At 39.9% G+C, this 142,232-nt stretch overlaps 9 protein-coding genes and 1 long non-coding RNA gene across 17 annotated transcripts; 7 read left to right on the forward strand and 3 right to left on the reverse strand.

The window, feature by feature from the left end:
* Nucleotides 1-1,285: 1,285 nt before the first annotated feature.
* LOC117296064 lies at nt 1,286-12,445 on the reverse strand. The gene is made up of 18 exons (XM_033778931.1): nt 12,280-12,445; nt 10,740-10,868; nt 9,758-10,006; nt 8,366-8,603; nt 7,894-8,063; nt 7,189-7,399; nt 6,420-6,589; nt 6,043-6,253; nt 5,571-5,740; nt 5,257-5,467; nt 4,767-4,936; nt 4,458-4,671; nt 3,735-3,904; nt 3,358-3,568; nt 2,886-3,055; nt 2,457-2,610; nt 2,058-2,222; nt 1,286-1,587 (listed from the first exon to the last, which is right to left on the reverse strand). Exons 1-18 carry the CDS (start codon nt 12,371-12,373, stop codon nt 1,446-1,448), a joined length of 3,249 nt encoding a protein of 1,082 aa, XP_033634822.1. The 5' UTR covers nt 12,374-12,445; the 3' UTR covers nt 1,286-1,445.
* Nucleotides 12,446-15,844: 3,399 nt separating this feature from the next.
* Nucleotides 15,845-48,640, forward strand: LOC117295337. 8 transcript variants are annotated; one of them, XM_033777924.1, is made up of 40 exons: nt 15,848-16,105; nt 18,231-18,432; nt 19,102-19,271; nt 19,878-19,934; nt 20,252-20,644; nt 21,256-21,381; nt 21,959-22,117; nt 23,318-23,455; nt 24,480-24,686; nt 25,077-25,403; nt 25,576-25,644; nt 26,282-26,605; nt 26,787-26,855; nt 27,527-27,853; nt 28,033-28,101; nt 28,474-28,539; nt 29,178-29,504; nt 29,684-29,752; nt 30,338-30,688; nt 31,421-31,558; nt 32,009-32,203; nt 32,835-33,161; nt 33,341-33,409; nt 33,994-34,344; nt 35,020-35,157; nt 35,603-35,797; nt 36,475-36,558; nt 37,167-37,325; nt 37,857-38,006; nt 38,474-38,641; nt 39,048-39,398; nt 39,939-40,076; nt 40,388-40,585; nt 41,248-41,598; nt 42,389-42,526; nt 42,761-42,967; nt 43,894-44,241; nt 46,234-46,368; nt 47,196-47,362; nt 47,886-48,640. In XM_033777924.1, the coding sequence occupies exons 1-39, from the start codon at nt 15,997-15,999 to the stop codon at nt 47,330-47,332; spliced, it is 7,536 nt and encodes a 2,511-aa protein (XP_033633815.1). In that variant the 5' UTR covers nt 15,848-15,996; the 3' UTR covers nt 47,333-47,362; nt 47,886-48,640. The 8 variants fall into 8 exon arrangements, with proteins under 8 accessions (XP_033633820.1, XP_033633815.1, XP_033633816.1 ...); XM_033777926.1 differs by lacking the exon at nt 15,848-16,105 and adding an exon at nt 17,141-17,200; XM_033777925.1 differs by lacking the exon at nt 28,474-28,539.
* Nucleotides 48,641-49,157: 517 nt separating this feature from the next.
* On the forward strand, nt 49,158-51,924 carry LOC117295339 (28S ribosomal protein S36, mitochondrial-like). Its single transcript, XM_033777932.1, has 4 exons — nt 49,158-49,209; nt 49,712-49,766; nt 50,562-50,707; nt 51,773-51,924. The coding sequence occupies exons 1-4, from the start codon at nt 49,183-49,185 to the stop codon at nt 51,794-51,796; spliced, it is 252 nt and encodes an 83-aa protein (XP_033633823.1). The 5' UTR covers nt 49,158-49,182; the 3' UTR covers nt 51,797-51,924.
* Nucleotides 51,925-52,563: 639 nt separating this feature from the next.
* On the reverse strand, nt 52,564-59,841 carry LOC117295340 (RAB6A-GEF complex partner protein 2-like). The gene is made up of 9 exons (XM_033777933.1): nt 59,702-59,841; nt 58,797-58,957; nt 58,106-58,263; nt 57,323-57,406; nt 56,791-56,940; nt 56,256-56,396; nt 55,507-55,637; nt 54,779-54,956; nt 52,564-54,142 (listed from the first exon to the last, which is right to left on the reverse strand). The coding sequence occupies exons 2-9, from the start codon at nt 58,910-58,912 to the stop codon at nt 53,913-53,915; spliced, it is 1,188 nt and encodes a 395-aa protein (XP_033633824.1). The 5' UTR covers nt 58,913-58,957; nt 59,702-59,841; the 3' UTR covers nt 52,564-53,912.
* Nucleotides 59,842-60,027: 186 nt separating this feature from the next.
* LOC117295341 (sugar transporter SWEET1-like) lies at nt 60,028-66,843 on the forward strand. Its single transcript, XM_033777934.1, has 6 exons — nt 60,028-60,488; nt 61,521-61,598; nt 62,518-62,641; nt 63,408-63,569; nt 64,823-64,942; nt 65,911-66,843. The coding sequence occupies exons 1-6, from the start codon at nt 60,421-60,423 to the stop codon at nt 66,001-66,003; spliced, it is 645 nt and encodes a 214-aa protein (XP_033633825.1). The 5' UTR covers nt 60,028-60,420; the 3' UTR covers nt 66,004-66,843.
* Nucleotides 66,844-72,848: 6,005 nt separating this feature from the next.
* Nucleotides 72,849-75,190, reverse strand: LOC117295343. The gene is made up of 3 exons (XR_004519681.1): nt 75,150-75,190; nt 74,446-74,634; nt 72,849-73,462 (listed from the first exon to the last, which is right to left on the reverse strand). It is a non-coding gene; the product is annotated as an uncharacterized LOC117295343 (long non-coding RNA).
* A 5,332-nt stretch (nt 75,191-80,522) lies between these two features.
* On the forward strand, nt 80,523-106,223 carry LOC117295342 (myosin-11-like). Its single transcript, XM_033777936.1, has 32 exons — nt 80,523-80,656; nt 81,386-81,488; nt 82,435-82,631; nt 84,177-84,453; nt 85,310-85,579; nt 86,063-86,265; nt 86,815-86,946; nt 87,510-87,602; nt 88,461-88,550; nt 89,134-89,478; nt 89,913-90,139; nt 90,994-91,153; nt 91,726-91,962; nt 92,786-92,952; nt 93,662-93,822; nt 94,504-94,739; nt 95,466-95,690; nt 96,560-96,664; nt 97,132-97,269; nt 97,922-98,101; nt 98,771-98,917; nt 99,480-99,611; nt 100,104-100,277; nt 100,690-100,788; nt 101,093-101,227; nt 102,015-102,178; nt 102,490-102,577; nt 103,369-103,507; nt 103,706-103,866; nt 104,227-104,429; nt 104,727-104,805; nt 104,940-106,223. The coding sequence occupies exons 2-32, from the start codon at nt 81,398-81,400 to the stop codon at nt 104,988-104,990; spliced, it is 5,106 nt and encodes a 1,701-aa protein (XP_033633827.1). The 5' UTR covers nt 80,523-80,656; nt 81,386-81,397; the 3' UTR covers nt 104,991-106,223.
* Nucleotides 106,224-113,754: 7,531 nt separating this feature from the next.
* On the forward strand, nt 113,755-115,866 carry LOC117295995 (complement C1q and tumor necrosis factor-related protein 9-like). The gene is made up of 2 exons (XM_033778825.1): nt 113,755-113,836; nt 114,251-115,866. The coding sequence occupies exon 2, from the start codon at nt 114,251-114,253 to the stop codon at nt 115,190-115,192; it is 942 nt and encodes a 313-aa protein (XP_033634716.1). The 5' UTR covers nt 113,755-113,836; the 3' UTR covers nt 115,193-115,866.
* Nucleotides 115,867-116,067: 201 nt separating this feature from the next.
* LOC117295800 lies at nt 116,068-121,005 on the forward strand. The gene is made up of 6 exons (XM_033778560.1): nt 116,068-116,244; nt 117,226-117,431; nt 117,946-118,130; nt 118,898-118,980; nt 119,589-119,712; nt 119,958-121,005. The coding sequence occupies exons 1-6, from the start codon at nt 116,072-116,074 to the stop codon at nt 120,030-120,032; spliced, it is 846 nt and encodes a 281-aa protein (XP_033634451.1). The 5' UTR covers nt 116,068-116,071; the 3' UTR covers nt 120,033-121,005.
* A 1,696-nt stretch (nt 121,006-122,701) lies between these two features.
* Nucleotides 122,702-141,784, forward strand: LOC117295878 (elongation factor-like GTPase 1). The gene is made up of 19 exons (XM_033778663.1): nt 122,702-122,859; nt 124,690-124,842; nt 125,498-125,631; nt 126,403-126,594; nt 126,948-127,126; nt 127,685-127,808; nt 128,306-128,385; nt 129,149-129,285; nt 129,704-129,826; nt 130,267-130,366; nt 130,989-131,107; nt 132,012-132,193; nt 133,149-133,287; nt 134,022-134,153; nt 134,494-134,641; nt 135,668-135,779; nt 136,036-137,008; nt 138,282-138,466; nt 140,980-141,784. The coding sequence occupies exons 1-19, from the start codon at nt 122,769-122,771 to the stop codon at nt 141,166-141,168; spliced, it is 3,492 nt and encodes a 1,163-aa protein (XP_033634554.1). The 5' UTR covers nt 122,702-122,768; the 3' UTR covers nt 141,169-141,784.
* Nucleotides 141,785-142,232: the final 448 nt, after the last annotated feature.

Below are 142,232 nucleotides of genomic sequence, written 5' to 3' on the forward strand. Positions count from 1 at the left end.
TTGTGCTCAATTATTGGTCATCGAGGTTGCAAGAAAATAACGACAGAGAAACCCACCCCTGTTGCACAAGTTTGCCTTCAGATGCATAGTGAAAGATGCAACCTGGAAATCTTTTAGTATTTTAGTGAGAAATTACCTCTTTCTCAAAAACTACGTTACTTCTAACAATTATTTTGAGTAATTACCAATAGTGTTCAGTGGCTTTTAAGGATGATTGTAAAGTCTGCTTTTATTTCGTTATGGTATCACGTTGTAAATATTCTGCATGCGAGAGTCGTGCAAAAAGATTCGCCAACAAAAAGCGCCGGTTTTCACTTCTTGACTTTCGATTAGTGGGGAGGGGGCGGAGAGTCACGTTTGAAATAACTGTTTTACTAACTGTTGAATGGGGTGCATGCTGGTCTAGCTAGAGATCATATTTGAGCGCTAGCTAGACCAGCATGCACCTCGATCAACGCCAACACTGCGCGTGCCGAGAACAAGTATAAGTACAAAGGCATTGTTAGGGTTGGTCTTTTGTTCCGTGGGGCGTAGCTAGTCCCTCAGGAATGTCTTGGAAATTGCACTGGTTTACTTGAGTGAACAGTTTTGAAGTCAGTGGGGTGATGTGAAGTTAAGTGCTATAGTCATAAAGTTCTCGCTTGCATACTACGGCACAGATGTATTGGAATCGTGAGTTATTTTTTTATTTTGTTTGTGGATATGAAACCCTATGGAGTGTAGTTGTGTGTTTCATTAAATATAAATCACTCGGCAAAAGCATTTTTAGTTTAAAGAAATTGTTGATCCATACAGCAGAGGTATGCAATTTGATTAGCTTAAATTTATTTCTGCAGTGGTTTATTATTCCTCTGTTGCAACCACAAACCCATTGGGTTGGTTGTGACACCTGTATATTGGCGTACAAAACAACACCTTCAACAAATTATAAAATTTAATCAAGGACTGTATATAATTATATACCTTAATCATGCTGCCTCCATCTTGGTCATGTCCCTCGTACCGAATAACAATAATGCATGCTAATAATCATCTAACAATTAGGAACCAGACTATTTTCTGTTCTTCCAGCCTCGGTTTGGTAACATTGATATCAATGGTAGAAATTCAAGATGGCTGCACCGTAATAAAGGTCTATTGTAACTTAGGTAACCATAACATACCTATGCACAGTGTTAATACTACACAACACACACACACACACACACCGGCATGTTTATGGTGCAGACCGAAGACTTCTCTTTGTTCTCCCATTGTTTGGACATAGTTTTTTTTTCAGACGTCCCCATTGGTTTTGAACACAAAATCTACCGAGGACTGTCCCCGGTGTGACTTTTTCCCTGATCCCTTTTGTTAAAGTCTTCGGTTATCAATAGTAGACACACAAAGAGAGGCTATGTGGACGTAATTATTTTAAATAGCTTTAACAGCAAATGTTTTATTTTTTACGGCGTTCCAAAGAATGGGTTGACCCTGATGTAGTGGCAACCTCCTTGGGGAGGCTGGAAGTCGAACACCGCACCTGAGAATCCACTGTCATCCGCGAGGAGGCATGAGATGTATGTCTCGGGTATGCAACCCACACACCTATTGAAATCAAAAATATAAGAGAACATGGAAGTATGAGTGAATAATTTTAAGGGTGTTTATTAAACATCCAACAGCGCAAGCGACAATTTACAGAACAGATAAAAAATATGGATATTCAACATTATTAAACAGTATAACAACAGTAAAATGTATCTCTTTTTGTCTGTCAGTCCATAGGCAGGCCGGGGAACAAAAGCTGTTGCTTCACCCAGCACGTAGATGTTGTTCGAAGTTTGTATTACTATTATTCATGTTGAATAACTATGATTTCTGCAGCATTGAATAAACTTATTGTGTATGATTGATTGTGTGCCTTTATACAAGAATGGTCACGCGCACTTTTACGCACCAAGAGGAACTGTCGTCCAATCATGCCCCCTTTGGCTCAGTGAGCGCGCACTGTTGCACAGTGTGACGTCATGCGCACGAACGAAAACATAAAAGAAGAAACACCGTTTCTCTTTTACCTGCAGTAGTCGTCCCTCCCATCTTGATTGACATCTCTCATGTACCACGTGTCCATGTGACCTGCGTCAAACCACGCCCCCGTACTGTTGTAGTTGTACTCTCCGTCTCCCTGCATGCCGGCCAGTGCGCATGACAGGAAGGGCTGCGTGCTTATGGACACCACCCTGCATTTAAGTAGGAATATCCACACACACAAAATAAGTTTCTCGCAACGTTTCACACTGTCAACAGCTCTCAACTGCTCATTATCAAGTAATTTTGTATTCTAAAATTAATGTTTTCCAGTAATTACCAACACTGTCTAGTGCCTTTGTGAGCGTGCACCATTATACGAAGATGGCAGCGCATGCACCATGTGTGACGAAAGCACAGTGTGACGTCATTGCATTGAGTCTTACCTGCAGTAGTCATTAGCCGCTCCTTGTCCCTGTACATCAACCCAGCCTCGGAACAGTGATGGTAACCCTAGATCATTGAGTTCATAACGACGTGCTGCCACCGCGGTGGTCCGGCTCGGAACATCTTCTGAATCCTCATCATCTACCGGTACGTCTGCCAAAAACAAGGAGCAAAATGTGTCCTGAAAGGTTTTTTAGAACCGTTCGATTGTTTTATCCTATATAAATGTAGTTGTATACAATCACGTCATTGTGTAGCCGATGTCGGAACTACACATTGAGACGGTGATGTCTTCACATTGGCTAGAGGCAGCGATTGGTAAACCTGCAGTCAAAATTGTTCGACGATTTGTTTTTAAAGTTTATATGTGAGATCGTAACACAAACAATTTAAATTCAGTTAAAAGACAGGACAAGTTTTTTTGATACCTCCGTTATAGCAAGCTCCAGTCTCTCGACGTGGCAGTCTATCACATTGAAGCTTTTCAGGCCAATTGATACTAAACTTAGCCATGGGCTCGCTGTATCCACTCTTAATTTCTTCACACAGTTCTCTGCATGGAACACCGAGCGTCGTGCCGGACCCATCATCAATACACCTGAAGAAATGACAAAAGTTCTTCTTACGTAATGAAAAACTAGTCAAAGACGTTTTAGATTTAGATTTGGTGTTGCATAACCCATTAACTGAAGGTTTGTCATGGATGTAGAAAGATTCTTTTTCAATGTGAACAGGTATAGAGGAATGATGTCTGAATTATTCTACTGTAAAGTAAACTGAAAATACAAAATCTAATCTTCCGAAACTGTCTTAGGCGTGTGCCATAAAGTCCTGGCAACGCAATATTGTGAAGGTGGATTTAAATAACTTGATTGTATTATCTCTATAGAAAAGAAATACCTGGGCACATAAACCGCACAGAGGAAGGATCGAAGAATCACAGAGCTCAGACGGTACACCAAGGGGTAAAACTGTTGCAACTCTCGCTCTGCTTCTTCCTGTGTAGCCATGTTCCAATAGTTAGGCATGGCTGTCTGTGTGTAGTCGATGCCAATTTGGCACATCGGGACGGTGATGTCTTCACATGTGGTAGGAGCAGCTACTGGTAAACCTGCAATCATTATCAGTAGTCATATAATAAAAAGGACCTCCAAAAGCTAAAACAGCGCAAACAAAGTTATATTTGTTTGGAACGAAGATCATTTTCGATTGAGCACAGATTATTTTCGCCCCGATTAGGTTCCCTATGATATCCCTTCTATACGGCTCTTTAATACCTCCATCGTAACAAGTTCCAGTCCCTCGACGCGGCAGTCTCTCGCACTGAAGATTTTCAGGCATAACAAATCCAACCTCGGTCATGAGCTCGCTACATCCACTCCTAGCTTCTTCACACAACTCTCTGCATGGGACACGTAGGGTCGGGCTGGAACCATCTTCAACACACCTGAAGCAATAAAAGAAGAACTTCTTGTAGATGCAACCGAGTCCTAAGTGTAGCGGATATTTAATTACATTAGTTGTGCCGCAATCAATAAACTGAAATATTCTAATAACTTAGGAGGCTAATCATCCTCACTCGCAGCTATAAGAGCTGAATTGCGAAGGACACTACAATGTGTTCGAGAAGCAGGCATGCAAGTGCTGGCGGCCAACCACATGACCACGGAGCACAGCCACAGATCGAAAGTGTTTGATTCTCCCAAGGGAGGAAACCCGGATGGTCTGAGAAAACCCTCGTGACACAGCAGAGAACCAAGCACAACTCAACTCACATATGGCCCTGGCCGGGTATGGAAGAAGGGTTACATTGGTGAAAGGCGAGCGCTTTACGCCTTGAGCCAACCATGTCATAATGGGAGCTTAACAGCTATTTTGCATTTTGAATAATGTTTCCAAACTTCAAATAAGAACAGTTAGCCGAATATAGACAGTCTTGACTATGCGCTGAAGTGAAGGGATGACAACAATATTATTATATATCTAGAAAGTGGAGATACCTGGGCACATAAGCCGCACAGAGGAAGGTCCGAAGATACGGAGAGCATCCAAGGTTTACTAATGGGCGAAACATCTGCACATCTAGCGCTGCTTCCACCTGGTTTGTCATGTTCAGATAGTTAGGCATGGATGTCATTGTATAGCCGATGTCGTAACTACACATCGGGATGGTGATGTCCTCACATTGGCTACTAGGAGCAGCGATTGGTAAACCTGCAATCAAAAAATCGTTCGACGATTTGTTGTTAAAGTTTAAGTCTGAGATCGTAAGATGCAAATTAAAAGGACAGGACAAGTTAGTTTGATACCTCCGTTATAGCAAGCTCCGGTCTCTTGACGTGGCAGTCTCTCACATTCAAGACTTTGAGGCCAACTGAAACCAAACTCAGTCATGAGCCCCCTACATCCACTCCTAGCTTCTTCACACAGCTCTCTGCATGGGACACGTTGGGTCGGGCTGGAACCGTCATCAAAGCACCTGCAGAAATGGGAATAGGAATCATAAACAAAAGAGTCATACCATTAGAGGGTTTAGATTCATATGAATAATGTACCAACATTTCCTGAGTGAAGTGTATCGTAGATGCATAAATGTTTTTAGAAACGAACATATTATTTGGGGAATGTTTGTGGCAGTGTCAAAAATGCTGCCTGAAATTTTAATTACTCAAACAAAGCATATGAAAACTTCACAGAAGAAATGGTCTGTCGAAACTATCTTGGGTGCTTAGTTCTGACCACGCAATGATGTGATGGTGGATTGCAATATCATTATCGATGACTGTAAATGTGAGATACCTGGGCACATAAACTGCACAGAGGAAGGTCCGAAGATGTGGAGAGCACTGAACTTTCACCAAGGGGTAATACTGATGCACCTCCAGCCCTGCGTCATCTTGATTGGTCATGTCCAGATAGTTAGGCATGGATGTCTTTGTGTAGCCGACTCCGGAACTACACATGGGGACGGTGATGTCTTCACATTGGCTAGAGGCAGCGATTGGTAAACCTGCAGTCAAAATCGTTCGACGATTTGTTTTTAAAGTTTATATGTGAGATCGTAACACAAACAATTTAAATTCAGTTAAAAGACAGGACAAGTTTTTTGATACCTCCGTTATAGCAAGCTCCAGTCTCTCGACGTGGCAGTCTATCACATTGAAGCTTTTCAGGCCAATTGATACTAAACTTAGCCATGGGCTCGCTGTATCCACTCTTAATTTCTTCACACAGTTCTCTGCATGGAACACCGAGCGTCGTGCCGGACCCATCATCAATACACCTGAAGAAATGACAAAAGTTCTTCTTACGTAATGAAAAACTAGTCAAAGACGTTTTAGATTTAGATTTGGTGTTGCATAACCCATTAACTGAAGGTTTGTCATGGATGTAGAAAGATTCTTTTTCAATGTGAACAGGTATAGAGGAATGATGTCTGAATTATTCTACTGTAAAGTAAACTGAAAATACAAAATCTAATCTTCCGAAACTGTCTTAGGCGTGTGCCATAAAGTCCTGGCAACGCAATATTGTGAAGGTGGATTTAAATAACTTGATTGTGTTATCTCTATAGAAAAGAAATACCTGGGCACATAAACCGCACAGAGGAAGGATCGAAGAATCACAGAGCTCAGACGGTTCACCAAGGGGTAAAACTGTTGCAACTCTCGCTCTGCTTCTTCCTGTGTAGCCATGTTCCAATAGTTAGGCATGGCTGTCTGTGTGTAGTCGATGCCAATTTGGCACATCGGGACGGTGATGTCTTCACATGTGGTAGGAGCAGCTACTGGTAAACCTGCAAACATTATCAGTAGTCATATAATAAAAAGGACCTCCAAAAGCTAAAACAGCGCAAACAAAGTTATATTTGTTTGGAACGAAGATCATTTTCGATTGAGCACAGATTATTTTCGCCCCGATTAGGTTCCCTATGATATCCCTTCTATACGGCTCTTTAATACCTCCATCGTAGCAAGTTCCAGTCCCTCGACGCGGCAGTCTCTCGCACTGAAGATTTTCAGGCATAACAAATCCAACCTCGGTCATGAGCTCGCTACATCCACTCCTAGCTTCTTCACACAACTCTCTGCATGGGACACGTAGGGTCGGACTGGAACCATCTTCAACACACCTGGAGCAGTGAAAGAAGAACTTCTTGTAGATGTCCTAAGTCCTAAGTTTAGCGGATTTATATTTACATGAGTTGTGCCGCAATAAAACTGAAATATTCTAATAACTTAGGAGGCTAATCATTCTCACTTGCAGCTATAAGAGCTGAATTGCGAAGGACACTACAACGTGTTCGGCAGGCATGCAAGGGCTGGCAGCCAGCCTCATTATGACCATGGAGCACAGCCACAGATCGAAAGTGCTTGATTTCTCCCGAGGGAGGAAAACCGGATGGTCTGAAAAACCCTCATCAGCAGAGAACAAACGTACAACTCAACTCACATATGGCCCTGGCCGGGTTTCGAACTAGGGTTACCTTGGTGAAAGGCGAACGCTTTACGCCTTAAGCCAACCATGTCATAATGGGAGCTGAACAGCTATTTTACATTTTGTGAACAATAGCGGGCGGGATGATGACTGAAATTGTAAACAGAGAAGCTATAATATATAATACTCAAACAAATGTTTACAAACTTCAAATAAGAACATTTGGCCGCTTGACTAGTCGCTGAAGGGAAGGGATGACAACAATATTATTATGTATCTAGAAAGTGGAGATACCTGGGCACATAAGCCGCACATAGGAAGATCCGAAGATACGGAGAGCACCCAAGGTCTACCAATGGGGAAAACATCTGCACATCTAGCGCTGCTTCCACCTGGTCTGTCATGTTCAGATAGTTAGGCATGGATGTCATTGTGTAGCCGATGTCGGAACTACACATTGGGATGGTAATGTCATCACATTTGCTAGGAGCAGCGATTGGTAAACCTGCAAACAATCCAGAATTTAGTTATAATATACAACACCAGAAACAAGGGTTTAAAGACAGGAGCGTCAAAATAAAATTGGCAACAACCTGTGTATAAATGGAAACAAATCCTAGTTAGAACGGAAGTATATCTGCAATAGAACGACGTGAAGAAAAAATATTCGTTTAATGAAGATCTTTTTTCGCTTGAGCCCAGATGAAGCTTCGTTCGAACGAATAGTTGTTCGTTCGAACGAATATTTGTTCGTTCGAACGAATATTTGTTCGTTCGAATCAGGATTATTCTTCGTTTGACCAAGGTTGTTTGCATTTGAACGGTGTTTCGAACAAAGATTATAATCGTTTGAAAGAAGAACTTTTTGTTCGAACGAAGGTTGTTCCCCTTTTTTTCCAGGAGATCCATTTTAAAGCTGATTTTTGTAGTATTTTTAATCCGAGATCATTATGTAACTGAGATCCAAGTTTTCAAACACAGTAACTGTTATTTTGATACCTCCGTTATTGCAAGCTCCGGTCTCTTGACGTGGCAGTCTCTCACATTCAAGACTTTGAGGCCAACTGAAACCAAATTTATTCATGAGCTCCCTACATCCACTCCTAGCTTCTTCACACAGCTCTCTGCATGGGACACGTTGGGTCGGGCTGGAACCGTCATCAAAGCACCTGCAGAAATGGGAATAGGAATCATAAACAAAAGAGTCATACCATTAGAGGGTTTAGATTCATATGAATGATGTACCAATATTTCCTGAGTGAAGTGTATCGTAGATACGAACATATTATTTGGGGAATGTTTGTGGCAGTGTCAAAAATGCTGCCTGAAATTTTAATTACTCAAACAAAGCGTATGAAAACTTCACAGAAGAAATGGTCTGTCGAAACTATCTTGGGTGCTTAGTTCTGACCACGCAATGATGTGATGGTGGATTGCAATATCATTATCGATGACTGTAAATGTGAGATACCTGGGCACATAAACTGCACAGAGGAAGGTCCGAAGATGTGGAGAGCACTGAACTTTCACCAAGGGGTAATACTGATGCACCTCCAGCCCTGCGTCATCTTGATTGGTCATGTCCAGATAGTTAGGCATGGATGTCTTTGTGTAGCCGATTTCGGGCGGACACATGGGGATGGTGATGTCTTCACATTGTTGAAGCGGGTGCAGAAGCGGTGCGTCTGCTGGCGGGTACAGCTCTTCAACTGTGAACAGGTTTGCAATTTGTGAATGCAGGTTTGTGATCGGCTGGGTCGTGGCCGAGTGGCGCACGGCCTTTTTGGCGCACGGCCACGACCCTGCAAGGTTTTAAACGGCAGTGAAGAACGAGTCACTACTCTTTTATTCCCTTAATGTTTTTGGGGTTAAAAGGCGTCATAAAGAAAGAAACTCTGTAAAACTAATCCGTTTTTCAACGTCCGTGAGATCTGTACGTAGGTTGCGTTTTTATGAGCGAGACAGTTTTCGGATATGCACTCGTGCTCGTAGTAAGTCTTGGTGCAAGACGTTTCTCGTTTTTTCATTCACACATAGCGCAGCCAACTCGCCAACAGAGCCCGCATTTCCCGTAAAGAGAAACGTCCTGCACCAAGATTAGCGCGTATAAGTATCCGAAAACAACCGGTAAACAGAGCTCCAGCTTGTCACTATCAACCGTTTAAACACCCCACGTGACGCGCTCTCCACCAATAGAAATAGTGAAACTGTCTAAGGTATTTATGAATACAAGTTTTTGAATGTTTGTGAATACTGGTTTTGTAAATACATGTTTGTGAATACTGGTTTTGTGAATATATGTTTGTGAATACTGGTTTTGTAAATACATGTTTGTGAATACTGGTTTTGTAAATACATGTTTGTGAATACTGGTTTCCGAATACAGTGTGAACACATGGTTTGCGAAGATAGGTTTTGTGAATACGGGTATATGGCTACAGGTTTGTGAAAACGCGGGTGTGAATACAATTTTGTGATGACAAGTTTGTTAATACAGGTTTGTGAATACGGGCTGGTAAAGTTTTAAAGACCAGTATTCTCCTTTGGTGTACCCCCCCCCCCCAAAAAAAAAGGATAAAATAACAAATCTATATGCTCAACTGGTCATCAAATTGCAAGAGAATAGAAAGAAAATACACCCTTGTTACATTCCTTTCGGATGCATATTCCTTTCGGAAGCATTTCGTTATAAATTGAGTGAGAAATTGCCTCTTTTTCAAAATTTACGTTACTTCAGAGGGAGCCGTTTCTCTTTTATTCTATCAAATGCTGTACATTGCTCATTATGAAGTAAATGTTTATGCTAACAATTGTTTTGAGTAATTATCAATAGTGTCCAGTGCCTTAAACAAAATTACAATACCTGTTAGGCAGCCCTGTTTCTCGTTACGGTAATGACTCGATCGAAACTCCTCAGTCCTATCTAGGCGGAGTTGGCGGGCAGTGGAGCGGCAGCTTTTCCATACCTGCCGGCTCACCTCGAGGCAAGGTCGACGGTAGTGTGGTGGACCGAGGCCCCGCGAAGGGTTGTTGACGACCACATCGGGTTGTGGTAGGTAAAAGGTGCAGAGAAAACGTCCCAAGAACTCTGAACAACCCGAGTCCAATAGACCTGGTATAAATACAAAAACACATTTCACACTCTAGAAGAAAAAAATCATCCAGGTCAGAATTCTTCACGAATGCGATTTCCTCCGTGCTCCCTGGTCGTTGCCTTGGTGCCCTTGAAATGCACCAGTAGAATTTTACAATTTGCTCGTAGGGTGCCCTTTACCTAGCAGAAAATACCTTGGTGCCCCTGCCCTTTCCTGTCAAAAGCCAAACAAGCATACAGGCCTGGAACCGGGTTATAGTATGACCCGGAATCGTATCAAAACGACCCAGAAATGGTTAAAACTTCTTAAGGCGGAATCCTGGTCGAAATTCCCCTCTTACTTATACCATTCTCAACCTGACCCAGGTCAACCTGACCCAAAAATGGATCAGGCCTCTGATGGGACCCGTTTTATAATATTGTCAGTAATTTTTGGAACGATAACGTTGTGATTGTTTTGATGGAGCCATAACGACTTTGGAAGTGTTAACACGCCAATATTTGGGCAAGGAGTTCCAAAGAGATGCAGTACGTGAAATCAGCAAATAGCTTGACCGGTTTCGAACCAACAAACTTTAACTAAACCTGTGCAGTCCAACCACTGGACCAACGAGTGCTAGGGCCAAATTATTATTTGTTTTGAAGGAAAGTTGAACTTTGATGAGACGGATCAAAAAAACGAATTCAACAAGTTGTAAAAATCAAAGGTTGTTTGTGGTATGTATGTTAGTCAATTATATAGAAACTGTACCTTGCAAATACGTGATAGTCTCGCGGAGTTCACTCAACTGAAGTTGTTCAACATACTGAGGGTCCGAGGTGGGAATATCAATGCCTTCATCTTTGCACAGCTGCGGGATGTCGAGTTGACTCGAGGTACCTTTAACATTATATTTCAATTCAATTCAATTCAAGGTATTTTATTCAAATATTATTTCGTCAGCGTTTTCACGAAGTAGCACTCTAGAAGACCTACAATTCCATAATGTTTCGAAGCTCAGACAGCTTTACTTTTTTAATTAAGCTAATTAGTGTTTTCAATTTTGGCACAAACGTGGCATTTTTTGTTTTCACGAAGTAGCACCCGAACCTCTGTTTACCATTGTATGTATGGCACGCACTCGAGTCAAAGTGTGGTAAAAACGTTTTCACGAAGTAGCACGCAAGTTGTGTGAGCGCGCGCGCGCTGACCTAGTTTCAAAAATCAATACAAAATGCTGTGTTGTAGCATAGGCGAGTGCTACTTCGTGAAAACGCAAAAAGACATAATTTGCACTTTTGGGGTTTCACGAAGTAGCACGCATCTTCTCTTGTGTCTAGTTTCATAATTAATTATGCAAATGAGTCAAAATAAGATTAATTGATAAGTTCAAGTCATCAAGTATCTACATTGAAAAATTTAAATGGAAATACTTTGAAGTTTTGAAGGGAGGCGGGTTTCAAAAAAGTGTTCAACTTCAGATGCCGTTTTCTTTGATTGTTGTTTTTTGCTGGTATAGCAGTGAGTGCTACTTCGTGAAACCGCTGACGATTTGCAGCCAAAGGCTAAATTACAATTGAATTTACAAGGTAAAAATCATCAAGATTACATACATTAAAGGGAAATATACAAAACATTAAACCCACATAAAAATTAAATAAGAATAAAGGAGATTGGCAATAGCAAAAGTGGCATGGAATAAATAACGCCCTAGAAAATGCCCTATAAATATTAATGGAGGTTTGAGGTTGTAGGCCATGCCTTGTAGAATGAAAGAACGGGCCAGGACAATCATAAAGTTGAGTGCATGCTTAACTGAGTGTCTCAAAAGCAATGTCACTTGAGTGTTCAAGGAAGATCATACCTGCACTTATAGCATCCTCCTTTTTCGGAAACCATAGCTTTCGAACTTGGCAAAGTTCTTCTTTTTTGCGCCAGGGGTGTCATCATTGACAGAGATGGCGCACTAGGAATGTTGAAGTACTATCCATGCATGTTTCTATTATTGTCAAAAGAGTGGATTACGTTTTTCACAAATGTTTCAACACGCATTCAATGCTACAATCGTTAAAATATTAAAAGTAGCGACTTGGTATGATTATGATATTTGATTATAATTATTCTAATTTTAAAAGAGGTTTGCGGTAACACCATGTAAATATCTCTTTTGAGTGTCACTCAAAAGGAATACCGCAAACTTCTCTTATATAAAATTTAGTAGGGCCCACCGTGCAAAGTTTCAAATCCTAATTTTGCACAATTATTGTTGCTGTCTTGGAACACTCAGCCGAGCAGTGCCTACCAATCTTACCTTGGTGCCAGAACAGAGCAATGACTTGAAGACACAGTAGAAATCGCCCCATCGTGAAGTACGGGCAACTGCATCTATGAGGGTCTGCATGCATAAGAGTCAATATCGCGAGGCCAAATATTACTCAATGTTTACCATCACGGCCTCATGTTTACCATGGCAAGGCGTGACGTCTGCATGCGATCCGATCAAATTAAACCCAAACAACTTTAGCCCCGGCTCTGACATTTAGTGTTAAGGTTCAAGGTTCAAGGTTCATTTATTTTCCATGGTAATATCAAAAATAAGCTACATTAATCACTCAAGAGCGATCTGTTTATGGTTTAATGAATAGGCCTACAACTTTATAGTGAAAATCAAGAACTATAGGTGAAAACAATATGACGCTGCAAAGGGATCCATTTTAAAAACTTCAAGCGGAGCTTGGGAAATGGTCCTGAAGACATGTATTTGCATTGAGACATTTCGGTGGTTGAGTCGAGAACAAAATTATATAATGGGTCTCAATACACCAGTACGAATTCAAAATATTAATTTAAGTATTAACACTCTCAAACAAACAGACGAAATATGTCGATTAGTTATCGCGCCCAATGAAACGATCGCAAGGATAACTTTCCTTTGCAGAAAGGTCCCTTAAAAAGCCAACACAAACTGGGCTCCCCATGTGTTCTAAACGTTAAGAAGGTTCTATTTCACTAAATGCAGTCAGTAAATTGCGGCAAAGGGGATTGTTATATAATAGGTACACGCTGTTTATCCTGTAGGTTTTTCATTGGGGCACGAAGGGGTGCATCCAAGATCGCCCTCACTTATTCCAGTATTGACCATCCTTGAGCAAGAGCAAGGCCCAGTAATGATTGTTTGTGTTACGTCTTTCAATGTATGGCACTTATAGAGATTGACACAAGAATATAAGAACGAGTTGGATTGAGAATTTCGAATTATGGAATTCAATGCTTCTGCTGCAAAGTGCTGTCAAAACTCCATGAATGCTCTCATCGTACTTCCTTAGATCTAACACCTTTTTGCGGTTAATACAAAAACCAGAAGTCAGCTTTTAATTGTGTTAATTACATTTTAATAGGTAGGCCTAGTTTACCAGCTCAATCGAGCTGCTTGTAACAGAAAATATTGCTTAGGACACTTCTACTAAAGCCGAAATGAGCAGGATACCAGTCATACATTGTACTTGTGACATGGCTAGTTTGGCTGTAAACCTTATTCTGGTTAGCGTAATATTATTATGCTTAGCTACTTTTTGTTCTATGATTAATTTGGGCCCTGGTTTGTCGTTATAGGTTTTACTAAGCCATGGAGGTTTGCAAAGCTTTTCTATCTGATATTATTGTCTCTGGAAAATTTGGTAAGGAATTATTTGTCGCAGCGCTTGAATCTTTCCCAAAACCATTACATCCCTTTAAAAAAACATGGGTTAAAGATTAATAAGTCGCGGCCTTGGCGAGATGGCGTACCCGGTACCGTACGCCGTGGGGCTTCGATCCCGGCGGGGTGTGACCCTAAATGGAGTGATTGGCACTGAGTGCCCGCGGCATCCATGACGCGACATCAGCTGCAGCAGATCCTTTGCGAAAACACCGGACCTTCAAAATTCCCCTTAAGGTTTTAAAACAAAACAAATTAATACCAAACTCCCTAGAGAATATCTAATTCCCTTCTTTGATAGATCATGAATGTAAAGAATAGGCCGAGACAATGCAGGATTGGACCCGTGTTTACTTCGTGAAGTGAATAGGCCTACAGTGGCCCTGACAAAGTTGAAATAATTGGGCCATTTTGATGTCCACAGTGTGCCATACTTCTAAACACTGTAGGTTATTTATGTTACCAAAAAAAAATTAATTTGCAATACTGTTGTCGTCAGGTAAAGATACAAACATGTCCACTTTCCTGAGGGGTGCCTACAATTATGTTCGCTCATTGCACCTGAATAAAACACACTGTAAAAATAGTGTTTAGAAATTCAACACTATATCTAGGCAAGTTTTGTATCCACTTTTTCACATTATGTAAGACCTTTAAAAATAAATGTGTAGATTATTGTGCGTGTGTTTGAATGCTACAAACTATTTGAGCAGGTGTCAAAATGATAAAAAGTGTGGGCACCGTAAACACTGTTTTGAGAGCACTGCTAAATAATCCCAGTGTGGAGATTGTGGCAGTAATTGACAGTGCAGAGATATACATCTGTTATCAAGCTTCAGCTGTAGTTCCAGGATACAAGCCCTTCCGCTTCAGGGAAGGTTTACACTAAATAAATACACCCCCATATTATATCCTTCTCCGGTACCCGGTAGATGTCGATCGTGTGAATCAACAAATTTCGCAACCAAATAATGCAATTATCGGCAATCACTGAAATAACTTTCGTTTTTCTCCTAATTACCCACAGTCACGATAGGCGCAAAATCTGTTGTGAACAGTTTGAGGACTGATTCGAATAAGAATTTTGTTTTTCTAAATCGATTCAAAAAAGGGAATCCAACACAAATAATGAACATTTTTTAGGATCGAAATTCCAAGTCTGAATGTCAGCTGGTATAGGAGAACAAACTTCCGGGTCACAGAGAATTGGTACGGGCAGCCTGACCCGGAAACTATACTGGTTGAAGGCAGTGGACACTATTGGTAATAACTCAAAATAATTATTAGCATAAAACATTTCTTGGTAACGAGTAATGGGGAGCTGTTCATATAAAACATTGTGAGAAACGGCTCCCTCTGAAGTAATGAAAGTAGGATTTGAAATTTTGCATGGTGGAAATAAGATATATAGAAGAGTTTGTGGTAACACCATGTAATGACTATCTCTAAATGAGTTGGGGTGGTTCTGAAAAGAACCGTTGGATTAACTCGAAGTAATGTAGTTTTCGAGAAGAAGTATTTTTCCACGAATTTGATTTTGAGACCTCATATTTAGAATTTAAGGTCTCGAAATCAAGCATCTGAAAGCACACAACTAAGTTCGTGTGACAAGGGTGTTTTTTGTTTTCTTTCATTATTATCTCGCAACTTCGTTCGAGGACCGACTGAGCTCAATGTTCGCAGTATTTTATGCATATAATGAGATACACCAACTGTGAAGGCTAGTCTTTGACAATTGGGCATAATAGTGTCCAGTGTCTTAAAAGAAGAACACTTGACCTGGTTTCTGGGTCAGTTTGACCAATGTTTTTTGTAAATTGTTTGACTAAAATCCCGGGTCATGCTCACGAAATGAGTCAGGACTCAACTCCGGGTCAATATTCTGACCCGTAGAATGGAGTGTGCTCTTATTCCCTTCGTCTCCTCAGCAGAGAGCGGTATCAAAATAGAAAGAAAGAAAACGTGACAAAGGCCTATTAGACCCTTTCACAGTATGGCTGCATGCTTACTCTTTTACTTGTAACAAATGGATTTTCAGTTGGTGAAAGTTACATTTCTTTTCACCCTCCACAAACATTTCATTCCTAAATCTGATCTTTCCAACCTCTAGGTCTATACTGAAAACGGAAGTAAACGTTCGCGCAGCTGATAAATCAAGCAAGTCAGCGCTTGCCTAAAGTTCCCGGGACCATTTTGCGCCCAAACCTCACGTCCCCTCCAAATAATTTTCATGGTCACCGGTTTAGGTATAAATCTTGGAGGTAACATAAACACAACGTGCAGTCAAACCCGAGGAGAGCTAGGAGCATAGAGTAAGGACAGAGTGTGTGGATGTTGTTGGCTGATCGTTCAGTGGGTGTTAGCTATAGGAACAAAATGCCAATCATGTTTGTGTTACTGTGCCTGCTTCAAGGTTTACTGGTATGCCTACCTATACAAGGTAAGAATCATCTGATTTCAGTACACTGTTCAACTGACATTAATTTGTATTTGATAGTAGCCCTATACATTACATCAATATTTATAGGCAGGTCAAAAATGGATATCGAAACTTCTGCACTGAATTCAACATAATATTATCACCGGGGAGAAAATTAATGTTGCGAGTTACGACTATTTAATTTTAAAAACAGTCCACATTACAGAAGCTGCTGGGGTGTTTTTTCTTTCATTTTTTCATTTTTTGTTCTTCTTTCGGACCACCTCTGAGCTTGGACCACGGGGTGGGTGGGATCCAGCGTTTTCTTAACCAACGTGTACCATCCGTCTTCTCGACGTCATTAATTTGCATCATTTGCCAAAGATTTCCCATGAAATGATAAGGCGGCTGCCAATCTGGAGTGCGTTTTGGCGACCCCAAACCAAAAACTGTTTCTGACGTCACATAACCAAAACGGTAACCGAGCTCACAACTCGGTTATCGTTCAGTCTGAACAGCAGAACCACAAACGACCAACAAACGAAACAGTTTTGGTTGGGGTTGCCAAAACGCACTCCTGCAGTCCCTGGCTAGCGGGCTAGCGGCAATTTCGACCCCTGCATAAGGTCAGACCCCCCCCCCCCCCCCCCTCGGAAGGGGGACACGTAATTTAGCTGAGACACTACCTGGAAAGTGCCTCTAGGTGGCGTGTTTTATCTCCGTCGCGGCGGCGCGGCGGGGGAATCCGAGATGTGTTAGAACCTGTTTCATTTCAACTCCGATCAACGGGAAAGTGGAGATGACAGAAATGAAGGTTCGGCGGAGAAAGTAACTAGCTGTATCTAAAACATCACTTGATAACCTTTAGGATAATCTTCCGCACGTCGCCACCAATTTATCCGCCGTTAATTAACTCCAAAACCACAGTCAGTGCATGGCCCCTATGCCCTTGTGTTGTGGGTGAATATTCCGGTGAATATTCCGCACTGACTAGTGTCACTGTCATTGTCAGCATGGATGGTCAGCTCTGTCCTTACTGGGTATGTCCATGTCAGACTGTCCGTCCCTCCTCCCCCCATGGATGGATAACGATGAGCTCCATCATCAAATCTCAAGGTTTAGCATGTTATTGTTTAGATTGCACATTGTTTCATTCCTCCATCATGATCGATCATGTCCATGAATGCAATGCAAGTACTGTAGTTTTGGGTAGTTTTTGACATAACACTCTACTATTACTAATTTAATTAGTTTAGGAAGTTTCATTTTCAACACCCTGTACAGTCTTGGGTTTTGTGTCAAACTGCCATTTCATTTCAACAGTGTCCAGTGTCGTCTCATTTCAACGTGGTCCTGTGATGAACTGCATACAGTATACACAGTGCAAATTGATTAGTTTTGGTAATTCCCATGTGGAGCTCCTATTGTTCAGATTGCAGGATGTGTAGGTGGTTGATAAAACATGTTATAATCACTTCAGGAAGTTTGGACACCCTGGGTTGTTCAAAGGCGTCAAACTGTCGAGGCTTCTTTACAAGGTAGAGTGACAATAAGAGGTCACTCTCCGGCTGAACCTTTTGTGACACCGAACTAAACACCGGACACCTTTTACTTTTCCTTCTTCTCCTCACTCCAACAAAATCTTGCATCACTGATTGGATTCTGATTGGTGTATGCCTGGCTGGCTGGGTTCTAATTCAAAAAGCTGTTAATAAGCATTAAAATACAGCTTGACAAATTTCTTTGCTATTTTGAGCACAAATTGATTTGGGCACCTTATAAGTTACACAATGTAAATGTGATGTCAATGCTAAGCAAACATTGATTATGGAACCAGTCATAACAATGTAAATGTAATGTAATTTTGACTGGTAACCTTTTACTGTTAAGCAATATTTATCTGTGCTGAGCAAGTTTGTGTGCTTAATACAGGCCTTAAGAAATTGGGCCCTGATCATCCCATCAGAGAAAGCAAGGTCAGTTTCCTTTATTGCAGTCCCCGGTCAAACAAAACTGGGAGGTCAGTTTACCACACGTGTCCTCATTTTGAAAAACATGTTGTCATTCTACAGACAAGTTGTTGCAGTTTAATTAAAATTAAAAAAATAACATTCAAAATGATCGACTTTTTATTTATAATGTGTAGGTACAACAGCAGCAGCGTGTGACGACGTCATCGAATCGCTGTGTCAGCCTGGCTTTAACTATACGCAGACGGCCATGACCAGTTCGCTCAGGGACCTACTTCGAGATGACAGAAATCTTAAGATGCTGCAGAGTCTTCCCTTTGCGGAACTGGAGTGCTCGCCTTACATGCAGAACTTACTCTGTGCTTTCTATGCAACCAGGTATATACTACAGATTTTGTATCCGACGACACCATGCGAATATTCACCAGGCCTGGAGTTTGATGTTTGAAAGGGCGTGGCCAATTTAAAACCTTAAAAGTCAACGGGAAACTTTTGAAGGGGCATGACCCCCAAGGCCAAAGCCAGGGTCAATGGAGGCCACAGCCTTTGTTGACCGCGTGTAACTTCAGGCCTGCATTCCCTACTCAAAATTGGCCGTACTTTTTACTGCACAATGGCATTTTCAATGACAAATTTGTTGGAAACACAATTACAGACCTTTTTTTTTATAATCAGTTGTATACATTACATTTTGGAGAGACCCAAATATACTATGTTCTTTACGCTAAAAACTACAGTAGAGCATTTCCTGTGGCTATCTTGGACCAATTTCATAGAGCTGCTTAGCGGCTGATTCTGTGCTCACTGTGAAGATTCCATTTCATAGCGCTGCTAACTGTAAGCACTGGAAAAGGCTTGCTAACCTGGAGACGCCATAAGACGATCAAAGCATACTGATCGAATCATTGAGTTGTCAATCACCGATTCTTTTCTCAACCAACACTACTCAAAAGAGATTTCACCTTATGTTACCGCAAATCTGACCTAAGTGTACTCCCATGCAAAATTTCAAATTTTACTGAAACAATATTTTGTCACTTAATACAGGTGTGACCAGGAAGGAGGACGTCCAGCTCTCTTTCCCTGCAGAGAACTCTGCGCAGAGGTGAAAAGTGGATGTGCCACAGTCATGGAATCCTTTGGCTTTAGTTGGCCAGAGAACCTTGAATGTGAGAGATTCCCAAGTCATACCTACGGCCAGGAGTGCAACTTGGAAGGTAGTTTTAACCCACATTTGTTTTTGTTTTTTTAAACTAATATTCGCCATGATGCCATATGACCACCGGCTGCATAACTATTCCTCCAACCTAATTGAGCCAACCAAAAATCTTAGTTCTGGTCCTTTTAGATTAAACAAAAAAGATGACACTTAAAGGCACTGGACACCCTTGGTATTTGCCAAAGACCAGTTTTCCCACTTTATCATTTTTATGCATAAAATAACAAATCTGTGAAAATTCTGTGAGTCAATTGGTCATTGAAATTGCACGAGAATAATGAAAGAAAAAACACCCTTGTTGCACAAATTTGTGTGCTTTCAGATGCATAGTAAAAGGCTCCAGGCTTGGAGTCTTTTGATCTTGAATGAGAATTTACCTTTTTCTCAAAAACTACATTACTTCAGAGGGAACTGTTTCTCACAATGTTTTATACTATCAACAGCTCTCCATTGCTGGTATACCAAGTAATTATTTGTGCTAACAATTATTTTGAGTAAATACGAGTAGTGTCCACTGCCTTTAAGACCCGTCTCCCTCACATCTCCTTGCCCAATCCTGGTAACACTGGTTAATAACGTTTTTTTTAAATTTTACTTCCTGAAGATTTTAGAGTACCACCACTTGACGACAATTTCTACGGCAATCTCAAACAAGATCATGGTATGTTCCAGTATTAGTATTTCTCTGTATTGTGTAAGCATACCCCTGGCAGTGCCCCATGTTCAATACTGTTTTAACTGTAAAACGACGCTTATTTTAGAAAATGTCATGCACAAATTTCAGAAACAGTGACTGCAGTCACACAAGTTCAAAAGTCTTTTTCACATGACACTGAAAATCAGACATTTCCCTTGCTTATTTTTAGCATGATTGTGGAATTTTTACAAATTGCTCCTCTTGTAAAAAAAAGAACAACAGTTTTTTGGGCTCATAGTGATTCCACGCCTGATATACGCAACTCACACTCTTTGCTTTAGGGTCATGTGAACCAATCACAGTCAAGATCTGCGCAGGGTCGGGTGTCCTTCACAGCCAAACGAGAACCCCGATCGCCGTCCCGTTTGGTTCCGGCCTGGAAGACTTCAATCTCTACCCAACCCAGAAGGAGGCCTTTGATGTCATCGCTCCTTATACCACCCTTTTGAGTAGGGGCGGTGGGTGCCAGGAGTTTCTTAAACCCTTGGTGTGTGGCACGTACCTGCCGGCCTGTGGTGTCAGGGGGCGTAATGTCACCCTTCCCTGCAAGGACCTCTGCGTGCAAGCTCGGTCTTCGTGTAGACTGAGCATGCTAAGACATGGTCTGCAATGGCCGAGTTCGCTAGATTGTAACCGCTTTCCGACAGACGAGGAGAATCCTGAATGCCTCTCTGGTAAGTTTTTTTGTTTTGTTCCATGGCTGAAAGATTGAACCAGCCTTGTGGTAGTGAGGTGAATGATTTCTTGTGCAAAGCCCTTAAAAGAAAATTCATAATGCAAGCTTCACCCCAAACAAGCCTTAAAGCCACTGGACACTCTTGGTAGATCTCAAAGACTGTCTTCACAGTTGGTGTATCTCAACATAGGCATAAAATATCAAACCTGTGAAAATTTGAGCTCAATCGGTCCTCGAAGTTGCGAGATAATAATGAAAGAAAAAATACCCTTGTCACACGAGGTTGTCTGCTTTCAGATGCTTGATTTCGAGACCTCAAATTCTTAATTTGAGGTCTCGAAATCATATTCATTGAAAACTACTTCTTTCTAGATAACTACATGTACATTACTTCAGAGGGAGCCGTTTCTCACAATGTTTTATACTAACTATCAACCTCTCCCAATTTTTCGTTACCAAGTAAGGTTTTATGCTAATAATTATTTTGAATAATTACCAATAGTGTCCACTGCTTTTAAAGAAGTTTTACGGGGTGACTGTTCCAGTCAGTATGTCAGACTAGTCAGTATGTCAGACTAACTTTTAGAATTTTATTGAATTTTTTTAAAGCTTTGAGTTTAGGGGAAGCGTCCGATAGTGACGTCTCCACCAGTGTTAGAGTGCCTTGTACATTTAGCCTCAGCCCTGCCATTCAACCCCAATGGCTGACTCCTGATGGCACCCCAGTTTCATCAGGTAAGATCAGAATCATAAAGATTTTTACAACATTTCTTGTGTTTTTGGAATTGTTGTTTTTGTTTATTTTCTCTATTGCAAATAAAAAAAAAATGAATAATTTTTTTTTTTAAAGATTTGTGCACAAGAAATTTTTTTTTGCATCAGGGGTAAAGAATATAATTTGTTTTTACCCCTTTAACGATGTGTATTAAGCATTTTGTATGCAGTACTTTCCCTGAGTTCTGTGGGAAAACTAATCGATGCAGTACCTGCTGCTAACAGATTACGGATTATGAACTGCCTCGAGCCACCGGGTTAGCTCGGTGGTCTAGAGGTGAGATCTCTGCTCTAGCAATGCAAAGGTCAGGGGTCCGTATCTCACCTGGATGAGTGATTTGCCTGTTGATCTTTCAGCTTCTACAGGTAGTGCGTCCAGTTTCTCCTGACTCTTTCAGACGTCAAACTTTTCTAGTACCGAATCCAGAATTTTGTCTGGCGTGCTCTGGAGCGCCTGTGTCTGAAATGGGTTTTATACACTGGGTGGCTTAAACGCCAAACCTTACGGTATATGTAATTTTTTTCCATAATTTATCAGATACTGATATGAGGGTGTTTGTAGAGGTCACAGACAAACACGTGACGGACCTAATCATTGAGGGGTTCATCGATTCTGTGGACAGCGGGAAGTACACCTGCACGGCTGGTAGTTTCTCACGCTCGGTAACTCTGGGAGACATCTCTCAGCCAGCGCCAGGTACAGTTTCATATAGTTCATAGTTTCCACTCAATCATTTAGGATGACAAAATATAACTTTACAGGAGTAAAAACTTAATAGCTTAAGTGGGGGAGGTCTCCTAAAAGCAAGCTTGTTGGATGGAGACCCCCGAATGTGTGCACATACATACGTATCTATGAGAAAGCAATGCAAGAATAGACTAAAATAATTGAAAGCACACAAACTAGTTACTCATGAAAAGACACTGACAAAACACAAACAGTAAAAAAACAGTAAATGGTTCAGTAAATGGCAATGTGGAGACGAGATCAGTAGAAACAATATTGGCAGAAGTTGAATCAATAAAATAGAATAGAGGGCCTAACAAAAACAAACAAATTATCAATACAATCAAACGTGACAGGCCCTACAAAAATGAGTCGCTTGTCACACAACTCACTTTCCAGTACAGTGCTGTGGAGTGATAGGAGGGTGAACAAAAAATGTATTTTTTATTTTTGTTTGTATGTTGTTTAACAAGGGAATAAAAGGGTAGCGTTGAATTCTTAAACGACCGTTTAAAGCCGGCAGGGTCGAATTGCCGTGTGATAAAGGTGGGTGGGCTGTGCTGGGCGGGCCTGCCCAGGACTCAACCATTTTTGCCCAGCATTCTGAGCAAAATACATTGTGCCACCCAGTACAGATTAAAAAAAAAATGTCCACTGTGCATTGATCTGAGCATGGAGGTTGAGACACGGCTAACGATCAGGAGTATCAAATTTCACAGAGACCGAACACAGTCAAAAGGCCATTCAACTTTTTGCATGGCCCAAAAAACAGTTCTGCAGCTGTTGAAAACCTATATCATTTTGAGAAACTATTCCACTCCTAAGGATTATGGTTTGAAAGAAGGGTTCAAAAACATTTGAATCTGAAATGCTATTCATACATGAAACGTTTCTCAGTTTGTACATTTAAGGGTCATTCTACATGAGTGGACTAATTCGTGGAAAATTACTTCTTTCTCGAAAACTTCGTCACTTCAGAGGGAGCCGTTTCTCACAATGTTTTATACCATCAACCTCTCCCCATTACTCAGAACCATGTAAGGTTTTATGATGATAATTATTTTGAGTAATTACCAATAGTTTCCACTGCCTTTAAATTAAAATTCAGTTACTCGTCAATCATCTCCCAAATAATTTTGTTAATTAATCTATTAATTAATTTGTTCACAGTAAACAAAGTTTCCGTAGCTGAGGTCGTCAGTCAATCTATTTTGGGCATCACCATCAAGTCTGTTAGTTGTACCTACGAAAACCTGCCAGCGTTCCAGCCAAAGTGGTTGAATCCTGACGGAGTTGAAATCACGGACGGTAAGAAGCAAGACTATTTTGAATAACTTTGAAGAAAAATATCATTATCTTGTGAAAGACTGCATGAATTTAATCTGGTGTTGATGCTTGAGCAACACCCTAACTTTTAGAAATTGGTGACATGAACAGCCAATACGCCTCTCTTAATATTTATGCATGACGTCATAATTCTTACCCAAAATGAGGCTATGGGCGCACATTCCCCATCACTTGCAGTGGCTGCGCCCATCGCCTCGTTTTGAATTAGCATTGTGACGTACCTCATGCATAAATATTAAAGCCATTATACACTTTCGGTAAACAGTATTGTCCAAGTGTATCACAACTTATATATAAAACAACAAACCTGTGAAAATTTAGGCTCAATCGGTCATCAGAGTCGGGAGAAAATAATGGGAAAACCCACTCTTGTTTCCGCGCGTTTCGCCATGTCATGACATGTGTTTAAAATAAATCCGTAATTCTCGCTAACAAGAATTTATATTGTTTTACCGTTTTCTCAAAAAGTAAAGCATTTCATGTACTAATATTTCAAGAGAAGTCTTTCACCATTACCTTCTGTAAACCCTGTAAATTATTTGTAAATCTGTGAACTTTTTTTGTTTTTTTCTGTACCGAAAGGGTCCAATGGCTTTAAGAGAGGCATATGGTGAACAATTTGTTTGACAAGATTTTTCAAATCCTCAAGAGTAACCATTATTTATCAAATTGTGTTTAAAGCTTTGCATGGTGTGAAAAATACTAAAAAGTAAACTTGCGGGTACAACCATGTACAACGGCTCTATTCAGAGCCAACACTCCCTCATAAGAGATATTGTTCATGGTTGTACCCGTAAGTTTACTATTTAGTATCTATAGGTACTGCTCATTATTTAATACTTTCATGCCTCAAAATTACCGACGGCACCGATGCCCTTCAAATTCTAGAAAAAGCATGTGCCCTTTTGAACACAAGGTTCGTGGTCTTTTCCTTTTGATTATAATCTGACATAAGTACTTTTCTTTTTTATCTGTGAACTCCCAGATGTTCATTCCCGCATCAAAGTCAACTATGTTTCGGACAGCATCACTGAACTTTCCATCCACGATTTCACTGACTCTGTCGACGCTGGTACCTATGTCTGCACTGGTGCCCATGAAGATTCAGCCGTTCCAGTTGAAATTGGTGATGCCACTAATATGGACAACACTACTGCACCTGATGAGGGACCAGACATACCAGATCAATCATGTAAGAATAATGGGTTTGGGAAATGAAGTTAGTTAATTAATTAATTAAATATTTGAATTGATTTTGAAACCTCAGCTGAGGTTTCGAAATCAAGCATCTGAGACCACACAACTTGTGCAAGCAAGGGTGTTTTTTCCTTCCATTATTCTCTCGCAACTTCGACGACCAAGTGAGCTCAAATTTTCACAGGTTGGTTATTTTATGCAACCACAGAAAGGAATGCTCTACACTTTTATGATCAAACTATAGCTCAACATAAAATGAACAAGAATTTACACTCAAAAGAAACTGATTAAGTTCAAGTTGCTCTTAAGGAGAATAACTCGTGTAGGTGCTTATCTTCTAAAAGGTTCTGCTTTAACCTGATTTGTTTTTTAATATATTTCACAGCCTGTGAGGAGATCCGAGTGCCTGCCTGCATGACTGGAATTGCCTACTCCTCGACTCAAATCCCAAACTTAGTTGCTGAGAATCAAGACTTTGCTGAGTCCCTCATGGAAAGTTTTTCCCCCATCTTGGACAATGCCTGCAGCGCTTACCTCCGCCCGTACATTTGCTCCCTCTTCCTGCCACCCTGCGGAAATAGGACCGTCGCACCATGCCAGGAGCTGTGCCTGAAAGCAGTCGATGGCTGCTCTGGGCCAATTCCAGAGTCTTTGAGAGAGTCGTGTTCTTCATTGCCAAAAGAGTCAGATGACCTCATCGAATGTTACAACGGTAGTTAGCGCAATTTCCTTTTTTCTTTAAAGTTGCCTCATTCTATTTTGCCTGGGTCCTGCGATTTACCCCAGTTCATAAAACGCTTAAATTATCTCTCAAATTTATCACTCGTTTATCTCTCAAATCTATTTTTTGTTAAATCGATCTCTTCACATTGATTTGTTCACAGTAAATGAAGACACCATCATGTACAACACTACTATACCCGATGAGGGACCAGTCATAACAGATCAATCATGTAAGAGTAAAGGTTTGGAGAAATGAAGTTTTGTTCAATAATTCAACTCCATAACTTAATTCAAGTTATACGTTTTAGAAATACGGTGCCATTTCCAGGCAGCCAGTTCCAGACCATCTCCAAGAGAGCATTTTCAGAAAGCAGTTTTCACTGAAGGGAACTTTTTTGTGGATAAAGCAAGACACTGGTAGAAAAAAAGTTCTCTTGTTCCTGACAAATTGTCCCTGCATGGAAAAAAAAAACCTAATGTACAGAATATTCATTGTACATGTATGTAGAGACTTTTGTAACCCTTGTTCCAACAAAATGACCCCATTGCAGATCATGAATAAGGTGTGTCTCATGATCAAATTCTTCTCATGGCACACATGTGGTAAACACTAGCACAAGCAGTTGCAGGAGTGGGATGCAACCCTTATACTCTCCGACTCATTGCATCCAATGTTTGCAAAGTAGCCACTATAGGCATCCCATTCTCTCACTTACTCACTTACCATTTCATGAAACTCAAGAGTCAAATAGAATGTTGACATTTAAAAATGTTGGCTGTCAAAACTCTGAAAAAGACTATATCAATAATACCTTGCCTTAACATGCAGGAGCTTACATATCTGATTTGTTACGAAATATTTCACAGCCTGTGAGGAGATCCGAGTGCCTGCCTGCATGACTGGAATTGCCTACTCCTCGACACAGATCCCATTAGTTGCTGAGAATCAAGATTTTGCCGAGTCCCTCATGGAAAGTTTTTCCCCCATCTTGGACAATGCCTGCAGCGCTTACCTCCGACCCTACATCTGCTCTCTCTTCCTGCCACCCTGCGGAAAGAGGGCAGTCGTACCCTGCCAGGAGCTGTGCCTGAAAGCAGTCGATGGCTGCTCTGGGCCAATTCCAGAGTCTTTGAGAGAGTCGTGTTCTTCATTGCCAAAAGAGTCAGATGACCTCATCGAATGTTACAACGGTAGTTAGCGCAATTTCCTTTTTTCTTTAAAATTATCTCATTCTATTTTGTCTGGGTCCTGCGGTGCACCCCAGTTCATAAAAATGCTTTACAAGTTCTTTTATCTCTCAAATTAATCTCTCAATTATCTCTCAAATCTATTCCGTTTGAAATTGATCTCTTCGCATTGATTTGTTCACAGTAAATGAAGACACCATCATGTACAACACTACTATACCTGATGAGGGACCAGTCATAACAGATCAATCATGTAAGAAAAATGGCTTGGAGAGATGAATTTTTTTTCAATAATTCAACTCAATAACTTAACTCAAATTATACGTTTTAGAAATAAGGTGCAATTTCCAGGCAACCAGTTCCAGACCATCTCCAAGATAGCATTTTATAAGATAGCAGTTTCCACTGAAGAGAACATTTTTGTTAATAAAGTAAGACACTTGGAGAAAAAAAAAATGTCTCAATTGTTCCTAACAAACTGTCCCTGCATGCAAAAAAAAGAGACTTACATACAGAATATTCATTGTACATGTATGTAGAGACTTTTATAACGATTGTCCCAACAAAATGACCCATTACAGCTCATGAATAAGGTGTGTCTCAGCACCGGGATCAAATTGTTATCATGGCACACATGTGGTAAACACCAGCACAAACAGTTGCAGGAGTGGGATGCACTCCTGATACTCTCCGTCTCAGGGCATCCAATGTTTGCAAAGTAGCTACTATAAGCATCACATTCTCTCACTTACTTTTTCATGAAACTCAAGAGTCAAATGGAATGTTGGGATTTGAAAATTTTGGCTGTCAACACTCTGAAAAAGATGTCTGGAAGACGCTTTGTTGCCTTATCAATAGTACCTTGCCTTAACATGTTGGAGCATATCCTCTAAAGGTTCTGATTTGTTACCAATTTGTTAACAGCCTGTGAGGAGATCCGAGTGCCTGCCTGCATGACTGGAATTGCCTACTCCTCGACTCAAATCCCAAACTTAGCTGCCGAGAATCAAGACTTTGCTGAGTCCCTAATGGAAAGTTTTTTCCCCATCTTGGACAACGCCTGCAGCGCTTACCTCCGACCCTACATCTGCTCCCTCTTCCTGCCACCCTGTGGAAAGAGGGCCGTCGCACCATGCCAGGAGCTGTGCCTGAAAGCAGTCGATGGCTGCTCTGGGCCAATTCCAGAGTCTTTGAGAGAGACGTGTTCTTCATTGCCAAAAGAGTCAGATGACCTCATCGAATGTTACAATGGTAGTTAGCGCAATTTCCTTTTTTCTTTAAAATTGTCTCATTCTATTTTGCCTGGGTCCTGCGGTTTACCCCAGTTCATAAACGCTTAACAATTTCGTTTATCTCTCAAATTAATCACTCAATTATCTCTCAAATCTTTCTTGTTTTAAATCCATCTCTTCACATTGATTCGTTCACAGTTAATGAAGACACCATCATGAACAACACTACTATACCTGATGAGGGACCAGTCATAACAGATCAATCATGTAAGAAAAATGGGTTGGAGAAATGAAGTTTTGTTTGCAACTTCTATTCAATAATAAAATTCAAATAATAGGTTCTGGATTTACAATACAATTTCCAGGCAACCAGTTCCAGACATCTCCAAGAAGGGACACCATTCAGATGTCAGTTTTCACATAATGTTCTATGACCTCATCGAATGTTACAATGGTAGTATTAAAGCACAATTTCCTTTTTTCTTTAAAGTTGCCTCATTCTATTTTGCCTGGGTCCTACGGTTTACCCCAGTTCATAAAAACGCTTTACAAGTTCTTTTATCTCTCAAACTAATCACTCAATTATCTCTCAAATCTATTCCGTTTGAAATTGATCTCTTCGCATTGATTTGTTCACAGTTAATGACACCATCATGTACAACACTACTATACCTGATGAGGGACTAGTCATACCAGATCAATCATGTAAGAGTAAAGGTTTGGAGAAATGAAGTTTTGTTCAATAATTCAACTCAATAACTTAATTCAAGTTATACGTTTTAGAAATACGGTGCCATTTCCAGGCAGCCAGTTCCAGACCATCTCCAAGAGAGCATTTTCAGAAAGCAGTTGTCACTGAAGGGAACTTTTTTGTGGATAAAGCAAGACATTTGGAGAACAAAATTTCTCTTGTTCCTGAAAAATTGTCCCTGCATGGAAAAAAAAACCTAATGTACAGAATATTCATTGTACATGCCTATAGAGACTTTTATAACCCTTGTCCCAACAAAATGACCCATTACAGCTCATGAATAAGGTGTGTCTCGGGATCAAAGTGTTATCATGGCACGCATGTGGTAAACACTAGCACAAACAGTTGCAGGATCAGTGGGATGCACCCCTGATACTCTCCGTCTCATGGCATCCAATGTTTGTAAAGTAGCAACTCTAGGCATCCCATTCTCTAACTTACTCACTTACCATTTCATGAAACTCAAGAGTCAAATGGAATGTTGACATTTAAAAATGTTGGCTGTCAAAACTCTGAAAAAGACTATATCAATAATACCTTGCCTTAACATGCAGGAGCTTACATATCTGATTTGTTACGAAATATTTCACAGCCTGTGAGGAGATCCGAGTGCCTGCCTGCATGACTGGAATTGCCTACTCCTCGACACAGATCCCAAACTTAGTTGCCGAGAATCAAGATTTTGCCGAGTCCCTCATGGAAAGTTTTTCCCCCATCTTGGACAATGCCTGCAGCGCTTACCTCCGACCCTACATCTGCTCTCTCTTCCTGCCACCCTGCGGAAAGAGGTCAGTCGTACCCTGCCAGGAGCTGTGCCTGAAAGCAGTCGATGGCTGCTCTGGGCCAATTCCAGAGTCTTTGAGAGAGTCATGTTCTTCATTGCCAAAAGAGTCCGATGACTTCATCGAATGTTACAATGGTAGTTAGCGCAATTTCCTTTTTTCTTTAAAATTGTCTCATTCTATTTGCCTGGGTCCTGCGGTTTACCCCAGTTCATAAACTGCTTAACAATTTCTTTTATCTCTCGAATTAATCACTCAATTATCTCTCAAATCTATTTTGTTTTAAATCGACCTCTTCACATTGATTTGTTCACAGTTAATGAAGACACCATCATGAACAACACTACTATACCTGATGAGGGACCACTCATAACAGATCAATCATGTAAGAAAAATGGGTTGGAGAAATGAAGTTTTGTTTACAACTTCTATTCAATAATAAAATTCAAATAATAGGTTCTGGATTTACAATACAATTTCCAGGCAACCAGTTCCAGACATCTCCAAGAAGGGACACCATTCAGATGTCAGTTTCCACATAATGTTCTACCAGCAAGACACTGGTTAGAACCAATTTTTCTTGTTGCTACAGAAAAATTCCTCTTGCATTCAAACAGTTGACCAGAAACTTCATATTGCTTGGTCCAACAAATTGACACAAAATGTGCGTACAAAAGAGACAGAACAGACGACCTCACGATAAAGTGTGTACCGGTCCAAGTGTTAGCATGGTGCACTTTTTAACAATCGTGCAAACACTTTTGCCAGAGTGGAATGCAAAGGAAACTAATGAGCACCCAAATCCTTCACGTGCAACTCTTTTACACAAGGTTGAGGCAAATGGAAAAACTCGCTGACCAAACTATTAAAAAAAACAGCGTGTGGATGATGTCTTAATAGATAACAAGTATCATGTAGTAGCTAATTTCTAAAGGTTCTCCTTTATTCTGATTTGACAAATATTTCACAGCCTGTGAGGAGATTCGAGTGCCTGCCTGCATGACTGGAATCGCCTACTCCTCGACCATCGTCCCAAGCTTGACTGGTCTGAGTCAAGATGACGTTGCCGCCAGTCTGGAAAGCTTCTCCCTGATCTTGGACAATGCCTGCAGCGCTTACTTCCGTCCCTACATGTGCTCCCTCTTCCTGCCACCTTGCGGAAGTAAGGCCATCGCACCCTGCCAGGAACTATGCCTGAAAGCAGTCAATGATTGCTCCAGTACATTAGCGGGGTCATTCTCGCAGGGACAGGTGACCGCATTGAGAGATGCATGTTCTTCAATGCCGAGTGAGGCAGATGACTTCAGCGAATGTTACAACGGTAGTTTAGCTTAATTTCCTTTCTCCTTCAAAGTTGTCTGAACCTAATTTTGTATTCCTGCAGTGGGCCTGATTACATGAAACTGTTTCATAGCTTTACAATAACTTTGCCAAGTCTTTTTGCATTAAAGAAGATGCGTTGCATGTTGTGGCCGAGCTGTCTAGTTCACCCGACCCAAGCTCTGGTGTTGTCAGCAGCAGAGTGTGAGTTTGAATCCCAGTCATGACACTTGTGCCCTTGAGCAAGGCACTTAACCATAATTGCTTTGTAAAAGTTGGGAAGGTTCCGCTTTCTGCTCTACCAGCCAGGCTCCCAGTGCATGATACCTATGCCTGTAGGGTTAACAGCCTAAAATCATGTAGCCGTCACCTTGAAGTGGCTCTAGTCATCGTCAGTCTCCTGCCTTGTCGAAACCTTGAGACCAATTGAGAACTCACTCCGTGGTAATGCAGTTAACAACTATCCTATAAGCTAAAGTAGTAGTCCCAGCTAATTTTCTACCTTCCGCCCAGGTAGTAGTTAAAAAGCAGGACAGTTCTTCTCAGAACTGAGAAGTCTCCCAAAAAATCTGAAAAATCTACATAAATAGCAAGACAGTTCTCTAAAGAACAAACTCTACCTAGCAAGTAGATATACACATGGCGTTACCGCAAACCGAATATATATTGATACCTCACCATGCATTGCTTTAAATCATATATAATCAATCTCTTGTTATTGTTTTCTTCGCAGTAAACGAAGTCTCAGTAGATGAAGTCGTCAGTCAAACTATTTTGGGCATCACCATGAAGTCTGTTGGATGTACCTACAACTTTCTGCCAGCATTCCAGCCCAAGTGGTTTACTCCTGAGGGAGTTGAAATCATGGATGGTAAGAATTACGCAAGATTATTTTGAACTTTGAAAGCGGGGAGCGGGGCAGTGCTTATGAAAATTTTGAAGTGATTTTAGTTTGATGTATTCTTTCCTTCATTTTTCATTTTTCAAAAACCCCAAAAAGGTCATTTTTATAACAATAATAATAATAGATGTTAAATTTATAATAATAATAATGTTGCTGATTTTTATTGATGCAAGTGGAACAGGTATATCAATGTGCAAAAAATTCCAAACACAAAATTTAGAATTTGTGACACAACAAATGTAGAATAGTTTACAATCTGAATGCCTCATGATTATACAGTTCATAGTGCAGTAACAATCCTCCAGAGAAACTTGTACTGCCAAGAATATAAAAATCCTGCCAGAACAGCAAATATATATTTAATTTTCTTGATTATATACTGACAAGTACCCTTTATTATTATCGGTGAACTCCCAGATGTTAATTCCCCCATCAAAGTCAACCATGTGTCAGACAGCGTCACCGAACTTTCCATCAGCGATTTCACTGACTCATTTGTCACCGGCACCTATGTTTGCACTGGTGCCCATGAAGATTCAGCCGTTCCAGTTGTAATTGGTGATGCCACTAACATGGACAACACTACTATACCTGACGTGCCAGACCAATCATGTAAGAATAAAGGGAGACTTTTATTTTATTAAGGTACACATGTACATTTTTTTAAAATTTTTTTTGCATTTTCAAACTCAACGTCTTTTGGACTGACATTGTTGATATTTCCAGTATGTTGCAATTTGATGGGATATCCAAACACGACACAGTAATAAAATAATTATAAAAACATGTAACGCGCACATGTTCTCCCTGCTGGGTGCAAGGTGCAGTGAAACAAAAAACAAAAATGAAAAAGAACAGACACAACACAACAGAATTTGGGCTGAATGGGTCATCAAAGTTGCATAAGAATAATGAAAGAAAAACATCCGTGTCGCATTACTTTGTGTGCTTTCAGATGCATAGTAAAAGGCAACATGTGGTAAACACTAGCACAAGCAGTTGCAGGAGTGGGATGCAACCCTGATACCCTCCGACTCATTGCATCCAATGTTTGCAAAGTAGCCACTATAGGCATCCCATTCTCTCACTTACTCACTTACCATTTCATGAAACTCAAGAGTCAAATGGAATGTTGACATTTAAAAATGTTGGCTGTCAAAACTCTGAAAAAGACTATATCAATAATACCTTGCCTTAACATGCAGGAGCTTACATATCTGATTTGTTACGAAATATTTCACAGCCTGTGAGGAGATCCGAGTGCCTGCCTGCATGACTGGAATTGCCTACTCCTCGACTCAAATCCCAAACTTAGTTGCCGAGAATCAAGACTTTGCTGAGTCCCTAATGGAAAGTTTTTCCCCCATCTTGGACAACGCCTGCAGCGCTTACCTCCGACCCTACATCTGCTCCCTCTTCCTGCCACCCTGCGGAAAGAGGGCCGTCGCACCATGCCAGGAGCTGTGCCTGAAAGCAGTCGATGGCTGCTCTGGGCCAATTACAGAGTCTTTGAGAGAGTCGTGTTCTTCATTGCCAAAAGAGTCAGATGACCTCATCGAATGTTACAATGGTAGTTAGCGCAATGTCCTGTTTTCTTTAAAATTGTCTCATTCTATTTGCCTGGGTCCTGCGGTTTACCCCAGTTCATAAAACGCTTAACAATTTCTTTTATCTCTCAAATTAATCAGTCAATTATCTCTCAAATCTATTCCGTTTGAAATTGATCTCTTCACATTGATTCGTTCACAGTTAATGAAGACACCATCATGAACAACACTACTATACCTGATGAGGGACCAGTCATAACAGATCAATCATGTAAGAAAAATGGGTTGGAGAAATGAAGTTTTGTTTACAACTTCTATTCAATAATAAAATCCAAATAATAGGTTCTGGATTTACAATACAATTTCCAGGCAACCAGTTCCAGACATCTTTAAAAAGGGACACCATTCAGATGTCAGTTTTCACATAATGTTCTACCAGCAAGACACTGGTTAGAACCAATTTTTCTTGTTGCTATAGAAAAATTCCTCTTGCATTCAAACAGTTGACCAGAAACTTCATATTGCTTGGTCCAACAAATTGACACAAAATGTGCGTACAAAAGAGACAGAACAGACGACCTCACAATAAAGTGTGTACCGGTCCAAGTGTTAGCATGGTGCACATTTTAACAATCGTGCAAACACTTTTGCCAGAGTGGAATGCAAATGAAACTAATGAGCACCCAAATCCTTCACGTGCAACTCTTTTACACGAGGTGAGGCAAATGGAAAAACTCGCTGACCAAACTATTAAAAAAAACAGCGTGTGGATGATGTCTTAATAGATAACAAGTATCATGTAGTAGCTAAATTCTAAAGGTTCTCCTTTATTCTGATTTGAAAAATATTTCACAGCCTGTGAGGAGATTCGAGTGCCTGCCTGCATGACTGGAATCGCCTACTCCTCGACCATCGTCCCAAGCTTGACTGGTCTGAGTCAAGATGCCGTTGCCGCCAGTCTGGAAAGCTTCTCCCTGATCTTGGACAATGCCTGCAGCGCTTACTTCCGTCCCTACATGTGCTCCCTCTTCCTGCCACCTTGCGGAAGTAAGGCCATCGCACCCTGCCAGGAACTATGCCTGAAAGCAGTCAATGATTGCGCCAGTACATTAGCGGGGTCATTCTCGCAGGGACAGGTGACCGCATTGAGAGATGCATGTTCTTCAATGCCGAGTGAGGCAGATGACTTCAGCGAATGTTACAACGGTAGTTTAGCGCAATTTCCTTTCTTCTTCAAAGTTTTCTGAACTTAATTTTGTAGTCCTGCAGTGGGCCTGATTACATGAAACTGTTCCATTGCTTTACAATAACTTTGCCAAGTCTTTTTGCATTAAAGAAGATGCGTTGCGTGTTGTGGCCGAGCTGTCTAGTTCACCCGACCCAAGCTCTGGTGTTGTCAGCAGCAGAGTGTGAGTTTGAATCCCAGTCATGACACTTGTGCCCTTGAGCAAGGCACTTGACCATAATTGCTTTGTAAAAGTTGGGAAGGTTCCGCTTTCTGCTCTACCAGCCAAGCTCCCAGTGCATGATACCTATGCCTGTAGGCTAACCCTGTGACAGTTGTTCAGGGTTAACAGCCTAAAATCATGTAGCCGTCACCTTGAAGTGGCTCTAGTCATCTCAGTCTCCTGCCTTGTCGAAACCTTGAGACCAATTGAGAACAGGTAGTAGTTAAAAAGCAGGACAGTTCTCAGAACTGAGAAGTCTCCCAAAAAATCTGAAAAATCTACATAAATAGCAAGACAGTTCTCTAAAGAATAAACTTTACCTAGCAAGTAGATATACACATGGCGTTACCGCAAACCGAATATATATTGATACCTCACCATGCATTGCTTCAAATCATATATAATAAATCTCTTGTTATTGTTTTCTTCGCAGTAAACGAAGTCTCAGTAGATGAAGTCGTCAGTCAAACTATTTTGGGCATCACCATGAAGTCTGTTAGGTGTACCTACAACTTTCTGCCAGCGTTCCAGCCCAAGTGGTTTACTCCTGAGGGACTTGAAATCACGGACGGTAAGAATTAAGCAAGATTATTTTGAACTTTGAAAGCAGGGAGCGGGGCAGTGCTTATGAAAATTTTGAAGTGATTTTAGTTTGATGTATTCTTTCCTTCATTTCCATTTTTCAAAAACCCCAAAAAGGTCATTTTTATAACAATAATAATAATAGATGTTAAATTTATAATATAATAATGTTGCTGATTTTTATTGATGCAAGTGGAACAGGTATATCAATGTGCAAAAAATTCCAAACACAAAATTTAGAATTTGTGACACAACAAGTGTAGAATAGTTTACAATCTGAACGCCTCATGATTATACAGTTCATAGTGCAAACAATCCTCCAGAGAAACTCGTATTGCCAAGAATATTAAAATCCTGCAGAACAGCAAATATATATTTAATTTTCTTGATTATTAACTGACAAGTACCCTTTATTATTATCGGTGAACTCCCAGATGTTAATTCCCCCATCAAAGTCAACCATGTGTCAGACAGCGTCACCGAACTTTCCATCAGCGATTTCACTGACTCATTTGTCACCGGCACCTATGTTTGCACTGGTGCCCATGAAGATTCAGCCGTTCCAGTTGTAATTGGTGATGCCACTAACATGGACAACACTACTATACCTGACATACCAGACCAATCATGTAAGAATAAAGGGAGACTTTTATTTTATTAAGATACACATTTTATTTTTTTTGCATTTTCAAACTCAACGTCTTTTGGACTGACATTGTTGATATTTCCAGTATGTTGCAATTTGATGGGATATCCAAACACGACACAGTAATAAAATAATTATAAAAACATGTAACGTGCACATGTTCTCCCTGCTGGGTGCAAGGTGCAGTGAAACAAAAAACAAAAATGAAAAAGAACAGACACAACACAACAGAATTTGGGCTGAATGGGTCATCGAAGTTGCAAGAGAATAATGAAAGAAAAACATCCGTGTTGCATTACTTTGTGTGCTTTCAGATGCATAGTAAAAGGCAACATGTGGTAAACACTAGCACAAGCAGTTGCAGGAGTGGGATGCAACCCTGATACTCTCCGACTCATTGCATCCAATGTTTGCAAAGTAGCCACTAGTAAAAGGCTTCAGCTGAAGTATTTTATTAATTGAGTAAAAAGTTACCTCTCAGCTCTCCATTGCTCTTTACCAAGTAAGTTTTTATGCTAACAATTATTTTGAGTAATTACCAATAGTGTCTCTGCCTTAAAAAAGAGATTTCGCCATGTTGCTACCGCTGCACCTCACCTAATAGGTGAAAGTCATTCATTGTTTTGTTTTTCATTTTCTCTTTTCTCTTTTTTCATTCAGGGAACTGTTCTTTATTTGAATTTGTCTGCAATAACCGTGAATGTATTTCCAGCACCCTAGTCTGTGATAACAACTACGATTGTGGTAAGAGCATAAAGCATCTTCTGCATTACGGTTGGGGTTAAGGTTTTTATTTATTTCTGTGGTTATTTTAGGTGTGGTGTGGGTTCGACTCCCACCCGAGTAATATGCCTGTGATTTTTTTTATTCATTTTTTTTCTCCCAGAATTTAAAAAAGTACTGAGTATACAGCGTTAACACACATCGATGTATATTGGTAAAAACCAAAATGAATATTCTTTATCCCCGATGCAAATTTAACATCTGTTAATTGTGACGTATTAGTTGACAATATTTGTTCGATGGGACAGCCATCACCTGGTCACCTTTTCCACCTTCCCTCTCACTGGCTTGGTAGTTTTTTATTTTTTGAATTTATACTTTTATGTTCCATATTATATTTTTAATTCATGCATTTAACTTTGATTCACTAATTATTTTTTTTGCAAAGAAAAACTAACAACTATCATATCATGACAAAACATACAAAATAATTTTTGAAAAACCAACTGGTTCTTCACTGCTTGATTAGCGCTTGATTGTAAGCGCCGATTCTTCGCTCACAGCTTAGCAGAGTCATGACATTTTGGCCACAATACTTAAATTCTTCTTCCTGTTTTCTCTTGTACAAGCTGACGAGAGTGACGAGGCCGAGGAGTTATGCAAGACGTCTTCATCGGGCTGCTCTGTTGACGAACACGCCTGCCTACTAAGTGGGGAGTGCCTGAAGGCGGTGTATTGGTGCGATGGCAAGTTCGACTGCGCTGATAACTCAGATGAAAAGAACTGCTGTAAGTCGTCATGCATTATGCAGGAAAGCTTCATAAAAGAAAGAGGATGGAATAATACATCCTATTTCCTCTTAGCCAACTCACACCTGTTATCTCCATGTAATTCCTTTTAAAAACAGTGAACCCTAATCTAATTGTTATTGGATCAAGAAAAACCAGTAGTTCTGATTTCTGATTGTTTTTTTTACCCTAATCAGAAAAATAGCAGGAAAAGTCTATTAAAGCCTGCACCATGTGTACCTTTAGGTCAGTCCTTCTCAACTAAATTGTCCTACTTTTTTCAAAGGAAAGAATCGTGCCTGTATAATACGGTTTATGGCTTATTAAAAAAAAATCATAAATTTGCGGTCCCACGACCGAATTGCCATCTGAATTTACATTTTTAAAGGACATTCAAATCACACAAAATAAAAGATAATCAAACACTTTTTACAAAGGAGAACATTTGACATCAAAATTAGGCTTTACAATTTAAAATTTTAAAATGGTAATGCTATAAAACATGAATTCAATTTGTTACTTTTTATGTAGCCCTTCTTCTGGTGGTGACACCTGTGAATGTGAGTCAAGTTTCCTCAACTCGGATTGATGTGTCGTTGGAGTGCTCCTCACTGTTTGTCTACCATACCGTACAGGAAAAACCGGCGTGGATAACTGCAGATGGAGATACCATTGCAGCTGGTCAGTCGTTGGCTTAAAACCCCAGCTCCTACAATTAATTTTTTTCAATTCAAGTACTTTTAACATGTTAGTTTTACTGTATATATCTGCATTTATGAAGGATTAAAACAATTGAATGGTTCCAAAAACCCAAAGTACACTTTTTTGAAACTTTGCATAGTGGTTCTATTGGTTCCTACACAACTCTATAGAGATTTTGCATATGGTGTCACCGCAAACTTCACCTTATTGTGTACATGTTTGTACTGTGTGTGATGCATTGGATGCTCGTTGTTAGATCTATCATTAAAAGTCTTTAAGTGTTCTTCTCACACTTCAAGGTCTTGTTTTTCATTACTTCATATTTATTTTTATATTATGTTTAACTGGTAAGACATTTGCTGTGGATTGTTTCACAGGATTTAAGACAGTACTTAAAAAACTAGTGTATGGGTTAATACTATTCCTAATTTGTTGTACTTCAAAAGGTTCCAGTTTACTGAACACCCGTGTGGAATATGTCAACGATTTCACAAGCCGTCTTATCATCGAGGGTTACACTGATGAAGCCAATGGAGGCATTTATGTTTGCGGCGTTTACAGTTTTGCAAAGTCAACTCTTCTGGGCGATCTGAATCCCAAGCAAATCGGAGAAAGTATGTACTTTTGTTTTGAGAATAAGTTTGCCTGTCCTAAATTGTTTTTTTAAAAGGTGTCACTTATGGAATATTTAACTGAGGTTGACATTTCATTGTTGGTAGTTAAATTTCACCAGCCTTTCATTAGATACATGTATATGACTGACCTAAGTACTGCTGACCTAAACATTTTCTAAGAAAATATTGCTGCCCTGAGATTCTTCTCAGGGAAAAATTGCTGCCCATTAAAACAATTTTGTAGAAAATAGCGCCGCCCTCAAAGTTTTCATTAGGAAATCCTGCTGCCCTAAAAATTTTCTTAGGGAAATATTGCTAATAAAATCTCCCTATTCGTTTTAAATGACCAAATATCTTGCTCGACGAGGTTAAGGAAAATGACAAATATTGGGTTGTTTGTTTACAGACTGTGAGGAGATTCGAGTCTCAGCCTGCATGACTGGAATCGGCTACTCCTCGACCTACATCCCGAGCATCATTGGCCTGAACCAAGATGAGGTTGAGACCCTCATGGAGAGTTTCTCCCTCATCTTGGATAACGCCTGCAGTGCTTACTTCCGTCCCTACATGTGCTCCCTCTACTTGCCACCATGTGGAGAGAAGGCCATTATACCCTGCCAGGAGTTGTGTCTGAAAGCAGTCAATGAATGCGCCAGTACTTTAGCGGGGTCGTTCTCGCAGACGGAGGTGACCGCCTTGAGAGACGCGTGTGCCTCAATGCCGAGTGAGGCAGATGACTCCAGCGAATGTTACAACGGTAGTTCGCGCTCTTTCTTTTATTTTCTTCAAAGTTGTGTTGTGGGTGTGAAGCCCACTTTACTAAAGCATTAATGCCCTTTGAAATGAACCAATGAAAAGTGGGGTTGCATGGCCGAGCGGATGTTGGTGTTTCTGTTCAGCAGAGTGTGGGTTTGAATCCTGTTTGTGACACTTGTGTTCATGAGCAAGACACTTTAATTGCTTCTCTCCATCCAGGGGTAAATTGGTACCTGTGGGGGCAGAGATCGCTCTTGTGATTGATTTAGCCGAGTAGCGCATTTGTTGCACAAGGCTGTATACTCCCGAGGGAGGTGAGATGGTTTAAGGAATGAAAAGGCCCAGTGATTAGAGGTATTAATAATGGAAGCACTTTGAGACACAGTGTAAAAAAGCGATATATAAAAGACTGAATATTATTATTACTATTACTTGATGAAAGTACATTCGACTATGGGAAGTTGCAAAGCCCATGAATCATCCCTCAATGTATGTTTTGGGATTTTTCAAATTAATCTTCTTGACGTTGTTTTGTTTGCAGTGAACGAAGTTTCAGTGGAAGAGCTCAGAAGCTATACGTCACTCGGTCGCACCGATATGTACGTTAATTGTCACTACAACCTTCTCCCGGTGGTCCAGCCCAAATGGTTCAACCCTGATGGAGTTGAAATCACAGATGGTAAGAAGCTTGTTGGATTATTTGTATACGTGGCCGAGCGGATAAGAGCACCGAACTCGAGCTCTGGTGTTTCTGTTCAGTAGAATGTGGGTTCCAATCCTGGTCTTGACCCTTGTGTCCTTGAGCAAGACACTAAACAATAAGCTTCTCTCCACCCAGATGTAAATGGGTACCTTGTGAGGGCAGAGTTGGTTCTTGTGATTGATAAGCTTAGTGCGCTACATATTTGGCAGCACATGCTGTATATACTCCACAGGGAGCTGAGAAGGTTTAGGATTTAAGATTCTTCTTTTTTACCTGTGAAATCCCAGATTATACTTCCCGTATCAAAGTCCACCACTTCTCGGACAATGTCACAGCACTTTCCATCAGAGAGTTTACCGACTCCGTCGACGCCGGTACCTATGTCTGCACTGGTTCCCATGAAGATTCAGCCGTCCCAGTTTTAATCGGTGATACCACTAATATGGACAACACTACTGTATCCGATGAGGGACCAGATCATTCATGTAAGAATAAAGGGCTGTATTTATGAAGTTTGATTTTTTTTCTTCTTTTTTTTTCTTTTCATATTTACCCTGGGGAGACCTCTCACTTACAGGGATTTGGGTACTTTTTGTAACACAAACCACAATGTCCACAGATTTACTTTAAACTTACACCGTTTGAAGATAATGAAAGTAGAAAGCGTACCTTGGGCAGCGGAGGGCTTTACCATTTCATAGCTGGAGGGGTGTTGTGTTGAAAGAAATCATTAAACAATTATAATTTTTGAAGTTATTTTACTTTTTGACCAAAAAGTGTTGATGTTTTTGAACGAAAAGGTATTTATGAATGGGAATCAAAGTGTATTGAATCGGTTTTCAACTAGTGGTTTAGACCTGCCGAGGCCTGGTTCTTGATAATTTACCTTGACTTCGTCTCGGTAAAATTATCAAGAACGAGGCCTCGTTGGGATTTAACCACTAGTTGAAAACCTCTTCACCACACATTGATTCCCTTATTGATATATATATATATGCATAAAAACTAAATGATTGAGAGCATGTATACCATGTGTACATCTAGGTCAGCCCTTGTACTACTAATGTTCTTACTTGTTTTTCAATGATCAAAATATCTTGCCTGAACAATTATAGTTTGTTCTGATTTTCGAAATGTTTTTCAACAGCCTGTGAGGAGATCCGAGTGCCTGCCTGCATGACTGGAATAGCCTACTCCTCGACCTTCGTCCCAAGCCTCACAGGCCTGAACCAAGATCAGGTTGCAGCCAATTTGGAAAACTTCTCCCTCATCTTGGAAAATGCCTGCAGCGCTTACTTCCGTCCCTACATGTGCTCCCTCTACTTGCCACCCTGTGGAGAGAAGGCGGTCGTACCCTGCCAGGAGCTATGCCTGAAAGCAGTCAATGATTGCGCCAGTACATTAGCAGGATCATTCTCCTATCAGGAGGTTTTTGCATTGAGAGAGTCCTGTGCCTCAATGCCGAGTGAGGCAGATGGCTCCAGCGAATGTTACAATGGTAGTTGGCTCCCTTTCTTACATTTTTCTTCAAAGTTGTTTTGTTCTTATTCTGTATAATGATAATGATAATAACAATCGTTGCGGTACCCGCTGCCAAAACATAGGATTCGAACTGCCTCTAGCTGCTGGGCAACCTCGGTAGTCTATTTGGTAAGACACTGCTCTAGAATTGCAAGGGTCGTGGGTTCGAATCCCACCCGAGTAACATGCCTGTGATATTTTTTCACAGGACTCGGGAAAGTACTGATCTATACAGTGCTAACACACATTGGTGTATGGGTAAAAACCAAAATTAATATTCTTTATCCCCGATGCAAATTTAACATCTATGATAATAACAAGCCAAATGCATAGAACGCAAATCAGAACTGAAGGAAAATTTCATCGTGCTGCACAGATTTGGAAAAAGAGGACAAACAACCAAAAACAGAACTGCAGAAACAGGCTTGAAATTTCATTTTATAGAAAGTGGTGTCCTCTCCGTTTGCAAATAATATTGCAGCCAGAGGTTGGTACCCGCTGCAAATCGTGAAAGGATTCAACGTTCTTGTGAAAATACTGTGACAATTTCTTGTGACAGTTACTTGCTGTTTCTTTAGACACTGTGTTCACGATGAAACTTCCACGTTTTATTGGATCTGTCGTTATAATTTTGCATATAAATAAACATGTTCACAAAAAACAATCACTGACCTTACCTTTAAAGTTCTGATGCCCATCCATTATCTCCCAACGTATGTTTTTTTTTTTCTTCATAAATTAATCGCTTGACTTTGTTTTGTTCGCAGTGAACGAAGTTTCAGTTGATGAAGTTGGCAGTGATATAAATTACGGCTTCACCGCTAAGTACGCGCATTGTAACTACAACCTTCTGCCAGTGCTCCAGCCCAAGTGGTTGAATCGTGAAGGAGTTGAAATCACAGATGGTAAGAAGCAAGATTGTTTCAAAACTTGTTTAGCTTTACTTCACATATAATGAACTGGGTGCCTTCCTCTTACATAAAGCATTTGAAAGCACACAACTTCGTGTGACAAGGGTGTTTTTCTTTCCATTGTTCTCTTGAAAAAGAGAACTTGAAAATCCTAATAAACCAGCCAATGTGTGTTTTTCTTTTTAGTGACTTCATAAATACAATCGTCCTTTATGTTTTAACTCTTAGATGTCACCTCCCGCATCAGAGTTATCCACAGGTCCGATAGCATCACAGCTCTCATCATTAATGAATTCACCGACTCGGTCGATGCCGGTACCTATGTTTGTACCGGTGCCAGGGAAGATTCAGCCGTCCCAGTTGTAATCGGAGATGTCACTAACATGCGTAACACTTCTCGCTTTGATCTATGGACGGGCATGCCAGAACCAACATGTAAGGAAACTTACTTATTCACTTAGCTGATTAGGACTGATTAGGACTTAGCTGATTAGGACTGGGTATCCCTTGGCCTCCTTGGAACATTGTCCCCATTCAGGTCTATTTATTGCTAAATCCTCTGCCTCATGGGTGGAATGTTGGCATCATCCTGAATTTGCGCCTTCCAGCGCAATGATGGGCGTTCTCGTCTGAGTGGTGTGCCGAAGTTATTGTAGAGGGGAGGGAAAAAGCAGTGTTCTTGTTTACCACAATGTTTTTTACCACCAACAGCACTGCATTGCTTGTTACCGAGTAATGTTTTTGCGAATAATTATTTTTACTAATTACTAACTAATGGTGTTCAGTGCCTTTAAAGGCAGTGGACACTATTGGTAATTGCTCAAAATATTTATGAGCATAAAACCTTATTTGGTAACGAGTAATGGGGAGATGTTGATAGTATAAAACTTTGTGAGAAACGGCTCTCTCTGAAGTGAAGTAGATTTCGAGAAAGCAGTAATTTTCCACAAATTTGATTTCGAGACCTCAGATTTAATCAAGCATCTGAAAGCACACAACTTCGTGTGACAAGGGTGTTTTTTCTTTCATTATTATCTAGCAACTTCAACGACCAGGTTTGTTATTTTATGCATATGTTGAGATACACCAAGTGAGCAGACTGGTCTTTGACAATTACTAATGGTGTCCAGTGTCTTTAACCACCACAGCTTGGGGTTTGGCTGCGGCTTGGGGTTTGGCTGCTGCTTGGGGTTTGGCTGCGGCTTGGGGTTTGGCTGCGGCTTGGGCTCTGCCTGTTTGGAGACCAACACGGACAAAAAATTTTTTCTTCTAAAAAACTAACAGCTGCTAAGCCCAAGCCCAAGGCGTGGTTTCAAAAAAACTATTTGACCTAATAATTCTTTCTCGACCTTAACCCTCAGCTTGTGAGGAGATTCGAATTCCAGAATGCTCCAAGGGTCTTGATTACTCATCCGCCTACCCCAGGAGCTCGTTAATGACCCAAGACGACGTTCTGAGCAGCTTCGCCATCTTCTCTTCCTTCTTCAACGCCGACTGCAGTCCATACTTCCGCCCCTACATATGTTCATTGTACTTCCCACCGTGCCGAGGGGGGCGAGGAATTCTTCCATGCAGAGAGATGTGTCTTAAGGCAACGTCGGAGTGTGAGGAGATACTTATTTCAGATCCGGGGGATGTCATAGCATCGATGAGGGAGTCCTGCAAAGACTTGCCCAGCGAGTCCGATCCTTCAAGTCAATGTTACTATGGTACTCATCATTTTTGTGGTTTCCTCTCTCTTATGTCCATTATCAAGAATATACATTTTGGTTTTACCGATATACACAGATGTGTGTTAGCACTGTATACTCGATATTTTCTCAAGCTCTAGAGTTGCAACGGTCGTGGGTTCAAATCCCGCCTGTGGTTTGTTTACATAGCTCGGGAAAGTACTGAGTATTCAGTGCTTACACACATTGGTGTATGGGTACAGGACTAGGGAAAGTACTGAGTATACAGTGCTAACACACATCGGTGTATGGGTACAGGACTCTGGAAAGTACTGAGTATACAGTGCTAACACACATCAGTGTATGGGTACAGGACTAGGGAAAGTACTGAGTGTACAGTGCTAACACACATCGGTGTATGGGTACAGGACTCTGGAAAGTACTGAGTATACAGTGCTAACACACATCGGTGTATGGGTACAGGACTAGGGAAAGTACTGAGTATACAGTGCTAACACACATCGGTGTATGGGTACAGGACTAGGGAAAGTACTGAGTATACAGTGCTAACACACATCGGTGTATGGGTACAGGACTAGGGAAAGTACTGAGTATACAGTGCTAACACACATCGGTGTATGGGTACAGGACTCGGGAAAGTACTGAGTATACAGTGCTAACACACATCGGTGTATGGGTACAGGACTAGGGAAAGTACTGAGTATACAGTGCTAACACACATCGGTGTATGGGTACAGGACTAGGGAAAGTACTGAGTATACAGTGCTAACACACATCGGTGTATGGGTACAGGACTAGGGAAAGTACTGAGTATACAGTGCTAACACACATCGGTTTATGGGTACAGGACTAGGGAAAGTACTGAGTATACAGTGCTAATACACATCGGTGTATGGGTACAGGACTAGGGAAAGTACTGAGTATACAGTGCTAACACACATCGGTTTATGGGTACAGGACTAGGGAAAGTACTGAGCATACAGTGCTAACACACATCGGTGTATGGGTACAGGACTCAGGAAAGTACTGAGTATACAGTGCTAACACACATTGGTGTATGGGTACAGGACTAGGGAAAGTACTGAGTATACAGTGCTAACACACATTGGTGTATGGGTACAGGACTCAGGAAAGTACTGAGTATTCAGTGCTAATACACATCGGTGTATGGGTACAGGACTAGGGAAAGTACTGAGTATTCAGTGCTAATACACATCGGTGTATGGGTACAGGACTAGGGAAAGTACTGAGTATACAGTGCTAATACACATCGGTGTATGGGTACAGGACTAGGGAAAGTACTGAGTATACAGTGCTTACACACATCGGTGTATAGGTACAGGACTCTGGAAAGTACTGAGTATACAGTGCTAACACACATCGGTGTATGGGTACAGGACTAGGGAAAGTACTGAGTATACAGTGCTTACACACATCGGTGTATGGGTACAGGACTCGGGAAAGTACTGAGTATACAGTGCTAACACACATCGGTGTATGGGTACAGGACTAGGGAAAGTACTGAGTATACAGTGCTAACACACATCGGTGTATGGGTACAGGACTAGGGAAAGTACTGAGTATACAGTGCTAACACACATCGGTGTATGGGTACAGGACTAGGGAAAGTACTGAGTATACAGTGCTAACACACATCGGTGTATGGGTACAGGACTCTGGAAAGTACTGAGTATACAGTGCTAACACACATCGGTGTATGAGTACAGGACTAGGGAAAGTACTGAGTATACAGTGCTTACACACATTGGTGTATGGGTACAGGACTAGGGAAAGTACTGAGTATACAGTGCTAACACACATCGGTGTATGGGTACAGGACTCTGGAAAGTACTGAGTATACAGTGCTAACACACATTGGTGTACATGGGTAAAACTAAAATTAATAATAAACATGATAATATTAATAACACAATCCTTGATTCGAACAGCCTAATTCATCCGCATGTTAATTTATCTATATATTTTTTATTTTTTTTTTTCTTCTTTCAGTGAAAGAGGTTGAAATTGGAGAAATATATGGCGAAGCATCAGAAGATGGTGTTGAAACATACGTTGAGTGTACCTACAACCTTCTTCCCGAACTCCAACCCAAGTGGTCTGGCCCCGACGGCTTAGAAATTGCAGGTAAATATGAAGAAGACAACCTTTCAGTGTACTGGGGTGATAGTTAGTCACAACAAGTAAAGGAATACAAGATAACTCTCACCAAGGTGGCTTATAGCCTTGTTTAGGATAATCAAATCAAGCATGATGAAAGTCAACTTTGGTTTACTTATTGTGCTTTGACTCTTTGAATATAAAACACAGGATTATTTAATATGATTTTGTTTTTTAAAGGATTTTGGTACTTTTTGTAACCCAAAACACAATGTCCACAGATTTACATTAAACTTAAGGATAATGATAGTAGAAAGCGTACCTTGACATATTAGTTGTTGAGGTGCTGTAGTTTTTGAGAAATGAGTAAAACGATGTCATGAAAGTACGTTTTTACATGTTAAAATAATTTTTGTCTCATATGATCACTGTGAGACGAAAATTATTTTCATGACATTGTTTTACGTATTTTTCAAAAACTATACCAACTCAGCAAGTAATATTTTCAGGGAAGCTTTCTACTATCATTATCTTCAAACTATGTAAATTTAGTGTAAATTTTTAGACATTGTGTTTTTTTTCCCTACAAAAAGTACATAGACCCTTCAATGCAAGTTTGCCCCAAACAATGCATAAAGGAACTTTGGGTAAGCCGGACTGCAAGAAGAAAATAACTAAGTTAAACAAAACTGAATGCAGTCTATTTGGGGGTTGTAGTTCTTAAGTTACTACTGTTTTTAAAAGTCTAATTTGACACCTTGTGCACCAAAGGGTTAAAGGTATACCAACTATAATGTGCAGGTCTACTTTTTAAAAATCAAAATGCAATTGTTTTTGTTTTGTTTCTTTGTTAGGTCCACCAGCACGAGTAAGCTCAGTTGAAATCTCTTCCTCCGTCACTCGTTTGAGTATCAGAGATTACGATGCGGCCGTTGATGGAGGAACCTACACATGTCATGGCCGAGACCAGACAGCGTCTGTCGATTTATAAACCTGAACCCGCAGTGAAAACAATCATGAGGTAAAATGCTGATCGAGCAGAAAGCTTAATTACTTATTTAGCTTGAGAAATTACTTCTTTCTCAAAAGATGTGTTACTTCAGAGGGAGCCGTTTCTCACAATTTTGTATACTATCAAAAGCTCTCCATTGCTCGTTACCAAGTAAGTTTTTTATGTTAACAATTATTTTGAGTATAAAGAAAAATTAGTGCCCAGTGCCTTTAAGTTAAACTCATTCAACTCATTTTAAAGTTTCATAGTGCCTTTTGCACCTGCCATTCCCATGAAATATTTGGTTGACCTTTTAGCAGTTGTATTTCCTACCCAGGTTAAAACTCGGGATAACCCGGAGTTGGCAAAACTGATTGTTAATTTTTCCAGGAAAATTTCCTCAAATTCCCTCTTTTTTGTTCTCTTTTTTTTTAACCAGGGAATTCTCTTAGTAATGTGAAAGGGCTTTTGATTTTTTTTTTTTAAATACAAGTGAAGTGAGTTCACCTAATTATTTTTTTAAATGTATGGTAACTTTATTTTTCTTCTTCAGATGATCAGATGAGATGTCTCACCAACGATGTTTGAAATGTTACCATAGAGACGTTTTGCTTCAATAAGAAACAGCTGTACTTATAATAAGCGTTAACTGTACTTTTTTATAATAAAAATATAGAGTCATTTGCCATGATGCCACATGTGTGATGTAGTAAACAGTAAAATGTAGGGGGCTGGGTTTAAACCTTTAAGTCTTGTCTACTAGTTTTTTATAATATTTTTTTTTAAAGTAAAAATAATGTATGGACAAGTGCTGTGATTTGGTTTGGGGAAGGGGGCTTGAGAGGGAGGACAATTTTACAACAGGAGTTTTCATAGAATAGTAAATTCATTGAAGCCTTTAGTTTGTAATAACAAAATTAATTTTGTTATTAAAATTTCTACTGAATATTTGTACTAATGTGAACTTTAAGTGAGCTTTCAGGGTAAAACTAATTACCGATTGAAAAAATAATTATCCTTATATGCTATAAATTAGTGTTTAACAATGTTAATAACAGGGCCCAATTTTTATAAAACCTGAAGCACAGAAAAGTTTTGCTTAAGAAATTTCTGGTTACCATCCAAAATGTCTTCCATTTTCTGCTAAACAGCTTTATGAATTTGGGCCCAGGACATGAACACCAGGTAGTAATAAAAACCTTCTTTAGAACTGCTTTCTGTGTGTGTTTTCTTTATTGTTCTTTTATCACTTGCAATTTTTACTTGTGAAATTAATAAATGAAATGAAATAAAGTAATGTTGAACTTATCAGGAGTTTTGATTAATATATTAAGAGATGTTTTTTTACTACATTTGTTGATCGGGTTTGATGTAAAACGGTTTTCCGGGGTGTGCCTTTAGCTCGGTTGATTCGGTAGATTTTGTCTTGTTAACGGAAAACTGAAAAAATAATCTACAATTTACCCTAGAAAAACCAAAGGCTGCTTTATTTATGTTAGGTATTTAACATGACCCTCTGTAATCAATCCTTGTTTAGATCAATGGCCAGTGATCAACCAATGGCAAGTTCAACGACTGCGAAGAACGCACTAAAAATGTTTCTGCACTACCAATTTCTCCACAAATTCTCTGCAACCCCCCTAAATGAGCAAAAACACCTCAAACTATATTCTTCTCGGAAACTTTTCGTTTTTTCTGAGAATTGATTGGCAAATTCTTGAAAGTAAGCTGAAAATATTGAAATTGTGTTTTAATGCACAGAAAGCACTCCTATACACCGCCCCCCCCCAAACTTAGTTTGTTTTCGCGCAGAGGATCACGGGTACAACCTTTGACCTCCAGCAGTCATCATGTCGGCCGCCCGTGTTGTCATCCAGGTAAGCTTAGAAATCATTGCAATATTCTTCCTTTTATGGAAGGTATATTTTTGTACAATTGAAATGTATGAGTAGCTTAATACTTGCAGATTAAGGGATTAATATTTTAGGTTTTGGAATGCTGTAGTGGTACCTCTTGTTAACAATCATTATCAACGATTAACGTTTTTTAAATTTTAGCACGTCCGGGGATCCGCTAACACAAAAGATGTCGGTCTTTAAATTTCACAACGATGTTTTAATGGGAGTACGTGTATTGCCGACACTTTATCCATGGCTAAGTTTGTTTAAGAATAATAATGAGAAATACCTATTAGGTTTTACTTTCATGGTACCTTAGAGGCAAATATTGCAGAGCTTTGAATTGTTTTCTTAGTTATTGAATTTTTAAGTAATCATAATAATGTGATGTTTGGGGTTTTGTTTTTGTTTTTTTCACCCCTTTATTTTTATGGTGGTAATATTAACTTTTTTAACATTTAAATGTTCTTGTTTCTTTCAGAGGGTGCGACCCCACGTACCACTCATCAAATTCCGCTTTTCCAAAGCAACACCAGGTACGTGTTTATTGACTTACTATTTGGGAAAGTACTGAGTACTAAGACGTGCTAACACACAGCGGTGTATGGGTAAAAACCAAAAATTAATATTCTTTATCTTTAACATCTATTACTATTTGTTGTCGTTTTGCTGAATGTTTTAAAACTAAGTTGAACATTTTCAAACAAGAGAAATATGGTTTTAAAATCAAGTTGATCCTGTAAATTTGTAGAAATGTAAATTTTGTGTATTTGGTTTGCAGTTACTCCTAGAACTATGCTATCGTCTCCCGTATGTTGTTACGGGAGACGATAGCGGAACGAAACCGCATCGTTCTAGGAATAGTTTGCAGTAAGACCATGACCATGTGTATATCTACTACATTAGGTGATCAGGCATTTCTATACGCCACTCCAAATCTCTAGAACAATCTCCCACCTTGCATTAGACAGTCTTCTTCACTTAATTTATTTAAATCTAATTTAAAAACCCATTTGTTTACTTCACCCATTTAATTCATTCTTGCTCTGTTTGTGTATTTGTTTTTCATTTTTTCTCTGCAATTTTTGTATTCCTTGTAATGGCGTAGAGTATATTTATATAGGTTACTGCGTAATATAAATGGACGTTTTATTACTATTATTACTTTGCTGTGTAGGTTTGGTTCAAAAGAACATAATAAATCCAGCAAGTGCGTAGATATACACATGATGGTGTTACCGCAAACCAATAAATATAGATCAAGAGCTCACGCCATGCCTAAAAAATCACCTGTTATTTATTATTGGGTATTGACATTTCTCATTGTTCAGGGCCGGCAATATCATCTTCCAAGGCTCAATCTAATTCCAGTACCTCAAAGGTCAGCACAAGACGAGGGGAAGGTATCGACTTCACGAGTCTCCCAACAAAGTACAAGAGGTTACCAATGTCAATAGAAGAGATGGACTGTATTAATGTAAGTCTCAGTAATAAACATGGCGTATGATCTCTTTTCAATAACCTGAGAAATTAGCGGTGACACATAGCAGGCATGATATTCTTCCTTCTACAAAGACCTCAAATTTTTACACACTTGTCAAAGGCCAGTGATTTCAGTGTTGGGCCAGTAAACTCAAGACCGGACAAGTCTGGTGGTCTTGTTTTTTGGGTGTTTTTTTTTTTCAACATCTTTGTCTCTAACAAATGATGTTCAAATGTTGAATCTGAGTCTCACAAATGACTTTCAATACTGCTGAGTATGCCCATTAAACAGAAGAGATTAATTTTCTTCTAGTGTTCTTTTCAAATGAAACAGTAAAATGCAGTGGACACTATAATTACTCAAAATAATTATCATAATAAAACCTTTCTTGATTACGAGTAATGGGGAGAGGTTGATAGGTTAAAACATTGTGAGAAACAGCTCCCTCTGAAGTGACATAGTTTTTGAGAAAGAAGTAATTTTCAAGTAATTTGATTTTGAGATCTCAAGTTTAGAATTTGAGGTCTCGAAATCAAGCATCAGAAAGCACACAACTTCGTATGACAAGGGTGTTTGTTTCTTTCATTATTATCTCGCAACTTCGACGACCGATTGAACTCAAATTTTCACAGGTTTGTTATTTTATGCCTATATTGAGGAACACCAACTGTGAAGACTAGTCTTTGACAATTACCAATAGTGTCCACTGTCTTTAAGACGGAAAAACCATGTTCTCAATTAGATTCTAGTCTCTTCTCATTTTGATTTTGGTCTTGTAAATAAAATCCCAGTTCAGTACAAATTCTGAGATATTTGAGCACCGCTATAGTCTGTTTTCAGATTTGTTGTTCTGTGGAAAAAATCTGAGAAGTTGTTATAAAAAAGGCCTGAAAAGTTTAATGGATCCTGCCCTATGTGCAAGTACTAAAGGAATGTCCACAAAGTGAATGCAACACAGAACTGGGTATTTTGACGTGTTGTCGTTTAAGCATTTTCCACACTACCAAGCAAGTTCTCAGGAAATTTGTTTAGCATTTGTTTTCTTGTTTCTTGTTACAGAGTGGAGGGTCTGAGCTATATTAGTTTCAACATCGAGGTGTTTCATATACCTACTTCATCATCTCTTACTTATCAGCAGTCAGTATGCGCAACACAACCAGTATTCAACCCAGGATGGCGTAGTTTGAGGGAAAGGAAATGACGGGCCCAGTTTGCAAATATATTTGGTTAAGCAGTATTTTCTGCTAAACAGCTTTATGAAATTGTGGCCAGGTCTGAGCTTCTTCACTTGAAGACAAGTAATCGCAACAATGCAATATTAGTATTATTTTTATTTTTTATTTGTTGCTTAATAAAAGACAGACGTAAGTTTTGATACCTCGCTGCCTTTGTCCATGAGAAATTTTCTCATTAGGATGCAGTTTGGCAGAGCTGCTGAGGCATAAAAAATATTGCTTGAAAATTTTCTGCTAAGTAAAAATAAGCAGGATAAAGTCACAGATGGTGCAAATCTTTTTCTGGCTAGCATAACTTTGTTGTGCTTTTAAAAGCAGCTCTATGGAATTGGGCCCTGTTGCCAGTTAAACTATAGACCATGTGAACCTTGTTCACAATAAGTGTGACCTTGTACATTCTTTGAGCATTCTGGCAGGCAAGATACTACACTGGTCCTATGGGAAAGTTGACATTTTGTGTCATAATTTCCACATAAAACCAAGAGTTATGAAAGAAAAGATGGACAAGTTTTGAGATGTGCCCCCTTTCATCATATCAAAAGTTGATAAGAACTAGACAGTGCAATCTCCATAAAATATAAGATTTTATGATTTCTTCCATTGAGCTGTGTACAAATCATGCCTGCAGGAAGTCCAGGCTCAGTGGCTCTTTTGTAAACATGTGATGTCACAGGTCACATCGTCTATAGTGACTGAATCATTGTGCACTTAAGTCGGATTAATTTTTCACACCATGCCAATCTTTCACACTAACCATTTGTGCACTGCACTATGCTAAGTTTGAGAATATCCGAGTGTTGCTCAACAACTCTCATGTTGTTGCCATTCTATTGGCGTATCAGGGGCTGAGCTGTCTAACAGAGTCAAGTTATGCCCGTTTTTGGAGGGTGGCTTTGAAGTGCAGTCAAGATACTTACTTGACCGTAAATTGCTTCTCTTAATCGAGGTGTATGAAATGGGTACTGACCGAGTTGGTGTGTTCCTTGCACCATGGTTGAATTAATCCCCTTAGTGTTAATAGTGAGATGAGAAACCTTGAGGAACACCTTCATTTGACCAGTAGTATCTCAATCATACACAGTGCAATTGCTTGCTGCATGCGTTTGATTTTTTTGCATTGTTATTGAGCTTTTTTTAAGCTGTGGTTATCAGTTGGATTTTCTCTGTAACAGCATTGTTGCAAAAATGTTGTCGATTTTGTAATTACGCTTGCTTTTCTCGCCCAAGGAAAGGATCCCTCAATACTGTTTCAACTGGTTAAAAAACTTTCTCTTTTGTTTTCAATTAAAAACCCAGTAAAATAGTCATCGAACAACGCACAGTCCCTAGTATTTATACATATAGACTGACAAAAGCGAGTCACAGGAAATGTATTGTTTTGCTAATTAATATACCGTTTTATTGTACAAATAATTTAATTAATACCTAAGCAAAGTGTTTATGTTAAATCTTTAAAAAATATGAGTACATGTACATGTATTGTAAAATAAAACATTGTTTTGAAAAAGAAACTTACAATAATTAAATGGACAGAAATTGTTTGTTTCTTTCACTGGGATTTTGGTCATGATATCTGGGTAAAATAACTGTACACAATAATCCTCATGCAATGTCTAGGTTTTCTTTGTCTTACTAATGTAATAGAGCTAGATGTGTTGGTCTAAATAGAAAGCAAACTAATTACTTTTTTATTAAAGGAAATCTTAGAATCGGCGCTTGCAAAAGCAGGGAATTCTGTGATTACTTTTGGCTTGTGCACACATGCATACTGCACGTTACTGGACATTCCTCACTTACACAGCTAGCACAGAAATTCGTCAGTAAGCAGAGCCATGACATTGTGCCATGTCCATGAGCACTCGTTGGAATACTTATTCAATCCAACTAGATAATTCCTATTTTCTAGACACTCCCTTCATCCAGAAGCTACTCAAAACATCCATAGAGGGAGAAAGAGAGGCCCCTCACACAGTTAGAGATGTGGGCGTTCTTGTCGCCAGCGCGGTTCTCGTTGACGCATTCATGGGGTTCGTTGGCAGGATCTTAATGGGCAGATTCCAGACCAGCGTATCCACGCTCAGGGAGTTGGGACCCTGCCACATGGCAATCTCTGATTGGTCTGCTGGGATCACATGTTCTGGTGATGGATCCTTGGCGGTGATGAACTCGAAGTGAAGCCTCCATTTCAGGCAAACTAAAAAAAGAAAGATGAAGGATATTTTAGAAAGGGTTGGTTTATGGGACAATCGTTCACAAACAGAGTGATTTTGAACTTGTATATTTGGTTAATGTGTAAAACTACATGTACTTGCTGGGTCTACTATGTTCTTTAGGGAACTTGTCTTGCTATTATTATATCTTGCATACAACTTTTCAGTTGATCAGCCGATTTCCTCCTTTACTTTTCAAAACAGTGCCATAAAAAACTGAAAAACCACTGTACAAAAGTTAAGTGTGCTCAGCCATTTCCTCTTTTTTGGCAATAAGCAAGTTGCATGTCTGAGATATACATGTTCAACTGCCGCAGTGTAAATTTTGTGAAATTCTGGAGATTTCTCTATTCTAAAAAGAACTGTCCTGCTTTATTAACCACTACCTGGACAGAAGGTAGGTCGCTTTAGATCGAGGGAAGTTCTTGTTTTTAACTTCACTGCTGCAGAGTGAGTTCTTAATTAATCTCAACATTTCGAGCTTGCTCTAGTCATTGTCATAAGACTTGGAACATTCCAGTGCACTTCCTGGCAGGCAAGATACTATACTAGTAAAAGATTTCCTAAGTCTCCTCTCGGATATTTTTATGAGAGACACTCTCTGGCAATCCTTGTCTTACCGATGTCCGTAATAAAGCCAGGGGTGACGTGCAGTGGAATTGGCAAGACCATGTGCGACTTGCTCATGTGGAGGCAGAATTCCTGGTGCCGACCGTGGGATGACATTGACACGCCCTGGTGGGGTTTGCGCCTACATTCCTCCGCTATGTGCTCCTCACACTGAAGAACCACCGAATACTGTAGAAAAATACAAATACATTTAAAACCCATCTTTTTAATTACAGAAGTGCGTAGAGACCTTATTGTATTTTGCGCTATACAAGAACTGCTTATTATTATCACATAATTACACTCTCCGTCCTAAGGGTTGAAAAGAGGCACAAATACTTTCTTGATGGATAAGACAGTCGGTTGGAAAAAAGCCTGAACTGTGAGAGCAAGGCGTGAAAGCTTGCGAGCATGAAGCTAGCTTACATACATTTGTCGTTGATGACTCTGCAATCTGGGGCATTCTGTATGGTTTTATCTTCATGTTTTTATGAATTTGATCTTAATTATAAAGATTGGTAAAAATTTATGCATGCATTTTTATTTTTGGAGTTGGTTTGGGGTTTTGTTTTGATTTTTTTTTAATTTTTCTTTTTTTTTGGGGGGGGAAATTTTGTTAAATCCGGTTAAAAGAAAGACATCATATCCCTGATTCTTGGCTTGCTAGACCTTTGAAACCCTGCAGCCTGTTGTACTAAAACAAACTGCCCATAGAGCATCACTGGTTCCTCGTACCTACCTGTACACAGGGTACCGTGCAGCTCGGAGGGAACTCGATGGTTCCAATGATGTCTTCTCCCAGTTTGTATGCCGGCTTGAAGAGACAAAATCTGGCCACAGTACCATCAGCGTTCTTAATGTTGTAGGAATCTGTCGGAAACGGATTCAGTTACAAATCAAAACAATACTTGATTTCTCTAAATAGATTTAAGGGACGGTAATAAGTTGGGTGATCACTCTTTAAATTGAAGGCAATAAAAACCTTTGGTTAGAGCCCTTCAGCAGCGTTTGATAGTATCAAGAATTTTGAGAATCGTTTCTCTTCGAAGTAACATGGGTATGTAAAAAGATAACACAATTGCTGCCAAAATTTGACTGCGAGAAGCGTTACCGCTTTGAATAACTGTTCACACGTTGATTGTTTGGTATTTTTATTGCAAAACAGAAGATTAGAATACATTTACTCTTCCAAAAGGTATTCTTCCTGTAAAGTCTTTATTTAATTTTGGTCAGTAATACTTCTTTTTTTTTTCATTCTCAATTTCCTATTTCCTACTGGGAATTAGGTTGGCTGCCTTTCACCTCTGTGGACTCGAATCGAATCCAATCTCAGACCCCTTGCATGTGGATTGGGTTTTCAGTCCCTAACTGATTGCATGAGTTTTCCTCCCGCATGTGAAACTGAACATTTCTTCTTGTTTCCTATCCATCATGTTAATGGCGCTCATTGTGCTGTTGGGTGTGTACTAAAAAGTGAACTTTTCCTACTTGGGTTTTTCCTTGAGGTGACTGTGTTGAGAACCTGGGTGGCAAGATCAAGAAAGGTGTTCTGAGTTCTCTCCTCGGCCAGGAACGGATTACTGGATGCTGTCGTGTCTTCCTGCTCGGGCAAACTGGTGTCACCCAAACCTGAAAAGTCAGAAAGGAAAACTGTTCAGAACGAATTCGAATGTCATGACAGTGGCTAAGAGCATCAAATTCATGTTCTGGTGGTTAAGTCATCGGAGTGTGGGTTCGAATCTCAGTCATTGCACTTGTGTCCTTGAGCAAGATGCTTTACAATTGCTTCTCTTTACGTGGGGTATAAATAGGTACCTGCATGTTTGAAAAAGCCTTCTGAGAGCCAGGGTAGCTTGGGCACGCAGCACGCAACATTCCCAGTTTGATTTTTACGGCACATGCACGCACACACGCACGCACATGCGCACAGACGCCATTTTGTAGGTCAGATATTTGAATGGTGAAATCATATTCAATACGGTCTATACTTGATCGTGTTTTGCTCTCGAACATCTTCACTCACCGTACAGGAAGAGAACTCTGAATGGTACTCTGAGAAGCCTGATGGGGCAGTTAACTCGCTGCGTGCCGATGGTGACCTTGTAGGAGTACTTCACAGCCTGCCCTCTGTAGGATGGGGGTGCATCATTCGGGATTGTCTCATGGTAAAGGACTGCAAAGGTTTACAGAAAATAATTATTGAAAAAGTCAATTTTTTTTTAAAACAACTTATCTGAGCATCTTTACCCGCTCCTTCCGGAAACAATCTAGACAACTTGAAATATTGTTCAAGAGAAATTAAACCAAAAGCGTACAGAAATGGCTGAAATCAGCATAACTCCAAACTTATTCATTATTTGCAGGCGTGGAACTTCAGGGATCCCACAGAGACAGAGTTTACCCACATGGTTGTCTCACATTTATACCCTATTTTTACCCGGTACATGCCATAACCCTTTGGTTGTAGACCTTCGGGCAGGACCGCTTGTTGGAGAGGAGCGTACGGGTGTATATCAAGACAGAATCAACTTGCATCAAATTTTCCTTTGACTCACATGTTTTTCTTTCTCCAGGTTTAAGGTTCAGATCGCAGAAGAGTATCTTGGGCTCTGTTGACAGGATGCAGTTCCCCTTCTCTCCTGACAAAAATAAAATCACCGAGGATTCTTGAGTTTTGTCTCTACAGTAGTCTCACTATGGAAACTTTGTGGAAAGAGCCAGTTTGGCGAAAGATTGTGAGGCAGGTGTAGAAAAGCTTGTATGTTTGTAGAGTTTGTAGTACTTTGTTATATTGTTTATATTTCCCCCCATAAGTGAGTTCCCCCAGTGTTGAGTTTTGCTTGGCAGTCCATTAATACAGGTGTTTTCACACTAACCAAGTGCAGCAAAAGTAATAGGGTTTGAGTGATCACCGGAGCATTATTTTTTGTTATGCAAGTCGCCAGACACACAAGGCCTGAAGGCCACTTCAAGGTGTGGGCTACAATTGTTTTGTTTTTCCAGAGGCAGTTGCCACCTACTCCTAGGGCTGAAACAGGGTTACCCCTTTTACAGTCCATACGGATGTAAAGGCATGGGTAGCATCAGTCCGAAACCTGGCCGGTAGAGCATAAAGCACTACCTCCCCAATTTTATGTAGCAAGTGTCATGACAGGGATTCGAACCCGCACTCTGCTGATCAAACATTAGAGCTTGAATCCAGTGCTCTTAACCGCTCGGCCATGACATGCCACATGGTCTATAGGCCACATTACCTGTGATGTCTCTTGAAACAGATAAGATAAGAATTTATTCAGTCAATGTTAAAAAGTTAAAAACCAAAACATCAAAGCACCTACCCCTACTGGGTGCAAAGCTTGTGTTGCCAGAACTCTGCAGTAACTCCAGTTCCTCCGACTTTTCGCTGATTGGTATTTTAGGCAACATGACCTTTGACGCACTGATGTGACATTGACAATGAAGCTGGGCGCTTGCCCAAGCGAGGGATTGGACACCACTGTGTAAAGAAGGAGAACAAATCGAGGAAATTGTTAAAAAGAGTGTTTGGAAGATTTTTTTTGAGATTGGGTGATACTCCGATTTTGTAATCAGTTGGTGATGAGCAGCAATTATGCGTCTTACCCAAGGAAGAGCATAACCGTCTTGACCAAAACTCAAACCGTACTGCTTTGAGCTACATGTAGAACTTGTCGAGTTGCTGGAACTTGTCAAGTCACTAGAAGTTGAGTACGGTGGGCTATACCACTCGGGTAGACACAACTAAACTTAAAGTGAAATACCCCCAGCATGGTTTAATGTAAACTTTTTTCAATGACTAGCCAGCTAGGCCAGTTTGCAACTATCTTGTCTTTTCACTAGCACGCCAGTTGTTTCACTAGTCGAAGTGCTTTTAACATGAAACAGGGACGCTTCTCAATACTGAACTTTAGCCAGCTGAACCACTTGGAGAGACTTTTACTGGTCCTCCTCAGGTGTCTAACTACCATTTGGCAAGCGGACCACTGTTAAGGGAGAGCGCTGCATACTCACCCAGGGCTGGTGCTATTAGAGCTGTTTGCCGGACAAGAGAATGTGACATTGCACTCTAACACTTCCCCAGCCAGGAAAGTGACACCTCTCACTAAATTAGCACTGACGTCAATCATGATCACACGGACTGGTTGGCCGACTAGTTAGTTATCCTACAACAACTGGGAATAGAAAATAAGTTTGAAATGTATGAAAAAAATCAAAATCCTTCAAGCTCCTAATTGTGATATTATTTATAACAATCTCAGCATAGCGATCAGGGCCTAGTAAAGCTATTTAGTTAGCAGAAACTGTTGCTTGAAAAAAAATTCTTTGCAAAAAGTGAGTTGGGCACTAGCCACAACAATGCAAACACATATTTTGGTTCACTGTTCCCCCGTGGTTAAACCTGTGAAAAAGTTTCCGTATGGCACCACCACTTTTTCATTCGATATGAAACAATAGTGTATCTAATTTACCTTATTAATGAGATATCCCTTTTTTTTGTAAACATGAGTGAAAAAGTGGTGGCACCATATGAAAAGTTAATTATTATCATATATATTAGCAAGTGTTTACAAGTGCTTCACATCATGTATCAACAGTTACAATACAACAGACAGTAGACACTATCATTGTATCAATGAGTGTGGTGTGGTGTGACTGGTAGGCTTTAAACTGGGCCCGTATAACCTGTGACACAGATAGATATATGGTTTCCTTACTTCAAATAAAAAAGATAAGATGAAATTGAGTTACTTAATTCATCTAATAAAACAAAGTTCAATTTCAAATTAGAATTGTTAATGTTATTGAATTATTGAATTTACAACATTCAATCAAACTCAAAGCAATTTTCAATTCTTCCTTGCCAATAAAATGCACAGTTCTGCACAAGTTGAGCGAATCATGTACTTGTTACTTACCGATTGAACTCACTGGGTAGAGTACGAGGTATACAGGTCTAAAAATAAAAGTAGAAAACAGGGTTTTTTTTCAACTCATTTGCTTGGGATCACATTCCTTCCATCCAGTCCACAGCACAGTCAACACGTATGTGAGTCTCGCCTCGACTCACTCGCTCGAGTGTGTATGCAGGGTACCGGATGCGTTTAAAGCAATAATACTATCACTCTCAAAACGGTCAATCCTCCTCAGAAACCATGCACTACAAGAAGGTCAACGGAAATTCAGGTCAACTTCCCACAATCCTGTCGCATTATTTACCTTTTTCATTTTCAGCGCACGGCCGGCCATCCAGAGCATGCAACATCAGCACTTGTGGTAGTGCTAGCAGAAAGCTAAACGCAGGAGCGAAACTTCACACAGTTATTCCCTGCAAAATAAGTAGTATTTTTCACTCTAACATCTTGCTGTGGTAGTGTTATTGTGTAACTGACTTCTGACTTGATAAAACTTTTATAAAGTTCCATAGTTCCAGTCGGTCACAGCCGACTACAGTACATACACGGCCACGTACACGTCTAGTCTGTCACACATAGTCGTCACCCTACTGAGATGAGGTAGTCGTCACACTACTGAGGTTCCACACTGTCTGCAAAACTCTAGCTCTTGACAAACTTAGGAAGGCGCCGTTTTTGGAATCTCCAATCTTTACCGAATCGAATCCAACCAAAAAGCAATTATGGATTGGGTGCAGCTCTTATCGAATGTCACAATTTGCTGTACAATTGGGATGTTTATGGCAGGAATGTGAGTCATCCATAATTTATAAATTTATTTTAACAATCTTACTACTTAGTTTATAATTTTTTGTAATTAATAATATTAAAATTTAATTATTTTAAACAATCATCTGCATGACAATTAATGTTCATTAATTATGGCACTAGCAAAATTTGACCATTTGCAGATATGCTATTTATTTTTTTAAGCCAACAAACATGCTATTGCTAGTTATTGCTAGCACGTACTACACTGAGTGTTACTGTTTGACGCACAAGTAAAGGTACAGCTGACATTATTAATATTATTTATTTTAAAGACAGTGGACACTATTGGTAATTGTCAAAGACCAGTCCTCTCACTCAATTTGCGCTCAATTGGTCGTCCAAGTTGCGAGAAAATAATGAAAGAAAAAACACCCTTGTCACTAGCCCCACTTGTGTGGCCAAGGATTCAGCTATCCTTGGCCACACAAGTGGGGCTACCTTGTCACACGAAGTTGTGTGCTTTCAGATGCTTGATTTTGAGACCTCAAAATCTAAATCTGAGGTCTCTAAATCAAATTCGTGGAAAATTACTTCTTTCTCGAAAACTACATCACTTCAGAATTAGGGGGAGCTGTTTCTCACAATGTTTAATACCATCAAACTCTCCCTATTACTCGTTACCAAGTAAGATTTTATGCTATAATTATTTAGAGTAATTACCAATAGTGTCCATATTGCCTTTAATTATGTAACACAATTGATTTTGTTTAACATTGGTCAACCCTTCAAAAATAAATGACAATTAATGTAATAAAGTAACAACCTAAATAAGACTAGGAAAAGTGGCAAACTACAACTGGTTTGAACTGCCTCTAGCTCCCGGGCAATCTCGGTGGTCGTAGGTGGTAAGACACTGAATTGCAAAGGTCATGGGTTCGAATCCCACACGAGTATATGCCTGTGATTTATTTTACAGAACTCAGGAGCTTGTAGATAATGTTGTTTGAATATAAGTGTAAATTGATTGTACTATAATTGTCCTTCCAACAACTATGTTTTTGTTTTGCTGCAGCCCTGACTGTTTCGGTATCATCAGAACTGGAAGCACAGAAAATGTTATCTTTCTTCCGTTCCTCATGACCAATATGAAGTGAGTAGCAAATCAACAACTTTAGAGAGTTCAAAAGCAACCCCAAAGCTACAATCCCAGCCATATCTCGTTGGGCCCCCCTGCCCCCTTTGGATGTTGGTTCCAATTACCAATTGGCAATATTCTTCTGCGTTACAGTCAACATTGAGCGGGGGGACGGGAGGCGGGGGAGAAATTGTTTATTGTCAATGTGAAATGGACAGGGAATGGTTTTATATAACGTTAGGCATGTGTTGCCCAAGCATTTTGCCAGGAATTGTAGCCCTAAATATCGGACTCCTTTCTTTTGTACACTATTGACCCCTTGCACGCGCATCACACGTGGCGACTGATGCCACGCTCACCATGTTGGTGGGCAGTTAGGATTACATGTATTAACGCTGTGTCGCCTAAAATGCGCACTTCACTGCATAACGCACAGCATACTCTATGCATAGAGTTATATATGAAAACGCACAGTGAAATTGCCCACCAGTATGGTGCGTTCAAGATTTTTCTGATGATGACGTCAGGTGAAATGGGTCAATACAAATGAAATGAGTCTGTGATTAGGGCTATTTGGAATTGGTTAGGCCTCAAATTTGACACTGGACCACTGTCCCGGCCCAAGGCAAGCGACAACTTTTAGTGTTTGGCCAGTAAGCTCATGACAATGCTTTCATTTGCAGTGCATACATGTACTTCATATTTCAGTGGAATTTTAGTACAATCGTGCGCCCGCAGCGAAAATATACTGCAATGCATCTTGGGATATAAACAAAAGTTGCAACTATTTGAAGCGTGACTAGTAGTATTGATATTCACTAGTCACCCAGGCACTCTGCTGATCAGAAATACAAAAACTGGGATCCGGTGAGCTCTGACATTCCAAGTAAAGTTCAAGGAAACTGAAATTGTAAGTGTTTTTTTTTTCCCCCAGTAACATAATGTGGTTTTTCTATGGCTACCTGAAGCAAGACTCCACATTGATGATAGTGAACAGTGTGGGGAGTTTTCTACAGTCCTCCTACATGATAGTATTCATCTTCTACACCAAATCAAAGGTTTGTTTCGGTCAGGCTCTTAAAAACCCTGCTTTTGATACTACCTTCGTTCTGATTGGATGAATAGATGACTTTAAGTTAGTTCCGTTTAAATCAGAAAGGGCGCTATGTACATTTTGTATCTGAACATGATTGAATAAAATACACACTGTGTAGTTCCTTGCAGTTAATGTCAACCCTCTGTTTGAAACAATTTATTGATTTCAATGTGTCTCATCAGTCTCATTAAAGGAGTTTACGGAAAATCCCCTATGTTTCATCTTTCCCCTGTGGCTTCAGATTCCAGAGTGGAGGCGTGGTTAAATTGATAAGAGCCATACCCCGGAATCGTTACCCTTCTATTTTTATAGCTCACACGTGCATTTGAAGATCTTTGCTATTTAATCAAGAAACTTGCACATCCCTTATGTTGCGTCGAAACCATTTGATTGGGGGTCAGGTTGGTGCAGTAGTAGCTTTCCTTGCCTTTTACTTCTTGAAATTCTAGTTCGAGTCCTGCCGGAGGGCACTATTTGGATTGAATTACACACAATTTAATTAATTCTCTGGGGTTTTCTCCTCCCAAAAAACTTTCTTGTCTTCTCACTCCATGAGGTTCTGACCTAGTATAGTGATTATGTTAAATTTTCTGAGAGTCCTTGACTTCACAACCAGAATTGAAAACTTTTATGAAATTTATGTCAAAGCATAAGAAGTTTCACCTTGTTGACTTGACTGCATAGCTGTCTGTAAGTGACTTGAATTTGTGTACTGTATTTCATCTCAGTTGCTGCCTTTCCAGCGCACTGTTGCAGCATTTATTGCCATGGTAACCCTCTACATGTACTTGACCAGCTACACTTCCACCTCTGAAGCGGTCCTTAATCAACTGGGCCTCATTTGTTCTTCGGTGACTGTACTGATGTACTTTTCCCCATTAGCAGAAATAGTGAGTACTTAAATATTTTTTAATGGAAAAAGTCAACCAGATTCTTTTGTATGGATTGAGTCTTCCAAGTGTTTTTAAATTGAATCTCTCAAGTGTTTGTAAATTGAGTTTCCATTTTTTATTGAGTTTATCAAAAGTTTGTAAATTGAGTCTCTCAGGTGTTTGTAAATTGAGTTTCTTAAGTGTTTGTGAATTGAGTTTCTCAAGTGATTGTAAATTGAGTTTCAAGTTTTTGATTGAGTTTCTCAAGTGTTTGTTAATGAGTTTCTCAAGTGTTTGTAAATTTAGTTTCAATTCTTTGATTCAGTATCAAAAGTTTGTAAATTGAGTCTCTCGGGTGTTTGTAAATTGAGTCTCAGTTCTTTGATTTAGTTTCTCAAGTGTTTGTTAACTGAGTTTCTCAAGAGTTTGTGAATTGAGTTTCTCAAGTGTTTGTAAATTGAGTTTCTCAAGTGTTTTTTATAATTGAGTTTCTCAAGTGTTTGTGAATTGAGTTTCTCAAGTGTTTGTAAATTGAGTTTCTCAAGTGTTTGTAAATTGAGTTCCTCAAGTGTTTTTGAGTTGAGTTTCTCAAGTGTTTGTGAATTGATTTTCTCAAATGTTTGTAAATTGAGTTTCTCAAGTGTTTGTAAATTGAGTCTTAAGTTTTTCTGGATTGAGTTTCTCAAGTGTTTGTGGATTGAGTTCCTCAAGTGTTAGTAAATTGAATCTCTCAAGTATTTGTAAACTGAGTCTCTCAAGTGTTTGTGAATAGAGTGTCTCAAGTGTTTGTGAATTGAAGCTATCACTTATTTGTGAATTAATTGAGTCTCTCAAGTTTTTGTAGATGTGGGTAAAGAACAATTTGATTTTGTTTTTGCCTACCACAGAAACATGATGAACACTATGGATCAATTCCTGTGTAAACACAGGCCCATCTGATGGGATGTGAAAAAACGACATGCCCCATTCTAGCGCAGATATCTTTACTTTAGACTACCTAGTTCACCTTGTAACAATCAAAGCCACTTCTTTGCATGTATGAGCTCATAATTGATCAGTGTGTTTGGTAATAATAACAGCCCTGGAATTATATACAGACAACCGAGGCCATGACCTCTGTTGTCTTGGCCTTGGTGCCCCTTCAAAAAAGTTCTCATAAACTTTAATTTTTTGAAATGGAAGTGCCCTTTGCAAAATGAAACTGGCCTTGCCCTCTCAAAGATCAAATTCCAGGCCTGTAATAGCCCTTGTCACTGTTTCATTTTTTACAGGCAACGGTGATTCGTACACAATCTGCCAAAGGAATCTCTCTGCCGCTGACCATCACAACTCTCATTGCATCATCTCTCTGGGTGTTTTACGGGAAATGCGTGAATGACTTATACATTCAGGTGAGATCCAATGAGTCTTTGTACATTGACTTTCCTTTTTATAAGTCATTATATACTTCTGGACGCACAAAGTTTCCCCATCTGCCTAGATACTACTGCCCAGGAAAGCTGGCAACAAAATTTTCGCTCTTACATGTAGCCATTTTGTGGGGACAGAAACTGATAATCCTTACACTAACTCAATTTTGTTTGCAAAATTTCAACAACACAAAACCTCAATGTACAATCATTCAGCACAGCCCTCTTATAACTGTTTGACCCAGTTTGTGTGAAATAGGCACAACTTTACAGTTACAGTGGAAGAATCGAAAATGTCTTACACTGGGGTGCTGCAAAAGGACACCTGTGTAGAATCAACAGACAAACTGACCACCCTCATGCAAGACTGATTTACTTGGAAAAGTCATACTCGAGCCCGCCTGTGGGCGACCGAATGAGTGAATGAGTAGCTATTTGGCAGAGGTAGTTGTTTTTATAAAGGATTCAAACAATCGGACAGTTCCAAAACCTATAAGTGTCTGAAATTTGCCTTTAAAGGCAGTGGACACTACTCAAAATTACTATTAGCATTTGGTAATTACTCAAAATAACTATTAGCATAACACCTTACTTGGTAACAAGTAATGGGGAGAGGTTGATAGTATAAAACATTCTGAGAAACGGCTCCCTCTGAAGTGACGTAGTTTTCGAGAAAGAAGTAATTTTCCACGAATTTGATTTCGAGACCTCAGATTTAGAATTTGAGGTCTCGAAATCAAGCATCTAAAATCACACAACTTTGTGTGACAAGGGTTATTTTTTTCTTTCATAGTTATCTCGCAACTCCGACGACCAATCAAGCTTAAATTACTCAGGTTTGTTATATTTTTATATACTTGAGATACACCAAGTTGGAAGACTGGTCTTTGACAATTACCAATAGTGTCCACTGCCTTTAAAACAATCCTCTCTCCTGCCTAACTCCACAGGTTCCAAATATCCCGGGTATTGTGAGCAGTCTGCTGCGAATCATCCTTCTGTGGAAATACAAAGACAACTCAGTGACTGCCTCATCCTCCTAGATCTAGACACAACATCTCAAGACAATTTGGGTGAGTTTGAGTTAAGCATCTCCAGGTTAAGTCAGGCGAGGGAGCCCCACACACAAGACCATTGCACCTGGGCCCAATTTCATGGCTCTGCTTACCGTAACCACAGAATCAGCGTGTATGGAAGCTAAGAGTTATGTGCTTATGGCCAGCAAGAACATTTAATATTAGTGACTTTTTATTTAGATTTTATTGGTTTATGTGAGCACAAAGCTAATGCGACAGATGTCACCTATCCGCCATCTTTTCAGTTTGCCAAAAGGCGTTTACTATCCAGGGAACAAATGACTTTCATTTTATAGACCCCGCATAATTTTGGGAGGTAAGCGATATCTGCTGGTGGTTGTGTTACTTATAATTATATTATATAAATTCTAACTTTTTTCTTTTGAAAATTGTTTGTTGGCGTGATTATAAGCATGCATGCACATGTTTTTGTTTTTTTTAAGTAAGGAAGGTTGATGTATTCACTTTCAAAATTTTCATTTTAATAATATTCTATCTATGGTGTGGGTTTGCGGAACCTATATGTTCTATTAAGGTTGATACAATTTAAAGTTTTTTCCAGAAAGTCAAGTTTGAGACAATTTTGTGTATATTTCCTTGGTATTTATGGCTCTATATTTTCTACTAAAATTATTTTTTATATTATAATCTTTATTTGATGAGACATTGAAATATTGTGAAATTCTTTGGAATAATAAAGAATACAAAAAAGACAGTTATATGTTTTTGTTAATCTTGTTGCAAATTTTCTAAGAGGACTGATGAATGAAGTAACCAAATATCCGGTCAAATTGGGGATCGATGTAACACCTGGAGCTAGTGAGAGTAAGGGAATGTCGAAGCCAAGCGCTATAGCACACCGTACTTCACATGCCGATGATTGCAGAACGTTGGTTGGTTCGAACCCTGGTCAAGGAACAAGTGTCCTTTATTTCATTCATTTGTTTAATAACTACCATGATGACAAACTAATAGTGGCTTCTTATATTGCGCTCAGGTCCATCACTCACTGAACTCTCATGGCGCTTCAAAATTATTACCCCTGGCCATTTGATTTTATTTCTCAAACCATCTCAGCTCCCTTGGGAGTATACATCCTGTGCTGCCAAATATGTGAGCACTAAGCTAAATGAATCACAGGAACCATCTCTGCCCTAACAGGTACCCATTTACCCCTTGGTGAGGTCATGACTGGGATTCGAACCCACACCCTGATGACTCGGCCTTTAGAACTTAAAATTTGTTACTCGGCCACGACACCCTACTCGGCACTCGGTGAGTTGTGCCCTACTGTCTCTGTCAAGCATAGTGTTAGAGAGGGATGGACCGCTTAGACCAGTGTCAATCTCAATGGATGATTTCAAGTTCATGCGATGGAGGACCTCTACGCAAGACATATAGGTCCCGTGTGTTGTGTCACACAGTAATGAAGCCAGTACCAATAGCATTTAGACAAGGAGTTTTCCCCAAGTGTTATTGGCAGAGATGCAACTGGGTGTTGAAAAATAAATCTGAAAATTTTTGTGGTGACGTTTATTAATAAAATCTAACTCGCAAATGGCATTTGTGGCACTTGCTTTTTTCTCGACTGTAAACAAAAGTAAAGACTGACACAATTGGCGGGCCAAATGGAGTATTTTATTCAAAGTAGACAGTTTTTATATACACATCCAATTACATTATCCATTTTGATTTGTAAGGCAACAATGTGAAAGTATAAACTGTACCACTTCAAGCTAACATACTGATTCCACATCTTTAGTTTTTCAGAATACATTATAAAAATATTAGGTGCATTGTTGCAGAAAAAAAAAACATTTCAAAGATAAACCTAAATATTGCATAGTATTCTTGTAAGGTTTGCAGGAACAAATTCGTATTTCTTTCAGATCCATTGGATCGTCATAAGTATTCACTTATCCCATTACAACATTTTGAAGATTTCTAAATCCTGTATAGTATTCTAGTTAAATTAGCAAGAACACTATGTGAATACCTATGTTTGAGTTGTGTTTTTTTCTGGAAAGAACCGCATACTGTGGTAAGTGCGTCATCTTGGAAGAGTTGTAGCTGAGCGGTTCAGAGCACCAAATTCAAACAGTGTTTCTGATCAGCAGAGGTTTGAATCCCCAGCAGTGACACTTGTGTTCTTAAGCAAGACACTTAACCATTGCTTCGTCCTTCGGATAAAGCCGTTGGTCCCATGTGTTTTGTAACGCATGTAAAAGAACCCAGTGCACCTTGTAAACCCTTTTAAGGTGCTAAATAATGGGGTCTCAGAATTCATAACTTCAATAACCTATCTTTCTGAAAGTTTGTATACATACTAAGCGCCTTGAGTACCTTGTTTGGTAGATAAGTGCGCTATACAAGACTTTATATCATAATATCATCTTCAGGTAGAAGATTCTTTCTCCTTTTTTTTTTAAAATCCATTGGATCATAAATACCAAAATTCGCTTGGCCCATCAGAAAAGATATCTGAAACTTGCATAGTATACTCTCGTAAGGTTTGCAGGAACATCTTTTAATTGACCTCTCTTTACGCATTGTACTTCTTTCAGATCCTTCAGATCATCATAGAAATTCACTTGGACAATCACAACATTTTAAAGATTTCTAAATCTCGTAAAGGTTTGCAGGAACTCTTTGTACATAAACCTCTCTAGTCTTTACATGAGTTGTGGTATTTCTGGAAAGAACCGTATGCTGTAGTCATCTTCAGGAAGAAGACAAAACTTCTGATTAAAGACACTGTATTGTTTTTTCAAATCCATTGGATCATCATTATACAAAATCACTTGGCCCATTACAACATAATATAACAATAATGATTTCTTTACATTTATATAGCGCCAGGGCTGTATGCTTTGTTTTTGAAAGGGCAAAGGTAAAGGGCACCCTATGATGAAATTGCAAATTTTTACTGGCGCATTTCAAGGGCACCAAGGCAATGACCAGGGGACATGTTGCCTCCGTGAAGTATCAGGCCTGTTAAGTACTTTCTCCAGGACAAGCTTGTTTGAGGGCACATAATAGTAGAAATGGCATAAGAAAATTACACAAAATCAGTTCAAACAGCTACCTGAGCCGAATGTTTTCAGTGGAAATGGTATTTTAACTTGTTTATAATGCACCTGTTCACCATTTTAATGTAATTTTGATATTTGTACACTTCTGAATTTTTCGTAATTATCAACTTAAAAATCAGGCCCCAACCTAAAGGTTTTGCAAAACTAAATACACTTCTGCCGTTGAGAGCGCGCGTCAAAGGACAATGCCACTGACGTCATCTCTGGGAGCTTGCTTTGTTATGCCTCAACGCTGCAAAAAAGCAGCTATACAAATTGGAAACCCAGAGATGACGTTTTAAGAGTGATTACGTAACAGGGCTTTTCGCAAATCTCTCAGAAAAGCGCTGGATAAGGGCATTCAAAATGATTGTTTTTTTTACACAATTGAAATCTGTTTATAGTCATATGACTCGATTTCCGTAGTCTTTGAAAACATTTTAAGTGAATTTCAGCAAAGTTTACGACTTGAAATTTTCGTTCAAGCAGGTCTTTAAGAAAATGTACTCCAGGTTATTATAAAATATAAACATTTATCACAGATATTAGAAAATCAAGCCTGGTTATCTTTGTAATATAAATTTTTCTAAAAATGCGTTGTGATATTTCTTTCAGATCCATTGGATCATCATAAAGATTAACTTGGCCCATTAACACATTTTAAAGATTTCTAAATCCTGTATAGTATTCTAGTAAATTTGCAGGAACACTATGTATGAATCTCTCTTTTTGGGGGAAACATTTATACTGTGGTCATCTTTTGAAAGAAGACAATGTCCTAGTATTTTTTTCTGATCCGTTATAAAACTTCACTTTGTCCATAATTACAACATTTTAAAGATTTCTTAATCTTACCATCAACACCATTCACATAAATCTATTTTCTAAAGTTATGTTATTTCTAAAAAACAATTTTACATAATATTCATTTTCAAGAAACTTTTCTGTATGATTGTATTTTCAGATCCATTTGGATCACCATTATACAAATTCACCTCGTCTATTACAACATTTCATATAATCTTGCGAATAAGGTTTGCAGGACAACAGAGATATTTATCCAATATTTACAAATATTCGTTCGTATCTTATAACTTATAATTCATAATTACCTCAGACAGTTTCGCTATTCCTATTGGTGGAGAGCCCTTCACGTGAGTGTACATAAACCTTTGTTTATGACCAGTAAAAAGTGTATAAACATGGGCGTGACAAGCAAGATTGCACCTGTGCTTATAAGACGGTTTCTTCATTCCTATTGGTCGAGAGCAACGGCTGAAACAGTTGTGCCACATCACGCGATGCGCACAGCATTCCCTTACAAGGAGTTGTTTACCCAAGGGCCTTTTAGGGCCTAACCATTTCATAGCTGGAGGGGTGTTGTGTTGAAAGATATCATTGAACAATTATAATTATTGCAAGTTTTTTCCTTTTTTACCCAAAAGTGTTGATGTTTTTTACCGAAAAGGTATTTATGAATGGGAATCAAAGTGTGTTGAATCGGTTTTCAACTAGTGTTTTAAACCCACCGAGGCCTGGTTCTTTATAATTTACCTCAACTTCGTCTCAGTAAAATTATCAAGAACCAGGCCTCGTTGGGATTAAACCACCACTAGTTGAAAACCTCTTCACCACACATTGATTCCCTTAGTAATTGCAGGAACACCTTGTACGTGAATATCACTTTAATAGAAAAGAAAAGGAAGGATTGAGAAGTACTCATTTATGATAAAAATGTACTTTTATAAGACGATGTCATCTACGTATAGCCCAGACGCTATGCTACTAGGGGGTTTGGGGCACAAAGGGAAGGGGGGGGCTTTTCCATTCGATTTTACCTTTAAAAGACTCTTTTCAGCACTCTTGTTTTTCCATTTACTACCATTTTCAAGATAATCTTGCAACGGACAAATATTTCACTCTTGTAACTTTTTTGGTATCCAAATAACTAACATTTTGAATGGGGTTGGCTCCGCCCTGGCAGACATGGACCAATCCAGTTAATAGTTATATTCACACATTTCATGATACATGATTCTATCTGTTCACTAAATTTGACGTGACCTTAATCAAAAAATGCCTGCAATAATTAGCTTTGCATGTAAAATAGCCGTACATTTTGCGGGACAGTTCCTGGTATAATAAGAAAACTACTTTTAATTAAAACAGACGTGTTGCTTTACTTTTTTCGTTTCCGTTTTTGTTTATCTTATATTATAACAAGTTGTTTTTCTATATCCCTTTTTTCCCCGAGGGGATATTACTCACATTTAAAACCATTTTCCTTTTCATTAAGACTTATCATCCCCAAATTTAAATATACACAACCACCAGCTTAGCTGGTAATTAGCGATAAAATAAGTCCATATTTACATTTTTTGGCAAAGTGCGCCACCTTAAAAATTATCTTGAATATAATTGAACACACACTTGAAAATTCACAGTACATCTGTACACTGTACATACCATTTAGCAGTAAAAAAATCCACAATCCCAGAATACATTCAACTTGTTATATATAACTCTACTATGATATGACTTCATCTGTGTAATATATTAAAACGCACAAAATTAGATAAAAAATAAGTAATGTATACTGCATGTATATGATTCTACTTGCCTAGACCCTGTAGAAGTAAACTGGGCCCAAGAACTTTAAAATTTCTGCTGAGCTGTGCAGTAGGCATGATACCAGTCACTGATGGTGGTTAACAGTTGATCGGCTTCTGACATGTGCATTATGGCATTCCCAAACAAAGATATTGACAAAATAGGGAGACCGCCAATATAGGGCTAGATAGCTCAGTTCGTAGAGCGCCGGCACGTTAATCCAGATGTTCGGTTGCCACTCGAGTGAATTCTTTGTTCAACCCCCCCAAAAATCATTTTAAAATTTACCCAGTCAGTTTCGCTCGTGCTTTATGTTAAAAAATAAGTAATTTGTTAGTATTCTTATTTTTCCCTGTGTCAGTTGGAGTGATAACCAACATTCATGTTACTGTGATCACCAGCAATGGTTACGTTCACATTTGATGATGCAATGACATTAATACAATGTCCATGACAAGAAGGGTCAGAACACGTTTTGCTTCCATTGGTAGAGTCCTGAGCTGAAGGAGCTACCCTCACTTTGGTTTTCCAAGATTTCTTTGATTTCATCGAATGACTGCTGCGAGCACCTGTGTCATTGTTCAGGTCAGCACCATCAGTTTCATCCAGGGAAATAGCTGCAACATCAACAGAACCTGCAGTAGTTGCTGCTGCAACATCAGAAGCTGTAGATGCAGCAGCAGAAGCTGTAGATGCAACAGCAGAAGCTGTAGATGCAACAGCAGAAGCTGTAGATGCAGCACCGACAGCAACATCTGTAGCACCTAGGGTGGAAAAAGAGGCAGCCTGGCAGGTACTGACTTTGTCGGCGTCGATCCCGTTCTCTTTGCAGAGAGTGACTTCTGGAATTGCAACTCCTCCCTTTCCATCAGGATAAGCCGAATTAACCACTGATGGGCAGGAACCTTCAGGAGTAGGGTGTTGGATGCCAATATTGCTAGCATTCCCTAAGGAAGACGCAAGCATGGCTGGAAAGACAAGGGGTTCGCCACCCAGCTGGGAATCTGGACTGAAGTGAATGAAGTTTCAGCTTCATTAGTCGTCAATTTTTTTTCGAGAAAAAAAAGTGAAATTCACGGAGCAATGTTGTCAGGAGGGTCATGTAAATACGTTGTACATGCTAACGAAAATTATTTTTGTGTTATTGTTTTACTAGTTTCTAAAAAAACTACAGTACCTTGTAGTCCTAGTACCTTGGCAAGTAAAATTTTAAGGGAAGCTTTCTATCATCATTATTTTTAGACTGTGTAAGTTTAATGTTTACTGATGACGGTTGTATTATGTGTCGTACAAAGTACCCAGACTCTTTAACTACAAGAATTGGGGTTTCAAATTGATTGAGTTAAGAACTCGATTCACATGTCACAGTGGGTCACCGAGTCACTTAAGACTTTCAGGGGTAAGCTGAGCAAGACTCTCAGGGAAAGTTTTGAAGCTGAGTCACCCAACACCACAAATAAGTCTGGGCCAAAGTGAATTGTTGGCGACTCTAATTGTTATTAAAACCTAGTGAGGAGAAAGTTGATTTTTAGTACAACTTCAACAGAAGTGTAAAAACGTCATAAAGCACTGTGGAATGAAGAACAAATGTTCAATCTGAAAAAAGATGAGCATAAAAAAGATGAGCACAAAACTATAAAAACCTAAAATATATTTTTTTTATTGCGATTTATTTACTTACTTTGCAGGTTGGTTGACCTTGTATCTGACAGTCTGAGCGTTTACCAAATGTACTTCAGCAGAAGCTATGTAAAAAATTAAACTTATGGGTTAATGAAAAGTAACCTGAAAAGTTAGTCAAACTTAAAAATAACAATTGACACTCAATACACAATGAAAATTGGCAATATAAGTTTTAGAGATGGAACCATAATGTGATTCAAACCCAGTCACAGGTTTATAATAATAAGTAGGGATTAAGTTGTCTACCGCCCACCTGGATTTCAACACTGGTCCTATCCCCCGCACTCGCTACGGAAAACGCGCCTTCTCAATTGCTACACCCATTCTCTGGAACAACCTTACCGTCCACATCTGTGCCTCAACTACACTGGACTCATTTAAAAAAGACTGCTGTCAAGACCTACTTATTTAGATCCATCTAAGCTTGTTCAGTTTCAGCTATTTCATCCCTCTTAAAATTGTCTTTTTTTTGTTATCGTACACTTTATGGTCTTTATATAATGTATTTTAATTTTATGTTTCAGCGCTTAGAAAACCAAGTGCTATCTAAATGAATGTTACTACTATTTTTATTATTTGATATCAAAAAAGATATCAATAAAGGAAATCAATTTTAACCCAACCATGAGTGGAGCTTTCATGAGTAGGTGGCTGGATATTTGGATGGTTCAATTCAATTAAATCCAATTGGTTGGGTTAGTGATGTGGTATCTTTCCTCGCCTTCAACCTCAATGACCCCAGTTCAAACCCTGCTGGGATAATACCCCAATCAAAGTCGTTCTCACTACGTTCTGCTAAATTTAGCCAAACAGGTTTAAACTGTGTGCAAATTGAGTGGGCGTAGTAGCAGCTTTTTATGGTGATGGCAAGTTCAGAATTTGGCGGTACGAGAGCCAAGAAACTGGGCCCTGTACATAATGCACACTGTAATCACCCCCTGGTAAAATTTCCTGCCAAGAGTTCCTCATAAATAACGTTTGTTTTAACACACATCCAGAATGCTAACCTAACTTGAAGTTTTAAAAAAGACAAATAGAAATTTACCTTCTGAATCTTTGACATTCACTGCAACATAATCTGTTGGTGGGCAATGTTGACGATTTGCTCTTTGAGAAATTTGTTTTTTCAAGCCTTTACACATCAATGCAATCACAATGATGAGAACTATCGCACAAATGACTAAGATGGCATATAACACATGATTGGTGCTTGAGTGCTCTGCTGATTTGACCTCTGATGAATAGATGAGAAATAAATGAAACTAATTTCCCGTTTGGAGTTTATTGCTCAGGGTGGGTTTTATTCATTTTTGTTTTAATCATTGTCATGCAAAATGTGTTATCAGTTTTTCACTATTTCTCGTGACCCAGATGGTCGATCGATCTCAAACTTCAACAGGTTTGTCAGTTTATGTATATGGTGGATTAAACAAAAGTGCTTGCACCGCCAGCAACTGTTTTGTTAGCAAAAACCAATTCTATAATGTTTCTTTAAAGTCAAAAGTTTCATTTAACTGTTTAGGGGGAAAAACTTAGATCCACAACCCTATTATTATTATTATTTTATTAAAAACCATTCAAACATCGCAGCCTAAAGGCTAAATTGTGTTTAAAATTGAGTTTTATTACAACAAATTGTTTTTTCAAAACATTACAGAAATAAAATAAACAAACACAAATTAAAAGTATATTCACTTGGGCCATATAGCCCTATCTTTACATAACTCTTTTGCTACATGTATAGCTTACCCTGCTCGTCCTCAGCTACATTTTGGTCAGCACTGCCGGGGACTTGATCAGTCAAGTCTCCACTCACAGGGGAAGGTGAAACAAAATTAGTTTCCTGTGGCGGACTTGTATTTTCTTTAGATAGTGTAGGTGACTCTTCACTTCCTTCCCGCGGTGGGTCCGTCATCGGGATTTGGCACTGAGGTTCCCGCTCTAACTCGGTGGGTGATAGAAATTCACACGTGTGGCACTGGTCTGGCGTACCTTCGTGGTGGTAATAGCTGAAATTTTTTTTTAAAAGATATATGAGCCTCAGAAACAGAAAAAACTTGCAATTCTAAAGTCATGTGAGCTGCATTTGCGCAGGAAAGCAAACAACTTTGAAATTGCAGGAAGACAAAAAGAGGGAAAAGTAATTCAGACTATTCAAGTGTCATTTTTTCAAAGAAAATTACAGATTTCAGAATTAAAGTTGATCTTTGCTTTTTCTACTCAAAGTCAATAAAACCATGGCCTGGACATTCATCTTCGAGAGGGCAAAGCTATTTTCATTGTTCATTGTGGACCTGGCCCTTTCATTTAAAACAAAATATGAGATTTTTGAAGGAGCACCAAGGCCAGTCACTGCAAAATGGCCTCCCTGTGTAATTCCATGCATTTTTTAATAGTAGCTTGTAAAGAAAATTTTGAGAAATTACCCTGGTCGACACTGCCCACAAATGACATCGGTTGTGACTTGACATGGAGTATCACCGACAGTGTTATCGCACAGACGACATGGTTGACAACTGTAATCCTTCAGACCTGAAAACTGACCTGGATTACATGGTTGACATTTTGCATTCTGACCATCCTTTCCATCACAGTGCTGGAGAAAATATACCAAAAAGAACAAACGCTTTAAAGGTTTCAGTTAAAAGACCTTAAAAACAAATTGTGAATCACAGGGCACGAGCAAAATATTGAGATATGGGATTTGAGGCATTGCATGGTGAGGTATCAATAGATATTTGATCTGCAGTAATACTTTTGTTGTTTCTACTTGCAAGGTAGATTTTGTTCTTCATAGAACTGTCTTGCTCTATATTCTACTACCGCAGAGTAAATTTTCGGAATTTGTGAGACTTCTCATTTCTGAATAATTAATAACTTTTTAATTACTACCCAGACGGAAGGTAGAAAATCGGCTGGGACAATTACTTTAATTGTTTAATTAAGTGAGTTCTTAATTGGTATCAATGTTTCGACTTGCTTGCTCTAGTCATCGTCAGGAGACAAGCTACTCTGCGGTAGTAGAACATAAAGCAAGTATCTAAAGAACAAACTTTACCTGGGCCCAACTGCTAAGCACAAAAATTTGCTTAGCATGAAATTTCTTCCTTGATAAAAACAGGATTACCAACCAAATTTCCATTTGCTGCACATTGCTTCTTACTGGTATTCAGCTGTTGTTTGCTTATCCTGAAAATCACGTGGAAATTTGGTTGATTATCCTGTTTTTATCAAGGAAGAAATATCATGCTAAGCAAATTTTTGTGCTTAGCAGCTCTAATTTTTGGGCCCTGGAAAGTAGAAACACACATTACATGGTGTTACCGCAAACCATTATGTATTGAGTTCTAGATGGTATACTCACATCATCAAGACCCTGGCCAGGACCACATTTAGGGCATGGTTGGCAGTTGTCTCTACCCTTGTGATAAAACCATTTGTTGTCGTCGTCACAGTCGAGGGTACAATCTGGCGGTGATGGCGATGTTGGGCACTAAAAAATGTAAAAGAAAATTTATCTGACTTGTAAATAACTAACTCATTGGGAGATACATTTCAGGAAAGATACATTAACTGGAAATCTGGCCTGTAAAAAAGGGCTCAAAAAATCGTACAGTTAGGGCACGGCTCCATGCTTAGAATCGGCACTTACAGAAAAGAGTTCCGCGCTTTCATCAAGCTGTTTTAACAGGTGAGCAGGGTGATTCACATTACCAAGCATTCGTCGCTTAAACAGCTAGCAAAAAAATTCGGTAAAACCCTGTAAGCGATGAATTATGATTGCAAGCGCAGAATTCTGCGTTATCATGCAGAGCCATGAAATGTGGTACAAAAGACGTTTGTACACAGTTCGCCGTATGGGGGACAGAATCTACCCTGCCACACCTCACCACTTTCATCTAGCTACTTTTTAAGCAGAAAAATGTTGCTCAATAATCTTCTGCTAAGCAGAAATGATCAGGATACCACTACCGAAATTAACATTCTGTGTTTTCGAAAAAAATTGTACCGAACATTCAATTACCTCAACCTCTGTGTCAGATTTAACACAGTCCACTTGAATCATCACTAACATAATCAGTGTGAGAAGAAAAGCTCTGGTTGGGTCACCACTGTGTTCCATCCTCTTCACAGAAGTTCTGTAAAAAAAAAATTAAAAATAAACAAAGAGCAAGTTCAAGCGTGCACCATGGTTTTAGTAAATGTTGACCTTTATTGACTAGAACCCAGGCTGGTAGACCATTGGTTGACTACTGTGGTCAACCATTTAAAACCAGCCTCATGACCATGGTTTATTCCGTGCTAACATATGCAAAAGTGCAGAGGGGAACCAGTGACAATTTAGCGACGGCAATGGAGTGTTGAATACCGTGTTACCGATGGTCGGCTTGGCTTGTAAACGAGTTATTCGAGTGAGTGCATGCACTGTGCATGTTGCTGGTCAGCTGTCGACGAAATATGCGCACTCGAACTTTCTCAATCTGAAGTCAAACTTTTAAACTTATTGTTACTTCGCAATCTTTAGTCACTCATGTCTGTCTCAAGCCCGGTTCATACTTCCTGCGAATGCGAATGTGATGCGAATTTGATGTGAGTTTGACGCCACAACACAACTCGAAAGTGAGTTAAACTGCTGCGAATTATTCGTTGCCTATTTGTGACGTCAACATTCGCTTCGCATTCGCATTCGCTGGAAGTATGAACCGGGCTTTATGCCCCTCTGCCTTCCAAAATATGAATAAACTCACATGTTTGAGCTTGCACCGTCGGAACGCCTAGCAAGTAAAGGTAGGAGATGGAGAAGTTGGAAAAAGCCCCAAACTTGGTTTTGTTTGACAACTAAAGATCATGCGGCCAATGTTGAAGAAAAGGCCCTCCTGCCGTAACACTGTTCCAAGTAGTTTTCCAAGTAGTTTTCCTGTAGTTTTCCAGTACTTTTCCGTGGTTTTCTGTCTGGTAAATAGTAACACGATACAGCCATGAAACAATGAGATTTACTAATGAAACAATATCAAATGAGATTATCAAAAGAAAAATGAGTTGTCTCATTAAACTTGTCAAATTGAGATTGTCTCATGGAATTAATTATTATGAGATTATCTCAGCTCCTTCTATTAAAACAATGTTCAATTTGTTATTAAAGGAACATAACAGAATTGGTAATGGGAAAAAAAAACTTAGATTGACATAAAACTTACAGGGTCTAATGACGATGATAGCAGAAAACATCCCTTGAAATATTTCAGTAATTAATGCCATATTTTATGACGAATAATTAAAACTAATTTCCCGTTTGGAGTTTTTCACTCAGTGAGCGTTATTTCTTTTCTTTTTTTAATGGATGCCATTCAAGATGTGTACTGGTAATCATTTTTTTTTTGGGGGGGGGTTTCTTCACTTTTTTCTTGTGACCCAGATCATGCCCATCCAGATGGCCGATTGAACTCAAACTCCGAACAGGTTTGTCAGTTTATATAATAGATTTCATAAAGTGCTTATAACCATTTATGCTTAAAATACACTGCCAGCAACTGTTTTGTTAGCAAAAACCGGAGGTCGTTGGTTAGAATCCCACTCTAGTCAATTCTTTGTTCAACCATGGTTCAACCAAGCTTCTCGGTTTCATCTTCATGTCTGCAGTATAAACCCCTCTAACTAAACTAAAGTAATTAAAAGTAATATTAATTCCTGCTGTGGATTCTTTGATTGATGAACTAGTCAAATAAGCATTTGTTTTTTTCTAGTGTAGGACTCGAGCCTACCCAAGATATACAGCAAGATTCCGAGAGATATGCTGAACAGGCTTTGACAAGTAGCTAGATGTGCCCCCAGCCCCACCTCCCTAAGAGAAACTGTGACGCATCACGAAATAAATAAACTTCAACTTGAATTTGAAGTAGAATTAGTACGTTATCATATTCATACTCATGTTTTCATCCATGCTTTACATCAACAAGTCACGGCAAAAGGGAAAGGGGGTAGCAAGTTCACAATATTAAATTAATACCAGTTTGATAAATAAACATTTTGAGACTCGAGTTACCTTTCTGAAACTGTCGAAAACATCGCCACGTCCTCACAAAATCTGACAAAAGGGTATTCTTCAAAAGGGTATTCCCCATCCACGTCACTGGAGTTGCTCTCTCTCGGCCATCCCTGGGTTAGCCTTTAGTCAAGGCGCACGCGGCACACCGGATAGCACACACAGCCCCAAAAATGTAAGGCACGAAAAAAGACTATCACCGCGAGCGGCGAAGCCGCGAAGCGCCTTTACCAACTCGTTTTGGGGCCTCATGTTTTTCAACGATTTTGGTGGGAGAAAATGTAACGAATTTGCATCGAACGTTCTTATTGGCCAGCAACTCACCACGCTAATGCATTATTAATGCATTACATTTTCTCCCACCAAAATCGTTGGCAAAAAATGTAAAGAAAAACATAAGACCCCAAAGCGAGTTGTGGTAAAGTCGCTTCGCGGCTTCGCGCTCGCGGTGTGATAGTCTTATTTCGTGCGTTACATTTTTGGGGTTGTGCGTGCCATCCGGTGTGCCGCGTGCGCCTTGACTAAAGGCTATCCCTGTGTCGACACAAATTAATCAGCCCAAGTGCCAAATAATGTGTCCTTCCCGAAACATCCGGGCGTTGCTTTATCTATAAACAACATAAGCTGTACATCTCTTGAGCGACACACCATGGCCCAATTTCATAGAGCTGCTAAGCACGAAAACTTGCTAAGCATGACATTTCTTCCTTGAAAAAAAAAACAGGATTAGGGCCTACATGGTTTCCATTTCTTGCAATGCATATATCGCTTTATTACTATAGTGTATTGCTTGCTTATCCTGAAAATCATGTGGAAATTTGTTTAGTATTCCTGTTTTTATCAAGGCAACAATTTCATGCTAAGCAAATGTATGTGCTTTAATTAGCAGCTCTATGAAATTGGGCCAATGTTGACTTACAAGTCATTGACCCGCCTAGATTTCCGTTTCATGGTTTGTGTCAAAGAAGTGTGCTCACGTGTGATGTTTGCATAACAAAGAGTACGAGTGGCATGGAATGACGTCAAATTGTAAACAATCTACACTCGCCCGGCAACTCCGTGAGCAAATATGGCGGCCATCTTGTAAAAGTGGCTTCTATTTTATATCGGGAAATGGTTCTAAATGACTGATTTAGTAAAACAATGCGGGTTATTGTCATCTTTACAATGTATAGGAACGATTGGTGAGCCTATTTTCTGTATTCGAGCTCGGGTAAGTACTATAAGCTTGTCTTAAATAAGGATAATTTCATGAGCTGATGAGGTAGAAATCATCGCACGGACGGACTGAGTTGTGTGTATACTGGGGTACGATAAGAAAGGAATTAATTGTCCTAAACTTTTCCGAAGTTTTAGTCTGATTAGGTTATCCAAGATATTATTATAGTGTTATGATTGAGTGTTAGTGTTATTCGTTTATTGTTTACTTGGATTTGAAAAATAAGGTACTCATTTTTATGTCATAATTTATTGTCATTAATAAATTAAAAAGTTGCACTTTTTGCAGTCCAACATTCCACAAAGGCTAAAGCAAAACAAAACTCTAAAAGTGTTAAACTTTTATTGGAAATACACAGAAGAGGCTTATGAGTCAACTCGGTCTCAAGCAACTCGGTCCAAAGTCAACTCGGTCTTAAGTAAACTCGGTCCCAAGTCAACTGGGTCCCAAGTCAACTGGGTCCCAAGTCAACTCGGTCCCAAGTCAACTCGGACCCAAGTCAACTCGGACCCAAGTCAACTCGGTCCCAAGTTAACTCGGTCCATATGGTTGTTGACGGAAAGTTCTTTGAATTGGAAAAACAAATAACTAATGTCCTTTGACTTTGTACATTAAACGAGCACCATGTGTGCACCATATGAATTAATTTTGTTTAAGTTTTAAAAAACTTAAACAAAATTAAAATCTTCATAACAATATTGCTTTATTTTCTTTGATGTGCAGTGAACCACCAAAATGGCTACGGCACAGAAAGCAAGACGCAAGAAGACCAAAGTCATCCCAACTACTGAGCCAGAGAGACCTACTTCTGCGCTTTCTCACAATTGTGAGTAACTCTTTTAAAATGACATACAAACAAAACACAACAATTTGGCTCAATTGGTCATCAAAGTTGCAAGAAAATAGTGAAAGAAAAACACTCTTGTTGCATAGACATGTTTGCTTTCAGATGCCTGAGAAAGGCTTCTCATGTACACAATTGGGGTTAATAATTACCTCTTTCCTCTAAAACTGCATCACTTTGAAGGCAGTCGTTTCTAACAATGTTCTATTACTTTACCAAGTAACATTTTATTGGGTTGTTCTAAAAAAAACCTCGACCCCCACGACCCACGACCCCCTCGACCATCCACTTTTGTGCGATCTTTTTTTCTGTACATCGAAATTGCCACAACCTCAGCCAATCACGCACACAATTTTGTATGCTGACATCGACTACCATGCCTCGAACATCACAACAACACAGCATACGAGACACATAGTATGCACGAAGCAAACTTCGCGTAATTGGTACTACTAGTTGCTCTAAGTGGAGCTCAAGATTGTAGACCCGACCATGGAGGTAGCATGACCCGACCGACCGAATGGCCACACAGGCGTGTTTGGGGTCCCCAATCGGTGTGCACTTGTCGTGCGGAAGCGGAACGTAAATACTGTCAATTCTGCGTGGCTGATGCAGATAAATATAACCGCAGTCTCAGACTTGAAGTCAAGCCTAGTCGTGAAAGGAAGTTGCGTCGCGGATCACACACTGTGAATTCTAAATCGGGGACTTAATTCTTACTCGGCCGTAAAGCGACATTTTATGAATTCGGAATTGGGAAATTCTTCGAACACGGGGCGGACGTCGAGGGGTCGTGGGGGTCGAGGGGTTTTTAGAACAACCCCTTTTTATGGGAATAACTTGGGAAGTTATTACCAAAAATGATAGGGCAAACAAGTTAATTCAAGATTAACGGTTATTTCCAAATGTTTATGTGATTTTCCAATAGCCTGGGTTGAAGATTTTGATAGGGCAGAGGACTCCGCTGGTGAAAAGTTTGGCATAGAGAACAATGCCTATCACGAGACGGAGGTGGAAAACATACCGGCAGGGTCTTTGACCTCTGACCTTAAAGGTCATGGAGGGGGAAGTATGGTGTCAGTGAGGGAAGCTGAAGACGCCGATCGAAGAGACTTTACGGACGAGGTGAGAGGGCAGAGAATTCTAAGCTACAGTTCCGAAATCTGGACGCTGTGTGTAATAAATAGACCATGTCACTTTAGCCCCCAAAAATATATTGGTACATTCAATGGCATTTTCTGGCTGGCAAGATGCTACTCTTGTCATGAAATGAAATCTTGCACCACCTTGGGCCAATTTGATAGTGCTGCTTAACGATAAGCCAATTTTTATGCTAACTATAGCAGATAAATTTGCTTAAAGGCAGTGGACACTATTGGTTATTGTCAAAGACTAGCCTTCACAGTTGGTGTATTTCAACATATGCATAAAATAACAAACCTGTGAAAATTTGAGCTCAATCGTTCATCGAACTTGCGAGATAATAATTAAAGAAAAAACACTCTTGTCACACGAAGTTGTGTGCGTTTACATGGTTGATTTCGAGACCTCAAATACTAAACTTGAGGTCTCGAAATCAAATTCGTGGAAAATTACTTCTTTCTCGAAAACTATGGCACTTTAGAGGGAGCCGTTTCTCACAATGTTTTATACCATCAACCTCTCCCCATTACTGGTAATAAAAAAAGGTTTTGTGATGATAATTATTTTGAGTAACTACCAAAAGTGTCCACTGCCTTGAAGCTTTTAAAGCGTATTTCACAGGTTAGCAAGAAAATTAGGCGGTGAGTAAGCACGATCACCACGGATTTGCATTGTTACGTCATTCACTTTCATAAAGTAAGCACCGGCAGGTTAGCACGCCTTTTTATGTGCTTACGGTTAGCGGCAATATTATATCAAATTCAAACTTGTGAAGTAAGCTCAAAATAGGCTGTTAAGCAGCTGAATTCAAGACATGTAAAAAAAACCAGGTTTTGTGACTGAATTATATAATAATAACGATAATAATAACAATACATGTAGTGGTAATTTGTAATGCGCCATGTCTGTCTAAAAGACACTACTGGCGCAGGAGAGATGCAGTAAGCAAGATTGCAATGAGTTACATAGTTAAGCACAAGAATAAGTTTTCAAGTGGGTTTTGAAGCTGGAATAAGTAGTAACTTGTCAGAGATTTAGGGGAGTTCGTTCCATAGTTTTTGCATTGGGAAATAGGGAATATATTTGGTGTTTACCCTTAATTTTACCCTAGTATACAAATCTCGCCCTAGTAATTTACCTTTGGATTTTTTTTATCAAGATCTTGGGGAAAGTACTGAGTAATAACACTGTGCTTAATTTTGTTTAAATATTATGTGAGTGTTTACATTGGGTGTGTTCGTTTAGCTTCCCATGGTCAACCCTGGTCTGCCCCCTGGTATGTTTGAGTAGCTTTGCGTCATTCCAGGGGCTCACCCGGGTCAGCCCCCAGTGCCGTGCTTGTGGAGTGGGTCACTTGGGGGTGACCCAAGGTGATTGGCGTCACCACGAGAGGCGAGTGTGATCGTTCGATTAGCTCTTGTCAGGGGCTCACTCGAGTGAGCACTGCGGTGTCGACCAAGGGAAGCTTATCGAATGCACCCTTATTTATTTGTTTGTTTGTTTGTTGTTGTTGTTGTTGTTGTTCAGGAGTTGGATATTAAGGACTACGATGATGATTCAAAACATCCTGAGCTGATGGAGCGACCGCACAGCGAAGTGGGAACAGCCAGTCGATCGGCCAGCCCTTACGGGGAGGACAGCTACGTAGGGTCAGTGGATGGTGACGGGGGCAAGAGAAGACGCAAGAGAAGAAAGGACCGAGCCAATGTCGTCACCCCCGTTAATGACGACGTTGGAAATGACCTGTTGGCATCGGTGAGCAGCGAGGGTCCCTCTGAGCTAAAGAAGAAAGGTTTTAGCGAAGGTAAGATCTTTTAAAAGTTATCTTTGTTTTGTTATCACCCTTGATTTGAGTTTAAAATTTCTTGTGTGGCTAGTGTAATCTTTACATATCATTTGGCCTGTGCGACTAGTGTTGAAGTCGCGTGAAGTCGCGACTATTGATTTATATGTATAGTCATGCCTGCCATTTTCCAGCTACCCAATAAATTTTGTACATTGGACCCAATGTTTTGGTGTGTTGTGGATCGGTCGAGTTGGTCTTTGAGAAGCGTTTGTAACCGGTTGTTATAAAATGCATATGGTTTGATAGATAATTTAAAAGTAGAATATAATGATCCACAGCCATTTATGGGAGTCAAATATTTTACTCCCATAAATGGCTGACTGTTAGTTCGCAAAGTAAAAGGAAATCCACGCAATTTCAAGGCAAATTTGTGTGGATCATTGTATTCTGCTTTTGAATTATCTATCAAACCATCTATGCATTGTATATCAAACGGTTTCAAACGCTTTCCAAAGACCAACTCGACCGATCCAAGGCAACGTGTTCCTTTAAGGAGTAATCCTGTTTCTGCCCCGGGAATAGGTGTCAGCGTGCCCATGGTGACAGTTGATTAGGTTCAACAGCCCAAATAAGGTACATGTATGTACGTGTAGCCCTCACCTTGAAGTGGCTGTCCAACCTTGTGATGTTAGGCTATATCGCATAATAACACAATAATATTTTTAAACTTTATTCTGGAAAGCATTATCATGTTGTTCTAAGATACCTTTTGTTGTTTTTGAGCAGCTCTTCAGAATTGGGCCCAGCATACTAATGACAGCAGTGTTGCTAATTTTATTAATAAAGTTTCATGATTTTTATTTTCTCACAAAAGCCTGGAGTATGTCAAGTATGCAGGACATCAGCGAGATACCAATAGATCCCCCGTCCTCTATGCGCCCCAAGTCTGGCGCCCCCAAGCGTGGAAAGTCCCCGCAGACACGCAACAGATCCCCAGGCGTTGGCGCCCACGCAGCCGTTGCGTCCGGCTCGCAGTCTGTGATCAGCGTGAAGGAGGCAGACAAGAGCCGACGTGTCAATGGGGAGAATACACTGACGGTGCCGGGAAATAAGACCAGGGATGCTGAGCAGAGAGACAATGAGGGTGAGTAAACATGTCCAACAGTCATATGTGTAACTCACTATGTTACTCTTATATGGCTTGTTCTGCTAATTCAAAGACCTTATACACAGTGGAAACACTTATTTACATTATCTTTGAAAAAACGTATCAAAAATTGTTGATAGAAACATAGGACTGGCAGTAAAAAGACTCAAACATCAATCAAAGAGCTTGACAATTTGTTTGACTAACCCACTCTCTTCTGCTGACAACACGAGAGCTTGGGTCCCGTACACTGGATCGCTCGGCCACAACACGCCAAAACACTGAGGCCAATTCACCCATCATAGGCGCTTTTCAAAATCACAGCTTCTGTTTTGGCTGGGCTCCATCAGTAAATTTGAAACAGTGCTCACGCCAGAGCTAAAGCTTGGGGTCCGGTGAACTAGACCGTTCAGCCACGATGCTCATTTGAACTCTCATTTCTGAACCCAATCATGGTGCATCTTTTTGCCCCTTCTCTAGACAACCAGAGCCTAGCGACCTCGTCCAATGTGCACCTGAAACCGCCGCAGTTGGAGCATGAGCAGCAGGCTTACGTCCCGTATGTGTACGCCCGTGACTGCCTGGCCAAGGTGATGGACGACATGAAGAAGATGAAATACAACCACATCCGCATCGTCGGTCAGATTGAGGACACTTACAAGATGATCGAGGATGAGACGCAGGTAACCTCAATAAATTACCACGCTTCTAATTTTTGTATTCCTTAATTTTAAAGTTTGCTTTTACCCGTACACCGATGTTTATTTTGAATAGCACTGTATTCTTAGCCATTGATTTCACCAAACTCTTCCTAACTTAGGATTAATCTTAGGACTTAGGACGAGTTATGTTCCGTAACCTTAGATGTTAGGACGCATTTAACCCATCCTAAGTTGGGACGAGTTACTTGCCCTAACTCAAGATAGGATTAACTTAAGCATTTTAGTACTTTCCCGAGTTCTGTGAACAAATCCACAGGCAAATCAATAGGGTGGGATTCAGACCCAACTTTGCATTACTGGAGCAGATGACTTATTACTAGAGTAGTTCGAACTTCCTCAAGTTTGTCACGGTATTTCAGGAAAAATCTTATATTAAACACCCTAAATACGCTAAAGAAACGTTCACACTGCTAATTCCCAAGAAATAAAACCTCAAGAAATTCCTGGTAAGGTCACCTTTTATTTTCCTATTAACGGTCTACCATTTTGTTCTTCTTTCTCTCCTGCCAGGGCCAATTCAATATGTTTGTAGGTGGCCTTCGAATCCAGTATCGCGAGAAAGTCAAGACATTCCGCCACGTGATTGAGATACACAGAGATGACTTCGGCAGCAAGAAGACGTACTGGGAGGAGACGCTACAAGTGAGTCAAGATTTTAGAGTACAGACGCCATGCACTGACGTCACACGCAAGCACTGCCATTCTGGGATTCTGGAATTGCTTGTCAAGAGATGGTGCATATCTAATAGACTGATCCATTAAGCTCTGCACCATTGCATATTGACCAATCAAACCCATTGCGCAACCAAAAGTCCAACACTATAAAGTCCAACATAAGTGCGCGTATGCTAGGCGTGCACGGCAGAGTTGTGCAGAATGGCATTGTAGAGGCTCACGTGTTCTTGCCCACACGTGTGCTGTGGGCGGAGCCTAATGGATCGGTCTATTGCACACATCTCAGCACACAGCTCTGTGTTGTGGTCACTCTGCGAACATTTCTTTGTTCTGTACACTGAAGGCAAATCCTATTCTTCATCACTGTAAATAACACTGTGTGGACGTGTGTATGGACACTGTGTGGACACTGTGTGGACACTGTGTGGACCTATTCTTCATCACTGTACATAACACTGTGTGGGCGTGTGTAAGTCCACACAGTGTTTCCACACTTAGTATTTTATAATTGATTTGTTGTTTCTTTACAGAGTCTTAATAGTCGGAACAAGGCACTCATGAAGGAAAAGAAGAAGTTACTAATCAGCAACAAAATGGAGTATGACAGACTGGAAAGGGAAAAGGTACCTTCAAATTTGTTTGGACTCTAAAGAGTTAACGTTGCATTCCAGCAGAACACTCCTGTGGTCCACTGAATTGCAGGCGTATGAATTCCTCTGTGGGCCTTGAAGGATATCACTCAATGTGAAAACACTAAACTGTCTCGTATAGTTTCATGGTAATTCCAGCAGAAATTGTTGGCGGATTCCTACGGGAATGTTCCTTCGTTCCTGGAACATGCCTGAGTCCCAAAACACCCCACTTGGGACTGCTCTCAATGTGAACACACTGAATTGCCTCTCATAGTTTCATCTCAGTTTCCAGCAGAACACGCCGGTGGGTCCACTGGATTGCTGGCGTTTGCATTTGGGAATGTTCCTTTGTGCCTGGAACAGCCCCAACTTTTTCAATGTTCCTTGGGACTGCTTCAACAGTAAATTACCTCCTTTAGTTTAATGTTGCTTTTTACAGCAGAACACTCTGGTGGTGCACTAAACTGCGGGTGTAACAGTTCTTTGTGTTGTGCCTGGATCGTGCCTGGCTTTTTCAATGTTGCAAATACACTAAACTGCATCATAGTTTCACTAAATGAACACAAATGATCAGTCAGGACTCAGTTTCAATAATAAAAACACTGTTGTGCCTCTTCCAAAAAGGCAATTTTTTAAAATACTTCTTGCAGTTTTGGGGGGTTGACCAAAGAATTGACTAGAGTGGGGTGCGAACCAACGGCCTCCGGACTAATGTGCTGGCGCTCCACCAACTGAGCTAGCCCTATGTTGGCGGCGTCCCTAATTTGTCAATATCTTTGCTCGGGGTGATTTATATTGACATTCTTGCAGTTTTCTCTGTTAATGATCATTGGTGTCTCACGTTCACAGGAGGAGTTGACTCGTGAGTTAACGCAGAAGATGGATCAGAACCAATCCACGTTTGTCTCATCTCAAAAGGACCTTGAGGAAGAGAGGAAGGTAGGCACCAATAGCCCTTTATTATGCTGCCTCCATCTTGGTCATGTTCCTTATCGAATGACAATAATGAATGCTAATAATCATTTTGCAAATAGGGACCAGACTATTTTGTTCTTCCAGCCTCGCTTTGGTAACATTGGTACCAATGGAAGAAATTCAAGATGGCTGCACCACGATAAAAGTCTATAAACTCTAGGGGACTAGTTTTGGAATTGGGTGTCTTTAGCAGTGAGAAATAAAACTGTCTGCTCAGAACTATAAGGGAACATGGATAAATTAAGAACGCGTCCTTATATCATTCCTTAAACCATCTCAGCTCCTTGGGGAGTATAAGTTAATCCTGGTGCTTGATGTCGGGGCAGAATTCCCTGCTTCCGTAAGTGCCGATTTTTTGCTTACGGTTAGCCGAGCCATGTGATTGGGCACTGGTTTTCTTTTAAAAAATAACTGTTGAATAAAAAGTGGCTGAAATCCTCAGACATAATTATGTAATCCTGGTTTTTTTTCTAGGTTTTTTTTAAGTTTACCAGACCTTTGAATTTCAATGCACCCTGAATTCAATTTCAATCCTTCTAATTTTTAGATCATGGAAGATCAGCTTCTCTCTGAGAAGCAGGCTCATCATGATGAAGTCGAGAAACTCCGCCAAGAACTCGAAGAAGCGAGGACAGCCGTACGGACGGTCCCTGTTGTCGTTGACACCAACCGTCAATCCTCGGGAGATGTATCCTCCGAGAGGATGTTGGATGAACAACGCGGGTCTCGTGCGAGTCTGAGGTCCGAAGGGCCAAGGGAGACACATGCTGGGGCAGCTGTGGGCGTGGCAGCGTCTGTTGCCGTGGTAACTAGTGGGATGTCGGAGGCAGAGAGGAGGAGAGCGGAAGACCAAAGAGCCAAGATGGAAGAGAAGATGATTCACTCCCAAAAGGTTAGCCTAACTTTGTTTTAATTTTTTTCATTATTACTATTTATATATAATAAGACGTAGTTCATAAAGCTAACTTTTTTTTTATCGGTGTGGTGAGGTATGTGTTCGCCCCTTATTCACGTAGCACCTTGTAACGGTTTCTGCCAGAGCTGCCAACTCTATCTGATTCTGCAGAAAGTGCCCTGAAAATAAAACCATACGTTTTCATGATTTGAAGAACAGATTTGAAAAACTCCCTGGAAACTTTGTCCCAAAATGGAATTTCTTAATATCTTCCTGAGTGGTGTACAAAATCTCCTTGATTGTAAAATGCAAACGTTGGCTGCTCAGGTCTGCTTCCAGCTAAAATTCCTCAAAATCTTCCATTGAAACTAGAGTTTGTATTTGAAAAAGATGACAGAAGGGTTTACGGAAATTTTTTGTTTTTGTGTCAGGAACTCGTCATCTTGCAAGCAAAGTACGACTACATCCAGGCCCAGTATGCGATCCTGGCGTCCCTGGCTCAGAAAGACAACGAAGCCATCATCTCAGAGCAGTTAGAGACAACTCAGAAGGATCAGGAGATCATGGACGAGGAGAGCCAACAGCTTAAGGAGGAGATTAAACAGTGGGAGGAAGACTTCAAGATGCAGAGCGGACGGGAGCCGACAGAGGAAGACAGGTGAAGGGCTTGGGAATCATAATATTCATTTTGGTTTTACACATTTACACTGATTTTTAAAAGCACTATAGTACATTCCCAAGCTCTCTGAAAAAAAATCAGAGACATATTACTCAGGTGGGATTCAAACCCACGACCTTTGCAATTCTAGAGCAGTGTCTTATCGAGATTGCCTGGTAGTTAGAGGCAGTTTCGAATCCTGTATTTTATCAGCGGCTACTGCAACGATTTAATAGATGGAAATTTGCATCAGGGATAAAGAATATTAATCATTAGCTATCTTGCTCCCAGGGCTGAACGATCTCGTTGCGCCATTTTTTTTCCCAGCTTGCCTTGCTCGCTCACAACCCCTGGGGTGCGTCTTGGCAAACCAATACCAGTTTCGGTTGAATCGGTTCAGACACACTTTCGATCTCAGGCTGTGCTCCGTCATTGTGTATGGGTTGACGTGGCTGGGTTTTGTAGGTGCCCAAACATGCTTGCTGCTTGACACGTTGTAGCCTCGTCTTTCACAATTCAGCTTTTGAGCTGCAAGTAAGGATGACTAGCCTCCAAAAGTATTATTTCATTTTATTTTATTACACATCCAACAGCATAATAACAATAACAAGATGAATAGGAAGCATGAAGTAATGTTCAGTTTTAGATGTGGAAGGAAACCCAAAAGGGGGAAAAATCCAAGCAATTATGTAGGGACTGAAACCAAATCCACATGCAAGGCTCTGTTGGCTAAGGCAGGATTCAAACAGGGTCCACAGAAGTGAAAGACAGGGCAAGAAGCCTTTGAGCCAACCTAACCTGATTATTATTACTATTATAGATCAAAACTAATAGTATTAATATCACTGTCCTAGGTCTGAGACAGTCAAAGAGTTGGACACTCAGCTCGCTGAGGCAGAGACAAAGAAAGTGGAGCTTGACGCCAAGCTAGTCACCTTAGCCACTCTGAAGGAGGGTAAGGCCCCAGAAGTGCAGCAACCAGACATCCCAGAGCCTGTCATTAAAACCGTTGAGGTAAGAGATTTTTGTCGTACCAAGGAAATGTTGGATTCATTTTGAGAGCTGTTGATAGTTTAAAACATTGTGAGAAACGCATCCCTCTGAAGTAACATAGTTTTTGAGAAAGAGATCATTTATCACTCAAAGAATAAAAGACTTCAAGCCTGAAGCAATTTAGTGGGCATCTGAAAGTACACGAATTAGTGCAACACGGGTTTTTTCTTTCATAATTTTCTTGCAACTGCGACGACCAGTTGAATCCAAATATTCACCGGTGTGTCATTTTATGCATACATGTTGAGATACACCAATTGAGGTCACTGGTCTTTGACAAGTACCAAAGGTGTCCTGCCATCAATTTCACCAAACCCTTCCTAACTTAGGCTTAATCTTAGGACTTAGGACGAGTTGTGTTTCATAGCCATAGACGTTAGAATGCATTGAACCCATGTTAAGACAAGCTACTAGTCCTAACTCGAGATAGGATTAATCCAAGAGTTTTGTGAAACCGGCTGCCGTGCCTTTAAACAGTGTAAAAACCAATATTGTTATACCAGACTTTGAGTCCGCCATCTTTTTATCAACAGATCGTCTTGCCCGATCCAGCAACTCTTGCAGCCCTAGAAGCGTCCCAGCTGAAGGTCCGTGATCTCGAGTCTCGTCTGACCGAGATGGAGACCAGCCTGAGGGACAGAGAGAAGAAGATTAAGACCCTTGAGAAGGAGAAGAAGAAGGCCGGGAAGAAAGAGAAGAAGGTGGAGGAGGCGAGACCGAGGGAGGATGATCAGAACCTCAAACTTGTCCTAGAGGCTGTGGTCTTACAGGTATGGCTAGCAAATGTCAATTATAATAATAATAATTAAGGGAATCAATGTGTGGTGAAGAGGTTTTCAACTAGTTGTTTAATCCCAACGAGGCCTGGTTCTTGATAATTTTACCGAGACGCAGTCGAGGTAAAATATAAAGAACCAGGCCTTGGCGAGTTTAAACCACTAGTTGAAAACCGATTCAATACACTTTGATTCCCATTCATAAATACCTTTTCGGTCAAAAACATCATCACTTTTTGGTCAAAAAGTATAACAAAAAGCCTCAAGGCACTTACCACTAAAACAAACAATATTTTAAAATAACAACACTAAATATATAAAGGGCAGTTTAAAAACCACAAGAGAGGTAAACAATTTAAACTAAACAGAACCACCAGAAGCAAAACATGTAAAAAAAAAAAAAAGGGACTTAGACTAAAGACTAAATTGTACCCTAATTTACAGACCATCGCAAAGTACACAGGGGTGCGCTGACGTCCAATAACTGTTTCAGTCATTGGCCAGTCATCACAATCGGCAAGAGTTCCACTGAATCAGTTGTTGGTTTTCAACCGTGAAAATTTAGGGGATGTGCATGGCTGATGCAGAGAAATGTTTGTGGTTTCTTTCTCATAATTTTGAAATTTTTGTTACTTATATTGAAAATAGAGAACTTAACCTTTTTTTTGCCGGTACCATTTGTACTCTTTGGTGGAGAGAAGCAATTATGATACAGTCTGTAATTTACAGAACTTGAGTCCGCCGCCCTAGTCTGCATGGGCAAGAAACCCTCATGTAGAATAATAATACAAATTTTAATCATATTTCCTTATTTCAGTCGGCACAGCAAGAACCCTCGGGTGAAGACGTCCAAGCTAAGCTGGAGAAGGCCAAAGCAGAGAAGGACGACCTGGTGGCAGAGAGGGAAAAGGCTAAACAAGAATTGGAAGTGTGGATCGAGAAATACAACCAGGAACACGGAAGCTACCCAGAGGAAAAGGATAGGTACGGTTCTTGAACTTTTTTTTTGTAACAACAGCCGATAAAGAACACCTGACTCAAGCTCTGTTGTACTTCTGTGGGGTTTCTCATCAAGGCCTATTCAATTTAGTACAACTTTTATTTCTCTTAACACTGGCATAAAAATATACTAATAGATAAATAACGACACAAAGAAACTAAATAGATTAAAATATCAAGCCAGTGAGTGGCAAGAAGGACTAGGTGACCAGCACCTCTATGAAGCCGCCCAGCCACAAAGAATGTCCCCTAATACCAACCACTCAGTTTAAAAGCAACCCACCCCTTCAGCTTCTAGGTCAGCGGAGTGTGCGTTTGAGTCCCGGTTGTGACACAGGGGAGGTAATTGATACATTGTGTTACTTCTGAAGTGTCTGTGGGTGACCGCCTGGGCGCTAAAGTCTTTGATGTTATTTTTTTCAGGTGGGGAATCTTGCGGTTGGTTCTGGGACTTTATATTTTTATTTTTAATAGCCTTTTGTGGTTGCAAGATGTCTCAACTAGAGAAGCCACGATTTGCTGAAAAATCAAGACGATATGGCAATCGTTTAACAAATGGTATCGCGATTATATTGAGATATCGCCCAAGCTTACTTGTTACCAAGTAAGTTTTTATGGCAACAACTATTTTGAGTAATTACCAAATTGCGTCCTGTACCTTTCAAGAAAATCTTACTTTCTTTTTGTGTTTCAGAGATGAGAATGCCAAGGTGCTGTTTGCATCGTTGGAGGACAGCAATGCTCAGTGTCTGGCTAATCAGACCAACATCACAGCCCTGTCCATTCTGGCTACGGGTCAGATACCCAAGGATCTGAAACCGATGGCCGAGGCTCAGGTTTCCGTACAATCGACAGGTCAGTAACAAATGTAAACATTCACCTGAAGTCGAGCCGAGTATACTGTTCGAAACATTGAGACCAAACTGGCTCTTTTCAGAGCCACCACTCCTCTAAGAGAGACTTAACTCATGGTTGTACCCGCAAGTTTACTATTCATATTTATATGTAAAGTTACTCTCATTTTTATCATGTTGTGTTGTGGTCGAGCGGTCAAGCATACTGGACTCTAGCTCTGGTGTTTTTGATTGACAGGTTTGATTCCCAGTTGTTATACGTGTCCTTCAGAAACCCCGAGCTGCTGTGACGCGCGGCTTTTAGAAACACAGTATCAACTTCCCCTCACAGGTACCCATTTTACACCTTGGTGAAGAGAAGCAATTATAGTGAACTAGGTCTTGGTCAAGGACACAAGTATCACAAACGGGATTTGAACCCACGCCCCAATGACATGTCAACCAGGGCTTGAGTCCGGTGCGCAATGTGGCGTGGCGATGACACAAGTAGCTTAAAGCACCGAACTCAAGCTGTGGTGTTTCACATTCTGATCCCAGTCTAGACATTTCTGTCCTTATGCAAGACACTTAACCATTATTGCTACATCCTTTGGATGGGACGAAAAGGCTGGTCCCGTGTGTTGAAATTCAAACTCTTGACGATACATATTTTCTTAATGCCTGTGACTTGTCTCTCCCGCAGGCCAAGCAAGCTCCAACGATCTCAAAGCTCTGGAAAGTCGCATCCAAGAGCTCGAGGAAGAGAATGAGCAGCTGACGGAGACCAACTCGGAGCAAGAGGAGACCATCAGGGAGCTTGAACGAGCAAAAGAGGATCTGGAATCAAGACTAGCTAATGTGGAAACAGGGGGAGGGTCGGCAGCTGCTGCAACGGCGGCGGCGCTGGCAAACCTTGACTTTGATGAGGATGATGTTGAGGTGTGGATTAATTAATTCTTTCTAGATTCATGTTTTTTTTTAAATACATTTTCGGAAACTACTAAAGAGTGGCTACTAAAGAGAGGTTTTATACTCTCATCAATAGATGTATGAATAAAGGTTGCGCCCCCTTAAGGTGATGCCCTGGCTGCCGCTTTCTAGGTTGTATCTTAAACTTTGACCTGATCCTTGCTCTACACAGCAGTAAATGGTTGTATGGCCTTTGCTCCAATGCAGATCCATTTTGCCTTACTTTTCCCATGACTCGTAGTATTAAGGCGGAAGATCGTACATTCACTGTTACAGCAGCTCAAGAGTGGAATGAACTTCCCTCCTATACTAAATCTGCTCAATCAGTGGATGTGTTTAAGAAGGTTCTCAAAACATACCTCTTTCCTAATTGATTTTCTATTGTTGTTTTGTTTGTATAATGTTTAATATATTGCTCTTTCTATTGTAAACGCTGTGATATTCGTTTACCATGAATAGCGTACCTAAATGCATAATAATAATGATAATAATAATAAAAATAATAATAATGGCTTCTGACTGTCACCCCCAAACAAAGATATCGACAAAATAGGGAAACAGCCAACATAGGGCTAGATAGCTCAGTTGGTAGAGCGACAGCACGTTAATCTGGAGGTCGTTGGTTCGATTCCGACTCTGGTAAATTTGTCTTTGTTTAACCCCAAATCATTAATATTTGTTTGGTAACACATCTAGGGTTTCGGAGCTCAACTGGCTGCCCTGCAGCGTCAAGTCGACGACACGGAACGCAAACTCCGCGAGGAACGGTCCTCCCACGAGTCCACCAAGGAAGAGCTTGAGATGATTACTCAAGAATTGGAGAACGTCCGCGAGGAGAAACGCAACCTGGAGGATGAGATTGATGGCAAGGTTACCGCGGCAACTGATGCTCTCGAGGCTGAGATGAAACTCAAAGATCAGGTCAGAATACGAACCCCACAAAAATATGCTTAGCTCAGAAATATCCTGCTTAGCAGCAACTGGTAACCGGTCTGAATACTATGTGATTTACATTGTTGTGACTGGTGCTCTTGTGACTGGTGCTCTGCTTTTTCTGTAAAAGGTAGATTTCCCTGCGGCTGTCAGTCTGAAAATGTTTTCCTTATGAAATAATAAACTTAATAGACTTAAACCAGCGACAAACCAAACATCAACTGACATAAAATTCATGAATATGACATAAGTTCCAGGAAATTAACTACAAGGTTACAAATTCAAATCTCGGTCAAGAATTTTGTTTATGTTCAACCCCAAAATTAAAAAGTACCCAGTCGATTTATCTTGTGGCTTTTTTCAATATTTGACAAAAAAAGTTCCACCCCTTAAGATGATCCCTCTGCTGCTGCTTCCCGGGTTATATCGTAAACTTGGCTGTGATTCCTGGTTGAGCAACAGTTACAGGTTGTGTGACTTCAGACAGGCACCCTGAATAAAGATATTGACAAAATAGGGTGACCACCATTTATTAGGGATAGATGGCTCAATTGGTAGAAAGACAACACAGTAATCTGGTGGTCGCAGGCTCAAATCCCGCTCTAGCAATTGTTTCTTTGTTCAATCTCAAAGTTGTTATAATAATAATTTGGGGGGCTAATCATCCTTACTCGCAGCTGAGAGCTCAATTGTGAAGGAAACGGCTACAAAGTGTTCAAGAAGCAGGCATGCAAGGGCGCCTTCGGCTGCCAGCCGCATCAACCCATTATGACCACGGAGAACAGCCAAGATGGAAAGTGTTTCTAACTTTTAACTTTTCTAATGAGACACTTTTTGGTGGAATAATTTCCTTGCAGTCGTTGACAGAGACCAAGCAGCGATTGGATGAACTGGAGCAAGAGAAACTAAAGAATCTACCGGTGGATGCAGCCAAAGAGATTGCTCTACTTCAGGCTCTCGTGGTAAGTAGACTGAAAAACAAGTTAATAATGATTGCATATATACATGCATACGTACGTATAAGGCATTTGTAAACGTACTATGTCAAGAACGCAGTGCATTAGGTTGGTTATAGATAGTGTTTGATACACTTCTTGATTGTTCGTAGAGAGTCAGATTCCCTGCTTGAGGTGGTGAGTATATTCCAGGTGTATGGAGCAAAATGAGAGAATGTGCGACTTGAAGCAGACTTAAGAAGCTTAAATAAATAGTTACAGACTACCACTACACTATACATTTCTTTCCTCGCCGTCCACCTCTAGGACCCCTGGTTTGAATCCCACTGAGTGTGTCGCAGGAGATTCTGTCCCCCGGGCTATTGATTTTTATTTTTTTGGTTTTTTTTAAACAAATTTACTTATCAATTTCTACATTTTGAGTCCCAGCTATTTTGAGGCTCATGTGTGTTGTGTTGTTTTATAATTTTTAGAAAAAAGCAGAAAAGGAGAAAGAAGATGCCCAGAAATCCAGCATCGGAGGCACAGCCGATCTGGACAAACTCAAGACGGAGTTGAAGACGCTGAATCTGTCTCTAGCTAAGGAGAAGGATACGAACAAATCAAATCAGGTAAGGGTCACAAATTTTAACCAAAAAATAAACAGGTATGTTTTACCCGGGTCTTTGAATTTTTCTGATGTTTCAGTCTGTTTAACAACCTCTGGAAGACTGTTCCATAATTCAACTGCTGCGTGTTGGAAAGAGCGGAAACCAATTGACTTGGTTTTCGATAACTGGGGCAATGTCATGGATTCACTGTTAAGAAAATCTATTCCAGCCCTCATTGAGACCACAATGAGAGTTCACCGACCGCGATAAGAGTTAAAAGCAGTATTTCATTTTAAAAGCTGCAGGAGTAATAGTCTTCAAATCAGGTCAGTTATTGCTGTGCGGTTGTATTAACCGTCCGCCGCGCAGTCTATACGTTCCCACTGTAGTTGAGGGGACGATAAACTCAACCTCAATTCCAATATGTGTGTGATTTACTCGCTGCCATGCGCTACCTAAAACCGTTGAAAGAATGTATAATAGCACTGTGACTGTTGCACGAAACGGCAGGAAGTGTGCTTTGGAGATGCATGGTGCTTATAATAGAAAGCACTGGCAGACAAATAGACACTGACTAACGAGTTGTCATTAAGTGTTTGTGAGTAAATGCTTCCCAGTAAAGTAACGTTTTAATTAACCTCCCCCCTTCTGATTTGTACTTTTGAATTTTCAGGAAAGTCTGAAGAAGAAGATGGTGGAGAAGGACAAACAAGCCAAGGAGATGGTTCAGAGCACCGAGAAGAAGTTCACTCAGAGAGAAGCGGAGAATAAGAAACAGATACAGGCTCTGGAGAAGAAAAATAAGGAGCTTGCTGCTGCTGGAGGAGTCGCAGCAGTCAGGGGTGCCGCTAAGGTAAGGAAGAGGGTACAATGCTGGGTAAAGAAGGTGGACTAAGAGGATTGCAGCAGGGATTATGTTCATTTAAGATCTTGTCATGCTTTATATTCTACTGTCGCAAAGTAGATTTTTGGGGGAATTTGAGATACTTCTCTATACAGCCGCGGAGTAGATGTTTCGGGACTTGCCAGTTCTAAAAAGAATTGCCTGCTTAGTAACTACTGCCTGGACGGAGGGTAGGAAATCGGCCGGGACTACTACTTTTCATATAGTGGATTGAGTGGACTTCTCATTATTAACTTGACTGCCACCGAGTTAGTTCTTAATTGTCTCAAGGTTTCAACTAGCTTGCTCTAGTCATCGTCAGGAAAACATCGTCAGTTTCTAAGCAAGTAGATATACCCATGGTGTTACAGCAAAACAAATATACATTCTCAGGCCTCAAAAAATAAACCCACGGCATCCACAGCAATCCCAGTGGTGCCCTATACTTTTGCTGTGGTGCCCTATACTTTTGCTGTGGTGCCCTATACTTTTGCTGTGGTGCCCTATACTTTTGCTGTGGTGCCCTTTGCAAAGTTCCAATACAAGTTTACATTTTCCTCATATAGTGCCCCTTACCAGAGAAAAATTGCTGCGCCCCTTCAAGAACGAAATTCTTATTTTGTTTTATTTTTGTTCCAGGGAGGACCAGATCCAAAGGCAGAGAAGAAGATTAAATTACTGACGGAGCAATCAGTGACGCTGAAGAGGACCATCCAAGAGAGTCAAGACAAGATACGACAGATGGAGAAAGATCTTAAGGAGGCCAAGTCGGGCGGATCGGCTGATGTAAGTAAAACATACTTTGCCCTTTTGCTTTTTACATTTGTTAGCAATGGCTCTCACCTCTGTCTGTAAGATTTCTTGCTTAATGTTTAGAAATAAGACTCAAACTTAAAGGTTGGGTCATACTTTGGTTAAATTACTCAGATTCGTAATAAAGGCAGTAACAAGCTTCCCTGAAACTATTTTGTGTGAAATGCAACCCCCCCCCCCACACCCCTGCTCATAGGAAATCAATTAAAACATTTGAATATGAGAAACGATTCATGCTTGATTTGTTTCTCCAAAATCTGTGGATGTTTCCGTTTGAGAATGTTGCATCCAGAGATGTGGTAAGATGCTTTAATCTCGCTAAACATTGCTCTGTGATTTTTCCCCTTTTTTTTGCACAAATATTGACAATTAATGAAGCTGAAACTTCTACAGGTAAATTATATTACATACATCTTCATTCACAGTGAGTGGCCAAAAACATGATATACAAAAGGTATAAAAAACCTTTAATCACATCACAAATTGGTTCCAAGACTGATGCTTTTTTTCTTGTGGTGTCCTTTTCTTTTTGTAGAAGCAAGCCGGCAAGAAGATGGAGAAGCAGCTCAAGGATCTTGAGAAGAAACTGGAGACGGAGCAGAAGAAGTTTGAGAGAGAGAAGAAGACTGCCACCGAGCTAGACGCCGAACTCAAGACAACGTCCAAGGTATTCAACTCTTCCAAACAATCAATCTTCCTCGACCAAAAGTTTCATATCAACCTTTGATGATTCATGTCCACAGCTCTTAAAGGGCCTGTGAATTGTAAAAATGGAAAGTCATAGTCTATAGGGATGTTATTTTTCAGTTTTTAACCAAAAATCAGTTTTGGTTAGACCCCCAATCCCCCCCAAAAATATATATCATTTATATTTTAAAGGTTAAATCAACTTTCAGGCTTTGCGCTCATATTTCAAGGTTCATTTTCAACAGCCTATCACATCTCTGGCACGATTACAAAAAACTGTATATAGTATTGAATGATCTAAGCAAGGTATGTTTTCTGACAGTAACGCTTCTCAGGTTTAAATTTTGAGGCTTCTCTTTTAACATAACAACATTTCGTCCAAGTGGCATTATTTTCAAGAGTGATAACCAAACATATCCCTTCCCTTTAAAAGTCATTATATTGATCTGACTGATTGACTTTGTCCCGACAGGAACTCGACGGCGCCAAAGATGAGATCAAGAAACTGACCAATCAGATTGAAGGGTTGGGCGTGGCTGCTGCCGAGGCGTTGGAACTGAAAGAGAAAGTGACGGAGCAGACAGCGGAGTTGAAGAAGCTACAGAGCGAAGTAAAGACTGTGACTGAAAACTACAACAGCGAGAGGGTGAGTAGAAAAGTAGCTTAGCATCAACATATGGCGTGTCATGTCCTAGCGTTGAAGAGCACCTGATTCAAACTCTGGTGTTTTTGATCAGCAAAGTGTTGGTTCGAGTCCCAGCCGTGACACTTGTGTCCTTAAGCAAGGCACTAACCTGTGTGTTGTGTAACACACATAAAAGAATCCTGTGTACTTTTTTATCGGAAAGAAGAGGGGTTCGCCCTGATGTTCCTGGTTTGATTGGAAGCATTTTGCCCCACAGCACCTTGTAAACCATTACATGGTGCTATGGATTAGGTCTCATAATTATAAGTTTTGCCTTTGGCAGCCGGCCAAATCGGCCCTTATTATGTCATGATTTTGCATTTGTTTAACTTTTTAGGTTTGACCAACCTGATTATTTGTTATATCCTTTTAGGTTTTGCGGAAGAAATATTACAACATGGTGGAGGATATGAAAGGGAAGATCCGTGTCTACTGTCGATCCAGACCCCTCAGCGGCTCAGAAAAAACCAGGGTAAGGCAATTTGACTTGTTGAAGAGAGGCTAGCTGCTACTAATTCAATTTTCACAAAACATCAGGCAGCTGAGCAGTCAAAATTGGCTGCCAGACAATGTCTCCTACTAGTTAGAAACCAAATGTTTTTACTCAGTGTTTCTAAGTCCTTCTCGAAAAACCCACAGATATACATACATCTTCATTCACAGTGAGTAGGGATTTTTGTCATGGCTAAAAAAAAACATGATCTACAAAAGTTATCCAAACCCTTTGTATAGTGTTTATTATTGACACAAATTTGTGTTTTTTTTTCTATTGGCAGGGTAATTTCTCAATCATCAAAGCACCAGATGAGTACTCCATTGAGATTCAGAGTACCAGAGGTCTGAAAGAATTCCAGTTTGATCACATCTTCATGCCGGAAAGCACACAAGCAGATGTCTTTGAAGACACAAATGTGAGTTCTTGTCATCGATGTTTCATTTTGGATTGGTCTATTTTGACTGTAACACCCCCCCCCCTTTCAGTTTTCAGCTGAAAGAAAAATTCTCTTTAACCGTAGACTTTGAAGTCACAACTTCACTTGTATCCAGGCTATGAGTTTCTTTATAGCACTGGACACTCCTGTTGAATCACACTTTTTTTCATTAATCAATCACCTTACTTAATGTGACCACACATTTATCGTTGATCAGTCTCATTCTCCCCATGATCGATACTTTTCCCATTGAGCGATCTCACTTTTCCCGGTGATCAATGAAAAGAGGACGATGAACTATTTGATGTGTGCACCCCTATGCACAGACAGATTTGTATACATACAAGGTGGCGACAGGTCCTGGGTAGACTGCCAACACTTGAACTCTGGCTCGCCCCCTGATTAGTTGATTGATTGATTGATTGACCCACTGACCTGACCAAACCTGACCGAACTAATTGATGAGACCAAACTGATCAACCTAAACAACCTTACCGACCTGATTGACCTTATTGACCTGATCGACCAGACCAACCTGGCTGACTGGCTGACCTGGCCTGACTTGACTGACCTGACCAAACTGATTGAACTGACCGACCTGACGCAACTTGACTGACCTGACCAAACTGACCGACCTGATGATCATGACCAACATGACTGTCCTGACCAATCTGACCGACCTGACTGGCCTGACTTGACCTGACCCGACTTGACCCAACCTAACCGATCTTGATCTAAACATACTGTTTTTTTGTCTGATTTACAGAATTTGATTCAGTCCTCCGTAGACGGCTACAATGTCTGCATCTTTGCTTACGGACAGACCGGCTCAGGAAAGACGTTCACCATGATCGGTGACAAGGAAGGCAAATTTCCAGGCATTGCACCAAGAGCCTTTGAGAAGATATTTGAAGTTATTGAAGAAAACAAGTGAGTTTTCTTCAGATACTTTTTCACAGAGCTGGGGAAAGTACTGAGTTTTCAGTGTCGACACACATCAGTGTATATGGGTAGAACCAAAATTAATATTTAGTATTCTTGTTTTTGTCTTCCTAATCACATTCGAACTGCCTCTGGCTACCGGGCAATCTCTGTCTAGTTGGTAGGACACTGCTCTACAATTGCAAAGGTTGTGGGTTCATATCCCACCCGAGTAATATGCCTGTGGGTTTTTTAAAAGACAGTGCACTAACTTAGTCACAATTCATCTGACAGTATTTTTTTGCTTTTCCTTTTTCAAGGGGCAAGTTTTCCTTCACAGTGGAAACCTACATGATGGAGTTGTACAACGACAAGTTGATTGACCTGTACGCAAAATCACACGAGGCTGTAAGTTTTTTCTTCTACTTTTTGCCGCTACCCCATTTTAGTAATTATAGTTTATCACACGAGCACACAAGTGGGTTAAGGGAAAACTGAGCAGAAACCGTGAGCAGGTTAAGTGCATCACATTCAAGTGCTGGTGATTGCAATCATAATGGATGGCGCTGAGCGTGCCTCCTATACCCGGCCGTCGGGGCGGAGAGCGAGGACCGCCTCCCGGGCGGTACGCCCCGACGAGTAGGAGGGCTGCCGTGGTGTGCGTCGAAGCGCCGGCCGTGAGGCCCACACAAGTGGGTTAAGGGAAAACTAAGCAGAAACCGTGAGCAGAATGCTGTACTATAATTGCTTCTCTTCTCCCAGGGGTATACATGGGTACCTGTACGAGGGTAGAGGTTGATATGAAAAAATATAAAAAAGCATTTGGTGCGCCACGGCAGCTCAGCCGTCAATTTAACTCAGTCTAACTTAGGATTAATCGTAGGACTTAGGACGAGTTCAATTCCGTATCTGACAAAAATGTTAGGACACATTGAACCCATCCTAAATTAGGACGGGTTACTCGTCCTAACTCGAGATAGGATTAATCCTAGCGATGCATGAAATCGGCCGCAGGGCTGTATAGTGCTACTAACCAGGGAGCTGAGAAAGATTAAATGGAATGTAATTGGTCCAGTGACCAGGACACTAAAGCGCATTGATATGGTTCTGGTAAAATGCTCATTATAAGAATTGATTATTTTGAAAAGTGGTTTAAAATGATTGAGCAGTTTTGATTTGTTTTGTGGTCATGTTTTTAGAATGCCAGACTGGACATCAAGAAGGATAAGAAGGGGTTAGTCTTCGTTCAAGGCGCTGTGGTTCAACAAGCCTCGAACGCTAAAGAGCTGTACGGGCTCTTCGACCATGGGTCTGCAAACAGACACGTTGCCTCAACAAGTAAGTTTAAAATTGGGTTCAGCATGTATCAACAACCCATACCAACCCCCCCCCCCTCCTCCAAAAAAAGAAAGCAAGAAACAGCAACTTGTGTGAGCAGCAGAGATGCTGCACATGCTTGCAATGCTATGACTATCCAATAAGATAGGCAACCATCAGTGCTCATTTTTTTCAATCCTTACTTTCTTTCTTTTTCAGAGATGAATTCTGAGAGTTCCCGCTCCCATTTGATCATCGGCGTGGTGATTGAGAGCACCAACCTGACCACGGGTACCGTCACTAGGGGTAAACTCAGCCTGGTGGATTTGGCTGGTAGTGAACGAGCCGCTAAAACAGAAGCCAGCGCCGAGCAATTGAAGGTAGGTGTAATTTTATTTTAAAACCAAAGAAGACATTTTGGGTTTGATTTTTTATCTAGTTGAGCTTTTTAAACATTGAATTACTTAGGTCATTAAACTGGTTTGTGCCAGTCCAATTATTTGTCCATCGTTTGGGAAAGGAATTACTTGGAGATAACAGGTGTTAGTTGTCAGACGAAAAGGATGTTGTATTCTAGCCTCTTCCTTTAATGGAGCTTTGAGTCCGGTAATTAGCAGCGGGTACTAGGACAATTATAAAAAAAATTGAAGGGTAAAACTTAAAAAACTATTCTGTACCCTGACGCACTTTACATCAATCAATTACACAACTAAATTATTCAAATACGTTTTGGATTACAGGAAGCCAACTCTATAAATAGATCACTGAGTGCCCTCGGGGACGTCATATCTGCGCTTTCCAGTGAGCAGTCCTTCATTCCATATCGTAACAACAAGCTCACCATGTTGATGCAAGACTCCTTGGGCGGCAACGCCAAGACGCTTATGTTCGTCAATATCTCACCGGCCGACTACAACGCGGAGGAAACTGTTGTCTCACTCACGTACGCACGAAAAAAAACTTGCTAAGCATCACAAAAGTAGGGGGTTACTTCTATAAAAAGGATCCGAAAATCAGGGGGGGGGCACTCTCTGCATGATACCTGGCATGGTGTATTCTCTACACAATAGCTTTTATTTTTTTTGGGGGGGGGGTTTAAGTAATCAATCATTTTTCAGACTGAAGTTAAACAAAAATGTTCTTTATCATTACCAATTCGTTAAAGTAATTTAATAGCTGCCAGTCCCAAGTCACTTTTTGTGAGTTTTTATTCAAATTATTGTTCAAACTTTACTGACAGGTATGCTTCCAGAGTGAAACTGATCACGAACGACGCTTCAAAGAATGCTGACAATAAGGAAATTGCTAGGTTGAAGGAGGTTAGTCTAGAGATACATTCTATCCTTACAAATTTGATTTGTAGAGCAAATACACAATTCCTTGCATTGGTGACAAAACAAGCATTTCAAAAAACGGACTTTAAAAATGTTTTTTCTTTATTTTTTTGCCACAGATTATCGCCAAAATGAAGAAGGGTGAAGCAGTTGAGGAAGATGTTGAATAATGGAGCTTTGGTGGCATTCTAGTCAGATGTGTGAACTTGTTAAGTTGCCCTCAGTTAGACTTTGACATAAAACATTCAGCGACTTTTCAGGTTGATGCTAGGCTTGAGCTAAGACCGTCAGGAACAGACGTCTCTTGTTTACAACCGGAGTATAACTGTGATGAAGTCAAGTCGCAAGAGTAGACAAATTGTGGAAGTCAAGTCGCAAGGGTAGACAAATTGTGGGATTCACCCTCAAGTAGCACAAGGGTTCGTAAGGGAGCATTAGTTTCAAATTTTGTCCAAGACTGTTCCAAGTTTTAAATCTACATTATGCCAGATGACATCCCACCACTTTGAGGTAATGTACACGTACAATGTTAGGTCGTGTCTGAAACGGCAACTTTGGCTACAGCATATGGCTAGATCACGTGCATCTGCCTATTCTTCAACACTGGCAGACGCGTTAATCTAGCCGTAGCTGTAGACGAAGTCGCTTGACACACTGGATGGGCCAACTGCCACGAGAGGGCCCTTTACCAATTAGCATAAGTAGCTTATACAAAGGATGTAGACAATAATTTAAACAAATCCATTCTATTTTGTAACATAAAAACAAGAAGTATTTTTTATTAGAAATTGTTCTTTCAAATTGACAGTACTGTACAATAGTAGTTAGACAAATAGATGTGAATATTTTATACATTTGTTTCTTCTCTTGAGGTAGAAATTATCAAAATAAATGGGTTGGATGTTTCAAACCTGGTGTTTCAAACCTGGCAAAGTTCTGTTGAGTTTACAAGATTGCCACAAGTATTACAAAAGTAAAACATTTCAAGAAATTGTACTTTGTGCCTTCATGTCTTGTACTTGGATTGGTTTTAATTCCATATACTTTTTTTAGAGTTTAACTTTTGATGCATCCGTCCTTGTAATAATTAGATTCATCCTAGTGGGACAGTAGTGGTCACACTAAGACAATTATTATTTTTGTACTTTAAAAAATCAAAATATTTAGAAAAATATTTGTTAAATTTAGTTCAAACTCGAACCATTCTGTAGGTAAAATCCGTCCAAATAAGATTTTATAATAATTCTTGTGTGATCAAAGTGTTCATCTATTTTTTAAATTCATAAAAGAATACACAAAATTCCTTGGAAGTTTTTGTAAACTAAACAATTATGCTCTTTTGTAAAATTAGTTTTGTAAATATCGGATTAAATAATAGCTATAATTATAATATGCAGATCAATCCAAACTATTGAAGTAATAAATTAATATAAAACATCAAAACTGTGTCAAGTTTGTTTTTTTGTATTACTAACTTTAGGGTTTTTAACCAACAGTTTTATCATCGGTAATTGCATGAACTGACACACTGTATACAAAACTACTTTTTTTACATGTTTAACCAATTATTTCTGAACTTTTTGAACTGTTAGAATCAAGGGCAGTTTTAATCTACCCAGTTTGGGATAATATAGTTTTATCTTATCTAATGTATCTTTATACCCGTCAAGGCCTACATGAGCTTTACTTTTCTAAAAGCATTGTTATTTAAAAAGTAACATTAACTATGCATTGCACCCTTTTCCTGAAAACAAATAATTTTGTTTTCTTGTGTGAGGCACGCATTCTTGTGACGCTAGTCAATACAGTACTTTTATTTTCAGATTGAGTGTTCTTCAATCTCAGGGGCGTGTTTTTCACATCACCGACCAATGTTTCGGTCAATGGCCAGTGATCAACCAATGGCAGATTCAATCGAAACAGTAGTTGGTTCTGATCGTGAAAACGCACCCCTGGCCTCGGAAAGTTTCACACAAAGTCCTCAGTGCTTCTTCTGTCTCTTCCGTTTATCTTTCCTTGACCTCGTCTTCGGGTGTTTTCTCTTGGCCTTAGCTGCAGCAGCTGCAGCGGCCACCCTTGGCATGCTGCTAATGCCTGCAGTCGCTGGTGGCAGCGGCTGCAATCTTTCCTGCACAAACCTACCAAGGAAGGTCTCTGAGCTTGCCATCGGGGAGTTTACTGAAGAGCTCGATTGGCTGACTCGAGCCGATTTGGCCTCGTCTGAATGGGACTGGTACCACCCCTCGTCATCATCACAACCAGCGTATAACATATACATGTCAGAGTCATCACCTCCTGTAGAGGGTCCAGTCTGCTCTACTGAACTCTTGTTTGCTTGCTCTTCTTTTTGACACCACATACCTGCTTTTAGGGGTTGAAACTCTGCATTGGTTGCCTTCAGTGAATTGGGTCTACTCTCAAAATGTTGTGATGGTGTTGACAAGGTACAAGACAAATCCAAAGGTTGGTCAATTGGCATCAGTACCTGCGCACTGGATTTTGTGCTGAGGTCACCCTTGCTCTTCTTACCACTGCCGAGCCTTTGTTTTCTTGATCTTTGTCGTTTATGGTTTCCCAATTTCAAATCCCGATGTATGCGTTTTCGTTTTGAAGGAAGTTTTCGATCATTGAGGACTGGATTCGCAGTGATACTGTTGTTGTTTTTGTTCAAACTTTGATCTGGATTGGAACTGATGGTTTGATGTTGTGCTTTAGGTGAAACTTCCTTGAGGTTTTCATCTGGAGATTCATCATGGCGTTGAGAGGTACTAGTGGAATCCCCCTGTTTATTGACTGCTGTGCAATTGTCCTTGGATGGAGCTGTCGGAGCTGAGGCTTCAGGACACAAAGTCTGATCTTGAGTCTTATTCTTGTGGCGTGTGTCATACATGTGGCACAGCTTCTGCACATTGATAACAACAGCTCGCGTGGTTTTCTGCTTTCTAGCAGGTTGTTTAGCGGACTCCACTTCTACCTGGACCTGTTGACTGGACCCTGCGCCTGTTTCTTTGGACTTGTCTCCTATGGAGACCATGATGCAATGTTGACCAACGTGACTCAGTGTTAGCCCAACACTCTGCTCCTCATTGACCGGTTCCTTCGATATTTGATCTGAGGCTTCAAATAGGGCTTGAGGACCCACCTCTCGAGGACCTGCCTCATTGCCCTCTTTTGTGTAAGAATCCACAAGATTAAAGACTTCCTGATCCCTCCTTCTAGGCGAGGTTAGATCCAAAGCTTGGACTCCAGAGATTCTTTGGTCCTTTCCGTCTACTATTTTAATTGGCTCTTTAATAAACTGTCTTGCTCTGATTGGCTTTACTTTAAACCTGTTTTGACCAATGTTTGTTGAGCATCCAGGAGTGGAGGACTTTGTTTTCTCTGGGAGACGAATTGAGAAACTTTCTGAAGTCACGGTGGACGGAGCATTCCTCGGGTTCCTTGTCTGCCCGTCAAAGGACAGATTTTTTATGCAGGATGTTTCCTTAAGCCGTTGCGCTTGCAGCATTTCAAGCTGCTGCCTCAGGTGGCGCTGTCGCTGAAGGAGAATGCGTTTCTGGATGTCTGAGGGGGACTCCCTACCTCCTGAGGAGTTAACGATGATACCAGAACAACCCAGCAATGGAGATTGTTGGAATGATAACGGTACCTGGAACAAAAGAAGGATTGGTAGCTGTAATTTCGTGGGAGGAAGAAGCTATGTGATTTTGATCGACATTAAACATTGAAAACTTACAATGAATCTATTCCCATGACTGATGGGTGGTCTTGACTATATAGTTAATTGAATTGTACAGTTAATTGAATTGCACACATATTCCTTGGACTACATCATTTATAACACTTTTTTCCCCAGTTATTGCATGATGGAACATTAAAACATTATTTCTAAAAACAGAAATAGGAAAACAGCTGTAGGAATACAATAGACTGTGAAATTTCATGCATTGTCTCTTTAAGGGAGGCTTTTGAAACTTTTGTGTATTGTGTATGAGTTTTACTTTACCAAACATTCAAATACACTCAAGACTTGCATGAGCATATGGCAACCAGATGTTTCTGTCAAAGCAATCTCACTTGGTCTTTAATCCTCACTTGGTTATACAGCTTGCGGCTCTGATCAAATGCAGCTGGCTGCTGTGGACTGGACACTGACGGGCCATTTGACAATGCTGTAGAAAATCTCTGTTGCGTCGTGGTTGTCGTCGTAAAAAAGGCCTGCGAGAATCTCGGTGCTGATACTGTGCAGGGATTGGTCGAGCCCTGTGACGTTGTCACAACAAGATTACTTTTGGTTGGTGTTGACAATTTGATGATTGTTGGTGACTGGTCCAACCCAACTCCAGCTGGACATCTGCGGGAGAAAAATCAAAGAATAATTATTAAAACTAATAATATTTTAACAAGGTCCAGTCTCATGGCTCTGCTAAGCATGAAATTCTGTGCGCACAGTCAGCAATCACTGCTTATAGCACCACATTTTTGTGCTAACAGAGAAGCCAAAGTTGCTTACTTTGTGAAGTGTACACGCTCAAGTTCCTTGCTTACCTGAGAAAGATGTTGATATCAAGCATGCATTTTCGTGCTACCGTAAGCCCTGTGCCAAATTTCATTAAGCTGTTTTAGCAGAAAATGAGTGGATCACCAGTTGCAACAGCATAAACTTTATGGAATTTTGGCTAGCAACCAGTTTCTGTTAAGCAAGATCGGTCTGTGCTAAGCAAGTTTTTATGCTTTGTGCGGTTGGTTGCCTACAAGTCCAACTTACGAATCATATGATATGATCCACAGAGTCTACTAAACAAAAAATGTCAATACTAAAATTAAAAAGTGAAAAAAAAAAAAAAGTGAAAATTGTTCAAATAACAACCTCCATCAGAAATGTGTCTGTGAGAAGTTTACTCAGATTTGTTTTAAGGTGAGTTCAACAGAAATCTTTATCTTATTTTGTCAGACCTTTTATCTTGGTTCTCAAGGGTGCGTGGCATGGTGGTGAGAGGACAGCATCGGTTGGTTGCCCTGGCGATCACATCCAGCACTGGATGAGCGATGTCCTGGTGCGCCCTCAACAGATGGAAGATGCGATTCTTGATCAATAACTGTGAAATTACAACAAGGAGTTAAGATTATGAGCTGGATGATGTGGTAGGGATGGAGGGTTGCAGGGGGGAGGCGGGTCGTGTCAAGTTATTTTTTTACAACTACAATCATTCCTGCACCCAATTTCATGGCTCTGCTTACCATAAGCATCTGCGCCTTGGAGGAAGGAGATTCCGCGCTTACTTCAAGTGTATTCACGGATTAGCATGTTACTTGGCATTCTTTGCTTACACAGCTAGCACTGAAATTCGGCATTTGCACAGTAAACGGAGAATGATCACAGTTCGGCGGGAAACAGAGCCTTTCCAAAGAAACCATTTGGTTTGTTAGCTAAGTGCCCGTCTTTCTCTGCGGATAAGGACAGAAAAACAGGGGGAACAGTCTAAGCAGTTGGTTACCTCTAATTTGCCTCATCATGTGACGACTCCTTAAACGCAAGACGTTTTAGGCTTACCTGTTCATAGTGCTCCTCAATGTTGGCTATGGAGAGGTCAACCTGGCACAGAAGGCCAATCAAAAGACGAAACTTCTCCGGTGTTTGCGCACAGTCGGCCTGGTTATGAATACAAATCCAATTAAATTGTCATGAATTTGGATAGTAGTAGTCCATGTTTTAACGTCACGTATGCGAATTCGCTAGAAACCACTGATCCCCAGTGAAAGCTCCCGCCTCCCAGTACGACTGAAACTTCCCAGAGCACTAATTGGTTAAAAGTTTAACCTGCTTTATTGCACAACGCCAGCTGTTGCTTGACAATGCAGCGTCAACAACTTTCTGGACTCAAATTTAGGAAGTTTGGTCAAAGCATGTTGAACTGAAACAAGGTCTTTGAATATAAGAGATGTTAAATTTGCATTAGGGATGCAGAATATTAATTTTTGTTGTTTACCCATACATCGATGTGTGTTAGCACTGTATACTCAACACTTTCCCTAATCCTGGGAAAGTTAAAAATTAAGATCTTTGAATGTTTTCTATTTTGTGTTTATCTTTGTTTTAAAAGCCCTACAGTGCAATCTGGAGCATTCTAAATGGTTTTCTCTAGATGTTTTTTTTGTACGTATCGGCAACAAATTGTGTGCATCAACACACAATTTGCACCTGCCATCTATCTAGGGCCCTAGGTGAAACCGTGGAAATATCAATATAAAAAAAAATTAAATAAATTCCTACCTTAATTACGTTTAGAATATTTATAATGTCCGCGACATCGTCAATGCTCACGTTGTAAACTGGAAAGTAACAGAATAATATTGCAACATTAATTACTTCTTTCAAAAAAGCGCAACACTTCAAATATTGAATATTTTTTGTGTACATTCCATAAGAGGTGGACATAGAACAGTGAGAATTTTAAAAAATTATTATTTTAAAGAAATTTCTGGTAGCAAAAAAAAGCATGCCTATAAGTGAACTTTATAGTCACTTAAGCTCACAAGCCTGAGTAAGGGTCCTTGCTATGTGAACCAGAACGCTGGGGTTAATAAAACACCTACCGTACTCTTCCACAATTTCATTGTGGATTCTTTTAATGTACACCTCAGTCAATCTGTAGAATTTGTAATTTTTACAGTCTGGTCTTTCCTGTCTCAACTATTGAAGGATACTTTAATTTTATCGGTGACCAGAAAAACAAGGATGACAAAGATGACTCATGAGAAACCAAAAGGAATTTTATACCTGGAGACAAAAGTCTACACAATTCATCCCTGACTTTGTAGCTACATTCGACTGTAGCTTTGCTCCGAGGTTGGTCCATTCTTCCTGTTTGAAAAGATCATATATAATTACTAATAGCAACTCAAGCTTATTCTCAAGGGTTTTTACATTTTATTAAACTTGAGAAAATGTTGGAGTGTTTTAATTCTTCCTATTTCAGCTCATCAACAAACATTATTTTTACCTATTAATAATATTGTTTTATAATTGTATGCAGTAGGTAGGGCAGGACATTATCGAGCCAGTTTTGCTTTTTACAATTATTTGTTTGTATAAATTCCATGTTGCTTGCCCTGGCCTGACACTGTTCTCCTGACCACAACACTGGTGGTTTAGCCTTACTCCTACCTAGAACTATGAGGTTAGTTCCGCTAGGAGTAGCTTTGCCTTAGCCAAGGTACAAAGTGACGTACATATTTAATGATATCGAATTTCAAACTGCAACAATAACAAGTCTGATGAAGTTGTTTGTTGTATTGTAAAATGTGTGCAGTGTACTGTAGTTAGTTTGTTTTTGGTGATGACGGTACCCTTCCCTTGGGTATTGTGTTGTTCGGAGGGTCACCGTCGCAACCTAGCCCCACTTGTGTGGCCAAGGCTAGGAGGTAGGAGGATTCAGCTAGCCTTGGCCACACAAGTGGGACTACGTCGCAACCTTGTTGAATTTTAAAAAATGTAAAAACGATGACAAACATTCCAACACTTTAGCCTTGATGAGCTCAAGGTCGTATTATTCACTCCGAAAAAGAGCTAACAGTAAAGACCTACTCTTAAAACATTTACTTCACGCGTTAGATGAGCTGAATACATAAACGTGTATGAATCATATGGTCACGACTAAGCTGGCGGCCATGATACACTGAACAATTTTACGTAAAAAGTAATAAACTTGTTCAAAATCAAATCAAGAATGCGTACAAATCTTCGCTGTAGTGCTACGGTCTGTAGTGTGAACAAGAGTAAAGAATACTTGCCCTGGTCTATCCTGGCCCCCTTCAGAACTGGTGATTAACATTGACTCGACGAATATCTCGATAGAAACGGTCGATTTTTGTATGTTTTGATGCCCAACAATGAATGCACTTGTGACCTTTTACTTGTTCATTTAATCAATCAATCAAAAAACACAGTTTGACTGCATTGTACGCACGCGCACATTACTTAGTGGTCGCGCGTGAGAAAACTTTGAAACATCAAGCAACGCGGTAGCGTCCATTTATTCACAGGGGTAACAATAAATCAACTTATTAAAAAAAAATCACGTTTTTAATAGAATCCCCCTAAGAGAAAACTGTTTTTGAAATTGTCAGGCTGTTGTATCTATACATACGACACATCGCAAGAAAAAAATGACTTTACTTATTGAGCATAAGTAAATCAGTAAATCACGTTTAGAAACAATGACCCCTCCGAATCCCTACTAGCTACATCATTATATAGATCATTCCAAACTTTATAATTTGCATAAGTGCACTGCATGTACATAATAATACACTACGTAGTGTGGTTGCTGTGGTTTTTTTTAAACCGCTCCACACCCACTGTCAGAGCATAGTAGCATGAATGTTTTCAACATGATGTGTATCAGTTTATATCATAATCATAAAACTGCCCTCATACAACACACTGGAATCATAATTGCGGCATCCCCCCCCCCCCCAAACAACAAGTTTACTGCTCCCAACCCCAATCCATAATAGCTATATTGCTATATTATTCCCCAATCCAAGGTCCTCTTCAAGCCCTTTCACTGAACGGGACATGATGCATGATGGAAGGTTCTAAAAATCGACCTATACTGAGCAATATTTTACAGGTTCAGTTTAGTCATCGGTTGCCCCATAATCCCTTCCCAGCGGGCGCGAAAGAGGAAATTGTGTGTATACCATCAAGAATCAACTAAGGCGAAGGAACAATGGTCAAAAGTTATGACAAATAATGAATCGTACACCCGGTCTGTTTGATTCAATTTGGGGGCATTTACGCGAAAATATTGGTCAGTGACTGGTTATTGGTAATCGTATTATGTGAAAGGTGGGTTTTCTAAGCTGATGAAAATCCCTAAAACTCCGATATTATTAAACTTAGCGCACATTGAAATAAGTTCAAGTTGGAGCACGTTACGAACCGTTCAACTTTTGCTGACAGGCTGAGTTTGTATTGGTTGTATTATTTTATTTGTCAACTCCATACAAGGTAAGTTAACATAATCTACCTATACGTGTGGATTGACATTATTTACGTTTGCCAAGCATGTCTTCTTTGATTTACTATAGCATTCTTGCGTTGAATACTATAGGCCTATAACAAGTTTTGTTCCGTTTTGATCTGCATGCGGTTGGGTGTTGACGTTTTTTTTTAAAGCAAAGAAAAAAGTATGGAAGCTTGATATATTCAAGACGTGTAGTGAAAACTTACGACATGTGGACAGTTTTTGTAATACTTTTGCTTGAGAGAAATAAAAAATGCTTTTTCAGAGAAGGGACAAACATGACTAACCGGTGCTTCCCATATTTTTTTTTTGTTACGTGCACCGTTTAAAAAAGAACACACGACATTTTGCTTCGGATTATGATTGATTTATTTAGTTATTTATTTCTTTCTTTCTAGATGAAGTCTTGTGGGGTGATATTTCTGATCGCCGTCGTTTATCTCAGTCAGCTTAAAAAGATCCGAGCTGACATGCAAGATCCAGTGGGAACAGTCCCTATAACGATTCCAGTCGGACCGGATCAAGAGGGTCCAGCGTGCCGAACGTGCTGCCCCGCCGCAGTGCCCGCTGTCCGAGGCAATCCCGGGCACATGGGCCCGTCTGGTTTCCCCGGACTCCCCGGAGAACAGGGAGACCCGGGTTTAGACGGACTTAAAGGTACCACTGGAGCCCGTGGTGGTCTACCTGGGAAAATCGGTGAGCCCGGACTTCGTGGAAATCCAGGGATTGGTCCAAAAGGAGTTGCGGGTCAGATGGGATTAGCAGGATTCGTCGGACCGAAGGGGTTGCGGGGAGACTACGGGCCGAGAGGTTATTCTATAAAGGGATATCCCGGTTTTGACGGTCTTAACGGTGGACAAGGAATGCCGGGTGAGCCTGGCCTCACCGGGTCTAAAGGAGACCGAGGAGACGGTAACGAAAATCCCGGAGTAGTCTTCACCTTGCGCAGGAAGTCATCAATCTTCTCAACATCTGACAACACCCGTCTCTCTTTCGAAGAGGTCAGAGTAGCTTCCCCGCCGGATGCTGAGATGATCAATTTAGACATGGGGATGTTCACATGCCCACTGTCGGGCACTTACGTGTTCATGTTTTCTGTTCTGAAATCGTACGAGGACAACAACAATTTGCGGGTTCATCTTCACAAAAATGAAGAGGACATCGTGTCCGCAAAAACCACGGCCCCGGCTAGGAACTATCATCCGATAGGTGGCAGCACAACGCTGGATCTGGAACAGGGAGACACTGTGTTTCTGACTTTTTATGGATCTGTTCGTAATGTTGATTATGTAACAGACACCAATGAGTTCACAACATTCAGTGGTTTTCTACTCCCCTAAAATTAAACCACGGAGGGTACAAGTTGAAACGCTAGTGGTGGCAGCAGACTATAAAGAGACATCGCAACGTCCCAGTTTCTTGCAACAACTTATTATAATCACAGTTGGTGACAATGTTACAGAACATTATTTTTTTTTTTTAAGTGTTGATCATTTACCAAACATGGCATGCATTTTTTTTTTTTTTATAGAAAATCTAAGTTTGCCACCATTCGGCCGGGCCAACAATGAAGTCAGCTGCCACAGCGTCTCCAAAAGTTTTCATAAAAATGACCAATCCCGACGAGAAATACTCACTTGGGATTTTCTGGCTGATTTTTACCGATTGGCAAATATGTCGACGTATCACTTTCAATATATTGTTGCTTACAGCTTGAAATAAGTAATCCGTTTGAATTAACAAGATAAATTAATTATAAAATCAATCGATGTTACTGACGAAAAGCTTGAAATTGGAGAACCTTCAATTTCACCCCGGTACTCGATGGCGATGACGACACCAGACCAGCCTAAACATTTCAGAAGAGGGATATGGGGTAAAGCAAAAAAAGACAATACAATAAAACTAAAGACTTAAAGAAATAATTTTAAACATTTAAAACTAATTACAGTCACGCTTGTGTCTTTAACTTTATTACTTCTTCTTTTTTAATCAAGTAATAAACCACAAGGTAGAAGGTATAAACTGACTTTTTGTGTTTGTTGTGTATACGTGCATGTCCCCACCCACGTCATAGCATATTGCTTATCAGAAGTAGGTAACAACTGGTGCTCCACTTACTGTTTGCTACTTAGCACCGCTCAAAAGTTTGCGCGGTATCCTCAAAACTTTGGATTGGCTCTATGCTACCGATGGGGGAGCTACACAACTTGTGAAAGATGGCGGCCTCCACAAGTTTTTCTACACTTCTGGAAAGAATTAAAAGTGTCAATTGCAAAAGTGTACTGCTTCTGTGGGTTTTAGTTTTGATAGTGCCTTGCGACAAAATTCAGGCTGACATTCCCTCACCAATATGTGGCTCCAATTTATACGACACTGAGACACTGAAGTCGTAAGTATAAACAGTTGTTTACTCGACTCGAGTCATGGGACTCATGGTCATCATCATGGCACTGTGAAAAAGTGTGAGTGTGACTTGACTCTTCTTGAGTCTTGACTTTCTTTGGTGGAGTGCAAAACAAAAATGGACTCTCGATCGAATTGTTGTGACTATCATTTATCTTTCTATTTTTACCCGCAAAAATAAATTCATGCTATTAAAGGATGTTACTTTGTGTATATAATGGGAAAAGTAACGACCTTCTTTTAATTTCTGTTTTGGTTTAGGGATAACTTTCCGTATGGCGCCACCAATTTTTCACTCATTTTTACAAAAAGGGATATATCAATCAGGTAAATTAGATACTATATTATTTTATTTCGAATGAAAAAGTGGTGGCGCCATACGGAAACTTTTCCTGGTTTAGTTTTTACACCTGTATTTTTTGTGTCCTGTCTTTTCATAAATTTCTGTGTAGTAGAACTGTAGTAGGCCTACATGATGTATTGACAATAATATCTTAATCTGATCAGGTTGGGGGTAGGGGGGGGGGGGTGGGCTGTTGCTTCACCCCGGCCGGCGGGACCAAGATAGATGTTGGCAACAATGGGAAAGAAAAGCTGTAGATCCTGTGTGTTGATTGGCTGCATATTGTGCCATTGTATATACAATACACTATAAACAGAAGATTTCACGCAGTGATCATCAAATGGAACTCAATCGTTAGCAGGCAAGGCGCCCCGAAAGATAAGACGCGACAAAGGGTCTTATGTCAGATAAGATGCATCTCATTCTCAGGAGATTTTGGTAAATGGAAAAGATCTCATGATTCAAAATCTAGCTCCACATAGCTTAAAGAAGGATAAATAATGTTAGTTAGAGAACCATGGGCGTCACTTAGTGACATATTTGAGTGTTATAATAGAAGCCTCTATTCTTGTTCCTTATTATTATAATTAATTTAAATTGTTGATGTTTTTCTACCAATGGCAGGGCATCTTACTGGACAATAACAAAGCCTGGTATTTGTTATGACAGCTGGAGTGAAACGATACCATGTACAATCAATTTGGCGTTTTGTCAGAGTCTGCCCCCTTCATTAACCAGGGGTATTGAAGGGTGTGGCGCGTCCCAAAAGGAAGATCTACATTTAGCTACTTATAAAATACTTGGACAGGAAAACCAATTCACTGATGATGGTGAGAATATTTTTTTGATTTAAATAGCTTGTTTTGTTAAAGGAACTTAACAGAATTGGTAAGAAATAACTCCTGAAGACCACAGATTTACTTAAAAGTTACACAGTCTACTGGTACTGGTGATGATAGGAGAAAACATCCCTTGAAATATTTCTGTCTGAAATGTCATATTTGATAGTCTTATTTCACGTTTGGAGTTAATTGCTCAGTGAGCGTGGTATTTTTGCCATCAAAGTCATGTAAAATCTGTAATCGGTTTTTCAATATTTTCTCGTGACACAGATGGCCTATCGACCTCAAACTACTACAGGTTTGTCAGTTTATGTATATGGTGGTTTACATAAAGTGATTCACTGCCATCAACTGTTTTGTTAGTAAAACCAATTCTGTAAGGTTCCTTTTAAACAAATATGTTCTTATTCATACCAAATGTGTCCAGTGTCTTTAAGGCTAAAGTCAATCAATGTGTTTTTTGGGGTTTTATCCATCTTTTATTTCACTTTTAAATCCAAAGCCTCAGGAACTCAGCTGATTGCCACCTACCCTAACGGAGATGACTTGAGCTGCGGTACCATCGGTCTTGTCATGTATCTTAAATGCAATAAGAGCGCCGTTTGGGCAAAGCCAATCAACGGACAACCAAATGCCATACCAACTGAAGTCACAGTAGAACTTGATAGCAAACCAGGTGGATGTCTAGTGAGTAGTACCAATTGTTCCTCTTTTCTTTTGCAGCTTTCAAGTTTCCTTTAAAACTGTCAGGAACATGGCCATGCTTTAGAAAGCGAGGTCCTTTATCGCATGGGCACAACCCCTCAGGGGGTTGCAATGAACGTTAAAAACTGAGAACCTTAAAAAGGACGGAATAAATCATGAATTTAGCCGCATCTCCCCGTCACTCCATGTGGAGCTCTAAGTAGCTCCTTCTGCAATTTGTAAAACTTGCGCGAGGTTAAGTTTCAAATTATCACAGACAACCGTCAGGGTCGTGGCCATGTGAAAGAAGACGAGATCCTCACATTAACCAAGCTGCGTTGATTTTTTCATGTTAAAGGCAGTGGACACTATTGGTAATTACTTAAAATAATTGTTAGCATAAAACCTTACTTGGTAACGAGTAATGGAGAGAGGTTGGTAGTATGTATAAAACATTGTGAGAAACGGCTCCCTCTAAAGTGGAGTAGTTTTTGAGAAAGAAGTAAATTTCCACGAATTTGATTTTGAGACCTCAAAAAGCACACAACTTCGTGTGACAAGGGTGTTTTTTTCTTTCATAGTTATCTCGCAACTCCGACGACCAATCAAGCTCAAATTTTCACAGGTTTGTTATTTTATGCATATGTTGAGATACAGCAAGTGAGAAAACTGGTCTTTGACAATTACCAATAGAGTCCACTGGCTTTAAGCTCTAAGTAGCATCTCGTGCACGTTTAGAACTTCTCCCGCAAATTTATTTTCTTTGACAGTACTCAATCCACGCAGACTACGCAGGAGCTTGTAAGGCTGAGATACCGACGTATTTGAGTTTCGGGACTGTATTAATTATCCTGTGAGTATTAGCTTTTTACTGCTTTTAAATACACTTAAAGACACTGGACACTATTGGTAATTGTTAAAGACCAGGCATCTATTTTGAGTAACTACCAATAGTGTCCAGTGCCTTTAAAGAAAGCAGTGGATTCAGTAGATCCCACTATAACACCCTGCATGTTATCTCCTCACTATCGAAGCTCATAATGGACACTTAAAGGCGTTGGGCACATTTGGTAATTGGAGAACCGTTGATAGTACAAAACATTGTTAGAAACGGCCCCTCTGAAGTAATGTTGTATTTGAGAAAGAGATTTTGTGCTCAAGTAGCTCTATGAAATAGACCGATCCACTAAGCTCCGCCCCATTGTGTATTGACCAATCATAACCCATTGCGCAACCAAAAGTCTGACAAATCCAAGTTTGACATGCGTGCGCGTAAGCTTGGGTGCACGGCAGCGAGGCAGAGTTGTGCAGAATGGCATTGGAGAGGCTCACATGTTCTTGCTCACACGTGCGCCGTGGGTGGAGCCTAATGGATCGTTCTATTACATCATGGTCCATAGTGTATGTAATTTTGTATCACAGAATCTGTTTATATTTGTTTTTCCATTTTAACATCTACAGGTTTTTCTGTTTGTTGGCTGCGTACCTTCTTGTGGGTTTCATTTATAACATGTGTGCTGGAGCTACTGGGCGAGAGTTGATCCCAAACTATGAAATGTGGCAAAGACTACCAAACGACATCTTGGTGAGGAACATTTCTTTGGTTTCAGAATGATAAGTTCCTTGATTTCTTTTAGGAGCACCGGACATGTTCTATGGAGTATTTTTGCTATAATCAATCCAGGCATTTTACAACATTGAATGTCCCCAAAGGCCAAATGTCCTGTAATATAACAATTTATTTTATTTATTTTTTATTTATTTATAAAATAACACTGTACATCTCTGTTACTCACGCTATTCAATGTTTTTTGTCTTATTTCTCAAAAGCTTGGTGTTTCTTTCTTCGTTGGTTGCATCACGTGTCGAGATGTGAAATCTAGCGATACGTATGAAAGCATCTAGAAGGGAAGGAGGTAACTCTTTGAGTTCAGTGCAGAAGGATGATTAAAAGATCATTATTTTTTTTTTTTTAAGATTGAGTTTATGATTGCATTTGGTTTTCTTACCCTTTCAACAATGAATGATAAACACTATATTATTGTCGCGTCTCTGAAAAAAACATTGTATCTGGATTTGGAAAAAAAAAAATTTTGCACAGCATGAAAATGCTTCATGCAAAAATGTTATATCTCGACACAAACACTTGTTTTGTGTAAATAAGGTTGTTTTAAGAGAGATATGGCATTTTTTTCCCCATTTTCATCAACATTTGATAAACCTGTGCAAACAATTTTGTGTCTCGATTTTTGCAAAAATTTTGTTCAGCATGAAAAAGCTTCGTTCAAAAGTGTTGTATCTCGGCACATACTTATTTTGTGTGTACATCTGGGTTATGATAAGCGAGATATGACGTTTTGGCAATTTCAAATTCGCATGTAACTTCACTGCTATTTTAGTAGATACAATGCTTTTGCCCTGGCACAATGACTTTTCACTTGGTGCTTTCGAGTTGTGTAGGACTAAGAAAAAAACAATCCACAGGCTGTCTAGGTTTGGATTCGAACCTACAACCTCTGTATTCCAGGACGCATGTCTCAACCACTAGACCACCGACTGCCTGTTATGAGGAGTTCAATTCAGCTCAGCTTGTATAATTTAAAATTTTCATTCTAACTTCGATTATGAAGACTCGGACAAGTTGAGGTTGAAGACATTTTATTACACATTTTTGATAAAAAGGTATTTCGACATACTGCCTCAACAATTATTATACAATTTAGTTTATGAAAGATAAGTTTTAATTTTTACAGTGGTTTTATTCAGGTAATAATGCAATTTAAATGCAGTGTGGAACCATATGGTAAATTTATATTTTGCCGTTGATAGTATAAACCATTGTGAGAAATGACTGCCTTTGAAGTGACATAGTTTTTAAGATAATTTCTCACTAAAATATTTTAATCTGAGAAAGACTCGGTCATCTGAAAGCACACATATTATTGTGCAACAAGTGTGTATTTTCTGTCATTATTCTCTTGCAACTTCTATGACAAATCAAGTCCAAATTTTCACAAGTTTGTTATTTTATGCATATGTTGAGATACAGTTCCTTAAAGACACTGGACACCTTTGGTAATTGTCAAAGACCAGTCTTCTCACTTGGTGTATCCCAACATACTGTATGCATAAATCAACAAACCTGTGAAAATTTGGGCTCAATTGGTCATCGAAGTTGCAAGAAAATGATAAAAGAAAAAACACCCTTGTCACACCAAGCTGTGTGCTTTCAGATGCTTGATTTTGAGACCTGAAATCTAAATCTGAGGTCTCAAAATCAAATTTGTGGAAAATTAGTTCTTTCATGAAAACTACTCCATTTAAGAGGGAGCCGTTTAACTAGCAGTGGCAGCCATTTTGAATATTTGGAAAATTGCTAGTTGTTTTACTTTTTTTTTTTCATTACAAAATTGTAATTTTGTCTATGTTCAACTAATTTTTTAAATAGATGATTTATTAATTAATTTAGGTGTTTGATATGTATATTTTTGTATGTGATAATAGGAAGAAACACAAAATTGATTTTTTTTGTTTAAATATTTTTTATTTTATTTTGACCAACTTTGAAATGTGAGCTAGAATTATTACCTAATCGAAGATTCCATGGGTAATTCTCAATGATAGAAAGTCAACTGAAGATCACTTTCACGAGGAAAATGCAAACAGACCATTTTTATTTTGTTCGCTCACTGTGCAGGCAGTGAGTACCCGGTATTCTTTGGTAGAACTGGTTAAAGCCTCACCCTTTGACCCCGCAGCAGAGTCTGTTTTAACTTTGAGAAAGACTCAGCTCGGGTCAAAACTTAAAACCAACAAATATTTAATATTTTGTCTGCAGCATATGTACTAACAATAATGAATTTGTGTATGTCAATGTGTTTTCTGAAATGCAAATAATTGTGTCAAATTATGGTCCCACCAGGTTTTGTCAATATTTACATCGACTGGAATTTAAAAAAATTACCTAATAATTTTGTGACATTTTGTCAATTAACTGTGCCTTGATTTGAACAGATAGCATAACTAATTTATAACATATTATTATGAAATTAGTGAATACTGTGAACCATCTATTTTGTCCAATAAAACATACATCAATTGTGTATTTTATAATTATTTGTATACTTTTTTAATACTACTTGAAAAAAATAAATTCTCTAAAGAGTGTCTATTACATCAACGTTTTGCTCTTGTCTTCGATTTTTCCACATCTTACCAAAATCGACTTAAACTATAAAGGGGTTATCTTGCATTTTTGTTGATATTTGGCTAAAATCTGAACAAATCTCAAGGAGTTAAGGGTTAGTCTTGCATTTTTGTTTCAGCGTTCATTAATAAATTTCCATATATTTACAACTGTGTGTCCAGACTTGGACCAAAACTGGGTCTAGCTAGCCTACCACAATGCTTCTTTAATTCCTAATAAAATAATGAAGAGCCCCCTCAAGGGGCGGAAATGAGACTAGCTCCCAAACGTATTGCGTGCCGTGATGCTACAGTAATGTTACGCGGTACCAGGCGAGAATAAAATGATTGCACAATACATGAAAACATTTCAATCTGTGGACAGACGACACACATGTCATGTGCAGTTTTATTTTTGGTGAACTGTAAGTTTTCGTCTCCCCTAAAACATTCAGAATGAGAGGAATCGGTGGTGAACGACTCGCAAGACTCCAGGAGAATGCTGCAAATATTCGAAATATCTGCATTCTTGCACACGTGGATCATGGTGAGTTGGACTTGGATGGAGTTGGACACTTCTGGTCGCTGGTTGGCAACAATTTGTGGAAGACTTGGAAGATGGAGCGACTCTTTATTGTTAATAAAAATTACTATTTATTAGGACTTCACAACTACATGTATGCTGTATTTCACTACAGTGACTAATAATATCTCATTTTCAGCTATTAACAAATATGAAAAGCATTCCTGGTTCATTTATTCGAAACAAGCTTTAAATTGAGTCTTAAGTAGTAACTAGTAGTAGTACTGTAGGGGTGTCACTCCGGAAACTACCGGAAAACACCGGAAAACACCGGAAAACACCGGAAAACTACCGGAAAACACCAGAAATTACCGGAAAATACCGGACAACTACCGGGAAATACCGGAAAATACCTGAATAACAGCGCCGAAACACGACGACAAGAGCAGCCAGCGGGCGTAGCTAAACACAGGAATTTGTATACGAAGAACTGAGGAATAATTAAACTTATCACAGTCCTTCCTTAATACTATTTCGTATACACCAATACGTAGTACACCATAGTCCTTTCTCTATGAATACACTAACACGTACACAAAAAGTAATGCCGACGCAACTTCTTACATTAAAGTTGTACGTTTTTTTATAAACCCCACTGAAAATAGAGACAGATAAAAGAAGAACTAGTGTGATAAGTTTAATTATTCCTCAGTTCTTCGTATACGTATTCCTGTGTTTAGCTAGCTACGCCCGCTGGCTGCTCTGTCGTGTTTCGGCGCTGTTATTCAGGTATTTTCTGGTGTTTTTTTTGGTATTTTCCGGTAATTTCTGGTGTTTTCCGGTAGTTTTCCAGTAGTTTTCTGGTGTTTTCCTGTATTTTCCGGTAGTTTTCCGGTGTTTTCCGGTAGTTTTCCGGTGTTTTCCGGTAGTTTTCCGGTAGTTTTCCGGTGTTTTCCGGGATTTTCTGGTGTTTTCCGGTAAATAGTGACACGGGTACTGTAGTGTAGTAGTACTTGTAGAATGTAGTAGTGTGATCCCTTTGAACTTTTGTTTGGTTGCAGCACAAATTTGGCTAAACTGGGATGGGTGTAGTTGTGATAACGTAACCCTCTTGCCGACAGGAGGGTTACGTTATCGCAACAAGGATGGGTATTGGGTGCAGCGTGGCGTCACAGCCGTAAGGGGTAAGGTGCAAGTGAAGAAAGAACATAGACAAAGTGCAGACAAAAGCACAAGAAGTTGAAAAAATCCAACAAAAACTTTGGTGCAGGTTAAAAAGCTTGGTTAGCATTTACTCAGTAAAACTTAAAAAGTACCAGCAGAGTCAGCAGCGCCCGATTTCCCCTGTTTCATACATGAACAATTTGTGGCGTGTTGCGGCCCAGCTATTCACTGGACCAACTAAACTCTGGTGTTTTGTCAGCAGCAGGGTGAGGGTGGGAGGTAGCTGTGATAACGCAACCCTCCTCCTGACAGCGAAGCCGAAGGGTTACGTCGCAGGCTCGAAACAAACGGGGTGAAATGGTCAAACTCAAACACGTACAATTTCAACAGCTGGTCAACAGATTTGCTGCATTTTTAGCACTTTCGAAAATCATGACACAAATTCTAGACACGAACAAACCTTATATTGTAGTTCTAGTAAGGAGTAGGTGACAATATGCCACTGGGACTGGTCAAAATAGATTTACATGTAGGTCAATAGTGCAAAACAGTTAAGTGTTTCCCTCCCAATGGAGTTGCCGTCGGACCTTGTAACGCAAGGCAATGTCTCATAAAAAATGTATAAATGTTTTTGTTTTAAAAGGAAACATACGTAATATAATAATATTAGTATATTTTTATTTCCTGAAGGCAAAACCACATTGGCCGACACTCTTATATCCAGCAATGGCATCATATCATCGCGCATGGCTGGGAAATTACGCTACATGGACAGTCGAAAAGACGAACAGCTACGAGGGATTACAATGAAGTCAAGTGCAATATCACTCCACTATAACAAAGGTACATAGGGCATGTGGTTTGGTTTAGATCAGGCTTGATACTTCACAGAGGCAATGAAGGCAATTTAAAATATAAAGAAATTATGCAAGTTGCCAGACATACAAGGCCTGACGGCCGCTTCAAGGTGTGGGCTACAATTATTTTTTTCCAGAGGCCGTTGCCATCACTCCTAGGGCTGAAACAGAGTTACCCCTTTTATTTACAGTCCATACGGATATGTAGGCTTGGGCATCATCAGTCCGAAGCCTGGCCGGTAGAGCAGAAAGCACTACCTCCCAAATTGTACGTAGCAAGTGTCACGACCGAGAATCGAACCCACACTCTGCTGATCAAACACCAGAGCTTGAATCCGGTGCTCTTAACCGCTCGGCCATGACATGCCTCTGTTGCCCCAGGTCATTGCCTTGGTGCCTTTGAATTGTCAGTTTTACGCTCATGATTTTAAGAAGCCAGTTGTGTGTTTGATATTTCCTTGTTATATACAGCACACACAGATCCTTGTCGTTTGTGAAACATACCTCAGTTCACGTGTCATCTAATTTGCCATGTGTACTGCCGAAAATATAATATAGGAGTTCTATATAGATAAATTTTGAACACTTGTCATTTATTATCAGTAGGCCTATTACTTTTTGTTCTCTTCTTTTTCCGTTAGATGATCAGGATTACTTGATTAACTTGATCGACTCCCCGGGTCATGTGGACTTCTCCAGTGAAGTATCCACGGCAACCAGACTCTGTGATGGCGCCCTCATTGTTGTTGATGTAGTTGAAGGTGTTTGCCCACAGGTAAAACGCTGACAACAAGGTTAAATAAATTCTTAAATGCTTATCTTCAAAACTCTTGCTCCCTAGGCCCACTTGCCAACAGTTGACCTCAACCCTCCTATATCCTCCTCTCGTAATTCCTTTCGCACTAAATTGTTTGGATTTCAAGGCACTGGACACTATTGGTAATTACTCAAAATAATTGTTGGCATTTAAAAATTTACTTGGTAACGAGTAATGGAGAGCTGTTGATAGTATACAAAATTGTGAGAAAGAGGTGTTTTTTCTTCCATTGTTCACTCACAACTTCGACAACCAATTGAGTTCAAATTTTCACAGGATTGCTATTTTATGCATGTTCTGAGATACATTGGTCTTTGACAATTCAAAGGTGCCTTTAACAATATTATGCTTAAGCAGAAATGAGTAGGATACCAGTCACAAATTGTACACGTGACACAAGAGAGAGAGAGAAGAGGGAGTTTGATATTATGAGGTTCTGCTCTCTCATAAAATGTTGATGTAAACAAGTATTATCAATGGCTGAAATTAGGCGACAAGATAGTCCCCCCCCCCCCCAATTTTTTTTTTCTCTCTCTCTTTTTTTTGTAAATAATTTGTATTATATTCAATTTGGTTGTTTTTTCCCCCACTTTTTTTTAATGTAAATTTTGATTTTCAGTTATTTCTTTTGACACACCTACCCACAATTTTGAAACAAAAGATCGAATTTTTAAACATTGACTATTATGAATGGCCCCTTAGTCTTTGTAATCTTCTACCTGTACACAGACCCACGTTGTCCTCCGTCAGGCCTGGCTGGAGCACATCACGCCTTGTCTCGTCCTCAATAAGATCGACAGGCTCATCTCGGAGCTCAAGTACACCCCACTGGAGGCTCATCTCCGCCTCCAGCAGGTTCTGGAGCAGGTCAACGCCGTCGTCGGAAACCTGTTTGCATCAGGAGTCCTCGAACAAGCAACGGTGAGGCACAGACATCTCTCTGATGAGACAAAATCACAAACAATTTCTAACAGGACTAGTATAGATGGATTGTAGTACGCGTAATTGACCGCCATCTTTGATGTAAAACACTGGAAAAGTGCATGCGTGTATGTGCTGCGCACGAATCTCGGCCAATTCATCAAAGATGGCAGCTGGACGTCTATTGCAATCCATCTATAGACTGAAAACACAATAAAAGTGTACCACTTCTCTACCATCATGTTTTACAGTTTTGGTGAAAGTATTTTTGTCGGTCCTATTCCTTTGTAAAACATTTTTTAAATAGCTGATTCTAGTTTCTCAATTTCCAAACTTTGTAACCTTATTTTCAGCAAAAGAATGCAGAGAAATCGTCACAGCCCTCAGACTCGCAAGGTTCGGAGTCGAATGGCGAGAAGATTCTCTACGATTGGAGCGACGGTCTGGAAGAAACGGACGATTCTAATCTGTATTTCTCACCGGACCAAGGCAATGTCATCTTTGCCAGCGCTATCGACGGCTGGGGCTTTGGGTATGTTTGTACACTAAGTAATCACAATTTTTTATAACAGTAATAATGATTTTTTATATACTGCTTTTCACACCCGAAGGGCATCTCAAAGCGCTTCCACCATTATTACCCCAGGTCACTGGGCCATTTTAATTCATTCCTTAAACCATCTCAGCTCCCTGTGCAACAAATAGGGGCTACTAAGCTAAGTCATTCACAAGAACCATCTCTGCCCTCACAGGTAGCCATTTACCCCTGGGTAATGAGAAGCTATTATTGTTAAGTGTCTTGCTCAGCAACACAAGTGTTACAACTGAGACTTGAGCCCACACTCTGCTGAACAGAAACACCAGAGTTGAGTTCAGTGCTCGTATTCCGCTCAGTTACGACAAACTATGAAGGTTGTTGAAAGGTAGGCTCATACTAAAATGCTGAGCCGGTCGACCCATAGGGGCAAGGCATGACTCCACCCCAAGGCGTCGCTGGCTGCACCCTGCAAAATTTGTGCAGTTTAATGGTTTCCTTATTCATTTAGATCTCTGCCTTGCAAAATTTCAAATCCTACTTCTTTTTTCCCAGAATTGATCACTTTGCGGACATGTACGCCACCAAGCTGGGGGTGAAAGTAGAGATACTTCGCAAGACGTTGTGGGGAGATTTCTTCCTAAACAGTAAAACGAAACGCATCATGAAAGGCGCTCAGGTAAACACAAAAGTATCTTAATATTAAACATTTTCAGGATAAATATACAGACCCATTACATTTGAAGTCACGAACTTAAACAGCACCCTCATTGAGGTCAAAAGCGGACCTCTCAATGCGTATGTGCGTGTTTTCATCATTTTATCTTAGCCATGATGGAATGCAGAGGGTCTTTTAGATTTTTAATTTTTGTCACATTTGAATTTCATCTCAGTAATTATTTTTTGTTTAGACTATGAGCCAAAGTTTTTGCACACTTTTTTTGCCATTAATCAAAAGAGACAAAAACATCTTATCGAAGATCTTACGGTTGATAATTCCTTGTGAAATGCCTATGAAACAGCAACCCAGAACCAATTTTGTCATTTTGTAATTTAAGAAGAAAACAAACATTTTGGGCTTTTGAGGATGCTTTCTTAAATGAAATAGAGTGATATTTTGATGCTATTCTAATGAGCATTGGGTGACCTTTGACCATGTTTTTATTTTTCTTACAGGTCAAAGGGAAGAAACCAATGTTCGTTCAGTTTATTCTGGAGAACCTGTGGTCCGTGTATGACACCGTTCTTGTCAAAAGGTAAAATAGTATTAATAACATGTATATGATAGTAGTAGGAGAGCTGCATATTAACACTGTTTAATTGTGTAGTGCTTTATCCTACCCATAGGGCATCTCAAAAATGCTTGTTATTTTTTACGGAAGGTAAGCAGAGCTTACTTAGTTTTAAATCAGCCAGGAAAATCAGCCAGGACTAGAACTTCCACTTAGTGGATTGGGGGGACTTCTCGTTATTAACTTCACTGTTGCGGAATAGCATGTCATCACCAGTAGACCGAAGAGTGTTTGAGATGCTGGTCTCTTTATGGGGATTTAGAGGTTTCAGTGTAGAGTCAGCACTACTCTGATTTGTTCTTCCGGAAGGAGAACTGTGGTTGGTGGGCTTAGAGAACTGTGTTGGCTAACCATTGATTTAACATCTTTGTTTCTTGAACCTGGAAAATACACCAGAGAGTGTCCTTTGTGAAAGGTATTAAAAATGTGCACTATTCGTGTGTTGTGAACGCACATAAAAGAACCAGGTGCACTTATTGAAAAGAGAAAGGGGTTCGCCCCGGTGTTCCTGGTTTGATTGGCTCCATACTGCGCCACAGCACCTTGTAAACTATTACATTGCGCTTTGTAAAAAGGAGTAGGTCTCATAATCCATATTTAGTCTCGCATACCTTGCAACAAAGTACTGAAGCGCCTTGAGCGTCACTGAGTGATACATGTAGATATGAGCGTTATGATAGCTATTATGATGATTATTATTATTATTGTTATTAATTCTGTTTTTCAGGGATAAAGACAAGATGCAGAAGATAATCGGTTCATTGAACCTGAAGATTCCTGCGCGTGACTTACGTCATAATGATTGCAGGGTACACCTACAGGCGATCTGTGGACAGTGGCTCCCTCTATCTGAAGCTCTTCTGGGTATCCTTGAGCAAAAAAAAAAAACCCAAAAAATAATCTTAAAGGCACTGGACACCTTTGGTAGTTGTCAAAGACCAGTATTCTCACTCGGTGTATCTCAACATATACATAAAATAACAAACCTGTGAACATTTGAACTCAATTGGTCGTTAAAGTTGCGAGAAAATAATGGAAGAAATAAAACCTTGTCTCACAAGTTGTGTGCTTTCAGATGCTTGAATTCGAGACCTCAGCTGAGGCCTTGAAGTAAATTCAAATATTTTAGTGAGAAATTGTTTCTTTCTCAAAAACTGCATTGCTTCAGAAGGAAACATTTCTCACAATAGTGTCCAGTGCCCCTGCCTTGCATCATCTGAGATTTGTGTCATTTTCCAACTTGAGTCTGCCTTTATTCCTTAACTATCAATGCTTTTACCAGCCATGGTTTGTCAGAAGTTACCGAGCCCTCTGGACATTAATCTTGAGAGGATTGAGAAACTCATGTGTGGTGGTTTTCGACGGTTCGACACACTGCCCCAACAATCACAGCAACTCAAATCGGGTAAGACAAATATTCAAGCTTATTTCTATGAAAACTGGAATCGGTGACTTAACATAACAGAATTGGTTTGTGCTAACAAAACAGTTGCTGGCAGTGGAAACCCTTTATGTAATCCACCATATACATAAACTGACAAACCTGTAGAAGTTTGAGATCGATCGGCCATCTGGGTCACAAGAAAATAATGAAGACCGATTACACATTTTGCATGTCATTGATTAAAACCAAAAATGAAGAAAACGCTCACTGAGCGATAAACTCCCAGGAGGAACTTAGTTTTATTTATTTCTCATCAAGTATGACATATCAGACAGAAATATTTCAATGGATATCCTTGTTATGTGAATTTGACTTGGTAATAAAAGATTGGTCTCCTACATGTCCTTGAGTTTGGGGATAAAAACGTGTTTATTTGATATTTTGTAATCTTACATTCACAGCATTTGAGCGTTGTATCTCCGGAGATGACGCTCCAGTTATCGTCTACGTCTCTAAGATGTTTGCCGTTGAGAACTTGAATCTTCCAAAGAACAAACCAAAGTAAGTTTTTTGTATAAGCACAATGTCGTCGGCCAAATAGGTAGATTGCACATAGCGTCATCGACCGCCATATTTGATGATAAACAATGGAAAAGTGCACACGTGTACGCGCTGCATACAACTCTCAGCCAATGATAGCCTTGCACAGGTGCACATTTCATCAAAGATCCATCTATATAAGCACACTGTCATCGGTCGAACAACATCACGGGGGTCTGTGGAGTAAAAATGGTTACTCGTCAAATGTAGAACTCATTATTGGAGTGAGTTGATGTTGTGGATGTGGTTTGGTAGAGAACTCTTAGCACTGAGAACCAGCAACCAAGAAGGCCTGATCCCTTGCTCCTTTGAACGTGCATAGAATTTCCAGGGCCCGATTTCATAGAGCTGCTCAAGCAGAAACATTTGCTTAGCAATTGTCTGCTAAGCAGATATGATCATGGTACCGGTCACAAATTATGTTTGTCACATTGTATTTTGGCTGTAAACCTTATTCTGGTTAGAATAATTTTGTTGTGCTTGGCAACTTTTTGTGCTTAAGCAGTTCTATGAAATTGGGCACGAATCATGACTGAACTGGAGACCGTTGCATCATTCTAACTTTTGTTCTTGTCTTTAATAGACCTCTTAGTGATGAAGAACTTCAGAAGAGACATCAGGAAGCTAAAGAGAGACACGCCCTCAAAGTTGCAAATCAGATGAGCAATACAGCAGAAGAGCCTAACCCTGACATCATCAAAGGTGAGGTGCTCAAAGCAATCTTTAGTGTAAAGGCCCTGCCGCACCGGGCAATTTTTTAAGGCAACTTGGAGGCAACCATTTGACCAAATTATTAACCTTAAAGCCATTCGACACTTTCGGTAAACAGTATTGTCCAAAGGCCCACACTTCGTGTTTCATAACTTATACATAAAATGACAAACCTGTGAAAATTTAGGCTCAATCGGTCATCGGAGTCGGGAGAAAATAACGGGAAAACCCACCCTTATTTCCGCACGTTTCGCCGTGTCATGACATGTGTTTAAAATAAATCCGTAATTCTCGCGATCGAGAATTGATAATTGTTTTAATGTTTTCTCAAAAAGTAAAGCATTTCATGGAACAATATTTCAAGAGAAGTCTTTCACCATTACCTTCTGTAAACCCTGTAAGTTATTTGTAAATCTGTGAACTTTTCCGAAAGTGTATCATGGCTTTAAGAGGGCGCTATCAACAGCACATTTCCTTGCATCACTACAACATTTTGTTTTATTTTGACTGTGTGTTGTTTTCCCTGTATCCATGACAAAATAGATCATAATAATTTGATTTTTGCGATTTATTATCAATTTATTATTATAGTCATAAACAAATGATCGTATGAGGGAGATTGGCTGTTGCCAGCTTGGTGTCTATGTCCCTTTTTGGGAGTTTGCTGAGTTCTCTTGACGGGAAGATCATCTAAAACAAACAAAAAAACAAACAACTTATGTGTATGTCTAACCAATAAAAACAGTGAACCAGTGGAGCAGTGCCTGTCTTTATCTTTGTGGGTAAAGACAGGGGACCGGTTAACAAGGTACCCTTTGGCCTTCCTTCTTTGATTGACTCAACATCTGCCCCTAAAAAAAATCAAACTGGTTTTTCCTTCACTTGTTTGTTACAGTCGATCCATCCCAAAACGGCATCCCCTTACAAGATGTACATGTAAACAAACCCCCTGAGGAAAAGGAGGAAGACGGGGACACGTTCCTGGCATTTGCGCGTGTCTTCAGCGGGCGGATACGTAAAGGACAGAAGCTGCTAGTCCTTGGTCCCAAGCACGATCCGATGACGGCTTTACTTAAGGTTGGTGAGAAATCTTCTGAGGGTTGATGAGACATGGATAAAAACAGGATTTAGTCAACAAAATTATTATTATAATAATGCTTTTATTGGGGAGGGAGACAGGGAGTTTCAATAAATTTAGAGACATAATTACAGAAATATGCACTGAAGACAGAAATATGAAATTTAATATATATTTTGTTATTAAGTGTAAGGGTAAATGTGAAACCATACATGTAGCCCTGCCGTCGATTTCACAAACTCTAACTCAGGAGATTTCACCTAACTTAGGATTAATCTTAGGACTTAGGACGCGTTAAGCCCGGCTCATACTTCCTGCGAATGCGAATCAAAGTGAATTTGACATCACAACTCTCCTTTCGCAGCGATATTGTAGATATTGTTGAGCAGAGTTCAACTGCTGCGAATTATTTGTTGCGAAGTTGTGACCAGGCTTTAAGTTCCGTATCCATAGATGTTAGGACGCATTGAACCAAACCTAAGTTAGGTAGAGTAAAGCCTGGTTCATACTTCCTGCGAATACGAATGCGAATGCGATACGAATGTAGACGTCACAAATTCGGAACGAATAATTCGCAGCAGTTCAACTTTGCTCAACTCACTTGCGAATATCGCTGCGAAAGGAGGGTTGTGACGTCAAATTTACATCAAATTCGCCTCGCATTTGCATTCGCAGGAAGTATAAACCGGGCGTTACTTGTCCTAATTCGAGATAGGATTAATCCTAGGGTTTCGTGAAATCGGCTGCAGGGCAAACAGACCATAAGATGAGACTTGTGTGACCAAAAAAAACCAACATTTTTTGCTGGTAATATACACATATATGCATATGTGTTTTTTTTAGAGGAAACGCCTAAAAATTAGTAGCTCCAGAACACTCAAAGTGTTCTAAAAGCTTTAGGTTTAATAATTATAAAACTATTCCCTTGTTAATGGAGAATTACTTTTCACGCAGGGAGATGGTGCATCACATTCCTGTGGAGAGGGCATTTTTTCTGGGAGAAGTATAAGCGAGTTTGTGGTGAATGATCTGTATCTACTGATGGGCAGAGAACTGGAGTTAATGGACAGTGTACCAGCTGGTAATGTCCTAGGTAAGACTTGAAATTTACTTTGGCACTTTACCTTCTGGTCTTTAGTCCCGTTTTCAAGATTTGCGTTTGCAAAATTCAAAACAACTGGGTTTTTAGTCCTGGTAACACTCCACATATTTGTTGTCACTTGACCTTGAGTACCAATTTAAAAGTCTGGTTGAAAACAACTTGCTGTCTTGTAGTACTCAAGATTTTCAATGTTGTTTTACCTTCATATTCTTAATGCAAATTTAAATATATAGGTTCCAATTTAGAAGTTTAGTGAGAAAATAGAATTAGCTGTTAGCCTTCGAGAAATACTCTGCTAAGGTCGAGCTTCAGGACATTAATTTTTTTTGTTAAGTTAATTTTGAAAAACAACTTTCTTTTTTGTAGTACTCAACTTTTTCAATGTCACTTTACCTTTCTGTTGTTAGTACCAATTTAAAAAGTTTGGTTTCAAATGTCCAAACAACAGTCTGTATAGTAATACTCAAAGCTTACGGGATTTGATGCATTGCATGGTGAAGTATCATTATATATTTGGTTTGCGGTAACACCATGTGTGTTTATCTACTTGCCTGGTAGAGTTTGTTCTTTAGAGAATTGCTCTGCGGTAGTGGAATATCTAGCAAGACACTCTGGCAAAAAACAAAATCTATCTGGAAAGTAGACACAGACATGGTGTTACCGCAAACCAATTATATAATAATACACAAAGTTCTTTAATTTCCATTTTGCAATACTATGTACAGGTATAGGAGGCCTTGAAGGCCACGTCTTGAAGTCAGCGACTGTGTCTAGCACGGTTGCCTGCCCTGCCTTCACCACGATGACCTTCGATGCAGCTCCAATTGTGAGAGTTGCTGTTGAACCTAAACACTTAGGTGAGTGGACAGCAACGTCCCACAAATGGGAGCTTTCAGCTATTTTTAACAGCAAATCCTTTGTACATTCTTGTAAGAACTGTCCAGCTCTACTGCCGCATAGTAGATTAGAAAATTTGGGAGACTACATGTACTCCATTCCGACAAGAACTGGTCCTGCTGTGAAGGGCACTTCCATTGGACAAATGGGAAATGTTTAAAGAGGCAGCCCAGCCAAGACCAGGGCAACAGAGGCCATGCACCCTGCGGCCTCTTGTAATTCCAGTCCTGCACTGTTTTTTATACAAAATGTTTTAAAAGGGTCACCCTTGTGATACATCATCTTATTATATTGTTTTAGCGGACATGCCTGCCCTTGTAAATGGCATGAAGCTTCTCAACCAATCAGATCCCTGCGTTGAGGTTCTCATACAAGAAACTGGTGAACATGTGATAGTGGCCGCCGGTGAGGTCCATCTGGAACGATGCCTTGATGACTTGCGAGAAAGGTAATCATACTTAGTTTTCTTTCAAACATGCTGAGAGCGTTCCATGTCCGATTATCAGTAGTTGCTTAAAGGAACGTTACAGAGTTGGTGAAGATCACGGATTTACATAAAACTTACACAGTCTAATGATGATGATAGTTGAAAGCATCCCTTGAAATATTTCTGTCTCAAATGTCGTCTTTGATGAGAAATAAATAATCTTACTTCTTGTTTGGAGTTTATCGCTCAGTGAGCATTTTATTCATTTTCATTTTGTATCGATTCAATGCAAAATTTGTAATCAGTTTTTCACTATTCTCTTGTGACCCAGATGGCCAATCGATCTCAAACTTCTACAGGTTTGTCAGTTTATGTATATGGTGGAATACATACAGTGCTTAAACTGCCAGCAACTGTTTTGTTAGCAAAGCAATGCTGTACTGTTTCTTTAAACTTATGCGGTTTAAAGATGACGATAGAAAGCTTCCCTTAACATATTACTTGCTGAGGTGCTTTAGTTTTGGAGAAATGAGTAAAAAAAAATCACAAAATAAATGTTATTCTCAAATCTGATTCCAAGTTTCAGACTTTTTCGTCAGCTATGAAATATCATGTAAAGCAATCGCACAACATCGGTAACCAGTATTGTCCAAAGGCCCACACTTATATCACAACTTATATATAAAATAACAAACCTGTGAAAATTTAGGCTCAATCGGTCATCGGAGTCGAGAGAAAATAACGGAAAACCCACCCTTGTTTCCACATGTTTCGCCGTGTCATGACATGTGTTAAAAATAAATCCGTTATTCTCGATATCGAGAATTTAAACCCTGTAAGTTATTTGTAAATCTGTGAACTTTTAATTTTTGTTCTGTTCAGAGAGTGTCCAATGGCTTTAATAATACAATAATGGTCATTGTAGCAAAGACATTTGTTGTTTTCAAAGCAATATGTTCTGCTTATCAGCTTTTATGAAGTTGGTCCCAGATGTCGGCTTATAAACTCAGAAAACATGTGACCAGCTTTCTCTCTCTCCTTTTGTAGATTTGCCAAGATTGAGATCAAAGTCTCCGAGCCGATCGTTCCGTTCCGAGAGACCATCATCATCCCTCCAAAGATCGACATGGTCAATGAGGCAATTGATGATATCAACCAGGTAGGAAAGAATATCATTCGTTTATTGATCCTTAAGTACTTATTACTTTCCCGAGTTCTGTCGGAAAAATCCACTGGCAAATCACTCGGTAGCTTTTTTTAGATTCCATCGAAAATGTCAACCTTTATACATCAACCTTTATACATCATTAAAACAATTGAACGATTCAAAAATTGCTCGAGCATCTTTCTGTGTTTTTGAAGATTTTAAACTTGATTATTTTTTCCACCGTATTTGTCATCCTTTTTAAATACAGGTCCAGCGAACCAGATCTGCCATGAGCGAACTTGAAAGTGAGATCTCAAAAGACGGATCCCTGACGATCAAGACGGCAAACAAGTTGAGCACCTTCAAGTTGAGGGCGCTACCCTTACCCGAAGAGGTGACGAAACTCCTGGATGAAAACACGGAACTCATTAAGATCCTGGACAGGATTTCGGCAGCATGGTTGGCGGGGAAGACAAGCGAGGAACAAGGTGGTGAGAAGCTCACGGCGGAAGCTTTAGCAAAACTACTTGAGTTCCGGGATGATTTGGAAACAGCCTTCGCAAATGCTGGGAAGAAATGGCGTGGGGCGGTGGATAGAATCTGGTCGTTCGGACCGAAGCACTGCGGACCGAACCTATTGTTGAATCGGATTGACGGGTACGATCGACCGACAATATGGCAGTGTCTGGGCGGGGATGAAGGCGATGTATCTAGGGATTGTGCCGCCCCGAGAGTGTTCGATAACAGCGTCGTGAGCGGTTTTCAGATCGCAACCTTCTCGGGACCTCTCTGCGAGGAACCCATGATGGGGGTGTGCTTCGCGATCGAGAACTGGCTCATCGAGGAAAGCACCGAGTCAAACAAATTCACTTTTCCAGCCGACAAAGATGTAAATAATAGAATCAACAATGGAGTAGAAACTCAGGATACTGTCCCAAGGCAGTCTGAAAATGTTGCAATACCTGTGAGGAATGTAGACTCTACGTCGAACATCATGCCAGAACTTTCTTCACCTGGTCTAGCCAAGAGTTTCGCTTCAGATTGTAGTTCTCCACTTATTGGATCACCGGATGTGAATAGCGAGTTGATGCCGCATTTTACCAGCCGAGGTTACGGCCCGTTGTCTGGTCAGATTATATCCACAGTGAAGGAGGGTTGCCGTATTGCATTCCAGATAAGACCACAGAGACTCATGGCGGCCATGTACAAGTGTGATATTCAGGCAACTGCTGATGTGCTCGGTAAGCTTGTTGCCTTTTATAAATGTTTAAAAGGGTTTGGGTACTTTATGAACGACTTAAAATACAAACGTCCACAGATTTACGTTGAACTTACATGGTTTAAATGTAATGAGGGTAGAAGTTTCCCTTAAAGGCAGCGGACACTATTGGTAATGACTCAAAATAATTATTAGCATAAAACTTTACTTGGTGACGAGTAATGGGGAGAGGTTGATGGTATAAAACATTGTGAGAAATGGCTCCCTCTGAAGTAATGTAGTTTTCGAGAATTTTCCACGAACTTGATTTCAAAACCTCAGATTTAGAATCTTGAGGTCTCGAAATCATCTGAAAGCGCACAACTTCATGTGACAAGGGTGTTTTTTCTTTCATTATTATCTCGCAACTTCGACGACCGATTGAGCTCAAATTTTCACAGATTGGTTATTTTATGCATATGTTGAGATACACCAAGTGAGGAGAATGGTCTTTGACAATTACCAATAGTGTCCAGTGTCTTTAAAATATTACTTGGTGAGGTGCTGTTGTTATTTAGAACTGAGTAAAACTATTTCAAAAAAATTATTTTAGCATGTATGATGGATTTACGCGACTCTCCTGAACATTGCTCTGTGATTTTCCCTTTTTTGAATTTTTTTTTTTTAACTTGACGACTGATGAAGCTGAAACTCCTACAGGTACTTTGTATCACATACATTTCATTCACAGTGAGTAGGGATTCATGTTTTGGCCAAAAACTTGATCTTCAAAAGGAATCAAACCCTTTAACATGTTTTGTGTTTATCTTGATCATTATTTAAGAAAATCTAATACTTAAGTTTTTAAGGCATGTCATGGCCGAGTGGTCATGCGCTCTGGACTCAAGCTCCGCTGTTTCTGATAAGCAGATTGTGGGTTCAAGTCCTGGTATTGACACTTGTGCTACCTAAGCTAGACACTTAAATGTAACCTTTCGGATGGGACATAAAGCAGTTGGTCGTCGAGTAATGCATATGTAAAGGAACCCAGTTAAATACTTATTATTTCCAAGAAGTGGTTTGCCCCGGTGTTTCTGGCAGTTGCTGCTGAATGTGCTACATAAATTGATCTCATAAAAAAAAAAATTGAAAACCTGTCTGGAAATAAATAATGATAAGCGAGTAGGTCTCATAATTCAAACGAAGTCCCACATACCTTGCAGGAAAATACTGAATGTGCGCTCAGAAACAACCGTATTAAGCGCGTACTAAATGTTGTGTATTATTGACTGCGTTTTTCTTCATGACACCACTAGGGCGTATGTATGGGGTCGTCTCAAGGAGACATGGCAACATACAGCGTGAGGAGATGCGAGAAGGTTCAGCCGTCTTTGACATCACAGCGACCCTCCCCGTGGCAGAAAGCTTCGGTTTTGCTGAAGAGATCCGCAAGAAGACCAGCGGATCGGCCAGTCCCCAACTCTTCTTCAGTCATTGGGAGGTAGGGAAGAAATCATCTTGTGCTTATTTCATGCGTTTGCGAATCAAAAATGACAATTCTGAATTTTTTAAACCTTTTACTAAATAGTGTACAAACTTTTTGTACGACACAAAACATAAGCATCCTCAGATTTACATTCAACTTACACGGTTTACAGATAAAACCCTTGTTTTGAAATACTACTTGCTGAGGTGCTGCCTACAGGTAAATATATTACAAACTCAACATTAATAGGGGAGATCACAAATTTGATCTGCAAAAGGTATCAAAACCTCTTCAATCAAGAGCTGCCAACATTTTCATCTTGAAGTCAGGGACATTTCCTAAAAGAATCATGAATCATTAGTCTCCACAATCAGGGAGATTTTCAAATTTGTTTAAATGAGAACTTGAAAAGATTGGGTTTCCTTTTTTTAGGGACCTTTTCCAGAATCGGGGACGAGCCCCCAATTTATATCCATGCCCCCCTGTGCCCCCCCCCTACAATGTTACCTTAGTTTCGACGCTGATTCCATCTGGAGGGAAAAGTGATTACAAAATGGATTTGATTGAAGGATTAGCGACTAAATCACATATAATCCTCTTGCGCCTTGACAATCTCAAACAATATTTCATTACTCAAGACTGATTAGTGTCACTTGGTGTTATGTCAGACGTGAAACTTCAGCCATGAAACTTCAGCGAGTCCTCGCTCAATGAACACTCAAGGCTATCCTGTTTACATTGTGGCTTAGCCAATGCAATTATGACACCCCCAAAAAATCACGACATCGTGGGATGCCCTTTCCCAGGGTAGTTTTAGAAATTATCACATGAGTAAGATTTCCTGGCTCAAGGAAAAATACAACAAAAAGAAGAAAAACCAAAAATTATAATCAATTTGTACCATACTGGAAGGGAAAAAAAGCGGCAAACAACAAGTGATATTTAAGTGTTGTTTGTTTTTTACCCCTTACACCGATGTGTGTAAGCACTGTTTACTCTGTACTTTCCTGAGTTCTGTGAACAAAATCACGGGCATATTACTCGGGTGGGATTCAAACCAACAACCTTTGCCAATCTAGCCCTGATGTCATACCAACTAGACCACCGAGATTGCCCATTAGCTAGAGGCAGTTCGAATCCTATATTTTAGCAGCAGGTTCTACAACAATTTAACAGATTTTAAATTTTGCATCAGGGATAAAGACTATTATTTGGTTTTATATACTCAGTACTTTCCTGTGTTCTGGGAAAAAAATTCACGGGCATATTACTCGGGTGAGATTTGAATCCACGACCTGAAATGTTACCCTAGATTCAAGAAGGCCTTTTCTTTTTGTTCTCTCTCCTAATTGTATGTACATGTATATGTTTTCTTCACCGTTCTTGCATTTTTACCTGTACATTAATAAATAAAATGAAAGTCCAAAAGGCAACCCCACTGTATATAATGATGTCAAAGCAACAGACAACAATAATTTTTAGTGCATAAAATGACTGGAGTCTTTACAACATGGATGTCCTTGTTCTACTTGATTTGTAGCTCTATTTGCCAACTGAAGCACAAAATGCCAACCGAGAACAAATTATTGGCAGATCAGGGAGGGGGGTCGTAAAAGATGTAATAACTCAGTGGCCGATTTCCCAGTGCAATTTCCTCACATGTGAAGGCCAGTCAACCTTCCTTCAAGATTTGCCGAGTCATTTAAAATGACTTCTCAATAATTGTACAATATCTCTGGCGATACCTCAGGAAAATCAAACTGGATTGTAATAGTGGCTTCTTATATTGTGCTCATATTCGTTGCTCGGTGAGGCTCTGTTCGCTTCAATAGTCAGTGTTTTCTTGCAAGATATTGTGGAGCTACAATTTTGAATTATGAGACCAACTCCTTTTACATAGCACCACAAAATGGATTACATGTGCTGTGGCGCAACATACTGCAGATCTAACCATTATGTAGAGTAGTAACATTAATAATACTAAAAGCTTTATGTACAAATAACATGATGGTAACTATGTTTCATCAAAAGATGATTTTTAATGGGCCATCCTTAAAAATGACAATCACAATACTATCAAAATAAGTTCAAAATGGATTCATTATAATAAGACAATACAAAGTTGGATAAAATTGCAAATAAGAAATTAAAATGGCAAGCAATGGTAACCCCACAGTAATGGTAGTTTTTACTCTTCCAATCGTCTTGAGTCTTCTTTTGCAACAAGGAATCAAATGTTAAGTGACACGAGGTCCATGTCCAACAGCCACTGTGCTGCAATCGAGGTCACTGCTGGCCAGACGAAAGAAGCCATTTCTAAGTTTCTCTAGTCAATATTTGCATATTAATGCGTGCGTGCAACACAAAATATGTATAATATGTAGAGCGTATCATATTTGACTTTTTGAGTGGGCTAATGATTTTAATTAAGTTGCCCTGTCTGCATTGATTTCATTATTGTCAAATCGCTGCAAAGCGAAACCTTTCCTTAATTAAATGTCATATCTGGTTTCTTTTTCTCCATCAAGGTTGTACCGAGCGATCCCTTCTGGGAGCCCTCAACCGAGGAGGAGCTCCTCCATTTTGGCGACAAAGCTGATTATGAAAATCAATCCAGGAAGTACATGAATGGCGTCCGACGTCGGAAGGGGCTGTACGTCGAGAAGAAAACGGTTGAACACGCCGAGAAGCAGAGAACTCTGACAAGAAACAAGTAGTGAATCTTTACCTTTATTGATCGTGAATTATTTTAAAGAGAAAGCAGATTATGAAACCCATCGACATGGATGAAAGCCATTTGACAACGTGAGGGGGCTTGAAGATATTATAGTAATGTGTACACTGTAAGTGATGAACAATATTACAGGGTAGTTTCTATAGATAGGGTCATAGTCAATTAAAGACTCTAAAAACTTAAAGGGACACGTTGTGGGATCGGATGTGTGGATGGATTCAACATTCTTGTGAAAAGAGAGTGACAGTTTTGTCCTCCTTTATCAGCAAGTAGACACATGTTCAGTTGAAATATTAACATGCAACTTTTATTGTATTTTTCTATATAGGATCAATAAGCATTACGTTGCAAAATCAACAACGATGACCCTACCTTTAAGATGTTATACTTGATGGCATGTGTTACATTGTTTCTTCAAATTGCATTCTTTTCTTCTTCTTTTTTCTTTTTTGGGGTTGGAAAATAACCAGAGTTTTAAACAAAAATAAAGTTGATAATAATATATGCAATTATAAATATTTGTAAGTAATGTCTGTAGCTGTGCATGGTGTTGATAATACATGCAATAAGAAGCTATAAATAAAACAAAATAATGCTAACTTGTTCCTTTGCAGCATATTTTACAATAGTAAAAATTTGACAAGTATACAAGGCTTGCACACTTTTTAGCCAAAATTTGACATGTACACAAGGCTATATAAGCCTTGTACACTTTTCAGCCAAAAATTTGACAAGTACACAATGCTTGAACACTTTTCAGCCAAAATTTGACATGTACACTTGTCAGCCAAAATTTGACAAGTACACAAGGCTATAGCCTTGTACATTTTTTTAGCCAAAATTTGCTTTGTACATTTTTTATCCAAAGTTTGACAAGTACACAAGGCTATAGCCTTGTACACTTTTCAGCCACAATTTGACAAGTACACAAGGCTATAGCCTTGTACACTTTTCAGCCAAAATTTGACAAGTACACAAGGCTATAGCCTTGTACACTTTTTTAGCCAAAATTTGCCTTGTACACTTTTTAGCCAAAATTTGACATGT

This window comes from Asterias rubens, chromosome 10, assembly GCF_902459465.1.
Source record: "Asterias rubens chromosome 10, eAstRub1.3, whole genome shotgun sequence".
Lineage (NCBI taxonomy): Eukaryota > Metazoa > Echinodermata > Asteroidea > Forcipulatida > Asteriidae > Asterias > Asterias rubens.

Excerpts from the sequence above, each read along its gene's own strand:
- LOC117296064 (XM_033778931.1), bottom strand. The coding sequence starts at position 12,373 with ATGCATGCAGACCCTCATAGATGCAGTTGCCCGTACTTCACGATGGGG. Across the intron at positions 3,905-4,457 it reads TGTGCGGCTTATGTGCCCAG|GTGTGTTGAAGATGGTTCCA; the intron begins GTATCTCCACTT and ends TTATTGCTTCAG. Across the intron at positions 2,223-2,456 it reads GCGGCTAATGACTACTGCAG|GGTGGTGTCCATAAGCACGC; the intron begins GTAAGACTCAAT and ends ACTTAAATGCAG.
- LOC117295337 (XM_033777924.1), top strand. The coding sequence starts at position 15,997 with ATGTTGTTGGCTGATCGTTCAGTGGGTGTTAGCTATAGGAACAAAATG. Across the intron at positions 42,968-43,893 it reads GGGCATGCCAGAACCAACAT|CTTGTGAGGAGATTCGAATT; the intron begins GTAAGGAAACTT and ends CTTAACCCTCAG. Across the intron at positions 44,242-46,233 it reads TTCAAGTCAATGTTACTATG|TGAAAGAGGTTGAAATTGGA; the intron begins GTACTCATCATT and ends TTCTTCTTTCAG.
- LOC117295339 (XM_033777932.1), top strand. The coding sequence starts at position 49,183 with ATGTCGGCCGCCCGTGTTGTCATCCAG. Across the intron at positions 49,210-49,711 it reads CCGCCCGTGTTGTCATCCAG|AGGGTGCGACCCCACGTACC; the intron begins GTAAGCTTAGAA and ends TGTTTCTTTCAG. Across the intron at positions 50,708-51,772 it reads AAGAGATGGACTGTATTAAT|AGTGGAGGGTCTGAGCTATA; the intron begins GTAAGTCTCAGT and ends TTCTTGTTACAG.
- LOC117295340 (XM_033777933.1), bottom strand. The coding sequence starts at position 58,912 with ATGATTGACGTCAGTGCTAATTTAGTGAGAGGTGTCACTTTCCTGGCT. Across the intron at positions 56,397-56,790 it reads CAGAGTTCTCTTCCTGTACG|GTTTGGGTGACACCAGTTTG; the intron begins GTGAGTGAAGAT and ends CTGACTTTTCAG. Across the intron at positions 54,143-54,778 it reads TGGCTTTATTACGGACATCG|TTTGCCTGAAATGGAGGCTT; the intron begins GTAAGACAAGGA and ends TTCTTTTTTTAG.
- LOC117295341 (XM_033777934.1), top strand. The coding sequence starts at position 60,421 with ATGGATTGGGTGCAGCTCTTATCGAATGTCACAATTTGCTGTACAATT. Across the intron at positions 63,570-64,822 it reads TTTCCCCATTAGCAGAAATA|GCAACGGTGATTCGTACACA; the intron begins GTGAGTACTTAA and ends CATTTTTTACAG. Across the intron at positions 64,943-65,910 it reads TGAATGACTTATACATTCAG|GTTCCAAATATCCCGGGTAT; the intron begins GTGAGATCCAAT and ends CTAACTCCACAG.
- LOC117295342 (XM_033777936.1), top strand. The coding sequence starts at position 81,398 with ATGGCTACGGCACAGAAAGCAAGACGCAAGAAGACCAAAGTCATCCCA. Across the intron at positions 98,918-99,479 it reads AGTCGGGCGGATCGGCTGAT|AAGCAAGCCGGCAAGAAGAT; the intron begins GTAAGTAAAACA and ends TTCTTTTTGTAG. Across the intron at positions 104,806-104,939 it reads AAATTGCTAGGTTGAAGGAG|ATTATCGCCAAAATGAAGAA; the intron begins GTTAGTCTAGAG and ends TTTTTGCCACAG.
- LOC117295995 (XM_033778825.1), top strand. The coding sequence starts at position 114,251 with ATGAAGTCTTGTGGGGTGATATTTCTGATCGCCGTCGTTTATCTCAGT.
- LOC117295800 (XM_033778560.1), top strand. The coding sequence starts at position 116,072 with ATGGCGGCCTCCACAAGTTTTTCTACACTTCTGGAAAGAATTAAAAGT. Across the intron at positions 116,245-117,225 it reads GACACTGAGACACTGAAGTC|GGCATCTTACTGGACAATAA; the intron begins GTAAGTATAAAC and ends TACCAATGGCAG. Across the intron at positions 117,432-117,945 it reads AAACCAATTCACTGATGATG|CCTCAGGAACTCAGCTGATT; the intron begins GTGAGAATATTT and ends TTAAATCCAAAG.
- LOC117295878 (XM_033778663.1), top strand. The coding sequence starts at position 122,769 with ATGAGAGGAATCGGTGGTGAACGACTCGCAAGACTCCAGGAGAATGCT. Across the intron at positions 127,809-128,305 it reads GCATCATGAAAGGCGCTCAG|GTCAAAGGGAAGAAACCAAT; the intron begins GTAAACACAAAA and ends TTTTTCTTACAG. Across the intron at positions 135,780-136,035 it reads CAATTGATGATATCAACCAG|GTCCAGCGAACCAGATCTGC; the intron begins GTAGGAAAGAAT and ends TTTTAAATACAG.